The sequence below is a fragment of the Andrena cerasifolii genome, chromosome 3 (genome assembly GCF_050908995.1).
Source record: "Andrena cerasifolii isolate SP2316 chromosome 3, iyAndCera1_principal, whole genome shotgun sequence".
Lineage (NCBI taxonomy): Eukaryota > Metazoa > Arthropoda > Insecta > Hymenoptera > Andrenidae > Andrena > Andrena cerasifolii.
In genome coordinates, this window is record NC_135120.1 from 22553467 (window position 1) to 22697645 (window position 144179).

At 45.7% G+C, this 144179-nt stretch overlaps 2 protein-coding genes across 6 annotated transcripts; one reads left to right on the top strand and one right to left on the bottom strand.

Annotated features, from left to right (window-relative positions):
* Positions 1–733: 733 nt before the first annotated feature.
* Positions 734–66574, top strand: LOC143366584 (transducin-like enhancer protein 4). Of its 5 annotated transcripts, none has more exons than XM_076807714.1 (12): positions 734–1964; positions 30901–30998; positions 33166–33229; positions 38500–38544; positions 39868–40005; positions 46804–47101; positions 49509–49534; positions 55728–55841; positions 56206–56753; positions 59260–59535; positions 63762–64365; positions 66197–66574. In XM_076807714.1, exons 1-12 carry the CDS (start codon positions 1899–1901, stop codon positions 66302–66304), a joined length of 2385 nt encoding a protein of 794 aa, XP_076663829.1. In that variant the 5' UTR covers positions 734–1898; the 3' UTR covers positions 66305–66574. The 5 variants fall into 5 exon arrangements, with proteins under 5 accessions (XP_076663829.1, XP_076663831.1, XP_076663830.1 ...); XM_076807716.1 differs by having other exon boundaries at positions 46828–47101; XM_076807715.1 differs by having other exon boundaries at positions 747–1964; positions 46822–47101.
* Positions 66575–138039: 71465 nt separating this feature from the next.
* On the bottom strand, positions 138040–141561 carry LOC143366664 (uncharacterized). The gene is made up of 3 exons (XM_076807900.1): positions 140815–141561; positions 140036–140124; positions 138040–138977 (listed from the first exon to the last, which is right to left on the bottom strand). Exons 1-3 carry the CDS (start codon positions 141182–141184, stop codon positions 138153–138155), a joined length of 1284 nt encoding a protein of 427 aa, XP_076664015.1. The 5' UTR covers positions 141185–141561; the 3' UTR covers positions 138040–138152.
* Positions 141562–144179: the final 2618 nt, after the last annotated feature.

A 144179-nucleotide genomic window follows, 5' to 3' on the forward strand; every position in this document is an offset into this window, starting at 1 on the left:
TTTGTCTTGAAACTTCTTTCCTACCTCTTACAGATAGCGAGTTAAAAAATAAAATCGAAAAATAGCCGACTCTTCAGGGGTTAATTTCACCCCGTTAGTGTGATTTTGGGCAGCAAAAGAAAATTGCGTTGTAATCAGGAGAAAATTCTCTACATATCCACAGTTTGAGAATTTTTTGAATTTTCGGCTTCGGGATCTTCCCTTGTAAGTGCCCTCTGGGTAAATGTGTAATCTTCAGGTTCGTTATATTTGTTGTGATAATGAATCGGTTCCTGGAGAAATCTTGACGAAATCGGCTCGCCACGTAACGTATTAGAAACGTGGCGCGTTGCTTTCGAAAACAACGTTTCCATGCAACTGGGAAAGAGACGATGCCTTGTGCAACGATAAGTCGAAAGTGCGCAATAAAGTTAGCTCCAAGAAGCCGCTGTTTCTATTCGTGTCTGTGTTTATAAGCATTGATTTTTTGAGAAGTCAACAGCTGGTCTGCAGTTTTGTATTCAATTCAGCTTGTCTTGCGCAACGTATCATTTCTATACCAGCTGTACCATAAACGCGTCCCCGCTCTGTGCCCGGGAGCGTGTCTGTTTATCTGCCGGCACAACGAGGACACGCTATTTTACAGCATTTCGTTAGACCAAAAAACGAACCCGTCCGATATCGCGTTCTGCGGTTTGGACGTTGCCTCGTAACCACGGGGGCAACGGTTTAATTCGCCCCCGTTACCGGCAATATTAACGAAACGCGGGACCTCGTCGGGAGCGGCAGATAATTATTTGAAAATTATCCCGGCTGCCGCCCTCTTTCATTTGTGTGCGGGGATGCAATTAAATATAAAGGCGGCGAAGAAATCGCCGCGCTGTTCGTTATGAAGCGATCAAATTCGCGCGTGATAAAGAGGAAGTTTAACACGGGTTTTCCGGCCGCGCTTGTTCACCGATGTTCACCCCGTCCCGTAGGCAGCGATAATTTAATACGCGCCGGCTGGTAATACGCAGGCTACAAACTCGCCGCAACATCTACCGCTGCGAATCTCGTTTTTGCCCGTAAGTAAAAATGCAGAGCGGATCGCGACGAGAACGGATTCCCCGTCCGCCGCTGGAACACGTATACACGCGCACACGCGACGCACACGCGCGCGATATCCGTGCACATGGGAGCAGCGGGACGGCCGGGAAAAGAGAGACGAACGAGCTAAGAGGCCCGATTGTCGAAGGCGCGCGCGCTGCGAGTGGAAGAAGGAGCGAGCGAGACGGGGAGAGTGAAAGGGAAGGACCGCGGGAGCGACGGAGACGAGGCGAGAGAGCCAACGGGGAAGACCACGTGGTGTCGCGGTGAACGGAGGGGGACTCGGCTGGTGCCGCGGGGAGGGGAAGAGCTTCTCCTCGGCGCTGCGGTTGATTAGTTGATACCCGTCCGTTGGCGAGAGAGGATCGGTCGAGCGAACCTTTCCGTCTTATGTATCGTCGCGTACTCGCATCGCGTAACACCAGCGTGATCGAACGTCGTTCCACGCCGCCGCTATTGCAGTCCGCCGTCGCGAACCGTGCCTCTCCCCTCGGTATCTCTTTCTGCGAGACGAGCAGCACGGAACATCGAGCGGAAACCAGAGGACCGCGCAGAAGAAAAGTGAGCAGTGCGTGTGTGTGTGCCGCGCGCCCACGTCGGTTCGACTTGGTGCCGTAGCCTCCGTCTCCTCGTTTCGTGTTGTTTTCTATCCCCGTTCACGGTTACTTCTTTTCCCGGGAGCAGTGAATAATAGTGCGTACAGGCTATGACCTGGGATACCGCTGGATATACCTGAGGATAACGGAGACATATCCATTACTCTGGTGACAGGAGTCGGTCGCGACCGGAGGGAGCCAACATAACCTCTTCGAGGGGCTACCGACGATAAGATGTACCCCAGTGCCGGTATAAACGCGGCGGCAGCTGTGGCCGTGGCAGCTGCGGCACGGCACCCGGTAAGTGCTTCTTTCATTTTATTTCGCCTTTCTTTCTCTCCTCTGTCGATCGCTTTTTTTCCCCCCCTTCGCCTCCCGGAGGTACGCGCGCCGTTTGACAGCAGTGACGGGCGCGACTTATGCGCGATAAAAATAAAAGCTCTAGGGGATAGGGAAGGCTCGAGGCGTAGCAGGACGTCTCAGCGGCGAGTCAGAGTTTACGAGCCGTGCAGGCACTGGCGACGGCTGTTCCGTCTCTTGTAAATTCTCCGTCCACTCGATTATTGCTGTTCTTCGAATCACTCGGGGATGTTACTCGAATTTCAAGAATCTGGAAAGCCTCGATTGGGGTATTATAGAAAGTCTTGGCGTGCTTTTCGTTTCTCGTGTAAACGCGGAGTTAGGAGTTGCTATGCCAACTGTGCACGTGTGTGTGCGCTCACGTGTACAGCGTGTCAGGAATATTTCTCATCGTCAGCGTAAGACCGGTTTCCGAGTCAGAGGCAAACGTTTCGTTGGAGTTTTAAATTTCCGAGACTTCAATAATACGTGGAAGGGAATCGTGTTTTCGGTGGAACGCTGCGGGCAGCTCGAAGCGCCTTAAGGCCCCGTAGCCAGCGGGCAACGGACGGTTTTTAGTTTCGCGTTTAATCGCACCGAGGCGTGTAATTCGGCCCGACGCGGCACAGGCAACGAACTTTGCCCGCTATCGCGAAATCGTATGCTCGCAGTCTGTCGAAGTAAATTCCAACGGCCGTTTGCGCGATTCTAACGAGTGCTTTGAGCAGTGAATAGTGATCGATGTTGATTCCATTGTGGCGCGATATGGAAGATTACTTTTCCGTGAGTAGCACACGAAACCGTGTCTCATTTGAATGGGAAACGAGCGCTCTTCTACGTATCGGGGAAATTATACACGCCGAGGCAAAACAGCGTAACGTGCGCGCCCGGTGACCTCGCCTCGGTCTTGCTGTCAATAGCCGACGATTACACGCTTACAAAGCAGCCGTGAAAATATTCAGATCGTTGGCGTGATACGATCAACGTTCCTCCTGTAGACAATGTTTCCTCGGCATCGCCCATGTGCGCACGTGCTTTTGTGCCCGTCGTTCTCCACCGCGATGCAAACTAGTGTGAAATTAATCGTGGGTAATGCGGATACTACATATGCCAGTTTATTAGAATCCAAATCGTCTGCATCGCCCTCGATTAATTTTAGCATATATCTCATTTCTCACGTGCCCCTTATTCTCTATAATTTACATTCTTGCAAGTAAACATTCACTTATAGGGAATAGAGTTTCCCGATTTGGAATGTATATTTATAAAGTATTCGTAGTGACTAAGAAATCCTGAAAATTATATCTGCAGTGAACCTATTTTGCTCGTGTTATCAATAACATTTAATATAGCCTCAAGGCGTCGTTTGCGAAAAACGGCAAAATCCTTTTATTTATGAATAATTGGCTAAAATCTGTCATCTGTATGTTTTTTGTGGTGCTGAATCCGAATATGACGTTGTTGTTTGTGTAGAAAAAATTCCTAAGGTAGTTCTCTTAATAAAAAATCGCTTTTTGGAGATAATTCAAAAAGGAAAGGCCGGAGAATTTTTTAAATATTTTTTTTTCGGATTACTCGTACCAATTTACTTCAAAATCCATTTCAACCTGTTCTTAACTCCCATAGGGCAAGATACTAATTCATAACCAGTTTAGGTTAGGTTGAAAAACAGTATATCACTGAACTTCGCCTTTGCGTTTCTCTTATAATTATTTATAAAATTTATAAAAATTATTGGTACGAGTGATTCGAAAAAAATATTTAAAAAATTCTCCGGCCTTTCCTTTTTGAATTATCTCCTAAAAAGCGATTTTTTTTATTAAGAGAACTACATTAGGATTTTTTTTACAGAAACGATAACGTCATATTCGGATTCAGCACCACAAAAAAATATACAGATGCCAGATTTTAGACAAATATTCTTAAATAAGAGGATTTTGCCGTTTTTCGCATAAGTCTTGAGGCTATATTAATTGTTTTTGATAACGTGAGTAAAATAGTTTCGTTGCAGATATAATTTTCAGGATTTCTTAGTTACTACGAGTACTTTAAAAATATATATTCGAAATCGGGAAACTCTATTCCCTATAACTGAATGTTTATTTGTTAGATATATATCAATATGTTTCCACAGCTAAGTCTCTAATCTCACAGCAGCGTCGCGCGATGTCTCGTTTTGTAAATAGTTTATTGTATCAGTGGAACGCCTTACATATTATTACAAGTGATTGTATATCAGCAGCAGGTCCACTTAAAGTGTACATAACTAATTATTCCTCAATCTATGAAAGACAAACACCAGACTTTGAGGATGAATATTGAGCCGCAATTAATTGCCTATAAGACTGTTTACAGAGGTTGCAAACATTACTTCCACACTTTTACACTTCTCGTACGCTTTATTGGCTGTCCCAAGCCGCGTATAAAACTTAAAAGAATCACGCTCCTTACATGCCCCACGAATATTACCAACAACTACAAAAACACTTGTCATTTTAAACCAGCCACGCAGAAACAATACTTTTTGTCCGTGCAATTTATTTACCGTCCGTACGCTGCTACAAATACCTAGCGAGCAATCGATTCAAAGTACACATCATCCAGCTGGTAAAGAAATAAGGTTGCAAGAATTGCACTTGATAACCCGTGTCCCCCGTCGGATTGTTTTTATTTTTCCCTCTGCATTCTCCCTCTCGCGATTCATCGATATCATGGAATACGTATCGCGCACCGGTCCCGCTCGAAAATCCTTTCAATCCTGAGCGCACTTTCGATAAGTATCGTTCGTTGGCCGTGCCCGGCCGGGGCCCCTATCCCCGACGCTAATTCGAGTTACCGATATATCGACCCGGGTTAGCTGCTCGGCCATAGACACTCTCTCCTCGTCAGGATAGATCCGTAGTCCCATGGTTTTCCTTTTTTTTTTGTCCTCCCTGCCGTTCGCATCGGCGTCGCTCGAACGGAACAAAAAGAGGCAGAAAGAGAGACAGAGAGAGAGAGAGAGAGGGACCTGAAAAGTACTCTGTCGGGGCTTTTTTGCCGAGCCGCGCGAGTTGGCGACTCGCGCGTACTCGCCTCTGCCAGACTCGAGCGGGGCCGAGGGGGGCGCTCTCTTTCAGATCGTTAGTCGAACGAACCCTGGCTGAGTCCCGTATTTATTTTCTCTCGATAGTTTACCCACGCACCCCGCGCGCACACCCCTCCCGAACTCCTCGCCGTCACTCTCTTATTGCGAATACACAGGCACACGGGCGTGCAGAAACTCCGACGCGCGGCAGACAGAGTCCGCACACGCGCGCCCCGCGCTAAATACCTGTGCGCCGCTCGCTCCCCTGCGTATAAATACACGGCGGGATGAAATTGACGCGAGCCTAATTTTTTTTTTCCTCGTCCCAACTCGCTCCTCGCTCGTGCGAGCGCGTGCAAGGTGGATGGGTGGAGGATAGGCGCGGAGGTAGCGGGGAAATGAAACAGGAAAAGCGGAAAGTGCCGTGTTAAGACTGGAGGGATGGTTTATAGTATTCGTTCACGAAGATATTAGCTGAGAAATAATGCAGCTGAGAATTGTAATTTTTATACTTGTCGATAGAGATAACCGTTAATTAGAGGCAGGAATATGCTGGCATAGGGGAAGGTGGGGTAAAACGGAACGCTTAACTTTGGAGGGGGATAACTTAAAAGCGGGAGGAGAAAAAAATACGAGACTTCAACAGGAGTCTTCAGTGGACTTTAGACTATAGGAAAATCAAAGCCATTGTTAAGGAAAATCTTTGGGAACGACGGAAAATGATATTTACCGGAGGTATTGAAATCTTCGCCTCGCTGAAATTGTGGGGTAAAACGGAACACCCACTTGAAGCCCATGCAAACGTATAAAATCTTTATTTTTACGATTTAAAATGTATTCATTTATGTTAAAAACTGTAAATATATGTTTTAGGTATAACTGTTACAAATAAAATATAACAAAAATATGTGTTTTACATATTGGAAAAAATATTTTACTAGATAATATGAAAATTACGGAAAATAATCAAATATGAATATAATATCGTAAAAGAAGGATAGATTAATACGGTTTGTTTATTATTTTGTGAACAAAAATCACGTACAAATGTATCATCTTCCTTTTCAGCACTGATGCAGGCCTCATGGGCCCACCCTTTACAGTCATTTAGTAAACATTTAATATTTACACTTCAGCGCGAGGTAAAGAACATTTTATATACGTCAAAATGTAGCGCAGGGACTATAGAATCCAACGATGTACTTGCCGTCATTAATTTTCCAAATCCAAGTACCGAAAAGTAGTCAAAAGTCCAACGCAATATTGAAACGTCGATACCGGAAATTTTTCCAACTCTCTTACTGGAAAAATAACGCGTGCAGAGGTCTATGGTCTATCACAAAATGCTGTGAGGACCCTTTGGCTCCATGTCACGCGATACCAACTCATTCGCAGCTCTTATCTAACAGAAACATTAGCGTTCCGTTTTACCCCACTTTCCCCTACTTGAGTGTCGAGAGCCAAAAGTCTTGGTACCTGCAATCCTGCCGTCTGTGGATACACGTGGGAACTCCGAGGGTACCATTTGCACATCAGACGAGTGTCTCGAGTACCTCGCTATCTTCTTCCCATTCAGATACGAGTTTCCTATGGGTAACTTGAGTCTCGTGTAAAAACCGTGGCAGCCTGTTCCTTCCAATAATCGCGATAGAATCTCTTCCGTCGAAAATGACCTCGCGGTCTTAAACGTCGTCGTTTCTGCTCCGTACAATAACCGGCTAATGACGGAGCGGCAGGGTCGAGGGGCATAAAGAGCTGGTGAACGGCGAGAGAGCGGGTGTGCGGCCCGGGGACGGAATAATATTTGGCCGGCCAGCAAGTTTTCATTCGGCCGTAAACAGGCCGCGCGCGGCAGTCGACGCGGAAAAGCTCGGCGGAACGACGAAAATAAATCCCCATGTAGCCGTGACCAACGCTCGCGTGGTCCAATATCCGCGATTACATTATGTCCGTACGTGCCACCGCATATGGGCGACGTGCAGCGACGATTACCAGCCGAGCAAATGAATGGAAAAAAAAAAAAAAAGAACGGCGAGGGAGGTTGGAGCAAGTAAATCCCGGATAAGAAGGGACGCTTCTGTCGCTGGGAATTACCTGGAGCTGCTGGAACACGTCCAATACGGTATCGAAAGTGGAACAGATTTCCTCGCGTTAAAGCTCTTCGGCTTAGGCGATCCATTTTTATTCGATACCCTGTCGCGCGATCGTGCTTTACTTCATTCCCGTTTCCTTTGTAACCGTACATTCCATTCGTTTAAAATTCGGCTCCGATATTCTCATCATCGTTCGTTATTAATAATCAGCGATAACCACTGGACAGCGAATTTTAAATTTCACGGCGCAGTGGGGTGTTGCGAATTATTTTTCGAGTGCATTAATCTTGGGAGTTTTAAGGGAGAGTAACTGCGCAAGGTGTTTGCAAAATTTAGCGAGCTCTTAGGATCTTAGATAGTCGAGGGAGAATGGAGATCTGTAGGTTCGCAGGCGTCTCGGAAAACAAAGTCTTGGGCGATAAAGTCTCGTATATACCACTCCACGGTTTCGGCTTGAAAACAAGCCGTGAGTCATCCCTTCCCCAGCTTACCGCGAATTACAACAGCACCCCGTATAAAACCCTGTTCCTTGGAAATGGAATGTTCCCCCGCGACAGCCATTATCCTATCGTAAACGCGGGGGGGGATGTTCTTTTAAACCGTGCGCTATCGGTAAGTCGATGGAAGTTAACGCCTTCCGTTTTATCGCGGTAGCGTTTCGAAAGGCTTCCGTAATCGATAGGGCTAATATAAAAATTTACCCCGAGGTCGGGGCGCACGGTCGATCGGTACGGCCGTCCATATCCCGTCGCTTTGTCCCTTTTGTCGTCACTTGGACCGACCGTATCTTAACTTTCCACGCTTTTGATCCGGTAATCCTATTAACGTCGCAGGGTCGTAAAATTCGTGCCCCGCCGCCTGCAGGGCGAGGTTACAATTTACGGAGGGGCCGGGCCCCGGTTGATTGTTGACAAGTGCCTGCAGTGTAAACACAGGTGTATGGGTCTTGGAAAGGGAGGGTGGCGCGGCCAGAGAGAATAAGAGGGAGGGAGAGAAAAAATGTTACCTGAGTCGCGATCGCCTCCGACATCGGTCATGTTTACCCGCCCATTGTCGTTCACAATTGTTTGTCCGGCTCGTTACCAGAGTTCCTCGCAGTTCTATCGATCGCTCGCAGTTTCGAATAATATTTTTCGAGCAGGCCGCAATTCCATTCTGGCGCCGTAGAGGGGATTTGTCAACGGGGGCCTCTGCGCCCGGTGGTTCGTTATAAATTGGAAATATTTAGACGCAAGAAATGATACGGCGCTGCCTTCGCATCTGGATATCTGTTCTTTGTCTTGCTAGTCCCTTGCAGGGCTCGAAACGGTTCCGAAAATAACTGTTTAAAACTGATATATAGAGGTTCTGATTAAAACGGTTATGGAGAATTTTTATTCCAAATAACTGTTATGAAGAACCGAAGTTTCCAACTATTATCTGTTTCGGTTACGGTTCCTATTTCCCTCTTCATACCAGTTCCATAACTGTGGTTTTTTCGGTTCTATATCGGTTCCGAAACGGTTCCAGAATCAGTTCTTATATCGAGTTTTCCCTAATTGATATCATTCATTATCGTAGCTGTAGATTGCTGTAGATGTTCATCTTTTTTTACATAATCCTTATAGAAACATGAGAAACTTTGAACTTCCTATTTTGAATGATATAGTGTGTGTGTGAATGTAAAAAATATCTGGCTGATTTATTTATTTCAACGCTTTATTATATATGATATGTATAAATGTTTCTTCTTTTTCTATAAGGATTTTGTAAAACATATGCACATGTACAGTAATCTGCAGCTACAATAATTAATGATATCAATTAGGGAAAAGTCGATACATGAACTGATTCTGGAACCGTTTCAGAACCGATATAGAACCGAAAAAATAACTGTTATGAAATAGGAACCGTAACTGAAACAGATAATAGTTGTAAATTTCGGTTCTTCCTAACAGTTATTCAGAATAAAGGTTCTTCATAACCGTTTGGAGAACCGAAGTCGATATTATAGCAGTTTTCAAGCCCTGGTCTCTTGCAGAGTTGATAGTGGGGTCGTTACGCAGACAAGGAGCTTCGCAGAATCCGTATAATTAAAGGTTTACGAAGTTGATCTTCGTTTCGCCAAAAACGTCGATATTTTACCGATACCTTTTCAGTATTATGATATTTACTTGAAGCGCTCGCTGCTATTTGCTTAAATCCTCACTAATCCCATGTATAAAAGGCTTTCAAAGGAAGGATTTCCCCTGAAGCCAGGGAAAGTATTAATGCCCCGCTGACAACGTCCCATTCCATTTCATTCTCGTCGAATAAAGGTGATATTTTCTAGAATTCTTATCAATTTTATTATCCTGATGGATCGCGGAATTTAGGTAAATTTCACGCTTCGCGCGTTCCCATATCGCCATCTACAATCTACAACGCAGTATAAAAAGCACCAAGCATAATATCTTCGAAGCATAAATATGTAAATATGCGAACGTCGCGATATCAGCAGATTGGTACACCAAATTCCACCTAAATCTAAATTGAACCGCTGGCCGTAATCAAAGCGATCGTCTAATTCCTAATCACTGAATCACTATAGAGGGGCGGGGAACGGGGGAGCGATTGCCGGTCGTGTAATCGTCGTCTGGCACGGAGACGACGAAAAGAGAGAACAAGGAATACAAGGGGTGAAACGGGGCCGTGGCTCGAGGACCGAAGGGGAGAGAGACGCTGGGATATATTCAGCAGGATCAGGGCGAAATTGAAATCGAGACGAGCAGGAGGAGTGGGCGGGACGCGGGTGGGGGGTTGTTCGTGGGGGGTGGGACGGTCGGGGTCTGGGTGAGAGGGCGAATGAAGGGGTTCGAAGTACGATTGCACGAAATTCGCGGTCCGCACGGTTGCGAGTTTCCGCAGAGACCGCAATATGCATTGGTAATTACACGGGATGAATTACACCGCGGAATGAGCGAAGCGTGTTACGTGTAATTGACGCGCATTATAAATCTCGCGACATGCAAATAGCTCTGTCTGCCGCTGCCCTCCGAATTGCCCAGCGACCGATGCCCAAAACGTGGCCATTCTTTCTCAATGACCGGCGGCGTTGCTCGACCCCCTTTTTGTTCTCGCTTTATCGAAAACCGTTCCGCGGTAATTTATCGTTGCTTCGCTGCGCTGGAAAAGGAGCGGGGAATAAATACAGGGCGAACCAACGTTTTAATCTCTGTGTATGGGATCGATCTTTGCGCCGAATGCACCGTCGAGTTCCAGGGGGAAATCGAACGTTAGCAGAGTTCAAAGGGCTCCGAAATGGTTTTCGCACGGTGTAAATAGAGTCTGCGATTGTTATTAAAATCGCAGAGAAAATGTGGAAACTGATATCTCGGCAACTTCGCGCAGGGTAAACCAACCAGCAATTGACCGCATGCCTGTGAATGACCATTAGGCAAAGAAATAAGTCAATTATAAATTTAAATATTATATTTTTAGTATCCGATATTTTTAGTTACGCGTATTCAGCAAATATTAACAAGTACAATTCTTATTAAAAGTAGGCGGTCATTTACTGGGCTTCTACACATTTTGCATTTTATAATTGTTTCTTTTTTAAATTACGATAAGAATGAGTAATTATTTTTATAGAAATTTCAAGAAAAATAAATTTAAATGCAATTTCAACAGTTGTTTTGTTGTTATACATAAATATATTCAAGTATTAATCTCGAAGGTCCATATTTTCAACAATTCGGTCATTCACTGTTTGGTTTACCCTAGAATCCATATTCTCGCTATCTCAATAAATTGATATCACTTTAAATATCACTATTTATACCATTCACCAATACTTCCACCCCGATATTATCCCTTCGACCATCACCCCTCGTTCGATGGCCCCGAAATTCTCCAGACACCGTCTAAGTGCCCATCCTCGAAAACGCCGTTAGATCCGCTCGAATTTTTTTTTTTACCTATATTCCACTTTTCGTCTGTTGAATGACGGCAAACGAGGCCCGCCGCTCGAAGGTGCTAAAAGACTCGGCGGAATCGTTAATTTACATGCCGCGCAGCAAACCCGACGGAATCCTGGCGTCGTTAGCGGACTGGCTCGCAGGTTTTATCGCGGCGGGTGAACGCGCAGCGGGGCGGGGGATGATGCCTGTTCCAGGAGTACCGCGCAGTGTCGCGCCGCTCTGAAATCCGCAGAAAGAGTTACACCTTTCTTCCCGCTCGCATCGTGACTCATTTAAGCGGGTTCGGTGCTTGACCGAGTTGACTCAGGCGGTGTTATTGGCACTCTGGAGGGCCGCCAGGGTTGTTTACGTACAAGCTGTACAAATATTATTTCCGGGCAAACTGGCTCGCCGATCATTACGAAACTCCCGCCCGGCAAGTTTTAACAGGGACCGGCCCTCCGCCCGCCCTCCCTCTTCCGGTTCGGCCCTCCAGACGATACTTTAAACTTCTAGACGAAGCCGATTGTTGTACGAGGATCGACTACTTCACCGCGGCTGGGAAGCTTTCGGAATCTCGTCGAACGAACGCTCGCAGCCGAATAACCCAGCCACGCCGAGCCTCGTCCGATGTTTTTTTAAGTTCCAACGATTTCTTTGACCGCGAACGGGCCGCTTGCAGGGCGTAGAACGTCGGTATTAAATTACGAAGGGTGATGGAGATTGTCAGCGAATTGCATTTACGGTTTATCTTCAAATTTCAATTTTAAATATTCGCCTAGTATCTGCGTCATCGCGGGGAGCAGGGATACTTTGACCTAGAATTTCACGAGAATTACCATTCGCTCGGAGTAGAGAATATTCCTCGGGAGCAAACTATTCTTCCAAATTCATCGTAGAGATGTCCAGCTACAGCAAGCTTCTTTTACGCTGACTGGTGGGCGAAGCTTTTCAGCGTCCTGCTGTTAGGAAACTCTGCGCGCGGTAGTCAGTGATACTGCTCCGAATGAGTCACGATTTCTCTGGAACACCTCCTCTGACGTCTTTCACGTCGCATGCAGCGGGGAGTAACTGACGCGTGCGTGCGTCGCGTTTGCAGCTTTCCGCAAAAGCTTGGAACGCGATGACGCGAGCGGGTCTCCGCTCGCGGAAACGTCCACTCCCGTCGGAGGTGCATTTCGATAGAATCCCCGGAGGCCTCGGGATGCCGAGCGGTGACATTGAACGCCTCGCGATAAGTCGCGAGCAATTGCACGCTTATCGTCGCGGTTATCGCGCCGCGGAATCGTTTCTTTTATAAATAACGCGGCGTGTACGTGCCTTTGTGTGCGTACCCGTCGTTGACTTGCCCGTGAATATCTGGAGTGCGACATTTTCGTACACGCCTCGAAATTCATTCGCGGCCGTCGAATCGTGTGTTACACGGGAATTATCGTCCCACTTCGCGATACGTGGGTACACGGCGTTTATCTGCTATCTTTACAGCCCGCTCTGTAAACAGAGTCCACGGATTCTACGTGACCCATCGTGTTCAGAGTCAATCGCCACTGATCAGTCGAAGATCGAGGGACTTGTCATCTTCGAATATAATCGAGTTCGATCGTTTCGATGTAAATTACTGTGGGTTCGCTCTAGTTGGAAAATTAGAACAGATTATTATTATTATTATTATTATTATTATTATTCTTATTATTATTATTCTTATTATTATTCTTATTATTCTTATTATTCTTATTATTATTATTATTATTATTATTATTATTATTCTTATTCTTATTATTCTTATTATTATTATTATTATTCTTATTATTATTCTTATTATTCTTCTTCTTCTTTTTCTTCTTATTATTATTATTCTTATTATTATTCTTATTATTATTATTATTATTATTATTCTTATTCTTATTCTTATTATTCTTATTATTATTATTATTCTTATTATTATTCTTATTATTCTTCTTCTTCTTCTTCTTCTTATTATTATTATTATTATTATTATTATTATTATTCCTCTTTTTTCTCAGACTTGTGTCTGGTTGATCATAGACAGCACGCGAACCTCGGTGAAGCGTTCTTTTTTTTTATATCTGCTGAATTATGGTGCATTTAAGAATTTCCGGGCGATTGTACATGTATCGATAATCATTGATTTTTCTAACTGTATGTATATGTTTGCAGGGAGTTGTAATGCGCGGGTTTATTGGTGAATGTTGTGTGGTATGACTCCTGTACTTGACAGTATTATTGGTACTATTTCTACTTTGTCTTGACGCCACATGTCTTTAATTTCCTCGGCTAGGTTGATGTATTTCTCAATTTTCTCTCCTGTTTCTTTTTTTTTGTATGTTTGCTGTGTTGGGTATGGATATTTCGATTAATTGTGTTACTTTATTTTGTTTGCGGATAATTGTGATGTCTGGTTTATTGTCTGGTATGGTTTTGTCCGTTGCGATGCTTCTATTCCAATATAGTTTGTGCTTGTCGTTCTCTAATACACTCTGTAATTATTATTATTATTATTATTATATACACGGGTAAAAAAAATCCCAATAGTTAGAAAAATACATAAACCACGGCGCTAACATTGACTAGCACTTATTCAACTAAATTCTCACCATAGGTTTCATTCGACTGCCTATATAACAAAGACCGGAACGAACTTCTAGAATCTAGAGAGACGAAAAGGGTCCATGCCGTTAAAATATTGATTAGCCACACTCGTGGCGCGATTTAGGGGTCAACCGAGTGGTGACGATATTGAGGTAGTCTCGGAACGAATAGAGGCCTGCATCGCAAATGCCCCTGCGGTGCATTAAGAGAAACACTGGTTATTAACGCAGAACAGTCTATGTGACAATTTAAGACATTATAAATTGTAGATTGCCGACGCATACATTCATCGAAGCTGGCGCGTTACCAGTATAAAAGTCCAGAACGGAGGAGGAATTCAGATTGAATTAAGTTTGACGAGTTTAATTAAATTTATTTTACGCGAGATAACGCGCAACGAGTTTGTCCAGCAAAAATTCGGTGGTAATCGACGATTGTGGTTGACACCAGGCAAGTTCACCGAGAAATTGGATGTCCAGTGGATCCCCAGGCTATAATTGCTACAAAATACACGTATCGCATGTTGCGCCCGCAAAGCTACATCTCTTTAAAAATTTAATAAAATAACAAAGTTTCACTCAGAAACTCGCTTATACGAATCTGCTCGCGTGTTCTTAATCTTAAGCTCTATTCAATGTTACATAAGGAACCTAACCCGCGATTTCCTGAAATCCCCAAACGATCGCAGAGGAATAGATTTCGTTGTTTTACGAAGCAACGAAAAGGTCGAGCCGAGTCCACGGAAAGCTTGGAAAGCGAACGGTCCCGTTCCGCGATGCCCCGCGGTGCGATTAAAATCGATGAAGCCAGTCGGATCGGCGCAGTCCCCACGGCCACAATGAGTTTTCCCCGAGAACAACACAATTATCCTCGTCGCTTTATCGCAATTGAGCGCGTCGTGGTGCGAAACGTTCCTCCTTTCGCAATCGGCCGGCATCGGAAAAGAACGGAACAGGATCGAGGCGTATTACGTCGCTCCTTGGAATCTACGGCCAGCCATTAGCTTATTGCCGTGCACGCTGACTAAGGCTGCCGAGCGAGAGACTCCGCATCGCCGTGATTAAGCCGCCGATTAAGTAGATCCCCCTTGGCGACCCGCTGACCCGCGGGTTCACCCAGGGAATCGCTCGGGCAAAGTTTTTCACGAGCGGCGCGTCGAGAAAATGACGCAACGCTCGAGCGCCGTTTCGTCTTCGCGTGGAATAATTTTTAAGCCACTTTTCCACGAGCGCTCGCGTCCGCCGGTTCGGCGCCCGAAGTTTCGCCAGCCGAGAGGTCCCGTGCGGCAATACTCTCGGTCACTTCTGCCAGGCGCTCCTCTCCCGTTGCTCGAGCAGAAAATGGAGAAGCAACCGCATTGTTGCCGCGATAATACGGTCTAATTTGTAAAGGGGCGAGCGGTGGAAATCAAGAACGTCCATTGTCGCGCCGGGTCCTTCGTGGAACACGTTGAACAAAGCTCGCCCCGGGCGAGTCCTTAAGTATCGCCTCATTGTCCGCAGACCCGTTCGGGTCCTCTTCCACGGTCCACGGAGCAGCCGTTTAGCTAGAAATTGTCGATATTACGCGCCCCGACGCTCCTTCCAGGCCAGAGCGGGACGGTAAAAATGTTGTATTGTTTGTAGCCCCACTTTGTCGATGTTTGTCGACTCGCGCCCGGGTTGGAGCAGCCGACGCTTTCGGAGGAATTGGTTGCGCGGAACGGCGAGTGATAATACGGATTATCTTATCGCGATCCTCGAAACGTTCATGTTCCGTGTGGCAGTGATGACTTTTTTTTTTTAAAGCGATGCTATCTCGCGTGATATCGATTTTGAATATTGACCCTTTTGTGTACCTACCTACGATATTACGCCCCACTTGCAATCTTCAGCGCGATACGCTCGTAATCTTGAGACGTTGGTGCTCGAGTAGCTGGTCGAGGGGTTCGTATTCGAATTAAATAAAGCAACAGCATCCGCACGAAGTTTCAGATAATTGTTAATCCTCGCCGTGCAGGTGCACCACGCGCTTTCTATTTTCATGGAAATTACTGGCTCTTACGTAACTCATTTGCGTGCATAAGCAAGGTCTTTAAGGCGTGCATTAATTCGCGAACGAAGCCTCTGCGCGAAGAAACAGTTGCCAGATTACGGCGACGCGGTTTGTATTAGCTTTTCAGATCCGTTTCCACGATCGAGCGCGTATTAACTCCTCGGAAATGTTAACTGCAACTAATTCGAGGAAACGACCGCTTATCGTGTCGTCGCATCGTTTCCTCCAATTCGCGTATTTACCAGCATTCGTTGAGCAACGAGCGCCATAATTGCTTTTCGAGGTTCAAAGGAAACTTAAGTAATCGTATTATACAACGCTGCAAAGTGGAAAACGCGTAGACTGCGACATCATTTTCAAGAAGCTTACCCGGCCCCGTGTTTTCGCCCCGTCAGCGCTCGGTACGCGAAAAATTCCCTGTTACGAGCGTTCCGCTTCAGGATCCACGGGAAAACTCTTAACGGCTCGTTGCTCGCGATTACTTGTACCAACAATAACGAAAAAAGAGCTCTACGAGTATTCGCCTTTCTCTGCTATAAATTAAAATCGTTTCGCGTCAAAGGAACGTCTCTTCCGCTCTCCTTCCGCGCGATGCCGTTGTTCTTGCGCAACGTTGTTCCGTGGACCTTAACTCGAAAATGAACCATTCGCAGAGCTGTGCTAAGCGGGGCTTGCTTAGCACCATGAGAAGTAGAATGCGCTCCCAGCGTTTAACCCGTCGGGCGAAATAGAGGCACCCTGTATAAATAGAAGGAAAGACTGGTCTCGTTTGTCGCGCACCTTCGAGCAGGGGGTACCGAGGTTGTTCGCCCCAGTTGTATAATTAACGAAGAAACTGGAAGTTTTAAGCACGGGGGTCGGTCGGGTAGGTGAGAACAACAGTGTCTGGCTCGTGAATAGCACCCTTCCCCCCAGCGTGTCGAATTTCCTATGCTGGCCTGGTGTGGATTATTGCGAGGGGACAGGGATCGACTACGAAATTGAAGGGCTCCGGGCAATTTGGGACGGACCGCCCTAAAACTGCCGTCAATTTCCTCGTTAATGGCCGAATTCGGGAAATGGTACTTGTAGACCCTCGTCGTCATTAAAATTCCTTGGTGTTCGAGCCTCGTGGCTCTCTCCTCGTAGACGGCCTCTCGCGGTCGCCAGACGGAAAGTGGCCGACTCGGTTTCGTGAGAGGCCTTTCGACGGTCGCCCGGGCCCCCCCCCCGACGCGCGTATCGATTGCTTATTTTCTCCCAGCGGGTCCTGATTACAAATTAAAATCGTGCCTAGCATTAACCCTGGCAGAAAACTCGGCGGGGTTTTCGGCGGGGCCCCCCAGCCCGAACGTGCTCGAGTTTCTAAAGCGGGGTTTAAGTCGTCCTCGGCGGAGGAAGCGGTCGCCCCTCGTGTTCTGCTCGTGCGAACAGAAACGCATACGTGTGCCCCGAAGAATTTTGTATCAGCGTAACCACGATAAATGCGCGTGGCAAATAATATAGGTATTCCATCGTTGTGCTCGTACGCCGTAACGATTCGTAATACAGATATCCTGGCCTACGGCTGGGACCGCTTAGGAAACGCTGACTCCCGTCAGATTATCGGAGTTAAGGATGCATCGGACGTACAATAAGGTGAATGTCCCAATTTCTGCTGATTTAAGAGGTAACTCGTCGTAAAGAAGGTGTGAAAAATTTGTTTGTGATGAGAATTTGCAGGGTAATTGATTAATTCTTTAATAATAAATCAACCAAGTGAAAAAGTATTTGAGGTAGATATTTCAAGATGTTTAACTGTTAGTAATTTGTAATTAAATATATAATGCTTTAAATGTCCGTATTTCTGCTCATGAAAATTAGCGGTGTATGTTTAAATAATTTAGAATTATTTTTGGTGCAACTGTAGTACAAACGTAACGCATGTAATAATAAGAAAAATACGAAATGAACAGAAATTGGGACATTCACCTTATTAGACAAAAATATATGAAACTTGAAATACTTGAATATCTAGAAAAATATAGGGGAAAAGTGATTTCAAACTTCCAGTGTCGTTATTTTCTTAAAAAATGTCATTTTTCCATTTTCTTCTCGTTCCCCCCTAGCCAGAAGTATATTCTTCAAAATAAAAAAAGTTTCAGTCGAATCGGATAATATCCCACTTTTGGGGATACAGGTCCCACCGATTTTGATAAATTTTTTGACGCCTTGACTTTAACGACTCCCCAGTGCCGTCTGTATTGATTAATTATAAAACAAAAAATATATTTCTCTAACTAAAGACATCCTTAATACAATGCAAAAAGTCCCATTAAATTATATACAGTAGTTTTCCTTTAATTAATTCCTAAAGATCACTAATTTTTTGGAGCTCTAAACCGGAACCTTCCCTTAAGCTGCGTTGGGCCTGGTACCGGTTCGTGGACGAGTGAGAAGTCCCCGGGGATCTGAGAACTCCGTGGTTGATTTAGGATCTAACGTGTGCTGCTGACGTACCCATTGCTATCTTATAATCTACCGAAAACTGCGCGTCCCCGTTTCGTAGCTTACGAATCTGATCAATGCTGACTGTCGCTACGAAATAATTAAACCAACCCACGCTTTTCCACCTATCGCGAAAAAATAAAAATTGGATCGCGCCTCGCTGATATGCACACACGACCGTTCACACCGTGTACACGTGTAACGTTCACACGCGCGAACTCCAGCCTGCGAGAGCGCTCGCGTGCGCAGGCCCACCCGCGTGCACGCGCGCGCGCGAGCTCGCTATACCTCGTGTGTACATTGTTCGCAATAATGAGGAGTTTGCACAGACCGGGATCCCGACGTTCTTCAAACAAGGAGAGCAAGGACAAACAGCCCTATATGGACGGATGGACAAACACACTCAGCCACGAATCACACACCGCGCACCATCACCCTCGACGACATGCGTGTTGCGTGGCCATCTGTGCTTATACGCGCGTGTGTGCGTTGCACAGGGCTTAGCCTGCACGTAGCCGAGCGGGTGTGCGCGCGCTCGCGCGCTCGTTCATGAACGAAGCCTCTTCACCACTCCCACCACAGAGGAACTATCGACCATCACCCTCGCTCAACAAGCACCATAAGCGATATGGTGGCTAATATTTGCCGGGCTAAGCACACAAATACAATGCAGTACTGTTTACCCACCGCCAGTGGCGCTCAGCCCGTTTTGATCCACGCCGCGATATCGCCGGCCCCCTTTGTAATTGCGCACCCCCTTCTCTCTCTCTCTCTCTGTATTGGATACTGCGGGATTCGGAATGAGCTGCGTGGGTGCTTGGCGCTGGCGACTGGGCCCTTTGGGCGATGCGGTGACCTGATTTCTTCCTGATACGATGCATAGAACCCTGTTCAGGGTTTTCAGCTTTTGAGAAGTGGATTGGGTAGGGTGCCGAGGCCTTGGAAAGCTGGATGGGCCAGGGATTTGTGTTACTATGGAGATTACAGATTGGATGTAATTGTTCGGGTGTTAGCGCAATCTTTTTTTGTTCTTTTTGGGACTAGGGTTTTATTTTAACCCTTAACTGGTATCCTGGGGTCGGTCATGACCCCAAGCACGCAGGGTTCGCTGCAAAATATTTGGTTGTCTAAGTTTGTAAACTGAATTTCTAATTAATTTGATCATAATAGTTTAACTTTCTACGTATCTATTATTTTATACATTACCTACGAACAAAATAGGTATTCATAGAGGTTGATCTAATGTCGACTTTGCAAATTTCTGTGTCCTTTTTTATTTGGGGTCTGCCACGACCCCAATATACCACTCATGTTTGCCAAAAACAGTATACCAGTTAAGGGTTAAAGTGGTCGCATCTACAATGAAGTCATTAGCGACCACCCACCTCCGCACAGTGATTAAATATTTGCCATTTGGTTACAAAATTACATAACGCTTGATTATAAGAGGTCGAGTAGATTAATCCGATTTGAAAAAATTCGATTGCATTCTGGATGTTTTCAGCTTCATTCAGGTTTATTAGCGCAATCTTGTTTCCTCGTTCAGAAGGATTTCATAAGTCGAAGCTTGAGAATTTTCTGTTACGTTGTGCTTCTAAGTGAGATTAGAGAATTGTGTCCCCTCTATCGACACGGCCGTCGAAAGGACGTGCTCGAGATAAGCGATAGACGATCAAGATTGATTTTCGGTATCTGCAGAACAAGCCCTATCGCGGTATCGCCGCGATAAAATGCTTTCCGGTTACGATCTTTTCTAGCCGCGTTATCGGCGCGATATTTTCGATGACTTTGTGAATTTAATACTCGCCCGATGATTGTTGATCGCGGCCCGCCGATAACGATAATTTTATATTTAATTTCGAGTTAAGGTTTGTGATTTCCGATATCTATTTATAAAAACGTTTAGCTCTTTGGTCCAACGTGCTTTTCCAATCGCTTTAGATACCAATGTCGATTGCACTCGTATTCGAGGAAATCGTCAGCTTTCTTTCGATACCGTCAATTTCTTCATCACCATCTCGGGAAGTTTAACTTCTTCGATAAAAAGCTCTTGTCCCGTAGGTACGCGAATAGAAGGAACCTCCTTCGAAGTTCCTGGAAATCTTACTAGACTCTTATTTCGTGCCACCAATTGGAGCGAAATTAGCAAATCCCAGTCCCATTAAACCCAACTCTTCCCGAGAGGTCCCAAGAGATGGTACGGGCGATCGGCTTGGAGATTCAATTCTTCAAATCGATTTAAGTCCTGCGCCTCTTCTACTATTATACTTTCTTCAAACGGCTGGGTATAACGACCTTTCCCCTTCGATTCCATTAGTAAGCCTCCACCTTTCCCATCTCCGCAAATCGTTTAACAAAAAAAAAAAAAAATAAAAAAAGAACAGTCGCCTTACACGTACGATTGGACCTCGAGTCGCCTGATAAAAAGAACCGGGCCCTGCGTAATTACTGCGATCGTGATTTCTCGCGAGCGGCTCGCAACAGTGTCGTGAAATTCCTCGACTCACTCTGCATGGGGGTGTTTTTTTTTTTATCGTCGTCGGGGATTCGTTTCGGGGAAACATTTTCGCGAATCATCGTGCGATTCCACGCGAGAACACGCCGGGGACGATGGTTTTTGCCCCGACCGCAGGGCCCTGGCGCGTCGAAACGAGCTCCTCGCGTTCACCGCTTCCTCTTCAACTGCGAAATTCTCTCCCAGGAGCAGCCGCGCTCCGCTCGCAGCAGCCAGCAGCATCCTGGCGTGACGGTTAGGTCAGCTGGTCGGCGGTTTGCGAACTATCTCAATTTGCCTAAGCCGCAACCGCGGCGACCACGAAAACCGCAACTTCCCTCGTCCGTGGCCACCTTTGCCCCCTCTTTCTCCCCGCAATTTCAGCGGTCTCCTCTCTCCCTCTCCCGCCCTTTTGCCGGCCGGCAGGTCTCTCTTTCCCTCGTCACCGTCGACCTTTTGCCACCGGCTCGCGGCGAACGTTTCCCTCTCGGTCTCTCAGGTGCGCACCATCTCGAGAATTTAGCAACTACCAGTCCTCCGTGTCGGCGTAACCTCTGACCGCAGACCCTCGCGCCGAGAGGACGACACCGACGTGTACTTTGCCTCCCCTGCCCTACCCTGCCGTAAAGTCAAGCGATTTTAATGATACCGGGGGTCCAGACGAGGCAGGGAATACTGGAGATTCCACCGGGGATCACGTGGTGACCGCACACTTTCAGCCGCGCCGCGGAAGCTCGATCGTTTTTGCACCGGCGGCAGACAGTGAAATTGGATTCTTTTGTGATCGGGGCCATAGAATGACGCGGCACTCTGCGGTCTCGCGCTGGATGGACGGGTACACAATTTTCGAGTGCGCCGAGGGTAGGATTAAAAACGTAGACGGCTAGATGTACAGGGCTTTTTCGTTCTAATACTTCGAGCGGTGCAGGGGTTCGAAAAATCTTAATACTCTCGCGGTCTTGGACAATGCTTTTGACGCGTTACAAAGAGTGTTAACGTGATTCGGCTGACATTCGCTTGGAACGCTTTAGAATTCTGTGGGACTACGGGAGTGATTGAGGAATTAGATAATAATCCGCAGAGGACTTGCCTCATTCGGGCACCTGTGTTTCGCAGAAGTTGCGTTTCTTTTTCATTCATCAGTCAGGATTGATTCGCAGATAGGCGAGCGTTTCTTCATCCTCCACTGTAAGACAGTGTTGTCTCGAGCACGTGTGTTGAGTTCCAACCAGCTGTTTCAAACAAACTGTTTACGCAGCCTGTTGGTAGAACAGTGTCAGCCCATACACTGCTGTGTGCTCACATTTTTATGCAGTAATTTCGCCGTTGCGAAGGTATATATCTGTCGTAGACTGATATCTACGCGTCGATATGTGCTGAAGTATTTATCACAGAGCTATTACAAGCACAGCGTGGAAGAGAAATTTATATAAATACGAGTAGACGTCGTAGAGCCAAGCTGCAAAGTGTTCGGTATATTGTATTGTATTGTATATTTTTGTTTTCCTGTGTGTTTCTAACACACAGGATGGCGTTTCAAGCATGTCGCTTATATTGCCCAACGAACGATAGTCAATTTTTCCTTTTTCCCTCCTCTCTCCTTCGGGTCCCAGCAGCAGCGACGCACCGGGAGACAGGTGATGATGGTCACCCATCTTTCCCCAGTACGCCGCCCCGTGATGTTTAACTTCGGTGATCTTACGGGAACCGGTGTTTCCATCACGGCCATGGCCGCTGGTAAAGTGTTCGGTAATAATAAAAAATAGAAATGCACCTTAACGTCCATTAATAAAATGTTCTCATCTTCACTATTCGCTTCTTTCACGCATCTATCAATCCCTAGCTCGATTCTACTTTTATTTCACTCTGCACTCCGCGAAGGATTCACGTTTTTCTCGCGAGACTGAAACAGTAGCTCGGCATTGAAACCAGAATTTGTTATCGCGAGGTTGCAATTCCGCACTCGCACGGACTTCCTTCGCGGAACGGAATTACGTCAAGGAGAGTGATCTTAACGGCTCGATAGCGTCAGGGTTTTCAATACGCCCGAGATGCGCGGGAACGGATGGCCCGCGGGGTTCGTTATTATTCATACGTTTATCACGTTTCATCCGGTGCGATAAGTTTCGTCCCCGCGACAGGCTGAGTGCACGGGGGAAAAATACGACCCGCCGCCTTATTCCCGGCGAGCATGAAATTTATTTCGTTCGGCCGTGCACGCGGAGGATGTGTATACGGCGTGAAAGTATCCTTAAATTTTCCGCGGCACGCTCGCGCGGAAGCTTTCGTCGCGCGGCGAAACGTTTTCCTCGGGGCCGTCTTTTGCGCCCGCCGCCGAGAGATGAAAGTCCGAGGATGTTAAATCAGATTTATGCCGCGCGCCGCGGGGAAGATAGCCGAGCTGGGGAATATTCCCTGGCCCCGATAAAAGTAGAGGCGCGCGAGACTCTGGATCTGGCGTGTACCGTTTCTCAATGGGACACGCCACTTTTCGCCGAGCTCACTTCCAAGGACCGAAATAAAAGTCGCGATAAACGCATCGAGCAACCGGGCAATCTTTCTGATAAAAAGTCGGGCGATTAAAATTTTGTCTACCCCGGAAACGAAGGACCTTGACCATAGCTAATGCGCCGATTCGCGCAGGATAATTTTTATTCGATTGGCAGATTCTTCACTGACGTTCTTTAAACATGAAAGCAACATGAGACCTTGGACTGTCTCTCGACTGTGTTCCCGAACGGCCATTCAGCTGTCGTCGAGGAGGGTCTTGGAAAAGAGAAAGCGCGATCGGTACAGTGGTCCCCGGATTATCGAGAGAGATTTGGGACCGGGGAATTCTCCATAAACCGGGGCAGGGGAAGTAGTTTGCGCCTAATAAACTGACCCTCGTCAGGACCCTCGCTCGAACCGTCTGACAAGGAGACTAAACGTCGTAAACCGAGAGTGCGTGAAATACCGCACCAGCGGGAGACCCTCGGTCGACGGCGACTTGAGATTCAGTATTGGATATGAAAATTTTCATATTACTGATTACACTTTGCTGGGAGTATTACCGATGGATTGGTGAGTTTATGTCGACGAAAATGAGGCTGCATTTAAGCAGTCTTCAGCAAACACTTTACAATTTGGTGAAGTCGTCGATATTCTCCATTTAAATTCTCTTCTGCATTATTGCATAGTGTGTAATAATTTTAAAAAGGAGACACTTTCCAGTGTGTGAATTGCGACATTTAGTCAACGCAGTGACGTTTGCAAAAAATGGACCGAATATCTTCATATTGGAACTCATTTTCATTGGGAAATCCTAAAAAATCCATTAGCAATACTTTTATGAACATTTATCAAAAACATGAACATTTTATTTTTCTCTACTGGGTATTTTACCTGACCCAAAGGTTTTATTGCTCTCGACAGTCAACGGGTGGTCTACCCGGGACTGAAGGCCCTCGCTCGCACCGAGGAAGCAAAACTGTGGGGTGGGTAGGTCTTTCCCGATGATCCGGGGAAAAAGCGTGTCAATAATCCGGGGACCACTGTACTTAGAGGTCTGGGTCACCAACCCTACGGATTTTTTATTTTATCTACGGATTGTAAACTGAAATCTACGGATTTTTTACCGCAAATTATTCAATGCTATTAATATGTATAATTTTAAAACTAAGGTAATTCGAAATTGATAAAACAAAAGATTATTCTGATTCTGATTAAAGGAATCATTTACTGTTTAATTTGACCCATTAATTTTACGATCCCAAACCGCCGATTTACTGCGGGTAGTTAAATTCCACTTCGCTATAAGAGCTTTTCATCACACTTAATCGCTGGAATTCAAGCTATTATTTCCTAGTTCTACTACCCTGCATTTCGAACGAGTACAATAGGAATTAGCAACGTTCATTTCAGAATCTTCGCACGTGAACTTTTTCAATTCCTTTTCGTGAATTTACGTCGGGACGAAAGGCTTTGGCGAAAACGACTTTCGGGGAAACATTATTTTTAGGAAAAGCTCTTGTACCGAAGTGGAATTAGTAAAAGTCGATTTCACAACTTTTGCGCGTGAACTTTTCTCGTAATTTATGAATTTTTATTGAGACAATAATATTTTTGAGGATTTTTTTGAGCGTTTGCAACTTAAAATTGTAGGTGTTCTGTTCCCCAAATTTCATATTATAATTTCCTTACACATTGATGGTATTTACAGAAAATTCTTGTTGGTTCTGGCGCTTCAACTATCCTACTATACAATTTTATTGAAAAAATTCAGTGTACTTAACATTCAAAAACTGATTTTTTTCCTCTATTCAAACCACTGTGCGACGCACCGTTGTGTCGTTGAAAAATATTAATTTAATTCGCTCAGAAACGTCACTTTTAATTTCAATGTAGGCATGTCTCATTTCTTCTCTGCAACAGTGTTTCCTCTATCGTCTGAGCTACTCTTTATGGCGCGACAAAGCCGGCATTATAATATTTACGACGACGATTCCTTTAACTCGAGCTTTGCGTACGCTCTCCCTTCGTCGCGGCATGTTTGTAAAGTTATCGCGCGATCTGATTGCCGGCGACAAATTTGTGCACCGGATTGCGCGAAAATCCATCCCCCTGCCCGGTGCTGATAACTATACGCTATTTCCACCGCAGCGGGCGCGGGCAGAGTGAATGCACCGTGCACAGTGCACCGCGGCCGGTTTGCATTGCGGTGCACGGCGTAACGAAGTGCATTTTAGCGCATTAGCCGAAACGCTCTAACAGCCGCAAAGTGCCGCTCGCGTTACGCGCCGCGAGCACACGCCCACTCCTCGCCTGCGCCGCCGATTTCGCCTTCGGGGATGGTCGGCGTCCCTCCGGCTCCCTTCGCGCCGATCGTCGGAATTAGAAATTCCACGATCTAGCGCGGCCTCCGCGCCCGAACCGCGGCGCGCACCGCCAACCTTCGACGCCGCAAATTCGAATCGGCGGAACGCGGTTTATTTACGTTGAATAAATTCGCCGGCGGCTGGGTTGTTACTGTTACGCGAGATAGGTCGGCGGCTAGCCTCCTCGTTGTAATTGGAATTCACTGGGACTACTCCACGGGATCGGTTGGACGGATCGAGGACTCGAAGATTACGGGAAAATATGATATACCGGGGGAAGTTATTTAATATCGCGTTGCCGGCTGCGGGGAATCGATGGATGTAATAACTTTCGCTGTCGCCCCGGGCGTGTTAGACGACTGTAATCCGACAGAAAAAGGGCATCTCGGTGCGCATATAGGTTGTAAATCCGTCGGTTATCGCCGTTCCCGTATCTAACCCCGGGAGCCTTGATTTCGCGCCGGGATTCGATATTTTATTGGAAGCAGACGATCCCGAAGACCCCCGCCCTCTTTTCGCGAGGATAAAGGAGCAGACGGGAAAGCGTGGAGAGAGGTCGGAACCGCAAAGAGAGTCTTTTGCTAGAGGAAGAGACTTGGGGGGATGGATTCCGCGATCGATTTAGTTCGCCGACAGCTGAACCGATGGAGGAAAGGGGAGACCGAGCCAGTCCTCTCCCTATCTCCTCCTCCGCCTCTCTCGTGGGTTCATTCGATTACAACGGCTCGATTGTGATCGAGGTCAGGAGGTACCCGGTGCACTTCTAGCTTAACCCGAGATAACTCTCGGTTGCTAGCCTTCTTCCTCCTTGTTCCACGATGATGCCCGCTACCACCCAACCCCGTTGCTCCTCCCCGGGGGGAATACATACACTTGGCCGGGAAGGACTTCTGGCGGCACCGAGACGCGGACGCTGATTAATCAGCCAGCGTTTTCTTGCCTTTTTCTTCCCCCGCCAGCGAAGCAATCAACCGAGTTTCGCGAATTATCGAGCCCCGGCCACGGCCGATCGACCGTAAGGAGCAGGCGAGATTTATGGCTCGTTGTCAAGCCGCGCGGAGTAATTGACGGCGATTAAACGCGCGCTGGCTTTTCTGGAGATGAAGAGGGTATCTGCTTCGAGTGATCTGATTTATGTCCGGTTGCGCATCGCGCGGGAAAATGAAAGATTAAAGCGGTTGTTAGAAGCCGGCGAGTGGGCTGTTGGCAGCTGTGTTTCAGATACATAGTTCCATCGTGTTTACTTTGCGAAAGAATCCGGGCTTCGAAGCTCACCTGGTCACTGTACGGGGTGATCTATAAAAAGGCTCGAGGAATCCCGAGATGCACGGCACTCGGGGATAGACGACGGATCTTCAGAAGCTGCGCGTAAACGCGCAGGCCTTGGGCTGGCGCGAGGGGACCATAAATCAAACTTTGCGTCTTCCTTTCGACTTAGTATTTCTCTATGAAATGTCCGACTACATAGTGGAAAATATAAGATGCGAATATAACTTCCGGAGTGACATGACCAGCCGAGGATTTCTCAAAATTTAAAGCAACGCCTGAGTTAATAAAATATTACCTACGCCACCGCAAACTTATACCTACCTACGCTATTTTCCGAATTGTGTTGTAACTCGCGAACTGTAGGAGATAGAAAAAACGTTTCAAGACAAAAGTTACTTCTTTTAATTAGTATCATTTGGTAACAAAATTATTTCACAGTTCACGAGGTATAATACAAAATCGGAAGGTAATCGGATATTCAGGGGTCAATTATACCCCCTTAGAGTGAATTTGGGCAACAAACAAAAATTGCATTGTAATCAAGAGGAAATTCCCTACATATTCACAAAGTTTCAGAAATTTCTGAATTTCAGGGTTCGGGATCTTCTCTTGCAAGTCGACTAAATCATGCTTTTAATGTTAAAAATACGAAAGAGTGTCTCAAAATAGATCTCGTGATATCTCAAGGCGAATTATTTATTTTCTAATGACAAATCTGATAATCCAAACATATTCGTGGGCTTTTTACTCTGTTTTCACATTTTATTTTTATTCTACGTGTAATGAATGTGGAAGGAAGAAGAAAAGACAATTGAATTTAGAAAATCAGAAATAATATCTGCACCTATTTATTTCTCCAATTTTATTGTATTTTATAACTGTACAAATTAAAAAGACGTTTCATTTTTACTTTGCTTTTACAATTTTTTATTAAATAAAAAGTTAAAATTAACAAGCTTAAATACAAAGTTAAACGTTTTTCAAAATGCGGCACCACGCACGTGCCGCGTCTCCCAAAAAATGGTTGTTTTTAGTTTCAATTTTTTAAGGGTGACAAAAATTAAAATTTTCATTTCCTTTAACGCTATTAGTAGGACAAGATGTTCAACTAATAGCATGTATCCTTGGAGCAAATTTCCATTGCAAAATTTAGACACGGTGAGGATTTTGCGCATGGTGCGGCAACTGTCCCACAATTACCCCACACGCACTCCGAAAGATCGGCAACCCCTCGGAGACCAGCTCTATTACACCCGCAACCGCCTCCTACAACCGTCTCCTTGCCGTCGCCGAGGTGCCGATCGATTTCCACGAGTTGAACAGAGGATAGCACTCTTGTCGGTTAACGTGACTCTGGTTGTAGGGAAGCATATCCGACACGATCTACAGGTCGGCCGAAGGGACGACGATCGCGTAGGCAGGGCTGCGAACGTAGTTAACAGAGAGAACACCGCCCTCTCTACCGATCCACACCCACGCGCGGCTCTGCGTACGTGCACGCTAACCAGCCGCCTGTACGTGTGCCCGCGCGCAGCACGGCTCTCTCGCAAGTTCATAGTTTCGGTTGTAGCGTGTAATCCTCGCGGACACCGCAAACATGTAATTAACACTTGCTCTCTCTCTGCGAGCCGTTGCAGTCAGTCGAGATATCGTGTTGACTATAGACCCGGCTGGCCCCTGCCGGACCGTACACCGCGTGTAATCGTGCGCGCACGCTGGGCTGATGTAACGAACGAGAGTGCTGCACTGGATTAGGTCTGGTATAGAACGCAGAGGTATCGTTAGCGTGTTCTAAAATTGAGGAGGTTTAGTGGAGGACCACTCTGTGGCTAGAGTGATGATTCTCTTGCCGCGGGGTGGGGGGCGGAAGGTTGTACATTTCTTCGACCTGCTCGGGCAAAAAAGGACGAGGGGGTTAGGTAACTTGGGTTAATTAGTGGGATATCGCGCTCGATATAGACTCACCATGCGATGTTCGATAGAAGGTGGATCAGTGATTGATTCTTGTAAGTGGTTACAATGTGACGATGGAGGAGGCTTTTTTTAACGATTTTAAACGAGTAGATTGATAGTGATTGATTCCCTGTAACGTTTAGTTGTTATCGAAACCGTGGAGTAGGTATTTTGGAACGATTGCTTTTCCATTTCGATAGATCGATTTGGTGGATGGTTTTGTTAGTCAGATTACGGGGAATCCGTTTCCGAAGAACTTAGTGCTCAATTCACGCGTAAGTAGTATAGTTTAGAGCTGGGATTGAAACGGTTCCGAAAATAACTGTTTCGAACTGTTATATTTGTCGGTTCTGGCTGAAACAGTTATCGAGAACCGATATTCGGAATAACTGTTATAAGGAACCGAAATTTCTGACTATATCGATTTCGGTTACGGTTCTACAGAACCGATGTTATATCGGTTATAACGGTTCGAGAAGCGTTATTTTTTCGGTTCTAAAACGGTGCTGGAATTGATGCTCGCAACGATTTTACAGGAATTGAAATAAGTGGATATTAAGCTTACAGATTACTGTATATTAAGAATTTATTTTGAAGAAGTGTTTCTAAGAAATTCAGTAATTTACAGTTTAATCAGAAATTATGGTTCTATTTTGTCCTGAAGCTAGAAAAAGTTTTTGAATTTCCAGGTTCGAGATGTTCCCTTGTAAGTTGTTTCAAGAACAGGGCCGGCGCGAGGATGGTTGGCGCCCTTATTATTATTATTATTATTATTTATTAATAAACGGGAATACCCATAGCATACAAACTATACATAATCAGTAGGAATGACAAAGTCTAATCAGTTAAGATTCTAGAGGTAACACGTAACTGAGTAAATACTATAAACTATACACTAATTGTCTGCTCAAAAGTGAGTAACATGCCTATTTAGCAACGACAAAAACGAACCTAGGGAGCCAGTAGCAAGAAAATTTTTGGCGCCCCCAAATTTCTGCACCTGTTTTCTATTGAATATCTTTTGTCCTTACAAGGTACAATAAAAAAAGTACATTTATATTTTGCATACGTGGGAGTTGGATTCCTTTATTATTAAGTGTGCGATATAGTTTTTTATCCCCTTCGGCTGGCGCCCTTACGCGGCGCATAACTTGCACAATGAGTTCCGCCGGCCCTGTTCAAAAAGCATCCGAGAACCGATGCATCGTCTATCCAAAGACCATCCATTTAAATCGCCGCTTATACCTCGCGTCGCAACGAAGGAACAATCAGTACACACTATGTCGTCCGCAGCGTAAAAACCAATTCAATCGATCAATTGAAAGGTCACTCCGGCGCGGCGCAGCCGAGCGTGTGTCTGCGATCTATTTTGAATATCCAGCGATGCTGTAACGACTCTGTAATTCTGTATTCCTCCCATGTTTAAACCGAATCGTACCATACCGAACGTCCACGGTGACGCGCGGTAACAGCGAAACTGAAATCTATGTCGACGCGAGTGTCTTTCGCGCCCCGGAATCATTGAATCAGCACTGAAATCCCCGGCAACGCGTTTACGATTCCTCTCAGGACACCCGGTGCGCGCGCCCCACGGTGGTTTTCGAAAGAGCGGAATTTCCCCCTCACTCCCCAGAAGCGGAACCGTTTGGAATCCGAGTCTCCGGAGGCCAGGGGAGATTCACCTGCCAGCAGCAATCTTGTTATCGCGTTCTGTTACATTCCGCGGCCATCCGCGCGTGCACGATTGCCGATGGCGTTTAGATGTCTTTCACTGTTTACCGTCCGCTCGCGTCTCGCCGCGCGAACGCCTCCTCGCTACGCCTGTCTGGTTTCTCCTCGCCTCCTTTCTTCTCCAACCCCCGCGACGATCGGCTAACGCATTACTTCCTGCATCCATTCGCGGGCTTATTCACGGTGGAACAGCTGTGCGAAATTAATTACACGACCAAGGCACTGCAGCGTGTTACCGTCGCTCGCTCCCGCGTTCTCCTAGGTATCTCCCTCTGTTCTTGGCTACTCGCATCGACGTTCGCGGTGGCTGAAAAACAGCCGACGTTGGACACGTACCAATCGAAACTCATTCCCGTCGATACGGTCCCGCCGCGACTGATGCCGGTATTGTAACTTTGTTCCAGGGTCCACCGCAACCCGGACAGCAAATCAAGTTCTCAGTCGGGGAGTCCTGCGACAGGATCAGGGAGGAGTTCAACTTCCTGCAGAACCAGTGCCACGCGTAAGTAAACTCGAGGATTGTCTCGAATCGAGCTGGTAGACCCTCCGTCTTCTCCGCGCTTCCGTAGTCCCGCGTGGCACGTAGGAATGCACATGTTAAGTGCGTCGGGACGCGGTGCGCGCGCGGCTAATCCGAGAAAGGCCTCCCGCTTCGAATAAGCTCCTGCGATCGGCCGTACAAGAAGCTAAGAGGCCGGAGTCTCCCGTAGCCGATTGAACACGCCACGGCACCTGCTCGTCGTCGCTTCTACCGACGGTTTTCTCCTTTTGTCCGGGACACGGTGCATACGTAGCCGACAGGTACACGTCGCGCGCGAAACGAAAGAGCCTGGGAACTCGCGCAGCTGCTTCCCTCGGCTTGCACGCGATCCGCAAAAGCCATAAGTGATTTACGACGACCGCGGCTATTGGCAGGCGCGTAATGACACCCGTGCAACCGTAGCCACCGCGAATACGGAATCAAGGAAGCCTCTAGCCGCGGCTGGCCGGCCTGCCGTCGCTGCATTTTTCAGCGCACCGCGGGGATCGAAGCTCTCATTGTTCCTACGTGGAACTTGCCTACCGGAAGCTTCTAGCTATTTCCTTTGCCTCTTGCCTGCACTTCTTTCTCCGCGATGCCTCTTTCAAGTTTGCAGACGTAGACGGCACGGGTCTGGGTCGATGACGCGCCGGATGCATCGCGGCTGGGAGAAATACGGGGGGAAACCTGCGGACGCATTCTCGCGCTGGCATTTGTGCACCAGTGTTTAGAAATGCGGGTGAAATCGACCCTTGAAAGTCCGGCTACTTTCCGATTTTCTGTTATAACTCGTGAACTGTAAGAAGCGTAGGAATTATAAATTAGCAAACGATAGTTTTAATTCAAAGAAGTAACTTTTGTTCTATCTCCTACAGTCCGCGAGTAATAACACACATCGAGAAATTGTCAGGGGTTAATTGCACCTTCTTGGAATGAAGTTGGACAGCAAATGAAAGTGCGTTGCATTTAGGAGGACGTCCCCTGCATAGGGTAGGTGTACCGTTGGTGGCCATTGCACTGTTTTTGGCCATGTGCATAATTATCTTATTTTTAAACTGCTTGCGGATCATTTTTATGTGGAGAATTTCACGTCATAAATATTTTGTTTAGTATACCGCCAGAAATATAAGCTTACATTTTCCCTTACACGGGAAAATATTATATTTTTTAAGAAGTGGCCGAAACTGGTACTCTACCTTAGAGTGGCCACAAATGGTGCATCTACCCTATCCACGAAGTTTCATAATTTCTTGAATTTCCGGGTTCGGGATCTTCCCGTGTCAATATTGAGGGGTGAAGCTTTGTAAGCCGTCATACATGAAAATGGTTACTCCTACGAAAAAAACTCATAGAACCTTTTTTGTAGAGAATTTCCTAAGTTACAAATTTCGTAATAACTATTTTTGTCCTAAAACTGATAGCTAACGAGATTTTCCCGAAAAACAGTTTTTTTTAACCTTCAACCCTCTGCAAAATTTTTAGCGGATGTCGAATCGTTGGGGACTTTTGACGTATAGTTTAAAACGATGAAATAAAGACCCGCGCCAAAATGTAGCTTCGCTGGGAATGATTCCGTAGGTACAGATCCTAATTCCACTGGACTATTATGTACATTTCCCTGCGAGGCCCCTATCGGAGCAATCGTAGTATTCCCTTCGCCTCCCCCGTGTGAAACGAGCAGGCAGTTTTCAATGCATCGATCGCTAGGAGAAAGAATCGCCGATCACAAGGGGCTAAAGCAGCTTGCAACGGGGAATACACTGCGCATTACGTCAATAGGGACGTTCTTAACAGCGGCTTTTCTTTATTACGTAGCTACCTGCTAGCCAGCACACGGATACCAACCCTCCCGAGTATATTCGGCCAAATAAAGTACGGCACGAACAGCTTGATCGCGAGCCAGTTGGAATACGATATCAAATGGTATCGCGTGCGCGCGCTGTTACGTATGCATAACCAGCGATAATTAATATTAACGTTATGCTAACGCGGCGACCTTTACATTCGCAGTGCAAACCCGTTGCTCGTGCTTGGCGCTGTCCTAACTTTATCCCACGATACCACCGCCCAGCACACGCGGAACGATAAGGGAGGGTGTGTTTAAGCAGCGTCGTTTAATCCGTCCAATTTTTTCCCCCTCTGTTCGCAGGTTGAAACTCGAGTGCGAGAAACTGGCCACGGAGAAGATCGAGATTCAACGACATTACGTGATGGTAAGGAATCACCATTCCGTAACGCTAATTCCGGTTAAGTCCCACTTCCCTCTCTCGCTCCCTATTTCTCTCTATTCCCCATCTCTCTCCTTCACTCTCGGCCTCTGTCTCTCCGGTTCCCTCGTTTTCCGTATCCCGGATAATCATGCTCGCTCGACCGCTAAACCACCTCTGCTTCTTAGCATTAATTGCATCCTCGCCGCACCGACTTTACATTGGCCTGTTACACCGAGCGCGAGCGCAGATACCCACACACTTACCGTCGCGTGTACCCGTGGCCACAGGCCGCCTGCACGTGTATCCGTATATTTATCTTGCGCACCTACTGTGCATAGCTAATGACTCTAAGAGCCCAGTGGTTCTCATGCGGTTCGGCGGGAACGGTTAGCTACGAGACCGGTGGCCGGTTTTCGACACACGTTGTCGATGCGATGGTTGAATGGACGGGGCGTTTAGAGGTAAAACGCGGACTCTTCTTGGTATTCGTAGAAACGTTTCCTTAGGGTGGGTGTGCCTTTGCACTTCCCCTTGCTCTTCCGTCGGAGAATCTCTCGGCGGACGGTTGTCTGTCGCTGGGCTAGATGATAGTGAGAATCCACCTTGACGCAGCAGTTGCCCCGGTTGGCTTGTACCCCGAATGCTTTCAGGCGATCGACCGCCGTAAACCAGTCTAATTATACCCGATCCGCGTGTCCCGCGAGGAAATCCGAGCCGCGCGTTACCTCGCCGCACGCAAGACGCGATTTATTGCCGGGTGTTTTCATGGTGAATGCCCGCCAGTTAACCCTCGTGAAATTGGACCGCTCGCGCGCGGCAGGCACCGGGGGAAGGGTTTATCGCGAACCTGGTGACATAATTAATCGGCGGCTGATATCGCAGCTATCGTTCACTCGGACCGTTGCGAGCCAACGGGGGTGAAAGAGGAGGGTCCCGTCTGTTCCGGCGGGGCCTTTCCCAGGAGGACGCTTTTCTTTCTCACACCCACATGTAGGTAGAGGAAGTGCGGTATATTTGGAATCCCAGTTTGTTTAAGACGAATAGAAAATAACGGCAGAGGATGGGAAGAAATAAAACTGCATAATATCATGGGGAAAGTAATAAACTTTTATATTTCAAACTGTCAGTGATAATAAAAAACAAGAAGTAACTAAAACTTTGGTCTAAATGAAGAATGAAAAGAAGTATCGATTTCGTCGAAAGTAATTTGGAATACCAGTAGCTATTCCAATTTACCTTCACTTTATAAACGTAAAAAAATATGTGGATAATAAAATTATTTTCTTTTATGATATAATCAGGCTCAAAAATCACAATATAGGAAAAATCTTAAGTAGGTAAATATAAATAACAGCGGTGGCTCAACCCGACGCGGCGCACAGTGGTACATAATGACATTTTTTGTTCAAATCACCCTACAGGTCGTAATTTTTCAGAAAACTTGACGATTCCTTTTTTAAATGCTTCGCAATTAAATTCTCTATCGATCTGCCTGGGCGAAATTTTGAATTTCGTTGCTGATTTTTTTATATTTAGCGAATTATACAGTACTTTTCGAAGATCAGTATCTGTGGGCTTTTTTGGCCGCCTGTTCCGAATTTAAAGTCAGATTTTCGAAATTGAAAGTGGTGAATCCAATATGCCGAATATAGTTGACTTTTCTCACTCGAGTTTTGACATATTTTAATCAAGATTGGAACGATGGAATACTTGCTGAAAAAGGTTTTGCAGATTGACGTTTTCTTATTGCGTAGATTTAGTCGAAAATGTCTAAATGGCGGTTCATCCAGAAATGTCACTAATTAACAGGTCATTAGCTCCTGTTATCTACAAAGCTGCATCGCCTGAAAAAAATTCACACGAAGTCGTCGGAGATGTCTACATTGCACCCTTTAAGATGCTATTTACTCTAAAAGTCAGATTCATCCCCCGAAAGATTGATCGAAGCTTTGGACCAGGGCTTGAAACCGTTATTATAAAGATTTCGGTTCTTGAAAGAGTTATGAAGAACCTTTATTCGGAATAACCGTTATAAATAACCTAAATATCAGACTATATAAGCATAAGTTACGGTTCCTATGTAACTCTATAACTTTTATTTTTTAGGTTCTATATAAGTTACAAAACGGTTATAGAACCGTTATAGAGCTATATAGGAACCGTAACTTATATAGTCTGATATTTAGGTTCTTTATAACGGTTATTCCGAATAAAGCTTCTTCATAACTCTTTCAGTCAGAACCTTTATATAACAGTCTGAAACAGTTATTTTCGAAACCTATTCAAGCCCAGCTTTGGACAGTACTTCCTTGGATCCTTTAAATTGTCGCACCCTGTATAAACGCGCACGGTTAAGTGTATAGATGCAGCGTCTTGTTCGTGGCTTGCCATCGGTCCCGATACTAATTTATTGTTGTCCCCTGCGCGGTTGGCAGCGTCGTTGGCCGTTTCGCCTCTGGCGCACGGGGACGGTGCTGTTTTTCTCCGGTCTCTGGCTCGAGATACGAGTAGAGGGAGTGTCTCTCCCCCGGCCTTTCTTGCTCTTCTTGCACGGGGGGGAACGTTGTACAGTCTTAATTGGCGCGGAGGCGACTAGTTTAAACACGATTAATCAAGCGAACGAGCCGACACGGCCGCCGCCGCCGCGCCACCGAACGAACTTGCCGTCGCGAGAGGAAGAGAGAGAGAGAGAGAGAGAGGACTCGGAAGATTTATCGGCACGAACCGGCGCGTAGCTACGCGAGTCCCTAAGACACGTCCTGTCTCATAATTCGTGTCGCCTCGGAATGTAGATTTCGTTGCCCCGGGGACATTATTATCGCGTGTAACGTGCGCTAAACGCATTGTTCGCCGCTAAACGACACCAGATTCCATGAGCGTCGCCGTAAATACGGCCCTGTTCGCATTAACGCCGCCGCGGATTCTTGTAGTCTATTTCTTTCGCATCAGCAGCTTGCTCGGCGATCGCGGACCCTGCTCTCTTAAATTTCGACCAACGACTATGTATCGCGGCCGAGAGGAATGCAGCTGGGTTGTACGAGCAGCGGAAGGCGAAGAAGGTAGCGCGCTCGAGTGCATGGGGATCAAGAGCACAGCCACTCGCTCTGTACAGCTTTTAGACGCTGTTGTATATTAAGGACTTGGACACACAAAGGTGGAGAGACGGTTTAGCCTCGGGCGTCTCTGTACGAAGCGACGATGCATAGGTACATTTGGCGACTTGCATCCTCGGGGGTGGCACTTTGCACCCCGCTCGAATGCCGCGCTCAGTCCTTCGATCGACTTGGAGCGAGAGGAATTTCCCTTTAACGCGTCGAGCTTCTGAAATAACATCCTGCGCTTCGCGAGCAAATGATATCGTAGCAGAAACACGGCTTTCGTCTCTCGCCACCCATCAACCGGGTGATCGTACCGATACATTTCTCCACCGGAGTGATCGCTGAGGAAAGAAAGAGAGGGAGAGCGATCGATTGATTTCCACGTTCGCCCGGCTGGTCAATAAAAATTTGTCGGGGCTGAATTACACCTCCGACACGCCTTGGCCCGATCGTTTATCCCCTCCTAACAAGATCTCTCCCGGAGCTGTTGGAGCAATAGTACCCGGGCGGCAGTAAAAAAGGCCAGGTCTCTAACAAAAGACCGCTTGTTAACTCGCTTAAACGACGTGTACAGAGTACATCTCGGTGGGGTGTCGGGGCCAAGACAGAGAGCGGAGAGCGACGAGAGGCAGAGGGCAGGTCGAGGGAACGAGAAGGAAGAGGATGAGGAGAGAGAGAGTGGCGATGGTGGGAGAGGGCGGACGGTGGCGAATCGAGGGAGATCGCGTGTTTTTTCTCTCGTTCTCTTTGTCGAGTTCATTAACAAGCGCCACGTTAAGGACGCCAGCGCACAGGGGTCGAGGCCCGCCACGTTAATTTGTTGTGCAAGCCATAATGAGTCGCGGAAGTTGGTCCAGAGTGCGCTACTGCTAAGGGCTGCCTCCCGGTGCCCGGTGATCGTCGCTGCCGGTTCCTGCTGCCGCTGCAGTTGATCTTAACAACCTCTGCCTCCTCCTCCCTTCGTCTCTGTTGCCCTCTTTCTCCTCTTCTCCTCCTGACCATTCATCCTTCCTTCTTTCCTTCCTTCCTTCCTTGCTTGCTTCCTTCCTTCCTTTCCGTCGGTGGCTCCCTTCCACCCCTTCTCCCTCGGGTGGAATAACTTACTTACGACGCAATTAATTCGCCCGTGTAATTACGAGGCTAATGGCCCGTAAAATTAAGAACCTGTACCTGACTCTCAAGCGTGTTGCACGCGTTCTGCTACCCTTCGTGTTCCTCTTCCGCTACTCTCTCCCTCCCCGTCCACCCGGGCGACTTCTCTCTTGTCTCTTCCGTTCGCTGGTTCGCTCGAACGTACACGCCAACCGCCGGTCCCTCGGTCGCTCCTGTCTCTGGAGTGTACTCGACCAGGCTCGATTAAGTTTATCGCGATTAACGATAATTAATAACGCGTTACCGCGGAAAGCCCACTACTGCGTGCGATCGCGAGTAAAGAGGAAGAGAGAGAGAGAGAGAGAGAGAAATAGAGAGAGAGTGAGTGAAAGAGAGGGAGGGAGCAGAGATCTAGTTCAACGAGTGCACGCCGCTCGTTCTAGAGATTAATGGTACCGGGCATGTTAATGACGCGGAGGCAAGGAGGCTGGCGGGGACGGCCGGAGAGAGAGAGAGAGAAAAAAATGTCGAAATAACGAAGCAAGACACGGGCAAATCTGGCAAATGATGTTAAATTGCCGACGGTGAAGAGACCGCCGCTAGCTCGCTGCGGCGCGATGCTAAATGACCACCACCCGGGCGAGAGGATGCCGGAGTTGACTGTTAAGTAATGACGCTACAAAACGGTCTCTTCGGTAAAATGGTCGTTTACCGCAATTATGACCGCCTCTTCGCAGTCCCGCTAACGACCGGACCGTTGATAGCCGATGAAAGACGCCTGGGCATCAGGAACCCACTGCTTTTCCCTCCTCTCCACTGTAACGACAGCCTGGCGCGACGTGAGGGAGCCTTGTTATTTTGGCTCCGTAACGTTTTCGACATTCATTGTCTCCGCCATTCACGCAACAACTGGCAAGCTCCGCAGTCGCCGCGTCTCAAGTAACTACGCGCTCTATAGAGTCCCGCGACGAGGCAATCTCCATCTCCGTTTCTCCCTCAGTTTCCACGCTCCAATTAACAAATAACTCAACCATTCCATTTCGTATGATCGCTTCATCGCGACCGATTTTTTCTCTGTTTCAGTACTACGAGATGGCGTACGGCCTGAACGTGGAGATGCACAAGCAGGTAAGCCTCGCGGACCGTCTTTCCGCAGAACCTTGGCGCGGAAACCCGAAGGACGCGTCGCAGCTGTCCGAGCCGGTCGTGGCACACTCCCTTCCCCGCGAGCTTGCTGCACCAATTTCGCTGCACGAGAACTCTCGCGTGTACTCGGGCGTTTCCTCCCGCACATCCCCCTTTTTTCGTCTCTTTTACGCGATCCGCCCAGCCGTGGCCGACACTCTTGGCGCGGCGCGCGGGACGCGCGTCGGCGAACGTCGCGCGTGTTTGCCCAAGTCATTAAGCGCGGGATAAGTTTGTCCCGTGTACACGGGCGAATAAACATTTGCGACGATGACTCGACAACACGGCACGAAGGCACGGAGAGAAGATCCCGAGCGGCGAAAGGAGCCGGCACTCTCGACGACGACGTGTTCCGAGAAGTCGTTTCGCTGGTACCGCGTGCATACCGGTAGCCGGCGGAGATGTTTAAAGGAGAGGAGGGGAATCGTTTCGTCCGAGGAATCTCGCCGCCAGCTAGTAAACAGTTTCGTGATTATTATTCGCGCGAGCCAGGCCCCGAAAATACTGCGCGTTTTCTCGCGGTCCGCGGGCGTCGCGGGAGGGGCTCGGAAATGTTTCGAGATCGCTCGTTAAAGCGGCGAAACGGAGCCGCCTTGCGCGGCCTTTATCCTCCCTGTCTCGTTAATCATCCACCTTATGTCTGCTCGCGTCGCGTATTTCCGCGGTGCTCGCCGAGATCCTTAGGAGGCGCGACAAAAATAGGCTTTGGACGAGAGTCCAAAGCCTAGGAACACAGAGGTCTGTCTGCGAGCACGGTGTTAGGGTGCCGCGTTAACGAAACCACGGATATGGGGGGCTTCTTCTTTTTTTCGAACGCGTTCGACTGCCGATTGGCGGGTCGAGGGCAGGATGGGCCTGCGCCGCGAAAAATAAGCTCGAACGTGATCCCGCGTGTTCTGTTTTTCGCGAAGGCTAATTTTATCCGCGGCGGGGCTCTTAAAAGTGTCCGCGCTTAAATATTTCGCTGGCGGGAAGGGGCCGAAAATATTTTCGATCCCGGGCCAGCTGGTAGGCATGTGCGCGGCACGAAAACGAAATAAAAACGCCTCCTCCTTCCCTCTTTCGTACACTTTGTTACCGAAACGTTTTACTATGCAGCTCTCACGCGTCGAGCGATCACCCACTGTGCTCGAGCGAAACGGAACGAGCGCGAGCGTTCTTTTGTTCACCGCTGCCAAGGTTCGCGGCGGATAACGTGGCCCCAAGTGATTGATAATGCTAATGTACTCGGGCAACCAGCCTAACGATCCCTCGTCTGCTTTCAAGGCGGAGATATCGAAGAGACTGAACGCCATTATCGGCCAAATCCTGCCATTTCTATCTCAGGAACACCAACAGCAAGTTGCCACCGCTGTTGACAGAGCGAAGCAGGTGACGATGACGGAGTTAAACGCCATCATAGGGGTAAGTGTAGTTTTGTAATTCAGTAGCTTTAAGGAGAAAGTAGGGTAGCGTTCAGTGGTCCAATTCCTTCGCTAGGGTGTCTTAAAGAAATGTTCTCGCTAAGGAGAAGCTTGCAAGTCGTTTCGCAACAGCGACGCGCCGGAAATTCGGTAATTGGGGGCTCGGGGACCATATCGCTTGAAATAAGTTTTATTAACATACAAATCTCTCTCAAGGATTCCCGGAAGCCTCGGTTGACATTACTGTCATTAGGGGAGACGCGTGTCTGATGAAATTCCACAGGATTCAGTTGCAAGACCACTCAGGGCCGTTCCTGGGCACTTGGGCGCCCGTACGCTGTTTATTATATGTAAAATGTTGACTAATAAGAATAATAATCAAAAAACTTTTATGATGATTACTAACTATATCATTTCATTCCTTATTTATATATTTTTTAAACTATCCAACGCTGGTTTTCGGGATAAAAAAGTGCACCTCACTTTCGTGAAAATAGGCAAAATTCGAAAACTCAAGGGCCTATATTTTTTAAACAAATTCGAAATCGACTAAATGATGACTTAACCACCCCTTAATTTCACGAGGGCTAGAACATAATTAAATTAATAAGGGCGGCAACTTTGTTTTTGCAACTGGGCGGCCAACAGCCCAGGAACAGCCCTGAGACTAGAGCTGTTCGAGTACTCGAAGAACCGAACCGAGCCGAGTACTCGAAAAAAGCGAGCAACTCGAATAGAATCGAGCAACTCGACTAGAACCAAGCAACTCGACTAGAACCGAGCGGCTCGAAGTAAACCGAGCGGGCCGAAAGTACCAAACAGTCCGGTTTGTCGAGTAGTTTGAAGTTTGAATGTTTCGAATATTTTAGAATATGTTTATATACTGGATAATGGTCCATAATAATTATTATTATTATTTCGACTTTATTACTCGTTAAACAGAAAATATAGTACATAAGGAGAAAGTAAGATACGTGTAAAGGCGAGGCCGCGGTAATAATGTGAGTAATTAAAATATAAACTGCAAATGAAAATATTCTCTAACTATTGAAAATAATTTTTCGCGTACGTATGATTTATTAATATATCTTCTTGCGTTTTCCTTTATTTTTCTTTCTTTTTTGCCTTCTCCGCGTGGGTTATATTTCTGTCGAGTCACTGTTAACAAAAGGTGTTACCCGTTAATGAAGAATGAATAAGTATTAATAAATCATGAATTCAAAGAGTCAAAATTAAGATTACGGAGTTTTCCATGCGTGTCTAGATGAAATCTGAATGATTGCAAAATATGACATCTGTATATAATATATATATTATATATATTATATATATTTCTGATATTACAGCACAACAGTGTTAACGTTTTTCCAGCTGTGAAAAATTCATTTTCATTTCTTTAGTCATTCATGCATTTCACGCATTTCAAGCTACTCGAATGATCGATTACTCGAACAGCCCTACCTGAGACTACTCGAATGATCGAGTACTCGAACAGCCCTACCTGAGACTACTCGCGCCTGCAGATCTGCCAAATTTTCAAACCGATAGATCCGCCCCAAAAGTCGAAGACGACGCCCACGTCTAGATAGGGAAAATCCGAGCCTTCAATAATTTTCATTATTACTTATTTCACTAGTAGATTCGTCCATCTTCATTACTGTCGCATGATTCATGCCATTCCACCTTCTCCTCGACTAATTTAATGTCGAGTCAGACCAACCACTGTGTACGTATCCATTACCCATCGGCAATCACGGGGGTTTTGTAGCTTCTATTTAAAGAATTTTTTTACGACGTTGTAATCGCGTCCGTTCGTCCAGCTGTCGGGTGACGTTCAATTAGCATAAGAGACTTCCAAAACGGACGTCGACAGCGGTTGTATGCCGACAGCGAGACGTCGCCAGGAACGCATCCTTTCTTCCGACCGGGTGTCCCGTATGAGGGGACTTCCGCTGGGAAACGCTTTCCTCATACTCATAGGCGTCACTGGACACGACGATGGCACGGCCCAGGCGGAATTGGCATTCGACCGTCGCCGCGACTATAATTGAGTTCCGAGATGGTTCTCGCGTGCGCGACTTGAATAATTCCCTTGGTCGATACACCGTGGGTTAAACAAATGTACGAGGCTCGTCGGACGGCCCGCAGGGCGTGCTTGAATTATTCCTGCTGCACCGCTGCGCGAAGTAACGCGTGTTTCGAGCCACACACGAATCCCGATTTCCTTGAATTTCTCCGTGAATATATCGAAAGCCGGAGACGTGTCAAAGAGATGGAAGGTATCCACGGATTCGTGGTTTTTTTAGTGCAACGCCGTAGCAGGCTTTTGTATTTCTTCGTGATTGTATATCTCTGATCAGAGGATGATGGGTCACGAGCGTTAACAACGGCATTCTCGTAGCATCTATCCTGCCGTTCGATTTTCAGAAAAGTGTAAATGATTAACAGCGTCCCGATGGTGTCCCTTCTTCTACCTCGTCCTCGCGAGGCAGTAAAGCTTTAACGACGGCGTAAATAACCCGTATAAAAAGGCCACTTTGAGCCGGAATCGTTGTAGTAATGGAATTCAGCGGACAGGCAATTAAGCGCGCTGTTTGTCCAACGGCGACATCTTGGCTCCTCTTTTTGCGATTTTTCCCCTCGAAACGGCGCGGCGGTTGAACAGAAGTTTCGTGTTGCGCGGAGTTATCAACGGCCCGCGGAGATTTATCGCCTATGAAACGAAGTCGTAAAGGAATTCGAGCAGCACCTCGGGGGGATCGGCCGTCAGGCACGGTCGGGCATCGGGTCGCGCTGTCCCAGATTCGACGAGAGTTGCACGGCTGACCGCCACAAATCGGCCGGCCCGATCGAGGTCGTGACACAAACCGCAATCTGCAGTTGCGTAATACGCGTCATCGGCATGTGGGGACATAATCAGTGCGTGGACTCGGCAACGGGCGACTAGTGGGGCCACAAGGTGAAGCAGGGGAGCGCGACACGTGCGCACGCACCAGTCCGGGCCCCCTTGGCTGGGCATGAGGTGTCTGGGGGGGCCGGCGTGGTTTTCGTAGGGGTCGAAACGCTAAATAGAGCATCGCGGAGGGTTACAAAGCGACGGAGACGGTGGAGAAAGAAAGGCGCGCGGAAAGAGACGGGGTTCGGGAGGGGCTGAAGCCTGAAGGGACGACAGAGGCAAATAGACATAAGCGCCAACCCCCCTATGAATATGTATTACTCGGTAAACAGGGGTTGAATCAATATTTCGTTTAATAACAGTGTGGAACGGTGGAACGCAATTCTCCCTACGATTTCTCTCTCGCTTGTCTCCCCGTTGCCGTATCTGATTGGATACTCTCTGTTTCTACCCCACGTGCTCGCCGACCCCTCGTCCTCTCTCTCCTTCCCTCGGAACCGGAGGGGTGTTGAATTTGTACTAGGCGCGCCCGGGTATTCCCTGACACGTATTTAAACGCACAGGTATGGACGAGTCGCACCTCGGGCAACGCGATGCCGTTGGACCTCCACCCGATCCGTCCCCTCGGCCTCTTTCCATCCGATCCCCCTTCTCCCGCGTTCCTCCCTGCTCGCCGTGTATTATTCACGGCGCGTTAAACCTCGTTTGGGACTATTACGTTTCGTTTGGCACTGCACGAATGACGCGGCCCATCCCGCTTCGAATACGAATTGAATACCGTCGGGGGAGCGACCGACTCGACCCTCGCTCCCTCCCCCCCCCCTCCCCAGCGGGCCGACGATTTTCGGTGTATATCTATTGTATTTATCGGCGTCTCTCGCCCGCGTACTTGGCTAGCTTTTTTCCCGCATCCCGGTAGAGGGAGGCGCCGAGGGGTTGCCGGAGTAATTGTCCCGGTGAAACGCGATTTCCGACGAAAATAACCGTGCCGCTCGTGCATTTTCCGCTCGCCCGTGTCGCTATTGGTACATTATACAATTATTGCTCGTTCGACGAGCGACCCTCGTCGCCACGCTCTCCTCCTCTTTCATCTCCCACCGATCCAGCCACACCCTCGCACTCCGTTCACAGCGCATTGAAAAAAAAAAAAAATAAAAAAACGGTGTTCACTCGATCGTCGGTTGTTTGTCGCGCAGCGGCGCGCGGTAGCACCGGGAGCATCGTTGAATCGAGCATCGAATTATAATCGAGAACGCTTTTTTCGCGGTCGAAACGGCGAGTGGCGATACCGCGCGCAAACAATAACGTTGTACAATGCTGGGAATAAAAAAACAAAAAGGGATACGAGGGTCGTGTGAAAAATGTTGCCGGTGAAAATCGCGCGACCCCGACGCCGTTCCGGCCCGAGCAGAAAGATTCCGGCTAATAAACTGTGTTATTAAACGCAGCTGCTGCCCGTAATATTTCCCGATCAATTTACAACGGAGTGCATTTTGATGTAGTCCGTGTACAGCGAATTTATAGATTGAAATTTAGATACCATTCGAGCTTGGGAAAAGTTACTCGCCGAATACCGTGCGGCGGTGTTTTTCTACTCGCCCAGCTATTCCGTTATGCTCCCGTTAATTTTATACGATCGCCGCGCGGACTTTTATTTCGCCTAAGGCCCATAGCTGGCCCACACGCCGGGTTGTCCGTCGCGGACAAACCTGCGATCAAAGTCTGCGGCGGATCAAAATTGCAAATACCCACTGACATACGACGAAAGTCCACAGACAAATCACGCTGGATAAATCGGTCACAGATAAAACTGTGTGTTAATGGATGAAACCCGCTGACTTATCCGCGGATTTAATCGAAACTGCGGACTTTCGTTTTGCTGAAAGTTTTCTCAGTTGTCGTGCAGACTCGAACGGAGTTGCACAAAATGAAATACACTAGGTATAAAAAGTCTGCGTACAGTAAGGTGTGTAGAAGTGTCTGTTTATGAAAATATAGAAATATCCTTGAATTCAGGTGAAAATGTATTTGTAACATGTACGTGGTATGTTTACAATTCTAGTAATGTCAAAGTAACAAATTAAAAATCACCGGAACTTAAATACAGACAGTGAAACGAAAAATGTCCCTGAAAAGTCACCAGAAAAAGTCTGTATACGGCTACGTGAAATGGTGATTTCCCGAAACAGGATTGGGGATTCCCCGGTTTCTAACCTTAATTCTGGGTTAACGAAACTTTGCGCAGATTGATACGCGTGTGCGTGTATTATTTATAACGTTACAGTAGGTATTAACAAACGAAACTAGCATGGAAACATATTGTCTGTATTTAAGTTCTGGTCATTTTTAATTTGTTACTTTGACATTACTAGAATTGTAAACATACCACCTACATGTTACAAATACATTTTCACCTGAATTCAAGGGTATTTCTATATTTTCATAAACAGACACTTCTGCATACCTTAGTGTATGCGTGTAGTTGGTAATAATGTAGTATCATCATAGTAAGTTTTTTCATTTTTTTTTCAATTTCGAGCTGTCGGTTTTTATCTGCAGACAACAACTGCGCGTCCCTATTTCTAATCACGTAGGAGTTCTGCAAATGACGATCACAACGGAATCGTTCAAATCACGTTTCTTTACGACGGACACACTTCTTAAATTTATTTCTCTTAAAATACTGCCATCTACTGAGCAACGGGCCGCAGCATTTTGTTCAGAAATACCGAACTAATTTAAAACAATTTTTTGTACAACTAATATGTTATTTAACTTTTTTACATTAAATGAAAAGTATGCGTACTGAGCAGAAATCGGGACGTGATTAGAAATAGGGTCATTGACCTTATTATATAAGTGCGAGCAGCGACGAAGTTCGTCCTAAATAAGCAGTAAAACTTGCGACAAATCTGCAGCGTCTACGCTTCCTACCGCCTTCCATTCGCGCGCAGCTATACCCATTAGCAAATATTCGCTAATAATAATCACCCGCAACGAATGTCCCCGGAAAATCGAAGAGGAAGGTGAACGTCGGCCCGGCAACTTTCCCTGTCTGGCTCGTCGGACGGGCCCTCGTCGTAGAAAAAAAATTGTTGCGCGTCAAAAGCCCCTCGCCGGAAGTCGAGTGGCCGCAAGGCAAATTGCGAGCTACATCCGTGGAGAGAGTGGTAGCGTACACGTGCGTAGGGCGCCGCAAATACGTCCCCAGGGGGTAAACTGTGCTGCGGGGAAGACCGTACGAGCGTTACACACACGCCCGGGCCCCCTCGCCCTGCGTCGCCCCACTCGACAGTCCAGGAAAATAACTATCGTACACAATCGGCGGCGGCACGTACCCCGAGAGGGGTTATTTCGCATAATCCACCCTCGACGACGCGACCGCGACCCTCGGTTGTTCGGCTGGAGCACTGTGTTACTTTCTTCCCCTCTGGTAGCCGCCGTCGACCCTAAATGCCTAAGTGAAATCCACGATAAGCATGATTCGCGCACGTAACTAGTTTACCGTCCTCTGTTATCCCCTCTTGATCTCGCGCCGCTTCACCCTTCCCTCCGCGGCGCCCTGTCGCCTCGTCGTCCGCTTTCGGTCTTCACCTTTTCGGCGGCTTCGTACGTCCCTATTACTCGCCGCTCCTCGGAGTAGCGAGGCTATCGTTAACGGTCCGCAAGGGCCCTCGGCGACGGTGTCGCGTCAGACCGGCTCTGCTTTGGGGGATGACGTTTCCATGCCGGCTGTTGGTGAATGCGTAGTCGAGGGTAGACGTGAAGATGCCATTCCGGAGTTCAGAACACGTGGCTCGCCTCGCGTCCGTTTCATTTAATTTCGTGATAGAAGCAGTTGTTTATTTTGTATGATAAGCGCTCCCACTCGATTTGTTGGTAGTTCAGCGACGTTGAGTGTAGTCCCTTTTCTATTTGAAGCAACAGAGAACGGACATACCGAGGCTGCTGCAGCAAATGCATGCTCAGCAACTGCCACCGGGAGCAGCGATAGGTGCTCATCCCGGTCTACCCGGACTTCCGGGACTGGGGCCAGCTGGTGGACTTCCGGTGCCGACTTCCGCCTCTGCCGCACTCCTTGGACTGGGTCTGACGCCTGGAGCCGGATCGGCACCCGGCGCGACAGCCGCGCATCCACTTTCGATGCTTGGTAAACCGGAACTGCATCGTGGCCAGCCCGACGATTTGAAAAGCAATGGCGGTAAGACTGCTCAACTGTATCCTCCTATGTAACATGTAATCGATGAACATAGCGTGCTCTTCCTGCAAAGTCTTTGAAAGTGTTGCGCTCCATTGAAACGTGGCCTGATCCCTCAACCCCTTAACGCACTGATACGAAACACTCGCATTTCCAATGCTGTATGGAGCATACGATATATATTTTAGCATCTGCGATAATAGTGTGTAACAACGTACAGATCGCGCATTATAACTTTGCCTCCGAGCGGCCACTGGCAAGGGAAGATCCCGAACCCGGAAATTCAAAAAATTCTGAAACTTTGTGAATTTGTAGGGATTTACTTCCTGATTACCAAGTAGTTTTTGTTTGAAAATTCGGTTACTTCCCGATTTTATGTTACAACTCGAGAATCGTTAAAATATTTTTTTATCAAATGATAGATCTAATTAAAAGAAGTAACTAACTCTTTTACAGTTCGCGAGTTACAACACAAAATTGGGAAATAACCGGATTTTCAGGGGTTAATTTCACCCCCTTCGAGTGAACTTGGGCAGCAAACAAAAATTGCGTGGTAATCAGGAGGAAATCCCCTTCATATTCACAAAGTTTCAGAATTTTTTGAATTTTCGGGGTCGGGATCTTCCCTCGTGAGTAGGCCGTGAGTCAGCCGTGCGTGTGAGAGTCCAACCGTTGGCGTTTTTTTTTTAAAATTGAATCGAAAAACATACGATAGCACACGCATGGGTATCGCGCTGAGCTGTTACTTTGTATGATACTCGCCCGCCATAAATAAAAAGTGTTCTAGAAGCATTTAAACATTCAAAATTTGAGGAAAAAAAGTTGTTTTTTTTTTAGTTTTTCGGACTTTTTTCGAAAACCGTTTGTCGCACGAGAAAAAGCAATATAACATAAAAGATGCTCCTTGTCCGGATCTACAATTTTTGTTTGACATATTTTTTTATTTAATCAATAACTTGGAGGATATTCTATAAAATCGACTTCGGGAGCTGTTAAATAATGATTGAAATGTTTAAGTTAATGTTCTCGTTATCCGATCGCGCTCAAACTTAACACGGATTTTTTTTCTGAAGAAAATACAAAAGTCGAAAATAAGAGCCACCCTAGTATGCACGTAGGTTACACGTTAAAGGGTTAATTACACAAGTGCCAAACAGATGGACACACGTGCTTAAGCTCGTTCGCAGGAAATCTTTCAATGTTGCGCCCCACGTTCATCGTCCAAAAGAATCGAATCGGCGATACTCAATCGAAACGTTTCACCCAGCTCGAGGGGGAGGGCTGTAATTTAAATTGACCCTCGGTTAATTTCCGCGTTTCCTTTTACAACCCGAATTACGTTCCACTCCCCGACCATCCCAGAAACCACAAAAGCTTCTCGATGAAACCGGTGCCTCACCCCCATTCACGATCGAATTCCTCTCTCGGCCGTTCCACAGGAATCGTAAAACCCCCGGAATACTCGTTATACGCATACCTTTCGCCCTTTCACACGATTTTAATTGCCACCTCTGTGGGCAGCACGGCGGGAAAAGAAATTAACGAAATTCCGGCCTTTGGTCACGTTCGCGTGCGTCCCCTTGCCTTCCGCCACCCTCCGCTATAACGAATCGCACCTGCGAGGGAACGCGAGCGAGCGAGCTGTCTACCGTCGCGGGGGAGGGACGGTGGATTTTTCTCTTTTTGTCACCATCATCCGTTTGATCCCGCTTTCGCGATACCCCTCGCGCCGACTCTCTCCCACCCCTCTCTCGCGCGAGAGGGGGAAAAAAAAGGGCGCGAGTCGACCGCCAGCGGGGGGGGGGTGTGTGCCGCCGAGCAGCGGGATACAGGGAGGGCGGGGGGTAGGTGAACCGCGAAGGGAGCGGTGGACGGGGGTGGAAAAAAATATGTAGCCGACGTGACGTGAGCGTGCGGCTCGGCTCGGCCGACTGGAAATTTTCAAAGCGCTTTTCGGGTATCCGCTTTCGGCCGCGAGGGGATGAGCGTGTTTGTGCGTCACCCTGTTAGCGGACACCGGCGGTTTTGAGCGAAAAGCGCATAAATATGCATGAAGATCATTTATACGGGCGCCGATCGCCCTTCTACCACCATCCACGTCATGCTCGATGCTTCACCCGCCCCACACTCGTCCCCGCCACCCTCCCCTGTCGTCTACTCTTTTATGGGCACGTTATTAACATTTTATCGACGCCACGGTGGTCGGGATTTTGACAATTCTCTCTCTCTTTCTCTCTCTCTCTCTCTCTCTCTCACTTTTTTTTTGTTCTCCTCACTTCACCCTCGCCCACCTCACCCCTGTCTCTTCGGTAGCCCGGGACACCTCATGCATGAAAATCATTTTCCTCGTGAAAACGTTCCCGCGCGCACGGCTTTTGACTGACGATCGTTTGCGTTTGTCTGGTTGCAGGTCTCAGCTCGACCGAGGAGAGACACGTGAGTAGATATTTCGTTTTCTATTTTCTCTTCTCTTTTTTTCTCTCTCTCTCTCTTTTATGTATTCTTTTTCCCGTTCAGTGTACAGGGTGGTCCTCGTTAACGGTCGCGATCGTTTAATCAGTTTTCATAATCGCAATTGTAGATTTCTTTTCCTAGTAACGTAAAGAGGCCTCGCGACAACCTTGGTTCCTAAACCAATTCTTAATTAGATTCAGGTCAGTCGTTTTATTATTTTTTTTTTCGAATATCGCGGATCACTCTATACGCGCGCCGGGATTTTTTTTTCTCGAGATGCCGAGGCGTAAAGCGGATTTCGGGGTTGTCGACGGATTTAGACTATAGAGCTCGGCGTTAATCGGAACCCTATCTCCGCTGTTCGCTCTTTCGCCCACCCTCTCCCTCGCGTTTGCTCGTTGTCCCTTTCAAAATTAAACGAAGGACCACGCTCGCCGGGCACGCGCAACATTGCGAATAACGCGTTCGACGATAATATTTCGGGGTAAATTATTAATGGACGTTGAAGAGGTCGGTCGGGGGGGGGGGAGGGAGGGGGGATCAACGCGGCGCGTTTTGTCAGAATTTTCAAACGTCAGAGGCAGACCGAGGGGGGGGGGCGCGGGAGGGGGGGTCGGGGCCGGGCGTGCTTTATTTTTCACGTGTGTCGTAATTAAGGTTTACTACGCAAATGAAATTATGTCAGCGGGCGCTGTTTTATCACGGATGAAACAATAACATCGGGCCGCGCCGGAGATTTATCGCCCTGTATTTTCGTCCCGGTAAATATTTCGCCGCTGAACAGCAGACAAATCATTTATCGGAATGTCGAGTTAACAATCGGATTATCCGTCCAACTTCTACGCACGATCTATCGCGCGTAAATAAACAAACAGACGCGGATGGGCATTTTTTGCCGTTTATCCGTTTCGCTGCCGCTGTTGCCGTCTGAAATTTTCAAGGATTTAATGACGTAGGAAAATAATCGGAATCGAGTAGAGCAAACAACCGGGGCGCGCTAGAAACAAAAATTACCACCGTATTGCCGGCGATTAAAATTATTTCAATGCCCCCGGTCGGATCGTTAACACGCGATGCGCCCGCGATAAGCGCCGAAGCGAAGGAGAGAGCAGTGATATCCTCTAGGGAGTGATCGGAGCAACGTGCATCGTCGCTGATTGGTTGCCGCGATTTTGGAGCAGAAGCGAAAGTAGACAGAGAAAGAAACTATAAAAAAAAAGAAAGAGACAGAAATACTGATAGAAAGAGACAGAAATACTGATATAAAGAGATTGAGAAATTCTGATATAAAGAGATTGAGAAATTCTGATATAAAGAGATTCAGAAATACTGATAGAAAGAGATAGATATGTTTATTTCCGATTTTGCTCCAAGATGACTGCGATTATACCGATCACTCCCTAGTTGATCACTAGGAGGGAGTTCCTCGCGCAAACAAGCCCGCTGGACTTTCGTTCGCCGTGGACTTTTTCGTTCCCGTCTCGCCGCGCATAAATTATATGCACTTCCGACGACTATTCCTAATCCGCGGTTGCGGCGCAGCGTACGCAACTCGACGTACACCGTACAACGTGCTCGAGGCACGAGTGCTCGCGACGTGGCCCCCCTCGCGGCACCTCCCCTCTCACCCTTGTGTATTACAGCTACATTACACGCGTGTAACTTTCCGTGCGCGTGAAGGGTACAACGAGTGCTTCACCGTACTTCGCTCCCGAGCACCTACTGTACGGGCAATTATGTTTTCGACGAACGTGGGAGAGGTATAAAGTGGCGGAGGGAAGGAGGGCGACTCCGGAGGGGGAAAAAATTGAGGCAACAACAGCTACGGTCTCGCGTTTCGACTTTTCATTCTCCCGTGCTGCGATCCGCCCAGCCAATAGCCGGCATTTCCACGCACTAAATTCTCCCGGTGCCATCCGAAACCTTGCGCCATACCTGACTCGCATTTCTCTGAACATTGCTCCGCATTGCCATCCTCGTTGCTAATTCCATTTCAATATGATTTTAGCCCGCTACAATTCCGCCAAGACAGTGCCTAAGGTGGATGTCACAATTTCTGTTCGTGTCCCCATTTCTGCTCATTGAACGTGTTTTTTCTTATTATTATAAGCGTCGCGTTTAGTACTATAGTTGCGACAAAATAATTCTAAATTATTTGAACATTTAGAAGGAGTGTTGCACGAGCTTGGGGCTAATCAAAGTGCAGCATAAGCAACGAAAAACTTTTAAAATGAGAGACTCATTTGTCGACCGTGTTTTAGCTGGTTGTGGTAAGGAATAGCGTCACCATTGGTATTCGATAACAGAGTTCGACAAAATTTCACTTTTTTCGGACTTGTAACATTTGATAGCTGAAACTATTTCGCTTCTGTATTGAAAACAAAACGTGACTTACCACTTCTGTTAGTGGTTTATTTCTATTCGAAGGCATTTTATTTTTTGTTTATCATTATCTAATGCTTTACTCTTGTGTTATAAAACATCTCCATAAAAGATGCAACTTATTTTAACCTGAAAAGGTAACATATTATGTGAGCAGAAGTTGGTACAAATGGTGAGTAGAAATACGTACATCGCTATTTTTCGTGAGCAGAAATACGGACATTTAAAGCAATATATTTAATTACAAATTACTAGTAGTTAAACATCTTGAAATATCTTTCTTAAATAGTTTTCGATTGGTTGATTTATTATTAAAGAATTAATCAATTACTCTGCAAATTTTGATCACAAACAAATTTTTTACACCTTCTTTATAACGAGTAACTTCTTAAATGAGCAGAAATTGTGACATTCACCTTATTTCTAATCCACGGTGCATCAATCCCACTTTTCTCAACCTTATCTCCAACGATCCATTCGAGCTCTCGCGCCACGACTTTCCACTTTCCCATACGATTCTCATGGGTGTCCAACAAAATTTCAACATCCTCCCTTTTCACCCCCGCGTAGAAGAACAAACTCGACGAGCCTTCTCATCAGTTTCTTTAAAACATTCTCCGTCCCGCGAGACATGCGTGCGTACCTGGTGCTCCCTGTTCGACGGGATCATAGGAGAACGAGAGAGCCCGTTAAATGGAGCGAGCCGAAATTCCGCGGGGGATAGGCTCCGGTACCCTCTGTCGGCGAGCCGGATAACATTAAAGTTACGAAAGTAATTACAGACGGATACTGGGCTCGATCGTATCGGTCCCTGGGATACAGTCCTCCGCGGTCCAGAATCCCCGTCCGGAAAGTTTTCTTTTCGACCGCGTAGCCGAAGGGGAGGCACGGCTCGCCCCGTAGAAAATGCAAGTAACGACCTTCTTTCGAGCGCCCGCACGGTGGAAGCGACGGGGTACGAGGGCGGGACGGAGGGCAGAAATAGGGATCAGCGTGGAAAGGGAGGAGGGAAGGAAAAAAATAATGGAAAGAGCCGGAGCACCCATAAAGAAGGGAGGGTAAGGAGGAGGGGGATAGCAGCGTGTATTATAGGTTTGCCGAGCCTGTAATCATCGCGGGACCGCGAAACGCCCATCGACGCCCTCTCATTCTGCCTCTCGCCATTCTATTTTCCTCTCTCCTTATTCCACCCCATCCTCGGGCAGTTTCCTCCGTTCTTTCGTTCCTGTTCTCGAAACACGCGCGTGTGTGTGCCCACGTCCCGTTCTCTCCCGTACCGTGCCGACTCTATAATCATTATCAACCTCTTCCCAAAGCATCCTCCTACTTCGCGTGCGTTTTTTTCTCCTCCTCGGTATCGCGCTTCCTTTAATTCCCTCGCTGTGCCCCGTGCGTGGTATTCTCGTTGCCGCCCCCGACCTGCGCCCCCTCCCTCTATTTTCTTCGGATTTTCGCGTCGGGTTCGCGATGCGCTGGGAATTCGATAATGGGCCGGAGAACGCGTCGCGTGCCTGTAAGCACGTAAATCTATCGAAAACTACGGGTAGAGGGTAAATGTGACTTATTTCGGCCGCTACCCAATAGTCAGCCTTTTCGGAAATAAATTGCTTGGAAATAAGAAATTGGGAATAAAATCTTATATGTTTAAACGAAACAATGATCAGTGTACTCTCTCCTTCGAATGTGGGAAGTTTCATGCCTTTAGCGGTAAAAATATGAACTGCAGAAAGCTTTAAGTATTGTGTTGGCGATTCGAGGGTTGGCGACTGGTGAGTCAATTTGAATTAATTTAGTACATAGGCGACACTTGGAAATAGTGTATACCAACACTAATATGAAGTTTTTTATGTTCAAATTTTGAATACGCGATTAATGACGTTTGAATTAATTTTTCGTGAAATTATAATTGCATTTAAACTTAGGTTAGTATGTATTTTTGAAGTGGCCGACTATTGGCGTTCAAAATATAAAGAAAACCAATAGCCGCTACGGCTGACTACAGGACAGGATATTCACTTTCCGGAATCACCTGTTTTTATTGTTTTCCGCCAAAATTAATGTTATAAAATTAAATTAATGTTATATTAATAAACCAGTTGTCGGTCGTCTAAAACGCAAAACGAACACAAAACGGCTGACCACTGGTCTAGTAGTCGTCCTTTATAATTTAAATAATTAGAATTTTCAGAAAAAAGAAATTGTTGAATTTTCAGTACACACATCATGAATTTTGAACCATTTAACATTCTGACGATTAACAATAACTATACTATAGGGTGGGAGATACATACAGTGACTCGCATTAATATTCGGACACTTTTTAAAATCGCATAACTTTTTTAGAATTGGTCTGAACAATTTGAGTTTTTTTGAGAAGCTAGAAGGATTAGTTTGCTAACTGACGCGTTTCGTCGTTTTGAAAAAAAAATGTATTTGGTTGGAATAGCGAAAAGAATAGTAAAGGTCGATTTTTAAACTTTTTTTGTGAGCTTGTAATGAAAATTAAAAAAAAAACAGATTGCAGTAGGTCGTATACGTGCCTAAAATTTCATCAAAATCGGTTAACGTTGCTCCGAGCTACAAACGTTTAAAGATCGCAGAATAAGGTCGAGAATCGCTGATTTCGGGAATTTTCGCGATTCTCGAGAAAAGTTTAAAAATCGACCTTTACTATTCTTTTCGCTATTCCAACCAAATACATTTTTTTTCAAAACGACGAAACACGTCAGTTAACAAACAAATCCTTCTAGCTTCTCAAAAAAGCTCAAGTTGTTTGGACCAATTCTAAAAAAGTTATGCGATTTTAAAAACTGTCCGAATATTAATGCGAGTCACTGTATATAACCTGATAGAAGAACCTGGCTGACTACTGGCATATGAAAGGCTGGAGTTAGGATTTTACTGGCTGACTATTGGTAAAAAGGACGTTTCTGGGTATTTCAGATACTTTAAATAAAACTTGTTATACTATTAAAAGAATCATCCACACATTTGAAAAATAGATACTTTAAAGAATTTAACTATCAATAACGCATTTAAAAAATAGTATATTAATAAAAACAACGCGCAACATGAATTTCCGCTTTCCCTTAAATGGCCGACTACTGGCACAGTTACCCTACCCGTATTTAAACGATGGGCATCGATCGTCACAAATCCTAAGTGAATGCTGAGCATTCTCTACGAAATGCCCGGCGAAGCGTAGCGTGGAGATTATAGTAGAGGTAGCTGGGTCCGCTTTTCGAAATCGTTGCGACCCGCTCACGCTCGATTCGGATCGCGTAGGCGATGTCGTCTGGGGATAGCAAAGCGGAGTGACAATTGCGTTTCGATGCCTTTTGAAACGCAGCCGGCCGCGGCGAAGTCGAAATCGATTATCGCTGGACGCGCTCGCGTGACAATTGATAATAACCGTCGACGCGGGTAATTACGGTTTTGTTACGTTGATCGGGCCGCGGGAAACATGTGGGTAATCCGTTGCGTTTCAGTCTACGCCCGGCTGTCTGTTATTTAACCGGAGATTAACGGCTGTGTAAACGTATACTTCTGTTCAAACAGCGTGCCTTCGTTCCGAGGTGTGTATCCGTTGAACGCGTGCGCGCGCTCCTTCGCTCGGCGCGTCGAGCCCCGGGTTTAATCGTCCTGATAAATCAAAAGCCTCGCCCCGGCTGGATCCCAAAGCACGTCTTCCGTCGGCCATCCCCCAGATCCGATCGGGGGGCGCTCTTCCGCCGCCCCGCGCCCGCGTACCCCAGTCGTCGAGGGTCGCGTAACGATTTTCGTCACGTTACAGAGGAGCTCGATATCGCCCGGCAATAAGTACAATCGACCGCGGTCACCCCAGGACACTCACCATCCCATGCACATGAAGAAGATGAAGAAGGAGCAGGACAAAGACATCGGCCACGTAAGTGCCCGTTCCCATGCAGCCTCGTGTCAATGAATGATCGCGCCTCGAAAGAAACGTTGAACCGCGCACGAGACTTCAAACAAAGATAACCGGCCCCGATTAGCCTTACCAATATGTACCGTAGATAACGCAAACTGTGCAATGTGTGCTGGCCAAACACCCTCCGCGAGATAATAAATTCTTCGTTTTCGTGAACTTTCCGTTAAGCAACACTGATTCAGACTCCACCGATTCCGTGCACCTACACGATACTCGGCCGTGCCAGTTGCGAATTTAAAGGGATGCGAACCGCCCGTCCTCTCGATCCTTCGGTCACAGTTTCGGTGTTTCGGTAACCTGGGGCATTCTCTGGGCACCACAGAGCGACGGTGAGAAAAGCGATCAGGACCTAGTGGTGGACGATGCCAGCGAGGGACCAACCAGCCCAGCGGTGAACGGCACGTCGTCGCCCCGAGAAAATGGACTGGACAAGGTACCGGCGATGGGTGCCGGGGTGCAGACGAAAAAGGACGTGCCGCCCCATTCGCCGAGAAGTGGGACCAGCAGTAACGCCAGCACACCGTCCGCCAAGAAGATGGAGGAGCGAGAGAAGCCCACCACACCGATCTCGAAACCGTTGACGCCGACCTCGGGCTCCGGGATCGGCGGGCTGGGCCACAAGTCTTCGGGATCGGCGAAGCTACTTCAGGGACCGTCCCCTCCTGGTGTACCGACCGCCTACCCTCCTCACTATCCTCCCGGGCCTCCGCCGCACCATCTGGCACCAGCTGGCCAACACCCTCACGTCGACATGATGGGTTACAACGGGTACGTGGCGCCGAGAGCACCACCTTCGCTTCAGCAACTGTACGATCCACACGTGGCGATGAGGAACCCCATGGGATCGGTTGGAGTACCCGGAGGCAAACCGTGAGTACACGCACTTATTCGCCCGGACCACAGCGCTCGTAGATAGTGACTAGAATGGGCTACAGATTCAATTAAGCGACGATCAGGGAAGCTGCATAAAGCAGGAGTTTATTAAATATATAATTGCGACTCGCAATTAAGTGCACCCTTTAAAACAGCCACAGGAAAACGGGCCTCGATCGAAGCTCCCGTGCGCTGTTTGCGTAGACCCGTAGACCGAGCTGTAGCCCGTCCAAGTTTCTGAAATCGCTGTGCAAATCGACGCCTCGTAGTTCGCAGTCGCTCGATCGAGACGTACGATTATTTGATCTAGGCATCATCCGCTCGCGCGTTAAAAACGTCCGGGGAGTACGTAGTTTGGTGTAATTATAGTGCCGCTGGAATAGCGGGGGCACCGTTCGGTCTCAATGAAGATACAGAGCATCCGCGACTATGTACACCGGAGGTGTTGCCTTGACGTTCGGTATCTTCTCGGTTTGGCATATGACTCGCGCTCCCGACACCCGTAACCAGCTCTCCAAACAAATCTAAATCGGACGAAGTCCGTACAACTCGAAGCTGTTTGCTTTCCTACAGATGAGGAACGCATCGGTGCCGTCGGTATTTTAAGATAAGATAATTCGATCGCGCGTCGCTTACTGTTTGCGCGGCGGATATTAAAGGGAAATATTTAGCGCGATCATTAACGCGAACCAAAAATTCGGCCAATAAATCTTTCGAGAGTCCGCTCTCGCAACCTGGGGAGTTTCCAGCTCGCATGCTCGCGTTTCATTGCTGAAGACTCGTCTTCGCTAGGCTGCGAAGAATGCACAGCGAGCTGCGGTGGGATCGCTGATGCGCATGCCAGGGCAGAAGGTGTTTGTGCAAATTTGCTTGGAGCACTACGGTGGGGAGAAGCTACACTGATTGCGTAGACTGTTAAACGTTAAACAATCGAGGGTACACGGCACAGTGTTGTTGCAATCTCGCTATTTCTGCTCCGTCAAATACAGGTTGTATTTCAGGAAAAGATGGGTGGCCGATACGCGGCGGGTGTAACGCGGATTTTGTTAATGTTGTTCGACGCTCGGTCTGCTCGCCCAGCCAGGGCTTGTTATCTACGATTCTGTTTGCTATGAAAATTCAGCGATCCCGTTGTTTATTGTAGCCGCGAACGGTTAAAATACGATGCGTTATCGATATTTTTATTTCATTCGCGAACGTCTGTGCCGCGTGATTAATGTTCCAGATAAAGACCGATAGGCCGTGCAACATTGTACATAAAGCTGGAATGAGCGCGTTTTTCCTGGTATTCCGCGAGTGCACACTGTGTAACACGTGATTATGAAAAATGCATAGACGAGGAGATACGGCGCTCGCGATTTTTATATCAATTTCTGTTTATTCAAACGGCTCATTCCCCGATAAGCTATTTATAATCCACCTGCTGAGATCGTAAAGATCCAGCTGACGGTTTGCGAAAAACGCGGCCCAAGGGTGACACGTGGCTCTTCGAATTTTTTACACCGTATTCTTATCTCCAAATTAGACGTTAACTTCTTTTCAAGTGCTCCGCGTAAAGTGCCCGTAACGACTGATTACAACACGGGCTATGTTCTAATTGCAAACAGCCTTCGAGGCAGGGACTTCTATCGGAACTGAAAATACCGGTGCGACACCGGTATTTTTCGGTTCCATCTCCGGAACCTTTATAGAAACCGAAAAAACGCAAATACTTGTATGACGTCATAACGATATATGCAAATACCGGTATATTTACCGATATTTACCGGTAATTTTTTAGGTTTTCGGATTTTATTACAGTTTTCAAAATATTATTAGACAAGAATCTGTACGCTAAACGCATGCTAATATATTGGTATTTTTATGAAAAGATATTACGTTATGTCGGTGTTTTTACAGCTCGAATTAATAAGGGTTATGAAGATATTACTTTAATCTACTATCTCACCCAAAGAGGAACCGGAAAAATATCGGTACTTATTTCGGTATAGCTTTGTTGACGTAATACCTGTATCAAATTCATACCGGTTTAAAGTCCCTGCTTCGAGGTGTCGCGATCCAGCAAGAATAAAATACTTTACCTTCTTATACCACCCACTTAAATCCTCCACCTTCTGCTCACCGAAAGAGTGACTTCCTTCACCTCTCATATCTCAGAAACTAATTGTCACCTCAACTTGAAAATTTATCGGGATTGCTGTCTCGTCATAAACTATCATTTCGCACAAAATTCAGTTCCAAAACGTGGGACCAAAAACGGGCTAAAAAAGGCCCATTTTGCGGTCACTCTTTTAATGAAGAAGTCACGCGATTCACATAGAATTTATTTCTCCCAACCTTGCGCCGAGTATTCGATCTACGGCTAACACTCCCCGCGAACTTATCTAGTTACCGAACGCACGGTGTCTGGCTCGGTAAACGGCTGGCCGGAAGAGCACCGCTAATATCGCTGGTTAAACACGCGAGTCTCACCGCACGGGTCGGATTTTTGTGGACGTTGCAGCGCGTACAGCTTCCACGTGTCGAGCGAGGGCCAGATGCAGCCTGTGCCCTTCCCACCGGATGCGCTGATCGGACAAGGGATACCCCGTCATGCGCGGCAAATTAATACCCTGAGCCACGGGGAGGTCGTGTGCGCCGTCACGATCTCGAATCCGACCAAGTACGTGTACACCGGCGGCAAAGGATGCGTCAAGGTCTGGGACATCGGCCAGGGCGGTACAGGAAGCACCAAGTCGGTGTCGCAGCTCGACTGCCTGCAACCCGATAACTACATCAGGTGAGTGCTTTCCATAAGGGACCAGCGCGCGTTTTACGAACATAGCTATGTCCCTGTTCCTTCGATCGCGAGAGTCTTGTTTCTGTTCCAAAGTAGATACAGGTTGCGTTGATTAAGGGGTTATGCCTACCTGCAAGGTTTGAAAACACAAGTATATTCGGGATTTTTTTTAAAACACTCAAAGACTTTTTTTTAAATAAACCTTTATGTGTTCAAAAGTGTACATGTTAAACTACTTGTGGTAATTTTTGCGATGGAAAATATACATAAATAAAAAAAAATATTAGCGATCTCTCGGCAGTGAAAAGAAAAAGTGTTCGAATTGAAGAAAAAAAATCCCGAATATACTTGCGTTTTCAGACCTTGCAGGTAGGCATAACCCCTTAAAGGGTGTTGGGTATAATTCTTCATACCGTCAAGGACCCAGTCCCTGATCAGAACCCAATTCCTGTTCAGTTTAGGAAAATAAACCAAATAATAAGCATATTATGATAGAAATTTATTCTAACAAATTACTAAATAATTATGAAGTATTTTCAAATTTATACGCAAAATTTGTTAGCTCATAGTAAAACGTGTAAAGCTGATCAGAAACTGCTCCCTTTGCATTCTTCACTTTCAAAGTTAAATTATAAAATCATTATTATTACGTGCGCACTTTTTTAAATACCAAATTAAAGGTAAAACATAGATTTACTGAAATAGCAAAAAAATCTTTTGAATTTGGTTAAGTTTTTCCTTTACACGTTTAAAAACCCGCGGTAGTTACTCTTAAGTGATCAGGAACTGGGTCCTTGACGGTACGTATGTAATACTTTCTTAAAGGCTCTCACAGGCTGACGCGAATATTCGCGACAGCAGCGGATTCGCTGCGGTTCAGCAGTTTTTAAGGCTTCGCCAAACCAACGCGAACTTCGCCGCGCGGAGCGGACCCGCCGCGGATCAGATAACACTGCCCAAAAGCCACCACGTATAAAAAACTGCTGTCTTATCGCGTTGGTTTAGGGGAGCCTTTACCCTTCGTGGTGTCACACCTTCTTATAATCACAAATCGATCACGTGGACTTCACTGCACCCCAGCGTCATTTTTGTGTTACCATCTTCCTACTTCCGAAACTTTTAACTTCTGAGTGAGAATTCAGTGATAATTGTCTTTTTCTAGAAATGTAAATTTTGAAATGATGTAATTTGTAGCTGCAAAATAGTTATGGAAGAAGTGGATTCTTTTTGGTTAAAATTCACCAAATTTGTAAATATCAGGGCCTACAAATTTACAGGAATGTTAGCAAAGACATACATATACTTCTAGAAGAAAATTGCCTGCGGTGCGATACACCCCGCGTGACCACGAAATGTTAAGTGCAAAGGATATTTGCTAGATGAGAAACGAGAAGGGAAATTGGATAGAGGATGCTGATGTATGCATCAGAGCCATGATATCGTATTTAGAAGATTCTCTCCGTGTTGGAACCCTCGTTGAAAGTGATTGCATTTTGGCTTCGTCAGACACCGAGGGCGTTCTGATATGATATCAGTGCTTCCTTGGCGGACGGAGCCAGCTGCAGTGCGGCGGCGATACGTACACCGTAACAACTGTTGAATGCAGGAAATCGTGATAAATGCGGGGACGCGATAACCTCGAGAATCTCGATCGAGTGGTGTCTGCGTTTGTTGTGACAGCACCGCGGCTGATTATATTTGTAAAAATCTCGAATACCGATTGATAAGTGGTATTAGATAATGCAGAAGGAAGTGAGAACCGAGGGTAATACTTTTAAATATTTCCATGCATTCTGGGTACGTATAACCGGGATGGCCGCGGTAACACAGTAAACATGAATTTTACGCAAACGTTTTTATGTTGGAAGGTGATTCAGTTCGTAGCGATCTGCGCTACGCATGGCTTCTGTAGCTTCTATTTTCTCGGTGGTTTATAAGTATACTGTTAAAGACGATGACACTCGTACCTGCGAGTAGATATTACAGCGACGTGCGTTACGAAAAGTAACGCGTTTCAATTTTCTTACGAAAAGTAGCGCGTTTCGGTTTGCCACGAAAAGAAGCACGTTCCGTAGTTTCTGACGAATATTAGCACATTTGACTGCCTCGCCACGAAGAATAGCACATTTCGTACTGTTGCGGCGAAAACTAGCACGTTATACTGTTTCGCCACGAAAAATAGCACATTTGGGAATTTACGGCGAAAGCTAACATATTTTCCGGTTTGGCCACGAAGAATAGCACGTTTTGGATTATATTGCAGACTGCAGAAACTATCACGTTTCAGCGCGTGGTCAGTTTAAAAGAATTCAACTGTTGAAAATAGTGTTTAATAAATAATAATTCTAGGTAATCTCCAAGAGACAACACATATGAAAATTTTAATCTACATAATTTAAGTAAGGGAGGGTGGGGGAATTGCGAACGCGGGGTAAACCCGAACATGCTACTTTTCGTTGCAAACCGCTCAAACGTGTTAGTTTTCGCAGCGAAAACCGAAACGTGATAGATTTCGTGGCAAACTGCTCAAACAAGCTAGTTTTCGCAGCGAAAGACAAAACATGCTATTTTTCGTGGCAAACCGCTCAAACGTGCTAGTTTTCGCAGCGAAAACCGAAACGTGATAGTTTTCGTGAGAAAGAAGGCAAACATGCTACTTTCCGTAAGAAAATTGGAACGTGCTAGTTTTCGTGAGAAAATTGAAACGTGGTACTTTTCGTAAGAAAATTGAAACGTGCTACTTTTCGTAAGAAAATTGAAACGTACTACTTTTGGTAAAAAAATTGAAACGCGCTACTTTTGGTAAAAAAATTGAAACGTGCTACTTTTCGTAACGCACGTCGACAGAATCTCTACGATCCCTTGCAACTTTAAAACTGGAAGAGAGTAGCCAATATCGCACTAGTCACCTGAATCAGTTCCAACGTACCTCATCAATTTCTCAGTAATCAATGAACATAAACGTCATCTGATGATAAAAATATCAAGTATAAATTTCACGATTATATACCCTATTCTGTAGGTGCTATAAACTTTTATCTGCCTAAATCGTACCTGTTACAGTATGCCACAAAAAGATTAATAACAATTTAATTTATTCCGAACAAAAGGTTAAGCACGTAATAATAGGCGCCTAAAAGATCAAGCTACAACATCCAATAGTCACTTGCCTTCGAATTAGTACCAAATATGAAATACATCCCTGCACAGGTAGGCACTTGAATACAGAAATTAGTATTGCTTTCAGTCACGTGAGCTACCCTCGTTCTCCTCGAACAGCTACACAGCGATAGATCGACGCCAAGGAAGCTTTCTATTCCAGAGAAATACCCAGCGAAATTGCCGCCAGTTAGAATCTCATTTTACGGCCCGAGGGTTGAATCATTACGATCAGAAATCGTTCGATCGCAATCGCTTACACCGATAAATTCGGTATTCCGCGGGTGTAGCGCTGAAAAATCGCGCGGACCGCGTCGAGGAATGGAATGAACGTTGCACATCGACACTTTTACGACACATTCGCGCGCGACTCACGTTTCGGCCGCTGAAAGGGGTGGAATAATATCGCGCTCGTATGACTGTTAATGCCCGCGCGGTAATTGAACCCCGCCGAACGGCGGGGCAGAGGTTTTTCCGCCCCTCCCCTCGGTTCTTCCTTTTTCCGAACGCGCGGCCCCCGGTCCGCTCGCAAATTTAATACATTCCCCGCGGTAATGCATGTCTCCCTACATTAAAAGCTACTTTATGATCCATCGGTCACAGTTGCTAATCATGGCGCGGGGGCACGGTCGGCTGATCTCGGCACGCTCGGACGCGCAAAAATGATTACCAATTTTAAACGGCTGTGAAACCGAGCGAGGGCAGTCGAATTTCCGACGGCGTCGTTCGAACGCTCGCGCCATAAATCGTTTTATTCGGCGGACGCGCTCGCGCGCGCCTATCGCTGTGCACAGGCGTTTTATCGATAAACGAGATTGAAGGAGAATTACTGCTCAGAATGCATTGTTAGGTTTCCGCGGTGGCCGCGCGTTTATTACGCGTCACGCGATCGCGCCCGTAAAGTCCGGGGATGATCGCGATCGGTAATTGAAGGATCGACGTTAAACAGTCGAGTTTCCGCGCCCTTGCGGTAACCATTATAACGGCGCGTGACACGGGAGTAGCGAACGGAGGGAATAAAATGGTGGAGCGGAGTGTCTAACCTGTCCCATCCTGGATGTGCCCAGGTCGGTGAAGCTGCTACCAGACGGCAGGACGCTGATAGTGGGTGGCGAGGCGAGTCGGCTGAGTATCTGGGACCTGGCCAGCCCCACGCCGAGGATCAAGGCTGAATTAATCTCTTCCGCACCCGCCTGCTACGCCCTGGCGATCTCGCCGGACTCGAAGGTCTGCTTCAGCTGCTGCAGCGACGGCAACATCGCCGTCTGGGATCTCCAGAATCAGACGCTGGTCAGGCAGTTCCAAGGGCACACGGACGGCGCCTCCTGCATCGACATCTCCGCGGACGGCTCGAAATTGTGGACCGGCGGCTTGGACAACACCGTCCGCTCCTGGGACTTGCGAGAGGGCAGGCAGCTCCAGCAGCACGACTTCACCTCGCAGATATTCTCGCTGGGCTACTGTCCCACGGGAGAGTGGCTGGCCGTGGGCATGGAGAACTCGAACGTGGAGGTGCTGCACGCCACGAAACCGGACAAATACCAGCTCCACTTGCACGAGTCCTGCGTGCTGTCGCTGAGATTCGCGTCCTGCGGCAAGTGGTTCGTCTCCACCGGCAAGGACAACCTGCTGAACGCGTGGCGTACGCCTTATGGTGCCTCGATATTCCAGGTGAGGAGCGTTTAGATTTATCGTGGGTAACGAGGTGATACAAACCGAGGCGAGTCGGAGCAAAATAAAAGTTCAGTCTATGTAGACAATTAACGGCCTATTGCGATAGGTGCAGTCGTGAGGGATGCGGTAATACGATCGATAGGAATGCTCGTTTCTGTAGCGATGTAACAGACCAGGCTGGATTCTTGTTCTCATTCGACTCGTCTCGGTTTCTACCCTGTTTCAACGATTGTTCTGCATTCGGTTCCTGTTTCTCGGGTAGTCTCGCCTTCTGCAATCAAAGCTGATCCTTCATTGTCCTGGATGCGCTGCTTGTTTCGGTGCCTAGAGTATATTCCCGTGACTTTTTCGGTTCTTGAAAGAGTTATGAAGAACCTTTATTCGGAATAACCGTTATAAAGAACCTAAATATCAGAGTATACAAGTATAAGTTACGGTTCCTATATAGCTCTATAACTCTTATTTTTTAGGTTCTATAACTTTACAAGTGATCCTTGCATACCGCCGAGTGTATACATATACATATGTACAAATCTGTACATAATATATATTTGCTTACTTATTTATAATAATTTTTAAACAATTTGGGTACACAGAGTAATCTATAGTTGTAATATGTTGTGATTTCATTTACTGTAAAATTCTGTAGAATCTTTACAAGAATTGGTTCTATAACCGCTTTGTAACTTATATAGAACCTAAAAAATAATAGTTATAGAACCTAAAAAATAAAAGTTATAGAACCTAAAAAATAAAAGTTATATAGCTATATAGGAACCGTAACTTATATAGTCTGATATTTAGGTTCTTTATAACTGTTAATCCGAATAAAGGTTCTTCATAACTCTTTCAGTGAGAACCTTTATATAACAGTTTGAAACAGTTATTTTCGAAACCTATTCAAGCCCTGGTTGAATCACATAAATAGTAGGGCTCTTACTATTCGGATATCCGAGCACCCGGATCGGTCGTTATAACTTGAAATCAGGATCTGTATCCGATTTCGAATATTTCATCATAATGACCCGGATATATCCTGATACTCGGGTACTCGAATCTAAATTAAATAATAAGTATCCGGATATGCGGATATCCGAATATAAATTTGGTGGGTATCCGAATTCTCGGATACTCGAGTCTCGGATATCCGTAAATCCGAGACATAGTAAAAGCCCTAATAAATAGTATATTCTTCTCCTAGCCTCGGTTAAAATTTCGGGTGTCAACACTCTCCCTCCATCGCGTCATACTAGCTCAAGAACCCAGAATAAGCTAAAGTTTCTGACAAAAATCTCTCACTTAAAAGAGAACATCCCGAAACCGAAAATTCAAAAAATTCTGAAACTTTATGAATATGAAGGGAAATTCCTCCTGATTATAACGCAATTTTTGTTTGCTGCCAAAATTCACTCTAAGGGGGTGTAATTGACCCCCGAAAATCCCGCTATTTTCCGATTTTGTGGTACAACTCGTGAACTGTAAAATAATTTTTTTACCAAATGAGATAGATCTGGTTAAAAGAAATAACTTCTGTCTTGAAACTTTTTTTCTATCTCTACAGTCTGCGAGTTATAACAGAAACCGAAAAATAGCCGAATTTTCAGGGGTTAATTTCACCTCCCGCGAGTGAATTTAGGCAGCAAACAAAAGCTGTGCTGTAAACATGAGGAAATCCACCACATATCCACAAAGTTTCATAACTTTTTGAATTTTCGGGTTCCTGATCTTCCCTTGTTAGAAACAGAACCAACCCTCGCGTCCTCTCGGACGATCGTTCTTGGTTGAATCACCTCACGTAGAGAAACCGTGTGTGTTGCGCTGCTTTCAGTCGAAGGAATCGTCGTCGGTGCTGAGCTGCGATATATCTGCGGACGACAGGTACATCGTCACCGGTTCCGGTGACAAGAAGGCAACCGTCTACGAGGTCATGTACTGAACGAAACCGCGACGGGATACCGAACTGGTTCCAAGGTGAAGCCTCCTCCTCCGCGTGGGTGTACATATAACATAGGTTTTCTTATACGACACTATGAGAGACGTTTGTTGCCCGTTGTTCTTGTTATTGTTGTTGTTGTTACTCTTGACGAGGAAATGGACCCGTGCAAAGAAACGAGCCGAACGAACTAGAGGGTCCGAGGGTCCACGATCGACGGGGGCAACGGTGACCGTGACCGTTCTCCTTGGAGAGGCGCGCGAAAGTCGCTCGATCTCTCTGCGAGGATCAAAAAAGCGAGAATGAAACGGGAGGGAACAATTGTTTCGTTTTCTGTTCGAACCAATCGATTATCCGGGCCGCGTAGATCTTTCTCCCAAGCCGATCAATTTTTTTTTTTGTACTCGAGAGTCTCGAATTCAGTTCGTTCCGCTCGTCGCGTGTGATCGCCTTTGGCAGCCCCCGCGCGTGTTAATTAGAATTAAAACGCTGGCATTCGTATCGCCCCCCTTTGCCCCTTGTACATTTTGTATATACGTATACATATTATATATACACACACACGCACACATATTATATACACACACTCACACACGCATACGAACACGAACACGCTCACACACACACACACACACACACATCGGTCTTTAAGTACATCGTCATATTTTTCTACGTCCCCTAAAAGTGAGACGGTAAGCGAAGAGCTCGTAAGAAGGAAGAAAGAAACAGAGGCGTGTAAATACTGTCAGGCTTAGAGAATGTAAGTGAAGACAAGCTGAGGCGAGAGACGATTAAATAAAAAGGTGATACTCGAGACTATAAAACACCGCCATCGATTTATTCATCCACCACAGTCATTTCCATAGAGGAGCGGAGGACCAGCGAGAGGGGACGGAATGATTTCGTCCGCGCCGAGGATCATCGTCCACGAAGGTACGTAGGTGCGCGCGTGGATATTCCCCCGTGTTCGGCGTTGGGAAACGTAACCACCGATGAACGAAGGGATTCGCGCGGCGGGAGGTTGCCGAAACTATGAAACAGAGGGGCGTCACCTCTGCGTGGCCCATAAACGTTGTTAGCGGCCGGCGACAGACTAACGCGGGCTGTCGGAGCGGGAAAAAGCGCACGGCATCAACAATATTTAGCCGGAACGCTGGCGGGGTCGTGTCGCGAAAATCACGACACTGTTTCGTCGATAAAAAAAAAAAGAGAGCCAGCCACACGGACTACGTGTCGCGGTGGACGCGCGGCGGGCCACGCGTTTTGCGCCGATTTCCACGGGGAGACAAATTGCGGCCAACGCGCGATGGTCGTGTCCAGCCAAACTCCGCCGACGACTCTTGCCACGCGGAAATGCACCGGTTCCCGTTGGGCCACTGAAGTTCAGCCGCGCTGGCCCGTGGCGGCTTCTCGTCTGAGACCTGCGTGTGCTGGTGGCGGATTTAGAGCGGGGTGACACCTGGGTCCGTCGGTGACTAAGGGTGGTGACGATGGAATAAGCGCGATTTAAGGGACATAGTGATTAGAATGTAGAAGTTGGTGGGTAGGTGCTAGGAATTTCCAGAGCATTGGGTTTGCTAGCGAATTAAGGGGAGGTTCCGGTCTAAAAATCGATTTTTTTTATCTCATTTTTCGAATGCTCAACCTTTTAGGAATATATGTTTAAAAGGATATTTTGAAATTCGTAAAGTTTACAAAGTTATAGGCATTTGAGTAGCGGCAAATGCATGGGTAACAACCGAACACTTGGCGCTGATGTAAAACTTTAAGCGCTTTTTTCTCGAAACAGTGTTCTCAAAATCGGTGGGACCTGTATCTCCAAAAGTTATTATCCGATTCGACTGAAACCTTTTTTATTTTGAAGAATATACTTCTAGCTAGGGGAGAAGCCAGAAAAAGTTACAAAAAATTGAAAATTTATAAATTTTAAAGGCGTTGATAGGACGAAGAATATAGTGAAAAAGTGATTTCAAATTTCAAGTGTCGTTATTTTCTTAAAAAATGTTATTTTTGCATTTTTTTCTGGTATCCCTCCTGGCCAGAAGAATATTCTTCAAACTAAAAAAAGTTTCAGTCGAATCGGATAATAACTTTTGAAGATACAGGTCCCTCCCACCGATTTGGATGAATTTTTTGACGCCTCGACTTTGACGACTCCCCAGTGCGGTCTGCAATGATTAATTATAAAACAAAAAATATATTTCTATAATTTAAAACATCCTTAATACAATGCAAAAAGTTCCATTGAATTATATATAGTAGTTTTCCTTTAATTAATTCCTAAAGATCACCTATTTTGATGGGCTCTAGACCGGACCTTCCCCTTAATCGCTAAAAACTTTGTCATTTTCCGGTCGATTTACTTCTGGTTGGTGTTATCTTTTGCGTAAAAGTATCAGTTTTACGCATATGAAGAGGAACCGGACGTTTTTTTATCGGATTGTATTTTTCCGTGAGGAGGTAAAAAAAATTTAAAAATCACAATTTCTTAAAAACTTTTCCATAAAAAAAAATTTAACCTTGATTTTTGAAATCAGCGGGAGAAAATCTATAAGAGAAGTCACCTCTCATCAAATGTACATTTTCAGTATAAACTAGTGTTATTGTAAACCACTTCGACGATGTTGTCGGCAGGTGTAGCACCTGTCTCAGTCATCTGATTGCAAAAAGAAGGGAATATTCTTAAAGTTAAATAATTTACGCTCGTACTGGACCTAAAATTTTAATTTTACTTTTTATTTACAATATTTTTTTCGTCGATATAAAGAATAATATGAAACATTTATCTAAGGAAAAAACTTACTTTTTCTTTCAAACGCTATAGCTCTTTCAATTTTTCATTTTTTATCTTTAAAGTGGACCAATCCCAGCGTAAACAATCTAACTTTAAGAAGCTTCGACTTTTTTACAATCAGATGACTGTGATATTTGCGTTACATCCCGCCAACAGGAGTTACATCGTCGAAGAGAAGGTGGACAAGATTCCACAATAATTAATAAATAATAAGAAGGATCGACATAAAAAAAATATTTCCAGCAAGTTGAAAGATGTCTCCTTGTATCCCAAAAGACTTTAATCCAATACTCCAACAGTTTTTTCTAAAAAAAAATCTTAAATATCAGTTACTTTTGGGGCTGTTAGATCCCTCCTCCCCTTTAATCACTGTCTATCAAACGTTCACCAAAGTCCTGAACCCCCTCTGTTAATACCTACCTACCTGCAGACTGTGGTCCAGGATTTACTCGCGATTTAGAAAGCAGTCGCAAAAACAAACGCGTAAAAAGACGCGAGTGCGTCCAGGATACGAAATCGCCCGGCCGAAAACCCGTGCCGCCCGATGGGGCCCTTTAAAATCGCTGTGGGGTCAGAGTCCGGGGCTCGTGCGAATCGTGCCACCCGGTACGTAATTAGCGATGCAATCCACGCTCGCGTAGCGCATATTCAATGGAAGGTTCATCGGCGTAATGTTATTATAATAGTGGCGCGTTTTGCATATGTGACTGGGTAGCGGCGCGGAGGGGTTGGGGGGCGAGTGGACGTCGCGTGGGAGGAGAAGGGGGATGGAACGAAGAGGACTATCGCAGTGACGGGGCGCGAAGTGGTGGGTCGCGGGGGAGGGGTGGCGATTTTACACGAGCTTTGCCGCACGCCAGGCGTATTTGCATGGTAATGATATGCGACGCGGCAGGGTCGATTGGGCTGGTGGTGGTAAACGGGCTGGGGGCGGAGAGAGGACTGGAGGGGCGGGCTAGGGGTTGCTGGAACGCCGTTGGCATTTTGCGCGCAGGTTTTGAATGTCGCGGCTAAATGCACCGGTTATTACGGTTAATTCAGTCGACGGAGAAGCGAACAGCCGTCCGAGCTGGCTCTATTTATCCCCGCGCATTCGTTCTCCTTTATTGCGTTAGGGTTCGCTTACAACTGCACGCGACAGGGCCCCGAGGAATACTTTGCCTTGAGTAACCGACGAGAAGGACGCGTCTGGTATACACCTTCTCAAATTATAGTCGAGGCGATAGGTTTCAGCTGTTGGAAATCACCGAGCATCCACCTCTGCATATTTCAAACAACCGTCCGAATTCTTTATCCAGACCGTAACACTTTAAGGTACGTATACACGACGACACCTTTGTGTCTGGAACAAGTGTGTACATTAAGTGTCGGCGTGGAGACAGTGTCCTAGACTGGTCTGGCTAGAGCAAGCTGCAGTGTCCTGAGACTAGCTGCAACTCCCGTGTGGACGGGTGAACTTCAGTGTCGAGGACTGCTCTAGGCAGTTTCCAATCTTCTGGAACTTTTTAATAGGTTCTATTGAAAGCATGTACCGCGGAACTTTATTAAAAAATCTTCTCGCGTTATCAGTTCCTGTGAGTATCGATAAAGACAAATTTTTGAAAATAAAAGTTTAAGTTGGAATAGAACTTGTAAATAAAAGAAATGTGTTTTATGGAATGATCTAAAAACACATTTCCGCGCGCTGAAACACTCACAGATGCTCGCGCATGCAACACTGACATAAAACCCCGCACTTGATTCGCGCAAACAGACCGAGTGAACTCCCAATCTATTACCCGGAGTTTGAATCTAGAGACGCGTAGACGCACGCGACACTTCTTGCTGCGATTCGTTCTCGATACGAGTGTACGACACTGCTCTAGATTAAAAAATTGCGATACGTGTGGACACTGCTAGACATAAGTGTCTTGATCTAGGCACTTGATCTAGACACAAAAGTGTCGTCGTTTATACGTACCTTTACGTTCCAACAACAGGTCTCGTAACTCTGTTACACTCAAGGCGTAGGGGAGACGGGGGTAAAGTGAACCTCGGGGTAAAATGAGCTTCCTTAATTTGTTCTTTAACGATAGAATATATTTACAAATTTTAGTGACGTAATAAATGTATGTAATATAAAAATGATAATTATTATGCACATTCGGATATCGAAAAATGTAAATTCAGTTGAAAAATTAGAAACTAATTTTTAGAGATATCTGATTGGTTTTCTTTGCCATTTAGCTTTTCGGATAAATGATTCATAAATGTGTTATTTTAACTCCAAATTTTTTCTGCGTGTTTAAAACAAGCTTATAAATATACACGTACAGGCGTTTGCGAAAACATTAATCCTAAATTATTAAATAATTAATTTTCCACTGAGTACATATTGGGGGTAAAGTGACCAGGGTAAACTGAGCTGCAAATGGCTGCTAAGAACCGATGCGCAAGTGATGTGCGCAGTATCCTAACCTATCAGCTGGCTAGAAAACCACGTGGCGTGGTGGAACAGAAACTAACCTCAAAAAAATGAAAAATCTGCCTCAGTTTTTGACAACCACGGTGCAAAAAAGCCAGAAGCTGCCGTGCTAAACATGTCATTCCAGCGCAAGGGGTTAATATTTACCTATATCCTTAATGTTCTTATTTCGTTGCATCTCACTTTACCCCATACCACTTGCATCATTTCTTTCAAGTTGAATTTTAATATACTCTAAGTTTATTTTAAGTATTGCTATTCGTCATTTATCAACAGTAATGTTTAAATTATATTATAAATCCAGTTCCACGCATTTTTATTGAAAGGGGAAAATTTTATTCGACTTCAAACTTGTTAGAAAAAGGCAACTCTGGAATACCAGATTAAACCACACTACTACTCAGTCTGATACGAGGTATAATTACTATGAATATTTATTCAATATATATATATGCAAGACGCATTTACAGAAACGTGATTGTACAAGCAAAGATTTAATACAAGAAGAAGAAGGAAGTAAGAAACCGGAAGAAGTATTTTTATATCTATAATAGTTAGTACAGTGCCGACGGTGGCGCCTCGTCTCTATGCGTGTGCCTTGACCTCGAGATTTGAATACACATCTCAACAAAACTTTTTCGGGTTCACGGTCTCCCTTACGCCTCCACGCCTCGACGCCTCCTGCTCGACTCAAGTCCTCCCTCTAATCTCCAACGGATCCCGCGATCTATTATAGCATCGCGACCGTGGAAACGGGCCCTTAAACGCAGGCCAGCTGCCGCGCGCCGATCGCCGTTTCTTTGCGTCATCGGTTTAATCGTTTACACCGGTCCGGAGTTTGTTCTGCGGTAAGGGGATTAACGAGCGTGGGTCAGCCCGCTCGATCGGCAAACGCGCCGCGTAATGACTTAATCGACGTCTGGCCGGGCAGCGTTTTATTCCATTAGAAATGCCATTTTCCCGCGGTGGGCGACCGGAGAGGCCTGATCGCCAGGCGAAGCGTGTCGGGCCCCCGTTTTCCATCGTTGTCGAGCGGATGCGGCGACGGGCAGGGCCCGATCGATCGCCGATCGCTGCTCCAACACCGTGTAATCTCCATTTCGCGCGTAAAAAGTAAAAGAAGGAAAGAGGCCGCGTAACAGCGTAACAGCGTAATAAGCGGAGCGTAGCGCTATCATTCGGGATCGTTAGCGGGAGACGGTAACTCGGGACTTTCCGCTGGACGTGCCGCGACGGCCTATTACCCTGTTCCCGCGCCCCGGCGATGTCCAATTTCGCGGGCAGCCAGTGTACACCTTTTACGGGCCGTGTACCGTGTCGTATGTTGGTCACGCGTTCCATCGCTCGTCCCGGCGCTTCTACGAGGCCACGAACAGCCTGTTCAACGGCGCGACGAAACACGAACCGAAGCCCCGGCCATCACGGTGAACGCTCGAGCGTGCCGGCGCGGCGCAGCGTTTCGGTCGCTGACGGACCTCCGTGGAGACCGAATCTCGGTGGACTTTGCCGCTGTTTGCTCCGGACCACCGCAGAAGCGTCGCCTACTTTTTTGCGTCCCTGAGTCAGTCTCCGGTAGGATGAATCCTTGGGGCATTGTACCGTCCCAGCTCCGCATAGACAGTATCTATGAAACAAGGTTAGTTATCGTTCAAACATCTTGGAATACGTTAAGGTAAATCAGCAATGGGCAAAATTTGGATTTAAATAAAATTGTAAATAACGGATAAAAGTTAACAAAATCATTCGTCATGTGTCGAGTGAAGTTAACTCGGGATAACGATCGAATGACGAATCATTTTTTAAACGATTTTATGCAGTTTCGATCCTCTGTTTGTATGTTTGTATGTTTGTTTGTTTGTATGTTTGTATTTTTGTTTGTATGTTTGTATGTTTGTATGTTTGTATGTTTGTATGTTTGTATGTTTGTATGTTTGTATGTTTGTATGTTTGTATGTTCGTATGTTTGTATGTTTGTATATATGTTTGTATGTGTTTGTATGTGTTTGTATGTTTGTATGTTTGTATGTTTGTATGTTTGTATGTTTGTATGTTTGTATGTTTGTATGTTTGTTTATATGTTTGTATGTTTGTATGTTTGTATGTTTGTGTTTGTTTGTATGTTTGTTTGTATGTTTGTTTGTATGTTTCCATGTTTGTTTGTATGTTTGTATGGTTCAAATCTGGCAACTAAAATTTAACCCACTTCCAACTATCCATTTGTCTTGAAACTTTGCAGGTGTGCGTAGTTTGGATGACAATACAATATTTTAAAAAAAAATTAATCCCAAGCGGGTGAAAAAATTACCCAGTCATCAATAAATATAACCCATAACCACAAATCCAAACGACTTGAAATCAGCCACTCGCGTTCTTTAAAATGCGAAACGTAAATACACAAACACTAAAAACTAGAAAATATATAATATATAAAAAAATGTATGTTAAACGATTTTATTAAAAAAGTAGTAAAAACTAAATTAACATGCACTAAAAACTAAAAAATAATTCTTTTCTAATAAAATCGTGGGACACCATGTGGAACCAGAAGTTGAAGAATCGGTTGGCAAGTGGAACATTATCAACTACAGTTTATCAATTTTAAGTCACATTACAATCTGTATCCCGCAATTAAAATATTTCGTTTCATTAATGCGACTGAGAACTTTTTAACAACAAATTGATTTCGATATTTGCTTCTGTATTAACGTTATTCATATCCTGTTATGAAATATCGTCCCTCACGATTTTATTTAAACTGATATTAACACCATCAAAATTGAAGTACAAGAAAAGAATTAGTTTTAAATTTTTAGTTCATTTTAATTTAGTTTTTACTACATTCTTAACAAAATCATTTAACATAAAATTTTTTTATATATATTTTTAACTTCTAATCCTGATTCAAAATTTTATTTAAATAAAAACTTTGCTCATCTCTGAGATAATTATACTAATTCGGTATTTCAGGGTTCTCGGGAATAAAATACAGCTCTGTCGAGTTTACTTGTTTTAGGCTGTTGCTTTGATTTAGATTAGTAAGCGAGAACGTGTTTCCCATGTAACTTTCAAAGATTTTGCTGTTTTTCATTGGAAAATTTAGGTGCGCTGCTATTTTCGCGCAAAGTGCGGCAACTCCCACAATCACCTACCCCATCCGTATAACATAAAACTCACTCGTCCACGTCAGTCGATCGACAGGATACCTCCCGAATGTGTATTTGCCTGCGAGCTGAGGCGTCCTTATACCTCGTCCGCTGGACGGCAGGAACGAGATCTCTTTAGTGCTCGTTACTCGCCGCTCGTTACCCGGAGCAAAATTACAGCCAAGGCTCCGCTCCGCGCAGCGACGGTCCCACCGATCGCCTACCGGCGCCGCTTTCGACGCGGGCACACGGCGAGAAAGAAACGGGGCGCAATAAATGTCGGCGCGGTTTTTCAGCCGGCGCACCGCGGGGGACCACCCAGACGTTGATACGCGCGGGCCAGCACGCACGTAGCCGGCGTACACGCGCTCGCGTTTCGAAGCAGCGCGGAGGCGGTCAGGCGGGCACGGGCACCCACACTCAAAGCGCTAATTTTCTCTCTGTCCGTCGGCGAGCAGCCGACCTACGTGCCGCGGTGCAGCGCGGCATGGCGCGGCGCGGTGCTCACACAAACGTGGCAAATTAACAGGCACGCAAATGAGCGAGTTCACGCGCTCGCTTTCATGTTGCCCCGCGTCTCTCTCGTCACAATTGGACACTAATAAACGCGCCAACCTGCGCCCCTCCCACCCTCTCGCCTGTCCCAATCCCCATCATCCCTTATCCGCTACTATTCTGCGTCGTGTAGCCTCTATTGCCTCCGCGTCCCTCCTCTGCCCCTGCCCGCCTGTAACGAACTGTGTCTAGTATTCGCGTTCACATCCCCCTTCTCCGTGGCAGCCCCGCGCCGATGCTGCGCGTGTTATTAGGCGCTGGGGAGAGCTCCTCGGGTGGCTTCGCTGCGAAGAGTTCGTTTATTAGGCACTCGGCTCGACTTCGGATTCGGTTACCGGTTACTTAATTGGAAGCAGATCGTGCGAGCGCATCCGATGTTCCTCGGTGAAAATCCGCGGGGAAATAATGAGGGGCAACGTGAAAGAAGGAGGAGGATCAAGCTCGGTGCAGGCTTTGCATCGCATCCTTCTTATTCCGTGGATCGATCGGGAAGCGTTTCCTCGAAACGGCGGGCAGCGGGAGCAGTGATATGTAATCTTGCCCGTCGACGGAGCGAACTCGATCTCGGTATCCACGGTGATTTGCATGCATTGGACGAATGCGGGATTATCGGGAGTTCGTTTGGTAGCCGAGGAAAAAGAAAAAGGACGATTCCCGCAGATTCCAGCGCGAAGTGCTTTCCGTCTTCAAATGGGAAACGTGCATCTGCATTCGTGAACTGTAAGGGACGATTATCAGGCGCGGAGCTTATCGCGGCGAATGTTGTGTCAGCGAGTTTCCATTCGGTGCCGGTGGAAAAGTTTCCGCGTAATTTCGCGATTTTCGGGTCACGGAACCGAGGCACGGGCCGCGCCAGCGGACCTATTTCCACGCGCACCGGCGCGACCGCGGCCGGCGTACGTGCGAGCCGCGAATTGCTGAGGTGACACGCCAGCCATGAAAACGTAACAGCCCCGTGGCGGGCTGTTTTTCTCCCGCGTGTTAATGCAACGACAAAAATTGCGGTGTTGGGACCGTGCGTGCCTCCGCACCTGCTTGCGCCTGTCGAAACCGCCGCGATATTGCAACCTTTGCGTGTCCATAACGCTGAAATTTCGTTTTCCCTCGCCAGGCCGCTGCACAATGGATTTTCGACTTCCGCTTTTTACGCTCGCGATATCGACGAACCGTTTAACGACCGGGTACACGGCGCAGCAGAAACGGGACGCTGTTTTCCATCCGCGATTCCGAGTGGCCGAAAAAGGGCACCGGGGCCTTATCGAAGTTCAAGCTGCAGCAAAAGCAGGGGCGAATTTGTTGCTATGTGGGATAAACAGGCTGCAGCCTACTTAACGTTTCGACAACGTAGGTACAGTGGCTCGCATTAATATTCGGACACTTTTTAAAATCGCATAACTTTTTTAGAATTCGTCCAAACAACTTGAGTTTTTTTCAGAAGCTAGAAGGATTAGTTTGCTAACTGACGCGTTTCGTCGTTTTGAAAAAAAAATGTATTTGGTTGGAATGGCGAAGAGAATAGTAAAGGTCGATTTTTAATTTTTTTTGTGAGCTTGTAATGAAAATTAAAAAAAAACCGTTTGTAGATTGTGTTGGAAATTACTCCGCAGAGGTTGAAAATAAATGTCACACTATAAACACAACTATGGTTTATTGTATAGATAGACAATACACAGTGTGTCCACGTATTAATGTTAGTTGGTTATATATAAAAGTATACAAGAAAAAAGAAACTTTAAGAGACGGAACGCGATCGGCACGGTTTGGTCACAATTTTCAGACTGGCTACGGTCGTCACCTTATGCCCCGGTCAAGACCCTTCGCCCCTCTTCTCCAGAAAAAGAGAAACGCAGCCCCTTAGTCCTAACACTGAGATTCGTTGAACTCCAACAGATTGCAGTATGTTGTATACGTGCCTAAAATTTCATCAAAATCGGTTAACGTTGCTCCGAGCTACGAACGTTTAAAGATCGCAGAATAAGGTCGAGAATCGCTGATTGCGGGAATTTTCTGCTATTCGGCCGAGTGAAAATCCTCCCCGCCGCACAGTGGTACATAATGACATTTTTTGTTCGAAGCACCCTACAGGTCGTAATTTTTCAGAACACTTGAGGATTATTTTTTTAAATTCTTCGCAATTAAATTCTCTATCGATCTGTCCGGCCGAAGTTTTGAATTTCGTTGCTGATTTTTTTATATTTAGCGAATTATACGTCACTTTTCGAAGATTAGTAGGGGAAGGTTGGGTAGAACGGAACGCTTAACTTTGGAGGGTGATAACTTAAAATCGGGAGGAGAAAAAGACACGAGACTTCAACAGGAGTCTTCAGTGGACCTTAGACTATAAGAAAATCGAAGTCATTGTTAAGAAAAATCTTTGGGAACGACGGAAAATGAAATTTACCGGAGGTATTGAGATCTTCGCCTCGCTCAAGTGGTAGGGTAAAACGGAACACCCACTTGAAGATCATGTAAACGTACAAAATTTTTTTTTTATGTTTTAAAATGTATTCATTTATGTTAAAAAGTATAAATATATGTTTTAGGTATAACTATTGCGAATAAAATATAACAAAAATATATATTATACATATAAGAGAAAATATTTTACTAGATAATATGAAAATTACGGAAAATAATCAAATATAAATATAATATCGTAAAAGAAGGATAGATTAATACGGCTTGTTTATTATTTTATGAACAAAAATCACATACAAATGTATCATCTTCCTTTTTAACGCTGGTGCAGGCCTCATGGGCCCACCCTTTACATGTGAGTCATTTAGTAAACATTTAATATTTACAGTTCAGCGCGAGGTAAAGAACTTTTTATATACGTGAAAATGTAGCGTAAGGACTATAGAATCCAACGATGTACTTGCCGTCATTAAATTTCCAAATCCAAGTACCGAAAACTGGTCGAAAGTCCAACGCAATATTGAAACGTCGATACCGGAAATTTTTCCAACTCTCTTAATGGAAAAATAACGTGTGCAGGGGTCTATGGTCTATCACAAAATGCTACGAGGACCCTTTGGTTCCATGTCCCCCGATACCAACTCATTCGCAGCTCTTACCTAACAGAAACATTAGCGTTCCGTTTTACCCCACTTTCCCCTACATCGCTATTTTTCATGAGCAGAAATGCGGACATTTAAAACATTTAATTACAAATTACTAATAGTTAAACATCTTGAAATATCTTTCTTAAATAGTTTTTCAATTGGTTGATTTATTATTAAAGAATTGATCAATTACTCTGCAAATTTCGATCACAAACAAATTTTTTACACCTTCTTTCCGACGAGTGACCTCTTAAATGAGCAGAAATTGGGACAATCACCTTACCTACCAAGGATTTTACGGAAGTCTAAGCTTCAAGTACGTACGCACTCCTGTCCAACTCTACTCTACTCCCTCTTCTCTTCGATTAATCAGCATAACATTTGCAGACTCTACAAGAGCAACAAAATCGAGCCCAGTAAAAGAGCCTTCTTCACCACCGATACCTCCTCGAACTCCAACGAGCCCAGCCGCAAGAGCGGACAAAGCCACTTTCCCTGTGAATCCAATGCACGTGGACGAAAGACTTCCTCGTTACCCAGAAACGATCAACGGCACCGTCCGAGATTCACAAAAGCCGAGGGAAGCTCGCACTGGCTACCAGCCTCGGCACAGTGCCTCTGTGCCGATGCGCCAATTAAAGATCCTCCAGGGACTCGCGATTAAAATCCGCCGGGCACGTACAGAGCGGAGAGTCGACGCTCGCGTGCTTGCCTCGGAGAAGACGCCGGGGCCGGCCGGTAACGCAGCGGATCGACGTAAGACGGCAGCTGGGTCCGTGGAATCGTAAACGCGGCTAAACATGTGTATAGGGGCATAAAAGTCGGCGCGCTCTCCCTCTGCGCGTTACATAAATATACGGGCGCCCCTTTAGCCGATGAGTCGTGGTACGCTTTAAGTTGCTCGGTAGCCGGTGTAGCCGTAAACGAGGGGCAGGGAGGGCTGGGAGAGGAAGGCGAGGGAAGGCGGAATTTATCGTGCAGCCAGGCCGGCGCAGCTGAGTGAATCGCTGCAATTACATGCCGAGGTAATTGCACACGGCGACCGGAGATTTTTATCCTCGCACCTTCCACAAAGAACCTCCCCCTCCCGGGCTATTCAATTTATTCGTTCTCGTGTCTACGGATCGACGCCGAGCCCCCCCCCAGCCGCAAAAACACACCCTCTCGGCTTGCGCTTTTTCACTCTGCTCGTTGAAAAATTCCGCTACGCCTGGACACCGCGAACGCTCCCCGGCCGGGGCCCGTATCTAAGGCGGATCGGGAACGGACTCGGTCGGCAGCCGTGCGCGCGGTTTACCCCGCGGCTGCGCGCCTCGATACGGATCGGATGCAAATGACCGACGCGCGGCCTGATTAATTGCCCGCGATTACTCGCCCCGGCTATTCGCGACGATTAAGGAGTTCGATTTATGCAACGGCGCGCGAGTATCTGAGCAACATAGTTTCTTGCCGCATTGTACGCATATAGTCGGTAATTGCATCGCTTGCTTTCAGACCGCCGGACCTCGCCGGTTCTGCTGGCTTGATCTTTCGATTTGATCGCACGCGAATTTACATAAACTGATGGAGATTAATCGCCGTTTCCTGTTGTGCGCGCGGGGCGGCTAGTTTGGGTAGGTAGATCTGTCGTTCAGTATCGTTGAAATCGTTGGGAGTGTAGGGCAGTGGCTCGCAGGGACGAAGCTGGGTTGTATAGCGCCCGGGACATGGATTCTGTTTGGCGTCTATTCATCCCAAATTTCTTAGGGGGAAGTGGGTCGAAACCGGGTACGTGGATCAGAGTATTAATTATTTTTCTAAGACAATAGCTGCGATATGCACCTAACGTGTGGTGTTATATTCAGGTGGACCTCACGGCGGTACGAGATCAATCGCAGCGCGAAGACCGTCGTAGTTTTTTATTCAGAGAAGTTGAAAAAATTCGAGTTGAAAAGTTCCAGTGTTGCGTTGGTGAATTGCCTTTTTTATACCACTCGGATTTAAAGAATCTATTACGGTAAGTACTGCATTAAAAGCAACTTCGAGTAAATGAGAAAAAACTGTATGTAAAACTATTGCTTTGACTTAAGGGGTCATGCTCAGGCAGGAGGCCGAAAAAAAGGGTGGTCTTTGGAAATTTTTTACTCAAAAGCTATAATACATTTCTCAAAAAATCTTTTTTCCTCTTAAGGATTGCATCTAGTACCGTGCATCGTATTTTTTTTATTTAAAAATATTTAGCAATAACTAAGTTATTGTCCATCACTCGAAGGTTCTCTAAAAATAAAGGCTTCTGCGGTGACCACTGCTGCTCGAAAGTCGATCATCTAAAATAAAAAATTCAAAAGAATTTACTTATTATATTACCTTCGAGTGATGGACAATAACTTAGTTATTGATAAATATTTTTGAATAAAAAAAATACGATGCGCGGTACTAGATGCAATCCTTAAAAGGAAAAAAGATTTTCTGAGAAATGTGTTATAGCTTTTGAGTAAAAATTTTCCAAAGACCACCCTCTTCTTCGGCCTCCTGACTGAGCATGACCCCTCAAGACGAAGAGAAACTGGCTTTTATTCTTCACATAAACGTTAATAATCACCGAACGAATTTTATTGAATTTGCATGGAAACTATTTTCATCCTATAATTCAACTCGGCTCCCCTGAAGATTAAATCCTGAGTGCGCCACTGGTGTAGGGGGGCCTGGGTGTACCGAAGTATTTATGCGTCGGGGTGCGGAGTCGCTTGTGCCGAGGAATTGGGCCTCCCTACTCGAGATAATGAGGTATTAACGAAGCTTCGATATCAATCACCATTTCTGAAGACCGGAGCTACTTTCCAGCTAAAAGAAACCCGCCTAAAAATGCGAGCGCGCGACGAGGAGGGCTACACCCGACGACCGATGCGCTCTCTCCCGCGTCGTCACTTAAAAACCCATTCGATTCTCGGAAGTTGGGTTCGTCCGGCATTAAGCAATTACCGCGCCACCCGGGGGATCGTTAACAGCGTGGATGTCGGCGCAGCTCACTCCCGGACATCTCGTTCGGCCAGAGGAAGGGGGAGGAAACACACGTTTTCCAGGGCTCGCGCGACGAGGCTCGCTGCGGGCGAGAAAGAAAGGAAGAGAGTAAGCGTGTCGCGACGGCTCGTTAACGTGTTCTTAGGGGGGCGTTTCGATGATCGATCGGCTCGAAATTAGCGAGATAAGCGGCTGTAGCGTTAGCGGCATGGGGAGGGCTATCGTTGGTCCAGGCAACGAGTTCGTGTGCAACGTTAACGGGGCTACTCGATGGCGGAGGTGCAGCCAGCGAGCGCGGAGGAGGCGGAGGGCATCGGCGGCGGCGGTGGTTATCCAGATAGCAGATAGCCAGGACGGTGGTCTCGTTTGCGGTTTGACCACCCTTGTGGTGCACTGCCCTAACCGCCCCTAACCACCATACCGCACCATCCGCAGCCGGGCGGTGTGTGCAACCGGCGATAATGTCGCCCTTGCTGCGGCCGATGCATGTCGTTGCACCGGCCACGCTCCGGGCACAAAGTGTCCTAGGGAATCTGTCCTCTCTGTCCCGCTTCCTGCTGCACCCGTCTTCCGACCACCCCTCTCACTCTCTCTCTTTGCCATCCTTTCGACAGGCTGCGCGAGTTTGATCGCTCCGTTTCTTTCTCTTTTCCCTTGCCCACCTCTATTTTCCCCTTTGTCGACCGCCCCTTCGATTACTCCCAGGCGCGAGGAGAGAAAGAAAAAGAAAAGACGCGATACCGGATGATCCCGATTAAAACGGGCCCGAACACGCCGGGCTAAACGTCTTACCGGATTACTCCGCGGTGTCCGACGCGGGACAGGTTCATCGTCTACCCGCGAGCGACGCGACCGAAGGACAAGCTGCGACTCGCGGACAAGTTAATTACATTCGTCGCGGTATCTCGGTATTTAAGGCGATCCGGTATTAAGCGCGAGGAGAAATTTATTTCCCCAATGGGGGCCAGATACCTTCGGGGGCTTAACGACCGCTGCGTGCTGCTTCGCGCCACGCCGATGATAAGGGGAGAAGCCACTGTGAAGATTTCTTTTTTTATTTTTTGCGATTTTTCTGCTGTGCATTTTTATAACACGCGGAGTCGCAAAAATATTCCTGCGCAATTTCGAAGTGGATCTCGACAATTTCCAGGAGATACGGAAGGTTTTCTAGATACAGGTAGCGCGGCGATCAGCGTCGAGTGCACGCACAGGTAACTTGGTGGCAATCGCCCAAAAAGTTTATGCCCAAAAATCCAAATTTATGTAATAACAGGGATTATGAGGTTATATATTGTTTAGGAGCAGGTAGAGGAGCACTGGCCACGACGAGACCGTTTACAGCTGCGATCTTTCAGTTGCAGAAAATAACTTCCGTGAAAATTTTAAACGCGATTATCTCGAAACGGCATTTCTCAAATTGGGCGGATTAGTAAGTCGATCTATTTCTATCGGATTCGCTTGAAATTTTCAGGGAATATTCGTGATAAAATTATCGCCAGTTAATCGTGCAAGTGTTTTGATCGAATAATTCGTCTCTAATCGTAACAATTGAAAAAACATGTTGATTTTTCATAACTTTTCTTGCAAACTTCGCCGTTTCTTCAAAAATTAATATTTGTTTTAATCTATACGCTTAGCTGAAGCTATTGTAATATATACTTTATGAAAACGTTCGAATTTTTCATTTCAGAGCAAATGTTTTGTAAATATTTTTTGCAGAGCATAACGTTATGCTGTGGCCATACTGCGCGAAATTGTTTCAATCTAGAAGCATACAATATTAGGTAAGTATATGTGTTTTCAGTTGATACTAAAGATTTTTCGTGGAAAGTTACGTTTCGTTATAAAAGAATGCCTTGAAAATAGCCTTTATTTTCGACCATCACAGTGGCTTCATCCCCTTAATCGGGTGGCTCGATGGGGATCGAGGAGGATTTTAGAAAATCGGCGAGCAGCAAGTGCACGCACTTATTCTTCCCAATCGCCGTTCAAAGTTTGAGGTGTAAAAGTGGTGAGGTCAAAGCGCGTGGAAAATGGTCACGCGATTATTTATACACAGTTACTCACAAGGGAACATCCCGGACACGGAAATTTGAAAAATTCTGAAACTTTGTGAATATGTAGGGGATTTCCTCCTGATTACAACGCAATTTTTGTTTGCTCTCCAAATTCACTCTAAAGGGGTGTAATTGACCTCTGAAAATCCGATCATTTTCCAATTTTGTGTTACAACTCGTGAACTGTAAAATAATTCTTTTACCAAATGATAGATCTCACTAGAAGAAGTAACTTTTGTCTTGAAACTTTTTCCCTATCTCTTACAGTTCGCGAGTTATAACACAAAATCGGAAAATAGCCGAATTTTCAGGGGTGAATTTCACCTCCTTCGAGTGGATTTGGGCAGCAAATAAAAATTGCGTTTTAATAAGGAGGAAATACCCAACATATTCACAAAGTTTGAGAATTTTTTGAATTTTCGGGTTCGCGATCTTCCCTTGTCAGAAAATTGATCGTACACCTAGGTTGGTAACGAAAATTGGCGGGAAAATGAATACAAACACACTTATACAAAAATGAAAACACAATATACATTTTAGTCGTATATTTTACTAAATAATTCGTAAAAAAAAATCTAAATAAAACTGACTATTTGTCTATATTTAACAGAAATATATATATTGTGTTTTCAATTTTGAATATGTCTGTTTGTATTAATTTTTTCGTCAACTTTCCTCACCAAACCTAGGTGTACGCTGAATTCTGTAACTGTACCTACCGAGATGTATTTTAGCTCGGTGCGCAGCCGTCGACGTTCGTGCGTCCTTCTTTTGTTCGCGCCGCGGTGTAATAAGGCACGGATATCAGAGAAGCGGACATTTCATATGTGCCAATCTAATATATCGACTGGCTGTAACGCTAGGAAGCATCATGTGCAGCGAGCTGGACGGAGCATGCAGCCAGCGCGTTTAAGGGGCCGCTTTGGTGGTTCGACGCCGCAGGGAACTGGTCCTCCTCTTGCGCGCGAGTGTATCCAACGTGGCTTGAACGTTTGCGTTATCCGTATTGCGAGAGTCGATAGGCCGCGGGAGCGCAAGGGGGCAATGGTTCTTCTCGATGACTGTATCCCTCGGCCGTGTCCCCAGTCAGAAATTAACCCCTCGAGGCACTCGGCCGTGTTGACGAGGACGCTCGACAACGGTAGGAAACGTTTCTACGAGGCGAATCATCGGTCGGGACAAGTGATGGGCCACGATCTTGTACGCGTAGACGCGTGTACGGGCGCACAGACCCGGCGCGTCGGTGTACGCACAGACGGAGGGCGAGGCGCAGTGCAGTGCGACCGCACGTGTGTACACTTTACATATGTATACCTTGCACACGACGTATGTACACTGCGTAACGCCTATACGACAACGGGCCGCGCCTAACGAACCGAAATGATACCTAACCAGTAGTCGTCGCGTGTGTATGTACGGGCGTGAGCGGTGGCGCGCGAGCGAGCGAGCGCTTCGACACGGCCACGCCATGGAACACGTGTCGCCGCGCACAAGAGAGCAGCAGGCTCGCTTAATGCTCGGGCATTAACGCTAATTGATGGATTGTTTTTAATATTTAACGCTTCGTCTCTTCCCCATCTCCTTCCGTCTCGTCGCGTCCCCGTCCCCGAGACTCTTTTTCGTCCACTCTCCCCGCCGTCCTTACTCGTCCGCCGCCGCGTCATATAAGTCGAACGATTCCATCCTCTTCCTACCCAGCCGTGTTGCCTCCTCTGCGGCCAGCTGACCACGATCTACGAACACACACGCTCTTTGACTCATCGTGAACACGCACGCACACCGCTGCCGCGGGCACTTGGGTTGCGTACAGGCTGCGCGAAAAGTGGTGGTCATGATTTTCGTGGCTGAAACTGTGTGCTTGAAATGGTCGATATGTATTCAGTTGGAAGAAATGACTGCAAAGTGCGTGCTGAGCTAGAAGTACCGTTTCACCGTTTTATCACTCGTTGTGTTTTATTATGGGAAGTTTAGTTATGTTATAACGCACGCGAATTATATCTAACGTCGATCATAATGCGTAGATTTGTCCGCAAGAGATCCGCGACCGTTACTTTTTCCACGCACTGTACGTATTCTCGTCGCGCACGAAAAGCGGGCCGCGAAGACACGACGTAGACCAAGGAGAGCTTGACGACGACGGCACCGGGCGACGAAGACAACGGGGACGACGAGGAAGACGAAGAGGACGACGTCGGAACAACACGATCATACCGTGGCTCGTATATACCGGGAGGAGCGGCCGTAAGAGGAAAAGAGAGAGGATAAAAAGACGAAGGTAGGAGGGGTGGGGTGAAGAGGCCTGTGAGATAGCCGTGCAGCCGACACATACGGTAGTCGCAGATCGGCGAGGCAGACAAGGGACTCGAGCAAGCAAAATGGAGGGCAGGCGAGCGTGGAATATAAAAGGAGGAACGTGAATTCATATCTCGTCCGGGGGATCTCGCTGCTTTGCGCCGCTGAGAGACTGTGTTTTCGTGGGACGGGGATAGACGGAGAAAGGCGTCGGCCCCTCGGGCTGGTGGAGAAGCGACGGGACGATCTCGGGTAGAAAAGGGTGGAGAAAAGGGTGAAAGAGGAGAGAGAGAAAGACGGATTAGCGTTTGGTAGCAGGAGGGTCGGGGGTTAGGGGGTGAAGGAAGGAAAGACCGCGGGAAGGAGAATGAGAGACTCGAAGAACAGCCGGCCGCGGTCGGGTATATCGTATCTGTCGCGAGTGCGAGGACGACGTTCGAATATCCCACGATTAGCGGGAGAGAGAAGGGACACGGTTGCGGTATTAGGGCGACCGAAACGGCGATCTGCCGGCCGCAGGAGCGACGAGGACGGACGGTGACAGTCCGCGCGGACCGGCACCGTCGAAACGAGCGCCGGGAAGCGACCAATCGCCGCTCACCGGCGACCAATCGCCGCAAAGAGCGACGAATCCACGCTCGACTACTGCCGTCGTCTCATCTCTCACCCGGGCCAGTCGTCCCCGAACCACGCAAGGAGGTAGGCTCTTTTGTCTCGCGGAGCTGTGAATACACGATGCGTATACACAATGGCCCCTGCTAAGGGTACCGCCGTGTGCTCTGCCGTGTAGGCAGGTGAGAAAGTACGGAGACAGAGAGGCACAGACCCAGCTACAAAATTCCCTGAGTATTCAACGGCATTACCATGGATATAACGTGTGGTTTTTCGACTAGGTTTTTCAGACAGCCCACCGACCGGGGGCCACGATGATAAAACCGCGCGCACAGATTAGTTCCGATTCCGGCAGCGCGCGGCTGTCCGTACCGGGTGTAAAATTATTGCTTCATCCTTCCATCCGATAGTCCAGCTTTTTCTGTCTCGTCTTGTGTACTTCGGGGGGAAAAGATCGAGAACACATTTCCATTGTTTATGATAACCACAAGTCTTAGAAGCGTTTTAAAAAAAGATTTCATTGAAAAACTCGAAAAGTTGCGGGAGTTACGGCGTAAAAAGTAACGCACGGGCCATGCAGATAAGTAATCGCGCCGCGGCGGGCTTTAAAGCCGCTTTGCTCAGAACTATGTTTCTCAAGACGGTGAACATCGTAACTCGAGAACGGATCGATATTTTTTGTTGGAATTTTAACCGAACCTACAAAACACTTTTCTCCACAAGGTGCAACTAAGGTCGCATAACTCTAACAACATTTAAGATAACATTTATCACAGAATTATTTCTGGAAAATCCTTCAGTGTTGATATATGTTGTATAACTCCGTGATTTTTTTTTAATTTTCGACCGAGTTCCACCTTGTTGATTTTCAGTAAACGACTCTCATATCCAGCGATTCTGCTTTTAGATGAGTCGGTCAATCGGAATCCTCTTGACCACATGGAGCTGCGCATTACGCAAGGACTCACTTTGATGTCTCGTATGTTACTTAATTTTTTATTTTTTTTTTAAACATCCTTATTTGAAAATACGTCTTGTATCCCTGAGGAGGAATTGTTAAAAGAGCAAATGGTTTGAGTTTTTACTGACTCTACAATCTAGACCAAAAGAAACCGTTGATTTTATCTGTCTAGTACCCATGTACCCCCTTAAGATCGGAGGAGCGGGTTCTTGAAATACGATCGCCCGGGAAAAACGAGTTTCTGCTACTTTTAGTATTAAAAGTATCGTAGCGTTTCAATTATAGAATAACCTTCATGTGCTCCTTGAATTCGATATTACATATTCGAAAGATGTACATACTGAACAATTCCTTTACGACGCACAGTGGACAAATTTTGCGATTTTATGGCCAAAATTACAGAATTTTTTTTTGAATTTTACAAATTTAATACAAATGTCAATTGAAGAACTATATCCATTTTCGTGTTAAAAACCTCAAAACTTATTTGTAATATATAAAATTCGGCACTTTTACGTTCTAATATGTGAGAAACTAAATTATCCGAAAAACAGCACTTACAAAAATTACGAACGATAAAGATTTTTTTATTATTTACATTTATACACTTTCTTCTTTGTTCGAGCTCTACTACAGTGCAGCAGAGCATAGCAAAAGGGTTATCGCTTCTGACGACAAACAAACATACATAATACAAACATTCAAACAGAGGATCGAAGCTGAATAAGATCGTTTAAAAAAGAATAAAAAGGATTGTAATGTATAACATGTGATTGATAACTATTTTATGTATTGAAAATTGATTCTTATATGAAAAGGTTATTTCTAAAACACTACTTTAAAAATTGAATAAATTACGTATTAAAAACCGAAACATAATTATTTTGAAGACAAAAAGATATCTTAAGCACCACCAGGAATTGAATGCATGCCTTGAAATTATTTTCAGATCTTTGGATAACACAATATAAGTGTTTGAAGCAACTTGAAAATTGGATTAATTCTTTGCGATCGGTCTAACCTCGCAAGAACATAAACTAATTTGCGAGTCTATACGAGCTTTGCATTAAAACATTTAACAGTAAAATTGGTGGCATTTGATAATCACATTAGTTCTCCAATTGACATTTGCATATATTTTGTCGAATTGAAAAATTTATGTTTGTGGTTTCGGCCATAAAATCGCGAAATTTCCCCACTGCGCGGCGTTGAATTATATATTCGCCGTCGCGGTGAAACGAAAGTCACCCAATTTCGATCCTCGAGCGCCCGGCTGTATTCAGGAAGATCTCGGGTACCAATCGCGAGCTTACCAAGTCAGGTCTAACGAGCGTTTCTAAAAGCCTGCGCCGGAAAGATGTTTTGATAAGGTACGTCGAATTAGCGTACTTAAATCGTTTACAGGCGCATTACGGGGAACTCGCCGCGTTACACCGCTCGCGCGAACGAAAGAGAAAGCTCGCCAAGGTGCGTTTTACGATCGTTAATCTCGCACCAGCGAACCCGTCGATCACCGTGATCGAGCTTTTCTTCCGCCTCGCCGACGGACCCGCGAGAATTTCAATACCGTAAAGCGGCGGGAAAGAAATCCGTTCGCACAGTTAAGTTGTTTACCATCAACGGAAATTAGCATTTCGAGGGCGCCGAACGTAGGCAGTTCCCTGCAGTTTTCCACCGATATTTCCCGCCGTCGAATTATTTATTGCAGCCTCCGCTCGAATTCCAGCGAATTATACGATATATTTAAACGCAATTTTGCCAAATTTTTAACCGTGATATTCTAGCCACGTTGCTGGGACCGTTCGTGAACAATTGAGTTAATGACTTCGGGGTATTGTGCCGAATAGTTCACCAACTCTGACCGCCCCAGATATCGAGTAGCATAATACCCATCACGCTATCAGCCACATCAGGAATCCTTGTGCCCACTTCTGTTAGGCACATACGACAATCTACATCTGTATGCTCACCCTCGAAATTCAACGGTAAGTAGATACTGGGTCATTCCACGCGAAGTCGGATACTTTTCGGAGTAACATTTCGGATTTTGGTGCAACTTGGATATGTTGTAGTCTTTAGGGGTATATAAACATATCTCGAAGGATTTTTCGGAGTGTCAAAAATTGTGGATGTTACTGCTCTTTGAAATATAGTGTTTACTATTTTTCCAAAAATTATAACTGTTGAACTAATAAATTGATGAAAATGACCTTTTGAGTGATTATAGTGCAGATATAAGAGTACCTAATAAAAATTATTTCACTTAATAAAAACGAATATTTGACCATTTATTTAGTAATTGTTCTAAACAAATGCAATTTTATAGGTGAAAGCACCTGTTTAAAATTTTGGAAAAAATAGGAGGATAAAGCCCTGTTTTTCCTCTTCATGGTCATGTTTTGAAAAAACGTGGAGGTTTTAAAATTGGCCAAATGAAAATTAATTGTCAAATCACATCGGCTCAGGGCTTTATCCTCCTATTTTTTCCAAATTTTTAAAAAGGTGCCTTCAACTATAAAATCGCATTTGTTTAGAACAATTACATAATAAATAAATGGTCAAATATTCGTTTTTATTAAGTGCAATAATTTTTATTAGGTACTCTTATATCTGCACTGTAATCACTCAAAAGGTCATTCTTATCAGTTTATTAGTTCAACAGTTATAATTTTTGGAAAAATAGTAAACACTATATTTCAAAGAGCTGTAACATCCACAATTTTTGACATTTCGAAAAATCCTTCGAGACCTGTTTATATACACCTAAAGACTACAACATATCCAAGTTGCACCAAAATCCGAAATGTTACTCCGAAAAGTGTCGGACTTCGCGTGGAATGACCCTACTTGTGATAATTCCAGAGACCTCGGGTAATCTTGTGCACCCAGGAACAAGAAAGCTAAGGTTGCTTTCACTCAATCGATTCGTTTTTCTCACCTCCCTCAGCTCTGCCTTCGCTTACCCCTTACCTCCCTTCGCAGCAATGCTATCCTAAACCTAAACCCAGCGACTTCATCCCGTCGTTCCGTGAGCTTTCCGCGCGCTGCAGGCTCAACCGACTCCCGGTGCGTCTCCCGGACCACGTGACCCAGCTAGACGCCTCGCGCGAGTGCTTATAAATTATCGGCGCAACGAGCGCGCATTATCTCGGAGCCAGCACTCGTCTGTGTCTCCGCGGCGCGTTTCTATCGTGTCACGGTCCGGTTTTATCAACCCCGCCGACGACCGCGACGAGACGAAATTATTCTGTTTATCGAACGAAAACGGCCCTGCTCGATACGTCGTTTCATCCGCTCCGGCTGGACGTGCTCCTCGTCCGCTGGCCGTGTCATCCCGTTTCTTTTTCTCGATTTCTGGTCCGGGTCGCTGCTGTTTGCTAGGCGATTTCCAGCCTCCCTCCAACCCGCGGTTGACAAAACAGGGGCAGAGAGGAGGTAGAGAGGGAGCTGGGGGGGCGACGGCGAGACACGAGCCTTCGCTGGTACGTCAGAGCGATCGTTGACTGTCCCCCTTCCGACCTCCCCGACAAATTATTAATCCCGACGTCTTGACCCCTTTCGCCTCTTAATCCGGGTAAAGAGAGATATCTCGCGGCTTCGGGGACAAAAGGGGCGAAGTGGTCTCGACCGACCCCCTTCCTCGTACCCCCCTGCTCTTTTTGTTCCTTCTCTTCTTTCGGCTCGCCCTCGGTCCTTCTTTCCTGCTGCCGTTGGCCCTCTCCGATGCGGCAGGTATTCTTTCCACCGTCCCTTTGGCTGTGGTTATGCTTGCACACGTATTTCCACGTTCGTCCGCCGCTGAATCCGAGACACACGTACCGGGTACACAGCGCGTTCGCACATCGCTGACAACAACGAGCCGTCGATTCGATTGTTGCCTACGAACACGTGTCGGGAAAAGGAGCATCGAACGGGGAACAGAGAAAAATGGCCCCCCCCCTAATTAAGCACCCGCTCTCCACCCAGGTGGCGATCGCCCACAGTCGTCGAGTTTATCCGTTACAAAGCCTCTCGCCACCGGGTTCCCTGGATCTAATCGTAAAGATACATCGAGGAGCGACGTGTAGTAGCTTGTTCACGGATTGTACCGCAGCCTCGTCTGGTTCGCTGTGGGAGAGCGGCGAGGATCGAAGAGGAACGCCGACGGCTCGGCGCGCACCGCTTCGGGAGGAAACGGGGCGGAGAGAGACAGAGAGAGTTGTCCGTTGATTAGAGGGGCGCCGTCGAGCGATCAGAGCGCGCCGATAGAAAAATCCAGTATTTAATTAAGCTCGTTCCCTTGGCTTTCTGTGTCACGTGTGGCCGTGCTGCACGCGCGCTTCCCGCGCACCCTGTGTCGCGCCGGGCCCTCCTTATTGCCCGCGAACGCCGCGCTATCGGCTCGTGTTAATTGCTGAAACGCCGAACGATCGTTAATCGCCGCCTAGTATCCGACCCCACCGAGATAATTGAACGTTTTCAGTAGCGGCGGGATCTTCGAGCCTCGCGCGCAGGCAGAGACGCGGGACAGGATCAGCGGATTCCGTCTACCGGAACGCGCGTCGAAACACCGCTTTATTTATAAGCTGCGCTGGGAAAAAGTCAGCCGTGAACTGCTCGCCGATGGCCAAGCGACGGAGGATCGTTCGGGTGTCGGTTTCCATGCTTTTTCAGCTGCCACGAAACGATCGCGAGATGAACTTTGGTGACTAGGGTGGATATACTATTTGTGGCTAGTTTAAGATATTGTACCAGTTTTGGCCACCTCTTAAAAAATATATTTTTCCGTGTAGGCAATAAATGTAACGTTATATTTCTGGCGGTATATTAAACAAAATATTTACGATGTGAAATTCTCCACGTAATAATGTTCCGCAAGCAATTTAAATATGAGATAATTAAGCACGTGGACTAAAACAGTGCAATGGCCACAAAACGGTACATCTACCCTATTTAGGAGCAGAGTTGGGCATTATTCGACTAAATTTTCATTGGAATAAGTATTCGAATAGATTTGTGCGAATAAATTTTTATCCGAATAGATTTGTGCGAATAAATTTTTATTCGAATAGATTTGTGCGAATAAATTTTTATTCGAATAGATTTGTGCGAATAAATTTTTATTCGAATAGATTTGTGCGAATAAATTTTTATTCGAATAGATTTGTGCGAATAAATTTTTCTTCGAATAGATTTGTGCGAATAAATTTTTATTCGAATAGATTTGTGCGAATAAATTTTTATTCGAATAGATTTGTGCGAATAAATTTTTATTCGAATAGTCTTCGAATAAAAAATTCGAATAAAATGAAATTATTCGATAATAAGGAATGACTTTTTATTCGATTGAAAATTTATTCGAATAATTTCTTATTCGATTGGAAATTTAGTCGACTCAACGGAGGAATAAAATGATCACGTGTTTTGGGCGATGTACGGTGACATCGCTGACCGAAACCAGTGAGACTTAATGTTTTAGGTTAAGTAACTCTTGTCACAGTTTGCACTTCGCAGGAAGATGTATGACTGCGGTGCTACGTAGAGTGGCGTTTTCACATTGCTTGAAAAATAACGTGGCTTGTTACTTCTGCATAATATATAAACACTTAATCTGATAATTCTTTAAGCCGGGATTTCCTATGCGTTCAGGTACACTGTGTGTTGGACACAGTGCAGACTTCCATTGATAGATGGCGGATATCATGTTTATTCGTCGTTCAATCAGGTCGAATAACGAATAAATTCGTATTCGAATAAATGAGCCGTTTATTTTGAAAGTGGCGTAAGTCCATTTTCCAGAAAAATCGAGTTAGCTGTCTTAAAACTTACATTTTTACAAGATCTTTTCATTCCGAAGCAAATTGTTACTAATATATTTAAAATCATTAAAATTTCGTAAAACGAAAATATGCTGGTTAATGAAGCGATGAAAAAGTTTATTTTGAAAGTGGCGTAAGTCCCGCTGTGAGAGTTTCAAATGAATATGGAAAATATTTTGCAATCAAATTTTTTGAGATCACAGCTTTATGTTTAATTATCAAGGTAGCAGTTTAATTATCAATGTGCAATGAATTTGTTATAAACAATTTAATCTCAAATTTCACTTTCGATCCGCTGACGGATTCATACGGGTCTCTGGACATGCCCTAGTAATTTTCAGCAATTTGTTAATAATTTGTTTATAACACTCAGGCTTTCATTTTGAGGGAACCGAGTTGATCGGATAAAAATATTTTGAATGCAAATTCAATAAAATTCATTAGGTGGTTATACAAATTTATTTAAAGAACAAAATCCAGTTTTCTTTTATTTTTACAAAGCCACTGGGGTACACTGGATATTGGGAGGCCGAGTAGTTTGTCGGTAGACTTACCGTCCACCTCAGACTCGTTTCGCTCGCCGTAAGGAATCTCGTGGATGTTGAAGTTCCACTCGAGCGAAATAGGTTCGAGCGCGTTTCTGTGATTAACTGCGGGAGCGTAGCATGTTAATACACGATCACGAGGATCATTACACACGGGAGAGGTCCGAGCGACAGAGGCCAGGATCGTGTCTGCGCGCGAGCGCGCGTGTGTGTCTGACAGTGTGCGCGCCACTCCTTCGCACTTGGCACACAGAACGACGTCGTTATAGTAGCTGATTCCGCGGTAAATCGGTCCGTGCCTTCGAAGAGCGCGTACACGGGATCGTGTGAAACCGGGGATGGTAGATGTCGGATTCATAAATCGAGGTAAATCGAATCCATCAGCTTCTGTGCCAGTCAGGGGCCGTCCTTAAATTACGTAAGGGTAATTTTGGCGAATTCTTACCCCCTCCCTACCAGTATAAGAATACGTAAGATTTGATATTCCAACCCCCTTCGTACGTACTATTTTTCACACCTAATTTTTTCAGTTATTAAAATTCTTTTAAAGGTTTATATAATTCATTTAACTCGGTTTCGGGAAATTTAAACTAAAACTACTGTTCTGGAACATTAATGATAGAAATTGTATTTATTGGAAATTAGGTTAAAAATATTACGTAAGGCGCTACCTGACTCCCCTCCCCTTTATAAGAAAACGTAAGAAATTCGCGACCCCCCCTCCCCAAAAAGTTTTACGTAATTTAAGGATGAATACTTAAGGGTTATACCTAGTCAGGCGCCCGAAAGGAGGCGAATGTTTGTGATTTTTTTTTGAAAAAGCGGAAGCATATATTGTTACAGAACATTTTGCACTTAAAAGAGCAATATTTAAAGAACATTTGGTAATTTTTTCGTAGGAAAATATTTACGTTTATAATAAAGTAACAACCGACATCCAAGAAGCATTATTAAAAATTTGGGTTTGGGGTGAGCACTGCCATTCGGAACCAGATTATTTAAAATCAAAAAGCAAAAAAAAGATTTCGTTAGTATATTAATGTATACTCAGGTTGATGGAGAGAACTTTCCGAAATATTAATTTAAAACAAAATCGCGGCTATTTAATGTTGAAATCCTGATTTTTTTCGTGCAAAAATCACGCGAAAAATTATAACTATTATAAACGTAAATATATTTTTATGAAAAAATTACCAAATGTTCTTTAAAAGTTGCTCTTTTAAGTGCAAATTGTTCTGTAAGAATATACGCTTCCGCTTTTTCAAAAAAAATTCACAAACATTCCCCTCTTTTCGGCCGCCTGACTCTAGGTACAACCCCTTAACTACAATTCCCGTTGGCTTCTTCGCTCTGCCCTTTACTCTGTTCTCGCTGCTTACATCGTGCTTCCACTTTCTCCTCTTTCTTTCACCGTCCGCTCTCGTTAACGTATTTAGTGGTTTTTCCTCCTGCGCCTTAAATCCGTTTCCTGTTCCGCGCTTTATTCCCGCGTCGGAAGAGTGGCGCTCGTTTTCCGCATACGCGAGCTCCCCTTTCCCCTGGAGAAGCTCTGCCGGCATCCTGTCAGAGATTTCTAGCGATCCTCCTCGAAAATCCAATTAAGGAGCAGATATGACTGAATCGGTCAGAGGGTGCGTATAATCCGGTCCTCCCCTCGCCCGATACTTTCGAAGCGCACGAGCGTCTTGCTAGAAGCATTCGGCTCTAAGCGCATGAATCAGTGGTTTGCGTGTCACGGTAACAGAAACACGTCGGGCGAAGCGATCCTGGCTCTCAGAGCCGAGAACAAGCCCGTTACAATTATTTAAACGGTAGGATCCGAATCCAACCCTCCCCGGTGTTTGCAATTTCTCCGATGCCCCCAAACCCCTCAGCCTCGTCTCTTCGATCCGTTTCCCTCTCTGTTTCCCGGCAGCTACCTTTGTGCCTCTGGTCCCGAAGCAATCGGAGCGACGGCATCGCGAGCCAGCTTCGCCGAGTGGCGATTTCAATATCGGCGCTAATAGCGGGCCGATACGATAATCTCGGCCCGGTGGCCGTACTTAACGGCGACTTAACGCTAATCCCAGCATCGAGCCCGCAAACGTACCTACCCGTGTCGTTATGTACGCGTGTATCGTGCCCCGAATAAGTGGACAGAGGTGGGGGAAGGGGGAGAGCGAGCAGGGGAGACGAACGAGCGGAGCAGAAGCTCGGCGCAGCGGAACGGGAGGGAGGGGAGAGGAACAGGTTGCGGGATTGCGTCGAATGTCAGCGTAGGAGCGAGCCATTTGGCCGTTTCGAGTTTAGCGAGTGTTGCTGGTGCCAGCGGCTGTGCACTCTCGTCGCGCTGTGGTAGTAGTTGGTAGCAACAGCGTCGCTACGCACACCTATGATGTCGCTGGTGGCATTGCTGGGCGCAACTCGGGCTTCGGGACGTTCCTGACGGCCAGCCGGTCGGCCAACTTTCTGCCGGACGCTAATAAACGCCAGCTTCGCGGCTCCGGCCACTACGAGCCTTCTCCGGGTGCCCAGGGCCGTGGCTTCGCGACGGGCGCCAAATGGACACGGATTCGGAATGTAGTTTGGCGTCGCGTGGATGCGGCGCGCTTAAAGCCGAGGTGAACGGCGCGGGAGCTTGCTGGGACAAAGGAGGCGGAATGGATCGTCGCGTGGGAATCGAGATGCTCGAGAAATAAGCTAATCTAAACTATTTGCATATTTAATAGAAAAGACCCCGCTGCGAAAGCAACGTCGCGGTATTATAATTGGAACGGAATTCTGCCAAGGCGTTACAGTCTGCGCGATAGAGGAGCGGAGGTATAGATACGCGTTACGTAAAATACGACGTCGTTACAAGGCACTGTTTACTTTATTACGTCCACCGCTAATACGATGTGGAACGCTGCACGAGCGAGCGGTTATAATTTTATCCGCGTCGAGCGATCGCTGGACGTCTTTATCGCGCTTCTTATCGGCCCGATTCATCGCGGAACGTTGGAATTCGTCGCACGATCTAGTTTCCTTAGCGTGAGCGCCCGTTGCTCGGTCACGCGGCCGAAACATGCTATTCCAGTGGGGTCTGTCGGTGAAAAGGAGAAGTCCTTCGTGGACCCCTCGACGTGGAAAGCCACCGGGAGAGACGGGGGGGAGGGGCCTTAACGCGTGAAATTGATATCGCAAGGTCGAGACGGTCCACGAGGTCGGCCGAAACCGGAGCCAGCACGAGGTTCGGCTAATTTTTTCTCGGCTGATCGAAGGGGACGAGCATCCCCCCCGGCGCGGCGCGGCGATGATTTAGGGCCACTCTTGCCCTCTGAAAAGAAGCAGCCCGCGAGGGAACAGCGCCAGGCCCTGCCCCTTTCGCTCTCGTTATTTACGAGGGACTCTCGACAGACGTTTCCAGGACCACTCTCACGGTCGCGTTCCCCGATCATCGTCCAAAAGACGCGAGGCCGCTCGAACGGACTATGTATAGCTTCTTTCTTCCTCGAGGGCCCCGCGCATTTTTCTCCTACTCGCTTCCATGGCTTCTCCTCGTGGAAACGCAAACACTTTCCCGCCCTGACTAATTTTAGTTCCATGATCGTTTTCGACCGACCCGGGGCCGGGGCTCGTAAATCTTCGCGAGTGTGGCCGTTAAACGGCACCACCGACGTAATCTGTGGAAAGATGTAATTTGTCGGATCCGGGCGAGAGGGCCAACCAGGGGGGGTCCTGGGGATCAGAAGTCAGGGCGGAGGAAATTCCGGTGGAAATAGGAGTTCGTGAAAGAATTCAGAGTATCTTAGGGAGCAGAGTGCAGGGGATGAGACTCCGCATCCGTCATAGTCGATGCGAATTCGAATTTCCCGCGGGTTCACCGTCTTACTCGATCGACTTTAGCTTCTCACGAAATTAGGTACGTACATACTATTATTATTATTATTAACGGGTATAATCCTTTAAATAAAATTATTACAAACATAAGAAGAAATAAGAAAAACTTACTACTAGGTTACAAGTCGTTGCACTTAACCCTTAACTGGTATCTTGGGGTCGCTCGTGACCCCAGGCACGCAAAGTTCGCTGGAAAATTTTTGGTTGTCTAAGCTTGTAAACTGTTTTTCTAATTAATTTTATAATAATAGTTTAACTTTCTAGGTTTCTATTATTTTACACATTACCTAAGAACAAAATATTCATGGAGGTTGATTCAGGGTCGACTTTACAAATTTCTGTGTCCTTTTTTATTTGGGGTCTGCCACGACCCCGGTATACCAGCCACGTTTGCCAAAAACAGTATACCAGTTAAGGGTTAACGTTCATTACGCTTACAAATATATACATATATACAAAGTGTACAAAGTAGTGTCACCCCTGACCGCCTTCAAGATACCTAAACACTGATGTTCTGAAAGATGCCAGGGATCCAGAGAAAAGGTTAAGACAGTGAGAGTCGCTATTAAGTTTGTCGAAGCAATTACAACTCCGAGTAATTTTTTGTTAATAATTCTTGTAAATCTTCATCTATTTTCATGGAAATTTATTTTCTTATACTTCACAGCCGAACCGAAAATACGGATAAATCAGAATTTGTATTTTCTACAAATTAAGAAATATAATAATTATTGAAGTTTACTTATAGTAAGGTGTCCTCCTACAGGGAAATGTAATTCTCAAGTTATCTAGAAATAAAATTCTAAACAAATATCGGAAGTAGCTTCATTAGACTTTATAGATCAGTTTAAAGAGTGCGAAGCGGAACCTGTGGTTGCAGACGATACAGATGAAGACTGGACTGAAGAATCATATACAGGAGTTTGTTCGCAGCGTGATAAAGATGTTGACATTGAATATAAGCGGCGCGCAGTTGAATTTTTGGAAAGGAGCAGAGAAAAGACGAAAGCTAACTACATTTCTTAATTTGTAGGAAATACAAATTCTGGTTTATCCGTATTTTCGGTTCGGCTGTGAAGTATAAGAAAATAAATTTCCATGAAAATAGATGAAGATTTACAAGAATTATTAACAAAAAATAACAATTTTTTATATATTATTTAAACAAATGGACTTTTTGAAAATCCGGTGAGTCAGTCATATTTCGCATTCAAAGACACAAAATTCGTCCACTGACACTATTCCCCTATCTCTAATAGTTCTCGAGATATTCCACAAAAATGATTTTTCAACCCTAACTATGAACGCAGTTTTCACCCTCGAAATCTGAAAACAGGGAAAAATAAAAAAACACGTATTTCTTATTTTTCGGTCCTCTATAACACATCCAAAAATCAAAACGATCGGAGGCGGACACCTAAAATACTCCTTGCGAGTTGCTATATCGGTATAGTCGTAAGACAAAAAACTTAGAGCCTTCCCTAACTGGAAAGACGCAAATCTTTTTCAACCATATACTTCAGGCTGACAGTGCCCGGGTACCATATCTGCGACGCATACTCTAGCTGAGCTCTAACTAAAGAAAAGCACAGGATTTCCAACGTTAACGAATTCCTGAAGTGTATCGCAAAACGCTTTAGAAACCCAATTGTTTTTCTTGCGCAATATTATATCAATTAACATTATATTAATGACACAATCACTTACATGCCCCATCTATTACTCGGACATTCATGCGCACAATTATTCTCACGACACCCGTTGGAAAGACCGAATTAGCCTGGGACGGGAAAACTACTTGATCTTTCCTAAAATTACTTTGCTTAATTAATCCAATCTATTCGTTTACTCTGTTAACGCGTACACGTTTGGAGGGACCGTGGTATTTTATTGGAGTTGGAGTTTATCGGAGCCCCCTGTCGGTGTCCGCGGAGAGAGCAGAGCGATCGGTACGGCCCTGGCTATAAGCCATTACCGCGAGGCACAGACACTGGCTGTCTCTCCTGCTCCGTTCATCCTTTCCCTGTCTCTCTGCCTCTCCGCAGGGCGACGTCTTCTCCCGTCCCTGTCCCTCATTCACGTCCCTTTCGATCTCTCGGTCTCGTCAGGCGGGGTGGCAGATAACATTGCTGCATGACACCACCGCTCTTGGTAGGAACTACTCGAGCACCGAGAGCAGCAGATACCTACAGGCTCGCAACGAAGCTTCCCGTCTCGTCTCTGGTGGCTTGCCCTGCTCCGGCAGTAGCGCGCGCGCGCTCACAGCTATACCGGGTGGCCTGGAACCTCGTACGGGGACGTCAGAAGGCACGACGAGGTACAAGATAATTTCGTAGGGTGGTCTAGGGGACGCTGGATGGAAATATCAACGTTTCGATATCTCTGTCTTCGTGGTTGCGTATAGGTAGAAGACCGAGGTGGATATAGGAGCGTCAATTTGTATAACAAAATTGCACGGTTTCGTTCGAAGTTTAGGCAGCGACCAATGCGACAGTGGTGAAGGTAGCGCTCGTTAAGTAGCGCGATATATCACTCCACTAATTGTTTCCTCTGTGCGGAGACGTAGGAAGCCGCCGAGAACGGCGCTGGCTCTGGAACCACCCTGTATACGGTCACAAGCGAAGCTCTCTCGGTCGAACAGCTCCGACGTCCATAACTGCGGCGCGGAGCAGCGCGCGCGGCGGTGCAGTGCATTAGGACTGGGTTACGACAGTAAATTTTCACTACCGTGCGGAGTTCTAATGGCCGGGAATGCAGCTGGTTTCAGTGGCCTCGAGTTGCCGTCTTCGTCTCCCATCTTTCCTCCGCTACGCCACCCTCTCTTTCTCCCTCTCTCTCTCTCTTTCTCCCTCTGTGGTTCCTCGCTCGAAAGACGCGCGTGTGTACGTATCCACCGCATTGGTTTCCACGGAGCGAGCCGTGGAAAGCGAGAAAAGGAGCTTGGCGAGAGACGAGTGTCCCAGTGCAGAGGGAGAGGGTGCAAGTTTGGGGAGGGGACGGCGAGGAGTAAGTTGTTCGCGGTTCCCTGCCGCAGGAAATGTTTGCCACCGAGGGAGATCCCTTTAACCCTTTAGGTGTCTAGTCGATCGTCGTAGTCTGTGCGGAGGACGCCTATGGGCGTCGACGGTGCACGTTCGGTAAGCACGGCTGGGGTCTTTCCGCACGCGGTGTGCGTCGAGAGTCTGAGTATCGGCATTGAAAGGATTAATGTCGTTGAAGCACTTATACGCCTCCCCTCTCCCTGTTTCTCTGCGAAGCGTCTAAGCAAGAGGCGAAGGGTGAGCGTACACGTGCGTGCACGCGGCGAAAGGGAAGAGCAATCAGACTGTCCGGTGATCCATCCTTCTCGTCTCCTGTTTCCCGCCCCTGTCCCTTCTGTCCATTCGTCCCTTCGTCTCCCGGCGACCCGGTCGTTCCCTTTCTTTTTGCTGCCTCACCCCTCGCGCCGTGGTTTTAGTAAATCAAGCTTGAACGCGACGACGAAAACCCACCGGCCGTCCGCTCTTGCGATAATTAGTTTGCGTTGCTTTCGCTACCCGAGACGCTTTCAGAATTTTCCGTCGGGCGCGATTCCATCGAATGGGGACATTAGAAGGAGAGAACGGTGAGCTTGTTAACGAATCGGTTAACGACTATCTTCGCGCCGGTGTTGTGGAGTCGAACCAGGGGTATTAGCGTGCCTAGTGTTCCTTCTCGAGAAATTTTATAAATGTTTACTTCTTATTTCTCGAGAAATGCTATTTTTCTCGAGAAACTTAAGTCTACGAAAATTATTGAAAAATCTCATTTATTTTTGGAATTTAATTTTTAGTTAGTTCGATTTGTATATTACTAGTTAATCGCGAACGTATAAACACACCTACAATTTATAATAAATCGTATTAGTAGCATTAGAGCCTATATGAATTACAATAGAAAATCTCAGTAGAGAAGATTCGACATTATTGACTGGTGATGGTGTTCTTAAATTTTTATTTAACAATTTAGAAAAATGGTATTCCTACTGAATTGAGTAATGAGTTTCTTGTGGCTATTAAAGAAGAAATATCGAAAAGAAGAGAAAAATTATTGTATCCCTTGTAAAATTGTTGCATAGGTAATGGAGAATCTGTTCAAAAAGATTCAAAAGACCCGTTTGTCATTTAATATCCACGACAGATATGTATATAACGCCAAAACAATATTTAAGTAGCTACACTTTCCGGAAAATGTAACAGTAACCATGATTCTCCTGAAAATACTGGAAAATTTATATTCTTGAATCGATTCAAAATCGAATCAAAAGAATCGATTCAAAATCGAATTATAAGAATCGATCCTTCTAAAAAATCTGAAGCAAAGAATCGATTCTGAAAGAATCGAGTTGAAAAGAATCGCCACAAAACTTTTTTTTCCAAAATTAGTACATATACATACAATTCGGATGTTAATAATTTTGAAAGAATCGATATAAAAAATACGTTTACAAGGAACAATTTGGGATAGTTGTTGAAAGGCATTCTATTGAATAGAAGAAATATTTTGCTATTCATTTAAAATATTTTATTCCTCATGTAATTGCCATTCTTTCATTGATAAGGAATTTAAAAACAATAATTGCTGTAAATGTTCAGGTGATAAACTATTTCTGTGATCAGTTAAAATATTTCCGGCTTTGGAAAATACACATGGAAGGAAGAATGGTACAGAACGATCCAGAACCGTCCAGAATCACCCAGCACACAAGAATCCTTTATAAATTTGGCGCGAATCCTGTATAAATTTGGCGGGAATCGTGTATAAATGGCGGGAAACGTATAAGACCAGGAAAACCTACGCAAAAAGCAGTTTGATTGGTGCTTTCACTAAAGGCAATTAATTCGATTCTGGGGAAAATCGGATACCAAAGAATCGATTCCAAAGAATCGATTCCAAAGATCGATGTTTAACCAAAAGAATCGACTTCCCGAAGAATCGAATCGGAATCGAACACCCCTACTCCGCGACTTTAGACCGGACCTCACCTCACCGAGGGAACTGGAGCAGAAGTAGATGTAGATTAGTAGAGAGACTGATTGCAGGAACCATCGATTATACATTTAGTGGCTTGTTATTAAGGTTCTACTAGGGTCACGAGTTTTATGGATCGTACCACTTCTATTCTATGTAGCTCAAGATTGTTCTAAGATCTCAATGCGATTTTCAAGCGAAACCCGTATTACCCGTGTTTCGGTATCGTGGGGTATTAAGGAAAGATTAGTTCAACGGACTCGTTCGAAGCGAACTATTTAAAGTGCTTCTTGAAATAGTCCGAAGTCCGGTGTTTGTACTTTAGACTCTTAAGCGCGTGATATCTTCCGTGAAATTACCGCGTAATCGCGGAAATAGTTGCCTCTTCTGCAACAATACACAGTGAGATGTCGAGTTTAGAATTTGCAATTACTCGATTGAAGAAACGTTAGTTAGCAGCTGAACTCTAAATGTCCCTCCATTAACTCTCATTTCGTTGGGCATTTCCCAGCTACCGGGGTACCTGAATTTCCTCCGACACCCGTACCGGTTCGCCTGCATATTCGTCGAATGACCTTGTTTACGAATCGGATCTCCGCTGCGGTTTATTCCAAGATCCACTTAGCCGCTAAATACCCAGGACACATTTTCGGTGGCGTACGTAATGCGAGGAAGGTCGCCGAAACGTCATCGAGTAATGACGTTCGCCGACACGCCGGTATGTAATTAAATATTTAAGGAAGATTCCGGTCGCGACTCACCGCCATTAAACCGTTCGCTACGACGTGGAAACTGGTTTTTCCATTCTTCTTCTCTCTCTCTCTCTCTGTTTTCTTCCGACCGTGTAACACGCGAACGAGCCGCGGTCCCCGGTCCAATTTCCACTCGCGGACCGTGAGAATGTGGAAAAAAATGGGGAAGCGATTGTTATCCGTGGCCGGTTAGCACAACAGGCCACGCTAGTCGTAGCTGCGCGGTATCTCTGGCCGGGATCTATTCGCAACGATACTCGCGATGTATAGTCGATGCTTTAAGAGCGCTCGTTAAGCAATATCTGCTCGTCGTGAAATTGAAATGCAGTCTCCTCGGACGGCGCGGTGGCGCGCGTGAAAAGCGGCTTTCCCGAAGCCCGATCATTATCGTCGCGGTATTCCGCCCGTCTTATCGCGACCGGCATCCTCGCGACTGTCTTTCAACGGTTTCAACGGTTTTACCGGGGTGGGCGATGAGTTTCCAGCGCGTACACGCAGGCAACACGCGCGCCGCGGTAAAAAGGAAAAGGAGAAAGGAAAAGAAAGAGACGGGCACCGGGACGAGGAGGAAAGGAAAAAAGGAATAATTACGGGTTAATGCGCGTCGTCGGCCGGTGATTAATGACTTCATAAACCGAGCTGGCACGAACTTGGGTATACATGTACGCGCATGGTGTTTCCCGTAATTGCTGGATCGTTTCGTCGTCGGCACGGGTCACCGCGGAAACGATTAGACGGCGGCGGGGGAGGGGCCGGTAATCGCCGCGAACATCGCCGGGGAGAAATCTGTGAAATTCGCGAAATCAGGGTCGATAGTTGAGCGCGTCTTACGTCGGCTGCATCACCCTCGTGACACGACCCAAATTCGCCGAGGGTCGTTCGTACTCTGGTTGGCTGGCTCCCCGCCCTCTCTTATCCACTTGTCCGCTGTCCTCGATAAGTTTTGACAGCGCCCCTCTAATCGCTTCCCGCCGTACAGGGTGTCCCGCTAGAAAAGGGACGCTCTCGGCAATTCCAGATCATTTTCGGGTATCAACTTTCGCGCTGTATCGCGTCGATTCTCCTTATCCTGCCGGAGGATAGGCGCTCGGTTTCCGACGGGACGCTCTGTACGCGCGGCAACAACGCTCCTCGTTAGAAGGTATCTGGGAAACAATAGCCGTGCACCTTGCGCGCCTCCACCCCGGTTACCCGAGCGCGCGACTTGCGACGTATCGCGGACGCACTCGATTCCAGCGCCGATTGCGAGCGCAGGGTAGAGGAGGAATCGAGAGGGTGGATACCGAAAGGGTGCCGGTTCGGCGGTGTATTGACGTACGATCCGATATACGCGACACGACCGGACTTTGTTATGCCGTAATAGCGCACCCCCAGGGAGGACAGAAGTCTGGAAGGACTCTACGTTTGTCCATCCGCCCCTGTCGAGCGAAAAAAGCTCAGCGAGGAGAGCCTGACGAGTGGGGTCCTGCTGCTCTCCACGCTCGCCAGCTTTCTCTCTCTTAACCACCCGTCCGCCCGCCTTCTCCCTGTCCCCCCTGAAGCCCTGTTTTTCTCTCCCGCTCCTCGTGGCAGCTAGGGGGGCCAGGGATAAGAGAGTGCGAGAGCGAGCGAGCAAGGCAGAGGCGTGGGTGGCCAATAGTTTTGCCCCCTACTCGACCGCCGCAGAGCGGCCTACCACCACCTTTTCACAGCGCGACTGCTCCGCGCGGACTGAACGAGCGCCCGTCAAGCCTGCCACGCAATCCACGAGAGACGCGCGCGGCTCGGTGCTCGGCTCCGATTGGTCGGGGTCGTCGTTCCATTGGCTGTTTTTAAAAGCCTCGACGCGGCGCACGGAAAGTGGGGTTCTTTGCTTAAGAACCGGCCACGACTATTGGATAAGTTGGGCTCAGGAGCCACCGGATTGGCCGGCGCAGTCCACGCGGACTCCGACTAGGAGATACGAGGGGAACTTACACTCGGGCCACACCGATGGTAAGGTCGTCGGGGTGGAAAACGCTCAAATGGGGTGGTTTAACGCGAACCTCGGTGCCAGAAGGACCCGCCACCGTGAGGGCTCTACGCCCCTCTCCAGACCCCTCCGGGGAAGGGAGGAGGGCTCCGGCTCGTCGAAACAACGTAACGACCAGCGAAATTAGGTAATTCGGCCTCGTAATAATGCGCGGCCACCGTCCTACCCCCACACAGCCGCCCCTCCTTTTCGCCTGCCCCTTACCCCAAACGCCTCGCCGAAGCCAGCTCCTCCGCTACTCTTTCTCCACCTCGCGCCGTCCCTTCATCCCGCCGCGTAGTCGGTAATGAATCGGGTACGATGGAAATTAGGGGCTCACCGGACGCCACCCATTCCCCCTTTTCTCATCTTCGCCGGACACCGTGTTGCCTTCTTCTGTGCGGTGCTTACCGGTTCGCCATGTTTGTTAACTCTCCGTGGACGACGGCTGGGTCAATCATGACCCGACTCGACATCTTCTCGTAGGTAAGGTAAAGGCAGGTAATATGGAACATCTCATTTCAAAAGCTTGTCAAAAGTAGGGGAATTTATTTATTTATTTTTTAATAAAACTGACATGGGACGAAGGAACTAATGCATAATCATATTTACACAATGAAAATATAAAAAATCCAATTGTTTTGCAATTATAGTAAAAAAACTGGAACAGTGAAAATCGGCCGTTCGAAAAAATGGGTCCTAATATGGAACACCTAGGAAATTTGTAAGGAAAACTCAAAAATCTTTACTTTTTTTTATTAAAAATAAAGATTTGTTAAGGAGAAAATACAAGTAAATGAATATACATCATTTTTGGAATTTATTTCTGCTTTTTGCGTCTCTTACAAATTGGGCACGTGAATAATACGGCGGAAGCCCCACATTCCTCGTGTGCCCGCTGAAAGCAGCCAGTACATTGGGTCTACTTTTCATTGTCGTTATTTTTATAATTACTATCGCAAAATAAGCATTTCGCATCATCGCACAGTGGGGAAATTTCGCGATTTTATGACCTTAAAAAACAAAAATAAAATTTTCAATTCGACAGAGTAAATGCAAATGTCAATTGAAGAACTAATATTAGTATCAAATGCCACCAATTTTACTGTCAAATGTTTTAATACAAAGCTCGTATAGACTCGCAAATGATTATGTTCATGCGAGGTTAGACCGATCGCAAAGAATTAATCCAGATTTTCAAGTTGCTTCAAACACTTATATTGTGTTATCCAAAGATCTGAAAATAATTTCAAGGCATGGATTCAATTCCTGGTGGTGCGTAAGATATCTTTTTGTCCTCAAAATAATTATGTTTCGGTTTTTAAAATAACTATTTTATGTATTGAAAATTGATTCTTATATGAAAAAGTTATTTCTAAAACTACTTTAAAAATTGTATAAATTACAATATTAGTTATTTCTAAGACGCTACTTTAAAAATTGTATAAATTACAATATTAGTTATTTCTAAAACACTACTTTACAAAAATATAAAAGAAAGTGCATTGAATATAAAAAGAAACAAATTTATGATTTTTGTTTGAAAAAACGGAAGCATATATTCTTACAGAACTTTTTGCACTTAAAAGAGCAACATTTAAAGAACATGTAGTAATTTTTTCGTAGAAAAATATTCACGTTTATAATAAAGTAACAACCGACATCCAAGAAGCATTTTTAAAAATTTGGGTTTGCGGTGAGCACTGCCATTCGGAACCAGATTATCTAAACTCAAAAAACAAAAAAGATTTCGTTAGTATATTAATGTATCCTCAGGTTGACCGAGAGAATTTTCCGAAATATTAATGTAAAACAAAATGGCGATTATTTAAAGTTGAAATCCTGATTGTTTTCGAGTGATTTTCAGGACTTCCACTTTAAATAGCTGCCATTTTGTTTTAAATTAATATTTCGGAAATTCTCTCCGTTAATCAGAGAATCCATTAATATACTAACGAAATCTTTTTTGTATTTTAATTTTAGATAATCTGGTTCCGAATGGCAGTGCTCACCGCAAAAGCAAATTTTTAAAAATGCTTCTCGGATGTCGTCTGTTACTTTATTATAAACTTCAATATTTTTCCACGAAAAAATTACCAATTGTTCTTTAAATGTTGCTCTTTTTAGTGCAAAAAGTTCTGTAAGAATATATGCTTCCGCTTTTTCAAAAAAAAAATCATAAACATTCCCCTCTTTTCGGTCGCCTGACTAAGTATAACCCCTTAAAGAAGAAAAATTATAAAAATTTTATGCATTTTGACACTTGCAGTACATTCACAAGAGACGCAATGTCATGATACGATACTTAAAGCAACTGTAAAAATGTTAATTTTTATATTATACAGCAAAATGTTCCAAAAACATGTCCCCCGAGTTTACGGTACCGCATTCCGCATCGTTCTCGATCATCCTCACTTTTCGAACATCGTCACGCCGGTTCAGTATCCCCACGTGTTGCGTAACTACCTAATTGAACCGTCTGTCCCTTGTCACATGTACTCCGCAATCTACTCCGTATGCGATATAAAGAAAACAGATGATGCTCTTGAATAACGGGTCGCACGGCACTCGAAGACCCGGTAGAATTTCGAAAGTCTCGCGTGTTGTGGGTATTGCAACAATGATCTCGAAGAGGCACAAAGGCGATCGTATCTAAAAGGTCCCCGGAACGTATCGGCGCGAGATAAATCGAGCCGTGAAATCGGAGCGGAGCAGGATTTAGATTTAGAACCGCGACCGAGCGGGGCAGGCTTTTTTCCCCGGTATCGATATACCGTTTCGGTCCGCCCGATAGCGAACGATCTCGCCCCGGCGTTTCCTGCCCGCTAACCGTTCTAATCACGGGCTATTCAAAACGCGAAATAAGCGTTCCACTTACGCGGCGTGCGGGCCTAGCCGATTCAATGGGGGCCCGTTCGATTGCGCGAGAAGCGACTGTTATCGTAGCAGAGGTCCATCGTCACGGCCCCCTAGGACGTCCAGTGAGAAGGTGCTTTTCGTTGTTTCCGACCCTCTCGCGTCTAGCTTCCGAAGGAACATGTTCACGGCAAGGACGCAACGTCAGCGAAATCCGATACTGTACTCGGGGTTTCTATGTCACGCATCTGGTCGAAGATGTTCCTCCTTTTTTTTTTCTTCTTCTTTCTCTCGGCAGTCCACGGCCTTGCCCGCGGCCCCGACGCTCCAGGAAATGTGTAATGAACCGTGGACAATAGATGCCGACGCCCGAGGGCTAACCGGCCGCGACCGCGGCAAGTTTTTTACACGTTTCTTCTCCCCTCCCCCCCCCCCCTCTTGAATCGCGGCACTTGCATGTCTCGTTTTTTTTTTTTCACGCGCCGTTCTTTCATTCCCCCTCCTGCCACTGTTTTTTCTTCCTTTTGTCGCGCCGTCAAACAACTACCGCGCTTGTAAGCACTTTTTTTCTGCTACGTTTTTTCTTCCGCCGGCCGAGTTGTCTAGCAAGGCTACCGTTCTTTCTGTTCCGTGTTTTCTTTCTCTTTCGCTGTCTACGACGGGGGTTGTAGAGGGATCGAATTACACGAACCAGGATAACCGCGACGCTGCGCGAATGCGTAGCTTTTGATGTATTATGTACCGTTTCCATCGGGCGACGCACAGTGGTACATAATGACATTTCTTGTTCAAATCGCCCTGCAGGGCGTAATTCTTCAGGAAACTTGACGATTCTTTTTTTAAACTCTTCGCAATTAAATTCTCTAGCGATCTGTCTGGGCGAAATTTGGAATTTCGTTGCTGATTTTTTTTATATTTAATGAATTATACAGCGGTTTTCGAAGATTAGCATCTGTGGGCTTTTTTTGGCCGCCTGTTTCGAATTTAAAGTCAGATTTTCGAAATTGAAGGTGGTGAATCCAATATGCCGAATATAGTTGACTTTTCTCACTCAATATGGACGAGCAGAATTTTTAATGTTTGATATTTTTAAACACGTATATAAATAAATAATCAGAGATTTGCTTCCAGAAGCACAAATCCTGCTTCTCAAACAAGATTGCACGTAATAAAATCGGATTTCTAAAGGCAACTGGGATAAAACGTTAAGTGAATCAGGCCTTCTAAAAATATCAAACATTAAAAATCTTGCTCACCAACATTGAATCCGAAAAGTCAACTATAAGAACGCGTATGAACACGGACGAATAGGCTTAAATATGCAAAATCACGTACGCATTTATGAGACGCGTAAAAATTTGTCAAAATACGAATGTCCATCGGCCATTTTAAATTTTACAATTCGATGTACAGTATTTGATAAAAAAAATTGATCCTTATAATAATCACCCCATTTTCTGAAATTTTGCTTCAACATATTGGATTCAGCACCTTGATTTTCGAAAATCTGACTTTAAATTCGGAACAGGCTGCCAAAAAAGCCCACAGATACTGATCTTCGAAAAGTGTTGTATAATTCGCTAAATACTTCTTCAATTGACATTTGCATTTATTTTGTCGAATCGACAAATTTATTTCTGCGGTTTTGGCCATAAAATCGCGAAATTTGCCCACTGTGCGTTGTAACGACACGGTAAGGGTATCACACGCCTTGGCGTATCAGCGAAGGAGTTTCAGGAAAATGATAAAACGAACGCGGCAGGCTTCTTTCCATATTCATGACAGCGGTTCAAGGTGGCAAGCGAACAAGATAAAGCACATTTGCAGCCACGTCCCCTTTATCGAGCGTTTCTGTCAAGCTTTCCGCAAGGATCATCGAAGAGTCAGACACTCGCAACGATATCAGGGAACAAGATTCGTTAATTATTTCGAGCGTGCGTACTCGACCCTGGTTGGCGGGGATAAACATCCGATGTGTTTCAGAAATTTGTAATTAAACTGGCGAGAAGGCACGACAGATTAATTAGCTACAATGATGAAGGTTCGATTCGAATTCCATCGTACTCGAAACCTGGCCTCGCAGCCACCTTAAACACCGCGATTTATTATCAAGATCGACGAATGTGCAAAAGCGTGTCCCGGGGGGATAATTTAAATTAAATTAGCCCGAACGACGGGCGCCCAGAAGATCGGATCTCACCGTGACACGGTTACTGCAAAAGTGCCTCGTTAATATTCATTTCCGTTCAAGGAGCAAAGGGGAATAATGGTCGCGCGGAAGAGGTCGGGCGCCTCTTCGTACGAAACTGAAAGACAAAAAGAGATCGGCGAGGGAAAAGGAAGGAGGCAAAAGGAACGTAGGTATCGATAATTACTGGCGGGGGTGGCTTATTAAAAGCACGGTACTCCGCGGACAAGCGGAAAAGCTCCACGCACGATTGAGCGCCACTGGAATCCGCCCCGCGAAAGATTAATTGTTCGCCCTTCTTATCCTCTCTTTTTCTCTCCGTTTCCACGCCCACACCCTCTGTCTATTCCCGGCGTGCTCAACGAAAACTCTCGTTGCACAGACGGCACGGGCACCGCGAGCACCACGGGCCTGTAGAGAATATCGCGGCGGCGTTCCGCTCGCCCCTTGACTCCCCCGTTTCGAGAGCGTGTCCAAACTTTTTCACCCTGCCGCTGCGGCTGGTCTGGCGCGGACCACCCGAAAAAAGTTTATCGCAAAATGGCTGCCGGTATTTACGCGATTCAGGGGCGGAGGCTTTTTCCAACCCTCCTCCACCTGGCTCTACCGCCACCACCAACCCCCAACATCCCCTCTCAGCCACCACTCGATGCTGGTGCAACGGCGCGGAGCCAGAACGACCCAACTGCCGAGAAAGCTTTTGCATAATAAAACAGCCTGTACTTCCTCCACCAACCCTGCCCTCCACCGCCAACCCCCACAAACTCTCTCACTTGCCTCCGCGCCCCGTCCCGGCGCCGCAGCCATACCTACACCCGACCTTTCGCTGTCTCTCTTTCTCGCCCCCGTTCTATGCTGTTCCCCTTTCTCGCGGCACTTCTCTGTCTCGTACCCTTTACCATCCACCGCCTCCACCTTTTTTCCGCCCCTCTTTTCCTCGCATTTCACCGAGCCCCGGCGTCGAACGCAGGAAGAAAAAGTATTGGGTATATACGGGTACACCTGTGCGCGCACGGGGGTGACGGGATCGTAAAAAAGAGGGAGAAACGTCGATTCGCCGCCGCCAGGGGAAGGGAGTCGAAAAAACGCCGCCATCTTGGTGGTATCGAATGCCCGCGTGTTCGCGCGGCTCTACGATAAGGACGATCGAAGGGTTGCGGGCTGTTGAACGGGAATCGTTTTGCGCTCCAGACGCGGGAATAATTAGGCGTATTTTATCTTTCGAGCACAAAGCGGGTAGAGGTTTAGGGTTAATCGATATCGGATCACCGAAGTTGGATCGCGCTGGGCAGTGATTGGGTCGCTGATGTTAGCAGTCCCCAGGCGATCTGGGAGCACTTGTGTGCTGTTGGCGAGTCGATGATTCGAAGTCTATTTGAAGGTATAGCAAGTACCTAATGGTTATTGGTGATGGATGTTTGTGCTAAGAGACTAGCAAAAGATCAACCACGCTTGAGCAGGAAATTATAAACCGATCGATTTCGTTGGAACAGGTGGAAATGCGGTTCGGTTATCTACTGCCGCACTAATTTTATCTTGTTGCCCAGATTAGGGCAGATTTAAATGGGAAAGTTTGCGAGTAATGGGCAGGCAGCTCCTGTTCGGTCCTTTGGGAGGCATGTAATAATAAACGCTCCAGCATAATTCAGCTGTATTCTGCTAAACGTTGCAATTAGTAACTCATCCAGGGTCGCGGATGGTAATGATTCTTAAGGATGAGTTCTGTAGCGTGCGTAGCTCTTCTGCTTCGAGCGAAGCAGAAGACCAGACAGGGTGATAAAGTTCAACCGAAGGTTTCGTGGCCTTCGGACTTTGCCAGGCGACGAAACCTCCCCTGTCTGAGGACTCGGGGGGTTTTTCCCAATTGGGAAGGAACGCGACCGTTGTCGGTATCGAAGCAAGCGTCTTGAGCGGTTGTGCTTTTCGTCCGCTCGACATTTTTTACTCTAGAGAAGTTTTTGCTGTTACGTCCTTAAATAAACCATAATCTTTATTGAGTTTTATTAAGACGCGTAAGTTATTACTACCCTCGCGTCTTCCACCTCGGTTCTAATAACCCTGACATTCATCGTGGAGCGTTGAAACTATGTGCCTGCTTTCCACGAACTATGATATTGTTGAGATACCCGGTAGAGTGAGCAGTAACTCAATAGAGCAAATACAATAAGATCATTTTATTGATACACTGGAGTCAATAGTGTTAAATGGTAATCGCAAGAAATAATAGAAAAACTGTTCCTGTAAACTGGAAAGGATCGCGTGTAGCGTCTACTGCGTCCGGAGAAGAACTGACTGGGACAATCACGGTCCCTGGTGCTTGACAAGCCCCAAAGAGGCCCAGCGAGTCTATCGGCGAGGGGACCGGTAGGCTTGGAGGGGAAAAGGCAGAGGTCAGATACAGGCACGTCGGGTTAGCTTCGGAAGCATTCGGCACGCATAACCACTGCGTTACCCGATTTGCCTGTATCGCTCCCCTTACCGCGAATCTTACACCCACCCTCAGCTTACGCTCCGTCTACATATGTCTATGGTCCAGGCCTCAGTCCTCTGTTTACAGCTCGTATCGCTGTTCCACCTTATACGCCAACAGATATATCAACGGTGATGCCTACGCATACGTATGAAACTGCCTTTTCCCATTCCCGAGCGCTCGTTTCCACTGGAATTCGTCAACTTTTCCTGCCATCGAATCATCACAAATTATTCCCCGAACGTAAACTGTTGGACGGCGCTCCGTCACAAGGTTGAAACTCTGAAAAGCACGGCCAGCGTGGAAACGCGAAAGTTTCCGCTATCGCGCGGAATTGTCGAAATTCAGGTCGCGCGTGACGCTCGCCGCATCATGTGACATTCCCGCGAACCAACGACGGAGTCGTTACGACGACGAAACTGGTTCACCAAACGAAACGCCGGTGTATAGTACGAAGTACGTTCCCCGTCGAGATGCACCACCCCCCGCGTGAAACTTGCGCGCGGTACGCGTAAAGGCCGCGTACAGACTTCAGCACGAACCCGAATGAGGCGAGCCGAGGCAGACCCGAGTGCCTCGGGCTGGACAAATTGAGATTTTTTTTATAACATCATAGAGGATACATATTATTTATAATAACGTAAGGTAAAGAATACATTCTTATGCAATTCATGGTATTCGTTGAAACGACTTCGATCGAAGCCGCCCCCGGCAGAGGAAAAGGGTTGAAAGTAGAAGGAATGTTTTAGGGAGTCAGGACAATTTTTTTTTCAAATTATGTGACTCCTCTTTCGTGAAAAAAAATGTAGGTTCCTCAAAACAGATGTTTCAATGTGCAATAGAAGACCAGCATTTGTGATGTTCTCTAGAAGCCAGGTAATTGAAACGAGCCACTCGCGTTGTTTTACGAAAACGACAAAAAGCCGCTGCGTTCGGGACGCTACACAGTGGGGTATTTGGCCCCAAAACCCGGGCATAAATCGATTTTTAAAATTGTGCGTAAACCGTACAATTTTTGGAGCTCGAGGCAGCTGAGTATCTGAGGAACAATGTATGAATATGGTTTTTTTGTTTGTTTGTGCACTCATGAAGCAACAGGCTTCGTTAAAGTGATATTAACACCATCAAAATTGTAGTACAAGAAAAGAATTATTTTTTAGTGACAATAAAGGATATTTGTAAAGAAGTCTGAGCTGCGAAATGTAAATCCACAAACACTAAGAACTAGAAAATAAAAAAGATATAAAAAAAATTTAATGCTATACGATTTTATTAAAAATGCAGTAGAAACTAAATTAAAATGCACTGAAAACTAAAAAATAATACTTTTCATGTAGTACAGTTTTGATTGCGTTAATATCACTCTAATAAAATCGTGGGGCACGATATTTCATAAAACGATATGAATCACTTTAATACTTCAAATTCTGGATGCGCATGGTGCTCCACGATTTTATTTAAAGTGATATTAACACCATCAAAAATGTAGTACAAGAAAAGAATTATTTTTTAGTGCATTTTAATTTAGTTTTTACTGCACTTTTAATAAAATTGTGTAACATTACTTTTTTTATATATATATATTTGTTATAGACTACAACGCAGTAGTAAAGAAAATATGCAGTCCCACTTAAAATTCGTATTTCTAAAAAAAATCGTGAATAAACTTGTACAGATGGAATTAATTTTTTTCGACCGATAGCGTGCGGCGAACAACCCCGACTCAGCGGCGAACGGCTCCGAGCGATTCACCGACGCGCAACACTTGCATACGCATTCTGCCTCGACTTGCCTCATTCGCGTTCGTGCCCAAGTCTGTACGCGGCCTAATATGGGGTGCGAACGATAGACAGCGAGGAGTCGCCGAATTCGCTGGATTCCCTGGCGAGGGTTGGACGCGCGAGCCAAATTTCCTCTTGCCGGTGGACGAATTATTCGCTGGTAACCGACTGAAACGAGTCGATCGCTCGTTTACATTTACGCCTGGATTCGCGCGCGCCGGAAACTGCTCGCCTCCCCCGTTCGCCCATTCGTTTTCCGCGAAGTCGTTGGAGCGATCGCTCCGGCCAGCCGAGCGGAGAACGGGCGTAAAACTTGGTAAAACTCGCCGGCGAACTTCGACCGGGCCAATAAAAATCTCGAATCGCTTCCGTCCGCCTCGTTCCATCCCAGCAGGGCCCGAACGTGTCTGGGAATTTTTTCGCCCGGCGCTCGTTAGAAAGCACGCTCCGGGTTTTTCGCTCCAACGACTCCTTGTTACGTTTCTCCCTGGCGCGGCTATCATCGCTGAATGCAAATTATCCGGGTTATTGCAGACTCATTTACTTCTGCTTTCCGTTTCGCTCTTCCCCGTCGGGCTTCATCGTTATTTATGGGTTTTAAAAACGGGGGTACGTACCGAATACTCTTTCTTCGGGTGATAGACGAGTTGCGGGATAGACTTAGCTGTTTGTGGGCGCTCGTGGCGCGCGAACTGAAATGTCGCATCGTCAAAATAAAATTGCACACACGCCCACAACTTAGCTTGCAAATTTGCACACAATTTTTAAGCTTCACAGGAAAACGCAACAAAGTTGCAAGTGACAACATTTTTTTTCAACAATGTTGCAAATGAAACTGCCACGTTTGTGAACTAAAATCCCGTTTTGCAAATTTGTGCGTTTTTTTTTGTGAGAAGCAAAATTTGCAAGAAAGGTAAAATTCGCTCGGTAGATTCTTTTTCAAGTGCAGCGCGAAATTCTGCCCCTGTTACAGGTGCAGCAACTCAAAAATGACTTGTGGCGAAATTTAATGCACAGTTTTTGCAACTGAAAGAGAAACAGAATTTCCCGCTGCACTTGTACAAAGAAAATGTCATCACATCGCGCGACCCACAAATTGCGAGTTTCCCACAAATTGGGAATTCTAAACGACCCACAAGACCCACATTTTTTTTGATTTTCCCACAAATTGGGAATTCGGGCGGGTCGTAAGACCCACAAAACTTCCTTTTTCCCACAAAAAGCAAAATTTTGGCACCGCAGCTTTTCTTGCAGGTGCAACAACTCAGAAATGGCTTGTTTAGAATCCCATTGTACGATTCTTGCACCTGCGAGAGAAGCTGCGAGGTGAAAATTCGTCTTTCGTGCAGGTGCAGGTCGAAATTGTGCTTCAGGAAAATGCAGAAAGTTGCAACATTGTCTTTTGCTACTTTCAGCGTTTTCATGTGAACCTTAAAATCTGTTCGCAAACTTACGAATTATATTCTGTGTTATTTGTGTCTGATCTGAACATTGTGTGATGTTTCATTTGCGGATTGTGGTTTGTGATGCGTGATCTGTGTTGTGTTATACTCGATGCGTGGTGTGTGATGCATGATGTTGGATGTGTGATGCTTGATATTGGAGCAGAGGCAGATTAAGGTCGGTTGAGGCCCGGGCGCAAAAGAAAATTTTGGGCCCCTTACAAAAAAGGGAAAGACAGGAGAAATAAAATCACGTTAACCATATTTTTAAACACACAAACAGATTATGTACTCCTAATGTTTTAATTTCAATAAAATTTGAATAAAGTATATGTATAATATAATTAATAATACAATTATAATCACAAAGTTTTTAACTAATAGTTGAACATACGAAAAAGTATGGTTATAATTAATGATGCTATACGTATAATAAACTAATAATTAGACATTTAAACAACAAAAATTATAGAACTTTACTTAAATTTAAATTTACAAAAGTGAAAAAAATTTAAATAAATTTTTTCTTGCTTTTTGTTTTGCAAACTTGTTAACTATCTCGTCACAATCAATAATTTTAAGTAACTCGCTCTCTATATATAAAATAGCCATATTATTTAATATTTCCTCCAACATTGAGTTTCTTAGATAATTCTTTATCCTTTTTAGACAAGAAAAAGAGCGTTCCCCCCACGCGTTTGAAATTGCCGTGGTTAACAAAATTTTCAAAATAATTTCCACATTAGGAAAAGTTCCTTTCATATCTAATACTTATATATATATATATTATTAACAGATTGCTTGTCTTCTTCGTCTAAAAAGATTAAAAATTGTTCCAACTCAAAAAAGTGGAAAGTTGGTTTTTGTGGGGCCCCTCAGAAGTCGGGGCCCAGGCTCGCCCGCCATTAAATCCGCCTCTGTATGAGAGGTCTAAAGCCTGACGTTTAGCGTGTGAATTGCGACGGGTGCAGCGCGCAGTGTACGTAAACAGTGAAGTCTGAAATGTGTTGTATGAAGTGTGAGGCATGAGGTAGGTACCGCGTGTAAAGTGTATAGTGTTGTGTGTAAATCCTGTTCCTTGTGATGGGTTCGAATCGATACCTTCGCATGCGACACAAAAGTAGCAGATGCACACGTTTCGCCTACTCCATAGGTGATAAATTTCACGGAGCGGTGGATGCATTTATTTTCAATCGGTGGAGAAATTTCGAACAAGTCTGCCGTGTCCGCGAAGGAGCCATCGATCTTGAACGTCCCCCGCGACGTGGCTCGCGACATAAAATCGAGGGATCTCGCCAGGACGAGATAGGCGGTCTCATCGGGCCCTGTCATGCCTGCACGACGAAAATTACTTTCCGATAATCCCTGAGTTTTTGATCCCGGTAAATATGGATTAACCCAATTCCATTATTCATTCGAGACCATCCCCACAAAAGGGCGTAGTTAGGGACGGGGTCGGGAGAGGGGGGGCGATGGATCGGGGCTCGCGGAAATAGAGCAATAATCCCGATTAAAAGCGCGGCGATCGTCGCGTTTTTGTTGCGATAAAAGGTCGAAAACGCTCACGGGCGCGTTAATACACGCGTCATTATATCGGGATTCGAAAGCTTTTTGTTACCTCCCGATAACATTATTATTAATTTCAAAGCGTCAGCCCGGCATCCGCCGCTCCCCCCCTCGCCGGCCAGGGTGGGCCCCGCCTCGCTCTCCGCGTTCCGCTGTAAAAACCAGCTCTCGCCCGGACCGTTTCATTATTACACGGTCGTTCGCTGAGTTATCGTTCCGCCCCGCGTTCCATCGTTTTATTTACCTTTACCATTCACCGAGCGGCGCCCGATCCGTATCGCCTATCGGCATTATCGTCGCGTCTTATCGGCCTGTCCGCGGCGCTCGGCTCGTAAACGCACTCTGTAAAACGGGCACGATCGCGGGGAACGGTCGCGCGAATGGGAAGCCAGTTTTCAACGGGATCGATCGCCTCGCAGTGGTCCCCAGATATTGTCCGACTCGGCTCGTTCACGAGCGTCTCGCGGCGTAATCCGATTGGAGACGGCACGGCGAATTATCGGGGAAACGGGCCGCTGGATCGGCGGCCAGAGATTGCGCCGATATCTCGGCTCGAATTCACGGTAATAAGCCGGGCTTCCAGCAAAAATTCGTCATTCGCTGGGACTGGAGCCGGGAGGCTCTTGGCGTCGTTATAGATCCGTTCGATCGATATCGAGCGGCTGGATGCCCCGCGTTATCGTTCGTTTACCTCGACCGAAACGTGGACTTAACACCGGGACTCGTTTCCACTTCCAGTTTCGGCGGTCGAGTTTCGGATATCGTGCCGATTGCTGGCGAGCAAACTTTTATTCTCGTCGCGAATGCAGCTACTCTTCGTCCCTGTTTCGCTTCCTCGGCTTGCTTGGCGATAGTTCGGGCGGGAGGGCACTCGCGCCGGTACGATAAATCGCGATCGATGAGACGAAGAAAAGGGGAACGATCCGAATCGGGCTCGACGCTTGCCGCCCACGCGCGAAATCCTTCGGCTGGAACGTATTTCAATAATGCATGGCGCCGGTCAAACTGCACGATAAACCGTGCTATCGATCGCGCGCCGCTATTACTGTCGTTTCAACAACTGTTGCTGCCGGATTAGTGGCGGCGTGCTGGTCCACGCAATCCGTGGTAAATAACGATAATTTCGTCGCTTCTGCTCGCGCGTCAGCCTCCTTTTTCGAACGCCGCTGGCTTGGTAGTTTTGTCTTGCGTTTGGCTCTATTTCTGCGACGTTCGCTCCGATAATATGCTTCTCTGTTTGCGAAGACTGTAGAGATTTGTCTTTGAAAAGGTTTGCTTTAGAACGTGAATATTTCTGCACTATAACACCTTGGGTCTGAAATCAATTTCAACGAATGTTGTGCATACAAAAAAGGAATTTCTTAACTGCAAAGGTGATGTTGCGCAAGAAATTATACAGATATCTGTGGAGAGAAGAGAGTATCCTAGGAACGCTATCTTTTCCGTTCCCAACGTCTACCCGTTATTGAATAATCAAAAGAGTTCGAAACACAGTGGAGTAGAGTGGGGCAAGACTGCGCAATTAAAGTTTAGACTTTCCTAAAACCCTTGGTATTAGGTAGGGGAGAGCGGGAACAAACGTAACGGCGTTATGAAAGTAACACACCTTCTGCTCCCTTCCACAATCATTTCCAAAACGTTTGCTTTACACAGTTACATGTGTATAGTGTCTCTCTTATTGTACTGAGTGACGCTGAGCAGTAACACAAATTTTATACCGTGGGAAAGCTAAAATTGGTATTTTAGATCATTCAGGTAAGTTTCTTCTATTTTGTTTTTTTTTTGTTAATATTCTTAGTTAAACTATGGATATTAATCCAATTATTTGCTAGAGCGTTCTTAGATAATGTCTTTAAAAGTTCCTGTATTTGATTCTAACAAGTCTTTATTATTATTATTATTATTGACGGGAAACCCTTTAGTGTACAGAGATACAAAAATATTACCATTATTACATACAAAGATAACAAATGAGAGAAAGTTATGAAATATATATATAAAATAATAACATGAAATAAAATAAAATAATATAATATAAAATATAATAACAAAGATAAAAATGCCTAATCACAGAGCAAGAGAGAATTTACAATAGGAGATGCCTAAATAAATGCATACGGAACCGGTCAAGCGAACCTGTAAACAGGTCAATGGCATCACAGCACCGATTCCAAGTCTTGTATAGTTTGTACGTTATTACAGTTCTATTCTGAAAAACATGGCTGGGGACAAAAGTAACACGTCGCTACGGGGACGAAAGTAACATGTTACTTGGGCGAGCAAAGTAGCATAGATGATAGGAGTTCTTCAGATGATAATGATTGTCTATGTCTGCTTTGATTGGACCCTTTCAGTGAAACCTGTTCGAGAGAGAAGCATCTCAAATGTCTAGATTTTAAGGGTTAGACCCACGAAGACTGCAGCATGGGAGACCTTCACTACGTACAGTGGCTCACAGCCACAATCGTGCACTCTTTAAAATCGCATAACTTTTTTAAAATTAATCCAAACGACTTGAGTTTTTGTTTAGAAGCTAGAAGGATTAGTTTGCTAACCAGGAGACCGCACAGGTTATGCAATCGGTTCTGGAATGAGACTGGGTGGACATTGTAGTGCACACCTAGTGTTACAAAACCGTAAAGGGTTTTTGTACAGTGGGCCTTCGTTTTCGAGAAATTTGAGTTCAAAGTTTTGCGCGACAGTAGTATTTCAGTTGTGCAAACATTCTTAGGAAGCAACGGTCGTAGCTGCGATATTAATTGTAAGTGACGTGATTCGTCGTTTTGAAAAAAAAATGCACTTGGTCGGAATAGAAAAAAAAAATAGAAAAGGTCGTTTTTTAAACCAATCCATGAAACGAAATACAAAATTTAAAAACTCCAATTTTTGCTTTCTGAACACGTGCCGCGACACTGTGCAGTGGTAAGAAAAAAAAGAGGGGCGTAGAGGGTCTCTTCTTCTCACCACTGGCACGACGGAACGGTACTGACACGGAACTGATACGTTTGCGCAGACCTTTACTTTGTCCTCGTCTCAGCCAAGACCCTTTTCGCCAACCTTTTCCAGAATACTAGAAGAAATACAGCAAACGGGTCGAGGCGCAGGGAACCGCTTGCAAATTGGGCGAGGGACCAACCACCCATGGGCGAAACGCGCCCTGAAAAAGGCCCCGGCACGAATTACAGAGAGAGACACCTGCAAACTTGTTGGGGCTGGGGGCTGGTAGGTTGGGTTGGGGTGATATACGCATACACGAGCGAGGTGTAACGCTAACTCATCGTTATCACGAAACGGTTGGCCATTATTTTCCCTCGATGATGGGGCCGCGACTCTCGTAATATCTTGTACGTGCGGGCCGCGTCGCGCAGCCCGGCGTTGCGTTGTTTGCCCGGGGGCGCGTGCGCGGTCAGATGCGCGCACACAAGCACGCGTGCCACCGGATACGTGTACGCGCCACTTCCGGGACCGACGGCGACGTGTGCGCGTACACCACGGTGGTTAATTTCCAGTCAAATTTCATTACTTCACTGCGCCGCGGCTAGATAGTCCATGCCAGCCACCCTCCTCCCTCCTCGCCCCGTACACACCCACCCCTCAGTCAGCGGCGCTCCGACGTCCCCCGTGGTCGTACACGGGATGCCCGGAACATTATTGTTACACAGTTGTCCATTGTCAGCGGCGTAAAATGGAGACGCGAGCCGGGGATGTTATTAATGATCGCCACCCCTCTGAAAGCCCGCACGGAGCCCGCTGGTTCCTCTTGGTATCTTCGTTCCCTCGGCCTGCCCTCATCCGCGTTTTCTTCTTCATTGGCCCCTTTGATTCGCGTGGCGTAACGAACCCGACCGATGCAGCGGCCTCGAGTGGAAGTACTTGTTGAATTCTTAACGAACTAAGATTTCGTGCGGCAACGGAGCGCGCTACTTCAGAGACCTGGATAGGATTTTCGTGGAGGGAATGGACGAGCGTGTCTGGCCTGATTCTCGGGTAAAGGGATCAGCGTGGTTACGTCAGCGAGTGTGGCATTGTGATTAGTCGTTGATATCGCGCGAATTTTCGAGTAGATTGTGGAACGATGGGTGCTTCGCGAATAGCACTTATGCGAAGTGCTTTGGTACTTGTTAAGTACAGGCTTCCACGTAGGAATGGAATAAAAGAATATTTTGGTGTTTGCCCTGGAAAGATTGGCTAGGATATTCTACTATTTGAATTTTAAAATTAGGATCGTGGAATTGAATGTCTGCTGAAGTTGTTCTTTGGTAGGAATAGTTTCGAAGGTAGGTACATATTCCGCGTAGATCGATTTAAACGGGTGATCTTCACGCGAAAAAATCAGGATTTCAACTTTAAATAGCCGCTATTTTGTTTTAAATTAATATTCCGGAAAATTCTCTTCGTCAACCTGAAGATACATTAATATACTAACGAAATCATTTTTGTTTTTTGATTTTAAATATTCTGGTTCCGAATGGCAGTGCTCACCCCAAACCAAATTTTTAAAAATACTTCTTGGATGTCGGTTGTTACTTTATTATAAACGTAAACATTTTTCTACGAAAAAATTACCGAATGTTAAACGCAAAATTTTTGTAAAAATATACGCTTCCGCTTTTTCAAAAAAAATTCACAAACATTCGCCCCTTTTCGACCGCCTGACTAGGTATAACCCCTGAAGGGGTTAGACCACCTTGGACGGAGCAAAATTGCAGTCATTATCGGCATTTTTTTTAAGAAGATAATGAAATGAATAGAAATTTCAATATGAAGCCTGTTATTGTACAACTTTCGCCGGAAAAAATCTTTTTTTTTCTTACAAAATAGGGGCGGTAGAGCAGCGATACGCGAGATCTTGAGGAGCGGCGTTTTCCACCGTGCAGTGTAGAACAAAAAATGAAATAGTTTTATTTTCTACATGCCTAAAACTGGAGAAATACGGGAGACCGGGTACGATTGTCTCATTTTCTTATTTTGATTTTTTTGTGGGTTATGGCTGCAGGGAAGTTCATTCGAACTCATATTAGTATAAACTACGTACGTCCGGCTGTATAAAAAAAATTGCTCCTGTGGATTTCGTCAACCAGATTCGGAGCTAATTCACATTATTTGCAGGAACTATTTCGTGACAACATACCCCGAGGACGGGTTGGTTGTCACAGTATCTGGACAGCTAAGTTTATGAATAAAAAGTCGATTCAATTAAGAAAGTAATATAATTTTATAGTATAGTCGTGAGTTTGGACACCGTGGAAAACGTCGCTCCTCAAGATCTTGCGTACCACGGCTCTACTGTCGCCAGTTTGCAGGAAAAAATACTATTTTTCCGGCGAGAGTTGTACAATAACAGGCATCATATTGAATTTTCTGTTTATTTCATTATCTTCCAAAAAAAAAAAACACCGAAAATGACTGCAATTTTGCTCCGTTCAAGGTGGCCTGGCACCTTAATGGTTCAGGTGACTAAGCCGATGCTTAAGTAGGTATGCATTTAACGACGACGATAAGTATTATCGAGCAATTACTGTTATGGAATCTCTCAACACTTCGATACGAGATAGGTATACCAGGAACAGTGAATTGTTCCCCTCGAATTCCAGGAATGAAAAATTACATCGAGAAACAGATAGGTAAGTACCTGCGTCAAGGTCGCGATTGCAGAAAATTGCCTGGCTCTGTTCGCTGAAACTCCATTTCCCGTACTTGAGCCTCGGTTAAGGATGGCATTTCACGTGAAAATATTCCGAAGCCAGTCAATTCGAATTCCAGACTCGAGTTACAGTAGTTGCACATTCTGTCGAATTGTCGCGAAAAAAAAACCCCCACTCGATTCGAGATTCCTACGTAAGCCAATTCTCTGTTTCAAAACGAAATACACTGGCGTTCGGTGTTCTGTTGTGAAATTTTAATGGATCTCCTATCGAGCAACGAACGTTAATGACTTTTAAATATAGTTTTCGTACTGGGAATGGACGGTGGGGACAAAATTGCTGCTGTAAAACTGTTTCGCCAACCGGTGTTCGATTGCTCGGTCAACCGGTGCTCCTGCTTTTATTCTTCCCTCCCCGCAATTTTGTACACGAATGTCACTGTCGCGATTAAAATCCGCGATAGTCGACACGTGAACCGGGTTAGGTTGCACGGCGCAACTCACGCGCTACTTGTGCACGCTGCGGAATGCGTGAACCTAATCAAGTTGTTGCCACTTTCGGACAAGCCAAAGATTGGCGTACAGCTGTGTGGCAATTTCGAAGGTGAGCGCTGTCCATTGCCAATGTTGTTGCAAAATGCAAATGCGGAACGAGCCGAAAGAAGATCGCCAACTTATGTACACATCTATCTAATTATTAGCGCACCACTTTCCGTCCACTAGTTCCTGGCGGCAATTAATTATTCATCGCTTCGTGACGGTCTCCACCGATTCGCACGTGTCATTAATCCGCAGGCCCCTCGCCGTCGAAATGCAAAAAGAAATATTAGACACAATTGATGCGTTCTCGTTATCTCCCCCAACCCCGTTTGATTGAAATCATGGATTCATCACGTTCGATGCGTTTTTGGGATTTTAATAAATATACCCTGTCATGAAAGGCTCGATGCGATCCTCATATTTGCGGCTTTCCCGTGTATGTTTTCCATTAAATCCAAACATCCGTCGGGGTGCCTTTGATACGTGTTTTTCCGCGGAAAATATTCGACGCATGTTTTGTAACAGTATTTTTTCCCGTCCCCCCTCCTCCCCTGTGCATATTTTAAAACCGGGAGCTGGGATCGTGTAATTTTTTGATATCTCTTTATCGCTTACGGAAGCTCGGCCGTTGCGAGTGTTTGTGAAATCGCGTATGCCCGGGCAGATCGCGTGTAAACAGCCGGAGATTACCGTGAAAAATACTGTGCAGTTAATAAAATCAGTTTGCCCGCGTTCGGTGGCTAGGCGCTGCGAGGCCGCTTCGAAGTTCGTCGCTGGTCGAAACTGGCGCGAGGTTTCGCCAGGCGGAATGCCGATGGTCGGGTAATAATTTAACCGGGCGTCGAATTAGAACTGGGATAACAACGGTTTACGGACGAGCCAATCCGCAAATACAGTATACAGTGGCGGGTGTACACGCGACAGGCGAATCTTTCGGAACGGTTGGGCGTTCATTGATTACGAGTGTAATCGATCGGCCGCGAACGCCGCCGGGAGGCCGCGATTCCGTTTAATAAATGTCAGGTTCGTTTTGAGGGCCGCGCCGCGGGCGAGCGGGCAGTAATTATCGATAATGCGCGGCAATAATGTTTCCACGTCGACTCGATTATTACCCTGGACGTATCTTCGCGCTCTCGGGCCGCGCGGACTCTTATTGCCGCTGATTCTTCGTGTCCGGGCGCTCTCTTGTTTAAAGAGCGTGCAGGGATACGCTGGCGAACAGTTATTACCATCCGGGCAGCGCGAGGCGGCGGAGTTTCCTGGTAATCCTTTCATCACCGTGCCGAAGATTGCTGGACGCTCGCGATTGTCGGCGTCCACGGCATTCGAGCCAATCGAATTCCGCCAAGGAGCGAGCGTTAACAAGTCAATGAGCCCGCTCTATAGCGAATGATCACGCAAACAGGCGGGGATGGCGGCACTGCCTGACGTCACGAAGTTAATTGATTCGAAACACGAGCACGGTCCGCGCCTTCCCTCTCAAAGGAAGGGCGCACAATGGGGGAGATAAATCATTCCACGGGACGACGAGAATAATTGGAGCGTGCGACGATAATGGAATCCGAAAAGAATTCGTTATAACGCTCGGGCCACCCCTCTGAAATCCCTTTCTTCTGTCCCTTGCTCCGCGCTCCGGCGGATACTTACCCTTCTGGGGCTGACGCTCGCGCGATAGCTTGATTCCTCTCTGCGGACGGGACTATTTCGCTTTGGCATCTTACATCGAAGGTTCGTAGCGTCGGGATAGGAAATTAGAAGCAGGTTTTCGGTGGAATCGTTAATGAACTTAAAAGCATTTTGAATAGCTTAAACATTCCACTTACGAGCCGTTCCAGGTCGAAACGAATAGGTGAACAATTTAGTTTCACTGGTTCTCGTCAAAATTACAGTAATATCGATAACCTTGCAGAAACAAAGTATACTGAATTTCAACGGCCTATGTCAAATAGTTTTCGAAATATTTAATGTTAAAGTTTTGAACATTCAGACTGAATCCGCTGACGCGTCATCACTTAAACTGTAATATCTCGGTCATTTTTTAAGATAATGCCAACGTCTTGGGTTCGTTTTAAAGCTGAAGGAATGCTTTCTCAAAACGTATATAGAATATTTTGTTTATTGTTAATAAACTTAACAGTAATCGATGTCAAAGTTTCAAATCGTGATTTGACGTCGTTCCCACCCACGGTCCGGCTTGAAAAAAATACCATTCGATTCGGTAAGTCTTCAACTAATAAGTGCCTTCAAAAAGGTGGAGAGATTTTGCGAACAATTAACAAAAAAATAAAACTTACGAAAGCGCACACCGCTTGGGACTGCACGGATCCCATGGTCAGTCCGCACGCACGCGTTTTCAAACAATAGCCTAGCGTAGGAAAGTATTTATATACGATGGGTTAAAACAATTTTATCTTTCAGTGTTTTCGCTATTCTCGAGAAGAATACTAGGAATTTCTGCTACCAACTATTGCTAATCTTTTATATGGTGAGCAGAAATTCCTACTATTTTTCTTTGACATGGATTACTGTTAAGTTTATTAACAATTAACAAAATATTCTATATAGTGTTTGAGAAAGCATTCCTTCAGCTTTAAAATGAACCCAAGACGGTGGCATTATCTTAAAAAATGACCGAGATATTACAGTTTAAGTGATGACGCGTCAGCCGATTCAGCCTGGATTTTCAAAACTTTAACATTAAATATTTCGAAAACTATTTGACATAGGCCGTTGAAATTCAGAATACATTGTTTTCGCAAGGTTATCGACAAATGCTGTAATTTTGAAGAGAATCGGTGAAGCTAAATTTTTCACCTATTCGTTTCGACGTGGAATAGCTCTTACAGAGAAATCCTCCTCCGCGAGATTTCGCACCGGGCTTCCTCGAAATGCAGCGCGCTGGAAAGAATTCATTCGCGCGATTAGCAGCGCAATTATCTCCCGAGAAAGCACCCCTAGCCAGCCAGCGTCGACGAGACGTGGAAGATTCTAAAGTTTATCCCTTCCCGGCGTCCTTTCCTCCCCTTCCCTCTCCTCTCGTTCTCCGTATTCCCCCATTTCCGCGAAACTCGCGCGCTCCTCCAGAATTAAGTGAAATCGGCCCGAAGGAAGAACAGTCAATTCTACTTGCGAGCCGGAGGAAGGGATAAAGCGAAGGGGGAAGACAGAAGGTGGAAAAAGAGGAGGAGGGCGGCAACGGGAAGCTTTCCACGTTTCTGACCGACTTCATTCTTCTCTCTTCTCGTTCCGCGTCTCCTTAAGAGCCCTCGAGCATTTTCTCACGCGAAAACGTTTTATCGTATACCTCCCCGGAGGAAGGGCACTGCCAGCCTGTTCCCTGGAAAAAGAGAAGAAAAACATTGAGACGTGTGTGTGTGTGTGTGTGGCACGGGAGGGAGGAAACGAATCGACTTGGCGCGGTTTGTTTGCTTCCTACGTACATACTCCGCAGCAGGTTGTTTCGATATTACAGCTTTTCCACTTCATTTCTATCGGGCCGCGGTATCCACAACGTTTACACGTTCCCCGAGTAACCAATTTACCGATTTCCTTCGGCGCCGTTGTTTACCGTGCGGGAACGGCAACGGGCGGGAGAGCGATTTCTTTATTAAATTTAAGGGGACGATAAAGAGAGCGCTTTAAGATTGCGTCTTAAGGTCCGCGTACACATATGCGTTCCGTGTCAGTTACGTATCGGTCGTGCCAGTTGTAAGAAGAAGAGACGCTCTACGGATTAGTGTGCGCAGACCTTTAAGGGGTCATGCTCAGTGAGGAGGCCGAAAAAAGGGTGGTCTTTGGAAATTTTTTACTCAAAAGCTATAACACTTTTCTCAAAAAATCTTTTTTCCTTTTAAGGAATGCATCTAGTACCGTACATGGTAATTTTTTTATTTAAAAATGTTTATCAATAACTAAGTTATGGTCCATCACTCGAAGGTTCTCTAAAAAAAAGGCTTCTGCGGGGACCACTACTGCTCGAAAGTCGATCATCTGAAATAAAAAATTCAAAAGAATTTACTAATTATATTATATTATATTATCTAGTATTTGAAGGAAGGATTTTTCGAAATATTGATTTGGGAAAAAATGGCTGATGTTTAAAGTAAAAGTTTCAATTTTTAACATAAATCATGCCTGATTTTCGTCAATTAAAAGAAAACTAAGCATCGGATAAAAAAATCCTTCGTTCAAATACTAGATAATATAATATAATAAGTAAATTCTTCTGAATTTTTTATTTCAGATGATCGACTTTCGAGCAGTAGTGGTCACCGCTGAAGCCTTTTTTTAGAGAACCTTCGAGTGATGGACAGTAACTTAGTTATTGATAAATATTTTTAAATGAAAAAATTACGATGCACGGCACTAGATGCAATGCTTAAAAGGAAAAAAGATTTTTAGAGAAATGTGTTATAGCTTTAGAGTAAAAAATTTCCAAAGACCACCTTTTTTCGGCCTCCTGACTGAGCATGCGCCCCTTAAAGCGAGCGGTGGTTCCGTGCGACAAAATTTTAATCAATCTTATCGTAAAATATTCCCTGTGTAGGGGGAGCGAAATGTGCTACCGTGCGACGCTCCCACAGGCGAGCTGGATGGACGGGAGTCGGTCGTCCCTCGCCTAAACTGCGGCCGCGTCGCGTGCAGTAACTGCAGTAGCCCGAAGCATTCGAACAGCAAATCGCTGTTAGGACTGGGGCCGTTTCTCCTTTCCCCGATCGTCACGAAGAAGTCGAATTAATTAGAGGGCCGTCTCCCTTACATAATTCACAACGCCGTCCATCGAGGAGCTTTTGCATAACCCGCGCCGCTATCCTTCCCCCGGGGGGTGTTCGGCCAGCAACTTCGCGGCCAGACGGTTTTTCGCACGCATCCGACGCCGTGGACACGCGAACCTCGCGCACACACGCGAGGCTACGCTTCCTTTTTCTTTCGCGGTTCGTTCCACGCATTCGGACCGCGTGTCCGCCACGGGATCGCTCTTCGATTGAAACGTCCAGTTCGACGATACGCTCGAGGTGATCGGGGAAATTAGGTCCCTGGGAATGAAGAGGAGGATCAAGAATCCCGTTGATGGGCAATTTCAGATTGTCAAGGATGTCGGGATTCTTTGGGAAGGCCTTCGCTAAAGGAGACTCGAGGATTCTAGATGTACTCCTAGGGTGGACCGGGGGCGGTAGAAACACTTTGACTTTGGAATACGCTTGCGTAAAAATGATTACAATTACAATAACAGTTTTTTTTACGAAAATGTTACTTACTTATATGACATTAGTTGAGCCACAACAGTTTCGCTGTGTGTCAAGTAATGTTTCGGTTATTAATAAAAAATGAGAAGCGGAGAAAGTGTTACAACCGCCCCTGACCCCGGGTCGGTTGTAACACTGCATGGAGTCGATAGTAGCACAAATTCAAGTCAAAATATTTATTGATTTTAATTATAATAATAAATGAAAAAAGTAAAATTTATAAGCAATTATGCGGTGTCGCCATTGTGGCAGAAATAGAAAACGTTTTGGCTGGTGCATTCTTCGTGTGATCAATCCTTACATTCAGTACATTGTACCCATTTTTTATTTGGTTTATAAACAAACAAGACAATATTAATAATATTCTTTGCCACTATTCGGTTCTGTCCCGGTACAACCGATCAGGTTTTTTAACTTAAATTATACATTTTTATTAACGAGACACTTAAAAGTGATAAGTAACGATCAGTATTACTTAAAAAATGGGCAGATTAAATATTAAAAAATAGAGAGAACTCGTACTTGCAAAGGGAGTATTTATATTACAATTTTAGATAAATAAGGAAAAGTTACTTTAGGGTATCGAAAAGTTATTTTCTTCACTATGCATGGCTATTATATATCTATACTGCTATGAATGTGTGTATTCGAAATGTCATTCTTCATCATATATCCAAAATTTGTGTTAATACCTATCATATGTTTTGAGATATTTAACGTGTTACAATCGCCCCCCTGTTACTATCGCCCCCGGTCTACCCTGCTATGGTTTGCTGCAAGCTGAGATGTTGGGTACAGAAGATTGTTGCGTTACAGATTTGATGCGGCATTGTGAGACTCGGAATTGAAGGTTTGAGATAGTGGTATAAGATTCACACGCGAATTAGATAAATCGCGAGAAGATCGAACACTGTGAAGTGCAAACTCGCGGAAGGTGATTTGCGAAATGTACAATTGGATAATCTTAGGAGCCGGGGTTCAAAGCCTTAGTATAACAGCGCACGAATTTAACAACTTCCGCGTCGTAGCCCTAGAATGCGAATACTCTAACGTCATGCCACGTGAGTCAGACGATCCTCGAGTTATAGCTCTTGAATCTAATGACCCTCGCATCATAGCGCTAGGATGCGGAGACTCGTAACAACCGAACTCAACAATCCTCGAGTCATAATACCGAAATACGGCAACGTAATGATCACGCATGTCACGACACTCTGCCATCCAACTACCTGATATCACTGATTTTGGGGTTAGGAGATAGGACGTGTCTGATTTCAGTGTCGCGACACTTAGGTAAGTAGGGTAGAGTGGGGCTAAAAGTCCGGCGGGTAAAAAGTCCCTGAATTCAAAATCTCTATTCCTAAGCAATGCATTGAGTCTCGCAGTATACTATGTAAAAGGCGAGAAGAAACGGAGGTGACTACAGGAGTCGCCAGTCGCCCCTGGACGTTAGTGCGAATTACACGACGCCTTCGTTATTTTATGTATCGAAAACCAAAGGAATACTTCGTCTTTATTGTTTCATACGAAGTAACCCACAGTTTAAAAGCGTTTCAGCCAAGTACGTTAAGATTGTATGTTCCTTTAGTAAAGTGTGCATGATATTGTTTATTGCTGAATGATAATATTTTCTGAAGTATATATTGCAGAAATTATAGAGAAATTAAAAGAAGAGAAATTGAATTATAGAAATTATAGTACCATTAGGGCAAAAAGTCCCTCAGACTGAAAACATATATTTTATTATTTGTTTTTCATAATAAGATGGCCAAAGCAGTGGCGGATTTAAGATTTCTTTCTATCCTTTTTTATAATAAAAATCCTTTTTTGTGTTGGACGAAGTGTTTTTACTTAATTCTCCTGAGAATAATTAGTGTTACTTTCGTCCTACCTAGGGATTGCAAACCGGTAAATCGGTAAATTGGTTTGATGTTTTTTTTCACTGATAACGTAGTAGGTGTCGACGGAATTATGCGCTATATATATGCGCTACATTGCTCTACATCCAATTTTTACCGGTAAATCGCCAAATTTTTACCGGCAATTTGATAAATTACGTATTTCTCGATATTTACCGGTAAATCGATTTACCGGTAAATTACGTATATCTCGGCATTTACCGGTAGATCGTGAGAAATACGTATTTCTCGATATTTGTAGCATGTATGTAGCGCATAATTCCGTCGATATCTACTACGTTATCAGTGAAAAAAAGCTTCAAACCGATTTGCCGATTTACCGGATTGCAATCCCTAGTCCTACCCCTGCAGAACAAAAGCAACAATGACAGTTACTGCGGAAAACTGCTATAACTTTTTAACTACACATCACTTAAGGCTGAATCTGGGCTGAAATGATAGCCAAAGAAACATAGTCTCATAATGCACAATTTTCATTTTTATATCTATAAAAGATAATCTTCGGCTAGGCCAAATGTAAAAAGTGTTACTTTTGTCCCCGCCCTCCCCTAGCCTAAATGAAAAACGGGACATTTAGCCTCACCCTCCCCTACCTGCTTTCGCGCTTTCAAAGTTCCTGTAGTGATCCGTTCCGATAACGTTTTTTCTGTACTTATTCGGGACGACCACAGTGGACGTGGCTCGTGTGTCCGTGCCAGCGCGGTCTTAAATAATTCCAGCGAAGCAATCCGAAGATTACAGTGAATTCCATTGTACAGAATCGACCGTTCGTATCAGTAGATTCCCTGGGATTCGCGGCACGTAACCCACGCGCGTTACCAAAGAGAAGAAGCAATCCACCCAGGTGGGTATCTCCGATCGGCCATCGACTGCGCGTTACCTCGACGCGTACGGGCGGCGCAATCAACGTCAACGGGGGCGCGACGTTTCACTTGGTCACGGCCGAACGCGGGACGAGAAATAATTATCGGCCATCCCGGCGCAGATAAATCACTGGGCCCCTCGGCCGTCCGAGATAGCGCTGCCGGCGAACACCTGGCGCGATTAAAAGACGCGGGCCTCTAGCGAGCTGCAGGCGCGCCGGGGCTCTCTGAAAAGGCGCGAAGCCGATGCACGCTACGCAGTGCACTGGCTGCCGCCAACAGCCGTGTGCGAGCACGCATTGTCTGTCACCCCGCATAGCCAAGATAATCGATGAATGATTATCCAATCGCGGCTAATGCGGAAACTATCCGTTTAATTACGTTTAGTGCCTCGAAACCCGGGCCCCGAGGTAGGCGCGCCGCTGCAAGCCCCGCAACGTCCCGATACCAGCACGCGCGCGTGTGTGCGACCGAAGGGGAGAAACAGCGGTCGCAAACAACGACGGGAGCTCGAGGGGGTGGACCGCTCGGCTTTGCACGCCGGGCAGAGGAGCCGTGGCTGACGACGATCAACTACGCGCAACGGAGGAAATAGAGATGGCCACGGTTGAACGGTGCGGCAGTTTCGGCAAGAGGGGCTTGGCCAGCCCGTAGCCGGGATTCGGCCCCGCCGTCGCTTAACTGACGTAATCGAGTGTTCGACAGCGATCCTCCAGCGGCGGCCGTCTTTTTGCGATCGCCCGTTCATCCGAGCGGTCCTCCCGTGCCGTGTAATCCGACGGTCGGTCGTGCGTGAAATCGGTAACCCGACTCCTGGCGGATTGGCGGAGAGGGGAATTTTGAGTTTTCGGAGGACCGATGGATGACGGGTGCTTCGATCCTGACTCCACGACCGGGGAGAGAACGAGGAAAGAACGAGGCATGGCTGTGATAAAGGGAGGGTTCGTTCGCGGCTCGTTTGTCTTTGAAATCTGTCGGAATACCAGCGGAAGTTTATCTTGCGGCGATAGCCCGGAACATTATAGCAGGATGGGCGGTATGCAAAACTTTGCCGATCGTAGTTTCTGGAAAGTTGTATCCGCCGCGCATTGTAAGACAAGACGCACGCGAGATAGATGTGGCCGTCGATGGAAATGCGGCTCGAGTTGCTGCCGCGCAAATAACACGAGATCCACCAAGTCGCGTCCAACTGCTGACAACCACGGATTCCTGTCGAGCCTGATCTCATTCGTCGGCGACGGCTCCCACGTAGGCGCGACCGCCGCTCGTAAAACGGAGAGACCGGCAAAGCGTCGCATAGGAGAATTCGTAGATAACGGAGGATCGGTTCACGCAGTGTTGGCAACTCAGATTTTTGAAAATCCGTAGAGAAAAGTTCAACGTTCCGTAGAATTTCAGATGTGTCAGAGAAAGACCACCTTTCGTATACCGCAAATTCGAATGTAAATATGGGTCACTTGATCCAATGAATCGCTTAATTTTCAGTGCTAGCTCCTATGTAGACTATGTCCACTTCTTTTCCGGTAGTAGTTCCTTTTTCAGTTGGAAGCTCTTCAGACTACTGTGTCAGGAAAATCCTATCACGTCGTTGTAACTGTGCTTTGTATTGGGCAATGCCCGTTTAATTTTCAATAATAATAATAATCATTTCATTTCAGAATTCCGTAGATCCTCCTTTGAAAAATACGTTGGTTTTCTTCATAAGTGTTAATTATTACATGTATGAATGAAGCTAATTCCCTTGCTCATGGAAACCGTCCTTTCCCAAATCCTTTCTGGAAATCTTATATTTCGACCATCCCCTCACATCCTCAAAAAAATGATTGTCACAACAAAAATGCATAAATTAGGAAAAAAAGTTCACGCGCAAAAGTTGTGAAATCGACTTTTACTAATTCCACTTCGGTACAAGAGCTTTTCCTAAAAATAATGTTTCCCCGAAAGTCGTTTTCGCCAAAGCATTTCGCCCTGACGTAAATTCACGAAAAGGACTTAAAAAAGTTTACGTGCAAAGATTCTGAAATCGACTTTGCTAATTCCTATTGTACTCGTTCGAAATGCAGGGTAGGAGAACTAGAAAATAATAGCTTGAATTCCAGCGATTAAGTGTGATGAAAAGCTCTTATAGCGAAGTGGAATTTAGCTACCCGCAGTAAATCGGCGGTTTGGATCGTAAGATTAATGGGTCAAATTAAACAGTAAATGATTTCTTTAATCAGAATCAGAATCTTTTGTTTTATCAATTTCGAATTAAAGATAAATGTCCCAATTAGCGACCCAGTCTCAATTATTGACACTTTATCCTTTATATTTAAGTATGATTTTTTTTTCGGTTCGTGAATATTCAAAGTACCTTGCTGATGATTCGCTAATGTATATCATAACATATAATTAAGTAATTAATAAATGTTTTCACGTGTGTCAGCTACAAAGCCGTGAAAAAGTAGTTTCTTGTTACCGAACTTAAGAACGGCCAAATTTCAGGTATTAAGTATTTCTTGCACGAGTATATTAATGTAAAAAATCTATATTCAAATAAGTTAAAAAATAATGGTAAATTTACTATTTAAAAAAATTGGTACTCGTAAAATGTATGAATTCCTATTATTGACACGAGATTCCATGTCATGTTTCCATCTTACGTGTTTGTCAATAAGTACAGATGGCTAGTAGAGACTAAAGAATATAACCGGCGTAAAAACTATTCGTAACAACAATTGGAAAATGCTTTGGAAGCTATTAAATCTGGTCATAGCATTAAAACTGTTGCAAATTATTTTGTTTTGTATTAATTATTTTATAAATATCCCTTTCCAATGCAGTCATTAATTGGGACATTAGATTGCATATCCCAAAAATAGGTACACGAGCACCATATAATATATTTATTATTAATAATTGTATTCGAACAATTTCATCATGAAAAAGGGTAATTTTTCATACTGGAAAAGAACCAATCATATGATAGGCTATTGATGAGAAACTGCAATAAAGTTTACAATCCGTAGATCCGTAGATAAAGTAAAAAATCCGTAGATCCACGGAAAAATCCGTAGGGTTGGTAACACTGGGTTCACGCGTGATTCAAAAGTTCTCGCCCGATATGGTCTGTTAACAAAGAAACCCGATAATTCCCGGGGATTCGTTACGTGGCAATTGCCCGTGTTTTTGTGACGCGCTAATTGCATGCACCGACCACGATAATAACGGCGGCGCCGATAATGACCATCAGAATAATATCCTTCTCAATTATAAACGTAACAGCACACACGCCATCAGGCTTATAGGAAATCAATTACAACGAATGTCCCTTGAATCTAACAGCTCGTTAGTTAGCACGTGGAAATCCTAAAAGGCTGAACCTACGGTTGCATAATATTCCCGGCTCGCCCGTTCCAGTTAATCGCGAAACCATGAAAAAACGGGGGAAAGGGGACAAGAAAGTCTCGGCTGGAGGCGAGCCTCGCTAATTTCGCTCGCTCGCGGCGCGATAACCCGCGCGCCGGCTCATTCGTGCGACCGCAAATGGCATTAATTTCGCCCAGCGACCGCAAACGCTTTTACCGCGATCCACGGTGCTCCCCGCTTTAAAATCGCTGTTCCTTACGCAACGATACCGTGGCGTGAGTTATAGTTATAGCCGAGCGATCGCCAGATCGTATCGGAAGCGGGTCTCTTACGTGGCGATCACGCGAAAGTCGATAGGCACGCAACGAATCGACGGGGTAATTAACGAGATCGCATGCTGGGCCACGTCGATCGAACACACGGCGCGCGTAGGTATGCGTACGAGTGTGTAGCCGCGGCCACGTGTTGTGGAACGGGTCGGCTCCGCGATCCGTTACGCGGACGTCGCTGGCGGTGGCGGTGGTAGCGGCGGCGACGGGGGCGCGCGGATTAGCAGTTATTAATTAAGCTTAATTGTTTCTGCTGGGTCGACGCAGGCAGGGTTTACAAGGTGTACGCGTGTCTACCATCGCCGGCAACGTGCCGAGGAACACGTGCGTCCGCGGACAGGCGTTCCACCGCTCCACGTGGACCGCTATTATGGTGTACGCGGCGTTGTTCCGCCCCGCTGTTCCGCGCCCCGGACTATTCCCAATGTGTATCGACGCCCACGCAGCCTCCGCTACCTCATCTCTGTGTGCCGGTGTGCACGGGTGTGCGTAAACACTGGCGGTCCCGCGCACGTGTGAACGGTTTATCTGATGCTCGTGTCGGCCGACATCCAGCGGGACGTGTTCATTTTCACGTCGCGATCCTCGTCGACCGGTAGTCCAGTGAAATTAGACGGAAATCTGCCCAATCTACGGAATAAATCCTAGCAAGCTAAATGTTGGTATGGGCCTTTATTTGTTCGTTTTAAACAATATTTTAAAAGTCCTCATCGATCCGACCGCCGCTAAAAATTTTACAGAGGGTTGAAAAAAAAACTGTTTGTTTTGCGAATATCTCGTTATCCAGCAGTTGTGAGACAAAAATAGTTATTTTACAATTTGTAGCTTAGGAAATTCACTACAAAAAAGGTGCAAGAGGGTACAATTGACCCCTGAAAATCCGTTTTTGGTTCGATTTTGTGTTGTAACTCGCGAACCGTAAGAACTGTAAGAACTATAACTTACCAAATTATAGTTCTAATTAAAAGAAGTAACTTTTTCCTCAGCACTATTTTTCTATCTCCTACAGTTCGCGAGTAATAATACAAAGTAACAAAAAAATCAGAGGTCAATTGTACCCTCTTGGAGTGAATTTGGGCAGCAAACGAAATTGCGTTATACTCACGAGGACTTCCCCTACATATTTACGGAGTGTCATAATTTTTTGAACTTCAGGGTTCGGGATCTTATCTTGTCAAATGCATGGGGGTTGAAACTTGGTAACCCGACATACATGAAAATGGTTACTCCTACGAAAAAAACTCATAGGACCTTTTTTGTAGACAATTTCCTAAGCTACAAATTGTATAATAACTGCTTTTGTCGCAAAACTGCTGGATAACGAGATATTCGCGAAAAACATTTTTTCTTCAACCCTCTGTAAAATTTTTAGCGGCGGTCGGATCGATTGGGACTTTTGACATATTGTTTAAAACGACCAAATAAAGGCCCATACCAACATTTAGCTTGCTGGGATTTATTCCAAAGGCAGAATTCTAATTTCACTGGACTACGGTGGCCACCGACAAAAACGACCGTTTCATTGGGTTGTTCGTAGTTCTTACTCGACACTGGAGAATGGCGGGAAAGAACGAGGCTGATCAGCTTGAGAGTGTTGCAATAAGATGGTCAGCTTTATAGGAGAAGAGTATTAAAAGCAGTATCTTGTCTGCTCTCCTGATTTCCCCATCATGGTCCATTACACCAATTTCTGAGATCGCGCGTGCAAGCCTTTATCGTTTATCAGAGGCGAGAGATTTAACGCCGTTAACGGCACTCCACGTGCGTGGAGCGCGTCGCGTGCATATCATGGATCATAGCGGGGGCCGTGGAGCTGAGTTACCGCCGGTAGATCGACTCAAGAGATAGGAATTTTTAGGGTGAGGCCTGCGATACGCGGAGCTAACACGCGGCTACGCCTCCGCGGGGAAGGAAAGACGTTCATTACCATTATTAAGCCGCGTATTCACCTGCGCATTCGCCCCGAATGTGCATTCGGCGCGCACCGATTTTTTGCTCGTGCGGCGCGCGGTCGGTGCTCAGCGTGCATTCGGCGCGCGGTAGGTGCTCGGCGTGCATTCGGCGTGCATTCGGCGCGCATTCGGCGTGCATTCGGCGCGCGCCCGGCGCGCATTCGGCGTGCGTTCGGCGCGCGACCGGCGCGCGTCCCGCGCGCATTCGGCGCACGTTCGGCCCACGTTCGGGAATCGTGCAGTGTTCTTTCACAACAGTCTCTATAAGCATCGATCCGAAGAACGAGGAGAAAAGTCATGGACGAAAATATTGCAGTTGCTAGTGCTAGTTTCATTGTATTGTATACATTGCTAAAAAAAGAAAAGGATAAAAAGAAGAAACGTTGGTGGACGAAGAAACTTTATACCAGCAGATGCAACGAAAAATTTCTACGTGATTTAAATGCTGAAGTGGGAAGCAACCAATTTCGAAACTTTACGAGGATGTCATCGGAAGATTTTTTTATTATATTAAATTATATTCGAGATAAGATTGCAAGACAAGATACTGCCTACAGAAAAGCCATTACGCCGGAAGAAAGATTGGCCATTACATTAAGATTTCTTGCAACCGGAGATTCGTATAGTAGTATGCAATATCTATTTAGAATCTCAAAACAGGTTATTTCAAAAATCGTACCAGAGGTGTGTGAAGCAATAATTGAGAGTTTGATTCATTATGTGAAGGTAAGTCATTTATTTATCAATATACATATTAAAGTATTTATTTAAAAAAATATTATTTTGTACATATGCGAAAGAATATAATTAGGTATGTGTTTTAATATAAATTTTAATTATCGGTGTCAGAGAAGTGGGAGAAATATGAGTTTAGTGTACAATCAGAACTATTGGAAAATGGAGATGGATGTGATGATTCGGAAGGTGGAATAGACTGTGGATAGGTGTCGTAGGTGTTGGAATTGTCACTGATTGAATGTGATGAATTATGTGAATCGTGTCTATTAGAAACAGGAGTAAGTTCGGTGTAGATGGTAGTAGTAGGCGGTGTAGGTGGGGAAACAGGATTTGTAGACTGTGGAATGAATGTGGACGAAGAAGCAGGTGGAATGAATGTGGACGAAGAAGCAGGTGGAATGAATGTGGATGAAGAAGCTTGTGGATAGAATGTGGATGAAGAAGCTTGTGGAATGAATGTGGACGAAGAAGCAGGTGGAATGAATGTGGATGAAGAAGTTTGTGAATAGAATGTGGATGAAGAAGCTTGTGGAATGAATGTGGACGAAGGAGCATGTGAAGTATTATTGAGCTGTTGCGAAGGATTGGGTGAAGGCGGAATTAAGGAGGACATTTCTATTTCATAGAGTATATTGCTGATTTTATGTTGGGCTACCACTCGCTGCTGGTTGTTAAATTTTTGTAATTTGGCCGCAACATATCTCCCGAATGCTGGGCACTCGTCACTCTCCGAATTACGGGCATCAATGGCAGTTTTTAAATATTTAAAAGCTTCATCGATTCGGGGGTCTTCTTTCCGCTTGCACGACTTTTTCGGTGATTTAATTTGTTTTGCCCGTTGTGATGTTTCTTCGGGCGCGACGTCGTCCACAGGGTTAATAAGGATGTCAGCATCGACTGCTTCATCCACATCGGCAGTCTAAATACAATGAAACAAAAAAATTAAATTAATATTGAAATTTTCAGATGCCATCGACTGCAGAAGAATGGAAGAAAATATCAGATGAATTTGAGGAAATGTGGAATTTTCCGCATTGCGTTGGCGCTATTGACGGAAAACACGTACTAATACAAGCGCCAATAAAAAGTGGAAGTGACTTTTACAATTATAAGTCTCAATTTAGCATCGTATTATTAGCGTTAGTGGATGCTAACTACAATTTCTTATTCGTTGACGTGGGCTGCCAAGGCAGAATATCGGATGGAGGAGTATTTAAAAATTGTCATTTATACAAACAGATCGAGGAGCAAAAGCTCAATCTTCCAGCGTCATCTGCTATAGATGGACTAACTGCCGAGATGCCTTTCTTTTTTTTAGGAGATTCTGCATTTGCTTTAGGTCCTAATATGATGAAGCCATACCCTGGGATTAGTCCAAAAGGATCTATTAAACGGATATTCAATTATCGACTTAGCAGAGCCCGTAGAGTAGTCGAAAATGCCTTTGGGGTTCTATCGAGCGTATTTCGGGTATTGCGAAAACCGTTGCTGTTGCAACCCGAAAAGGCTCAAGTTGTTGTCATGGCTACGATTTGCCTTCATAACTTTCTACGAAACAGTAGAACTTCAAGGAATTATTACACTCCCTCAACTTGTTTTGATGTGGAAGAAAATGGAGAAATCCGGCCTGGAGACTGGAGACAAGAAAACGAACAAGTTTCCCTTTTGCCTTTCAGGTCGGTTGCACGTAGAAGTAAAGTAACCGCCGAGAAAATGCGCGACGATTTGGCAAAATATTTTTCTACGTCAGGAGCTGTTCATTGGCAAGATAAATATGCTTAATGTAATACAAAATGCAATGCTTAATGTGCCAACTTAATATGTAAGAAAGTAATAGCATGTTGCAATAAAAAATTTAACATCCTAATTTGAGTAATTCATTTTTAAGTAAAATTCTCTTCCAGTACATTCTTATGGGCACACTTCGATATTTGGTTGCATGTGATATATCAGAAAGTAATTAGAGAAACAACTTACGCTTATAGTGTTTCTGGGTTCCGTATTGTCGTCCAAAAACTGCATCGCCTTGAACGCGAACCATTTTGAATGGTAAATTTCGTCGCTTCCTGAAATAATATACATTGGAATAGTATCTTGTTCTTTTCTCTTTCGTGTAGGGGAAGAGTAGGGGAATTACGAACACTTAAGGGAAAAGTTAAATTGAAACAAAAGGCCTGACAGATGGAAAGTCTTTAATCTTTAACCTCTTTCACGGTTATCTCAATATCTTTCAACGAATATGTACGTATACTCTTCCTAACATAATTCCGGGATACTGGACACGTGAAAAACTTAGTAAATGTTAAGATAAAAGGATAAATGCCATCGTCTGTAATAGTCCCATATACGCTGTTCGTAATTACCCAAAATGAACAGAAGCTAAGAAGTTTCAAATAAAACAAATACGAGCACGTATATGTACAAAGTAATCCCTTGATTTTATTTAGAATTAAGTAACGGAACTACGAAAAAATTATGCTTTGTTGGGTAGTATAGGTTCAATGCACTATAGACTCAAAATACTCGAGCGTAAAATTGTAAGAAAAGCTACCAAAACATTTCACGACCATTATCTTTGCAGTTGCGCGCAGCCTTGCGTCGTAACACTTTCCGTAATACCAAACATAGCTAATTACATCACGTAACAATATCGCGAGAGGACAGGACAAGCGATTTCAGCGAATATCGCGGTGTTTAGGTTTATCCCGCGTTCGAAATTCCCCCACTCTCCCTTAGAAGTGTTTAATATTATTTACCTCGTCCAGTTGTGGTGCTCTTCTTAATTTTCCCCTTTTCCCGTCTGTACGAGCTTTTTAGGCTCTCCACTTTCCTCTTGCACTCTTCCGCCTCCGTTCCGATCTCCTGGGCAATTGTACACCACGCGTCGTCCTTTTTTATAGTATCGAAATAACGCGGGTGTCTGGGATTCCATAAGGATTCGTGTTTTTCGAATACCTCAAGGAGCTTGAGACAAATTTGTGGCGTCCACTCCATCATGGTGTCGTTCGGACCCGAATGCACGCTTTGGTGGACCGCCAGCAAGCGGATCGCGGCGCGAATGGCCCGGCGAACGCTCGGTTCGCATCGCCTCGATATCGGTCCATACATTGTATCCGCGCTCGTCATTTGCCGATCGGTTTGCCTCGAAACGACGAATGCGGATACAATGTATGGACCGATATCGAGGCGACTGCTGGTATATATTCGTTGTACCTGTTGGTATATATTTTCCTCGTCCACCAACGTTTCTTTTTATCCTTTTTTTTTAAGCATGTATACAATACAATGAAACTAGCACTAGCTATTGGAATATTTTCATCCAAGATTTTTCTTCTCGTTCTTCGGATCGATACTTATGGGGACTATTGTGAATGAACACTACACGATCCCCGAATGCGCGCCGAATGCGCGCCGAATGCGCGTCGAACGCGCGCCGAACGCGCGCCGAATGCACGTTGACCACTGAACGCGCGCCGAACGCGCGCCGAATGCGCGTCGCACGCGCGCCGAATGCGCGCCGAATGCGCGTCGAACGCGCGCCGAACGCGCGCCGAATGCACGCTGAGCGCCGACCGCGCGCCGCACGAGCAAAAAATCGGTGCGCGCCGAATGCACATTCGGGGCGAATGCGCAGGTGAATACGCGGCTTTATAGGAACGTTTGGCGAGCCGTAAAGCCGCGGTCGCGCGCGACCTTTCCCATTCGAAAGCTTCGTAACATCCGGTACAGCGGTATAAATCGTTCGGGGCAGCGAGATGGTTATCTCGGTAGCTGTAACCGACTATTTAGGCGACCCCGGCTGAATATTATTGCCGTTACGCCGAGGGGGGAAAAAGAACCGCGAAAACAAAGGTGCACGGGAAAGGCGACGCTTACGGTCGCGTAATGGCCGCGTACGTGCACGCGCGGGCACACATAGGTACCGCGGGCAACCTGTTCACGTAACGTTGACGCTACGCGTTTCATTGAAATTCCTCGCTTCTCAGCTTTCGCGATAATGATATTCGCAGCGCGGTCGCGAATTATGCAACGATATTCGAGAGAAGATTGCGGTATCGATAAACGCGGTGCGGTGAGGTAACGCGCTTTTGCCCGCCGCTGAAAAAGATACGTACCTACCTCCTCGGGAAGACGCGCGCGGTTATTTTGTGGGGGGAGTTTATGCACTTTTAATGGGGCTGCGAGTGGTAAATTGCAGTGGGACGCTGGCTTTGGTTTAACGAGAGATACGAATTCAAGGGAGACTGGCTGTATACCAGCATTTCCCTGCTTCAATTACACTCGTTATCATTAAGGGAACAGGGGGGTAATACGGAACGCGTGACTTTGGAGGGTGATAACGTAAAATCGGAAAGAAGAAGAGACGCGAGGCTACTGTAGGAGTAGTCAGTGGACATTAGTCTATAAGAAAATCAAAGAATTTGTTAAGAAAAATATTTGACAACAAAGAAAAATAAGATTTACCTGGGGTATTGAAATATTCGCCACGCTCAAGTGGTGGGGTGAAACGGAACACCCATTTGAAGACCGTGTAAACGTACAAAATCATTATTTTTATGATTTAAAAAGTATTCGTTTTTGTAAACAAAATATAAATACATGTTTTAGGTGTAACTATTATAGATAAAGTATTACAAAAATATATATTATACACATAAGAAAAAATATTCTACCAGACAACGTGAGAATGACTGAAAATAATCAAATATAAATATAACATCGTAAAAAAAGGGTAGATTAATACAGTTGGTTTATTATTGTTGGTGGATGTTTACACTTAAGTTCGACGTGCGGTAGAATCACTGCTAAGAATACACGTGGATTTTTACACGAATATCAACACGTGCATGTAGAACACATCTGCATTAAATTATTGTTATTTATTAGAATTTAAGCTAACAGTTTGGTCGAATGAAAGATGTATCTCACACATCATGATTTTCTATACAAAATCAACTTTGCTGGAAACAAGGACAGTAATTAAAATTTTATCTACAATCTGATAATTAAAAGAAAAAATAAACACGTACTAAGAGACATTTCCATTCTTCTCCATAGGTGTTCTGTTTTACCCCACGCAAAAGTGTTCCTTTTTGCCTTACATGAGGTAATTTAGTTAACATTTAATATTTACACTTCAGCCTGAAGTAAAGAACTGGGTAAAACGTCAAAAATATAGCATAAGGACTATAGAATCGAACGATCTTCTTAGCGTTATAAATTTTCAAAAACCAACTGAAGAAAAGTGTTCGAAACTGCAACACAATATCGAAACTTCGATACCGGAAATTTTTACAACACTGTTAATCGAAAAGTAACGTGTGTAAGGGCCTATGGTTTGTCACGAAATTCCGTGAGGACTATTTAGTCCCCTGTGACACGATACCAACTCATTCGCAGCTCTTATCTAAGAAAATCATTGATGTTTCGTTTTACCCAACTCCCCAGTACTATTTAGCCACTGTAAAAAAGTAATCTGGAGCAAACTTCGATATATGAAGGATCGACACCTTTTTCATTTTCTAATAAATCTTTGCGAACGTCTCATTTTTACTGCGAAAACGGGTCGAGGATAAATGCGGAATGAGACAGAGGACCAAAGTTGCTAGTCCTATGGATAATACGCGAGCCAGCACTGGCTGCCCACGGAATCGTAACTGTGCTTCGGTTCGAAGCGATTCCCTGCTTCGCGATAACGATAGCCCGTTGGAGATGCATCGCCATTGGAATATCGAGGGGCGTCCTGGCTTTTCCATAGCGCGCGATTGTAGGTATAGGTATACGTAGTCTGGGAAGGAACGAGGCAGCCTCCTCGAGCGTCTCGGCGATAAAGGAGGCTGTATGAATCCGTACCCTCGAAGAGCGATACAAAGGAATGGCCGAGACTGAGAGAGTTGTCCCGATGGTTATCGGCGTGTCGTCGTGGCTGGACCTCGCTGGACGCTGGGGCCCTGGTGGAAGCCACGAGTGGATATATCACTCGGGTATAAATGGACTTGCGTGGACACGAGAAAATCGCGCGAGTGTTTCTTCTTTCCTGTACCTACTCGACGCAGCTGTACACATTGGCGGAGAGTACTCGCTGCGAGGTATATGTGTCTCGGGTGATGGGACCAACTTC

Bases quoted from the DNA above. Each gene is read 5' to 3' on its own strand.
- LOC143366664 (XM_076807900.1), bottom strand. From the start codon at position 141,184: ATGACGAGCGCGGATACAATGTATGGACCGATATCGAGGCGATGCGAA. The intron at 140,125-140,814 runs GTAAATAATATT...ATATTATTTCAG, and splicing joins GAGCACCACAACTGGACGAG to GAAGCGACGAAATTTACCAT. The intron at 138,978-140,035 runs GTAAGTTGTTTC...CATTGTATTTAG, and splicing joins AACCCAGAAACACTATAAGC to ACTGCCGATGTGGATGAAGC.
- LOC143366584 (XM_076807714.1), top strand. From the start codon at position 1,899: ATGTACCCCAGTGCCGGTATAAACGCGGCGGCAGCTGTGGCCGTGGCA. The intron at 33,230-38,499 runs GTAAGGAATCAC...TCTCTGTTTCAG, and splicing joins TTCAACGACATTACGTGATG to TACTACGAGATGGCGTACGG. The intron at 47,102-49,508 runs GTAAGACTGCTC...GTCTGGTTGCAG, and splicing joins CGATTTGAAAAGCAATGGCG to GTCTCAGCTCGACCGAGGAG.